At 38.0% G+C, this 144,179-nt stretch overlaps 2 protein-coding genes across 5 annotated transcripts; one reads left to right on the forward strand and one right to left on the reverse strand.

Annotated features, from left to right (window-relative positions):
• Positions 1-1,922: 1,922 nt before the first annotated feature.
• Positions 1,923-60,423, reverse strand: VGLL3 (vestigial like family member 3). 3 transcript variants are annotated; one of them, XM_019964749.2, is made up of 4 exons: positions 60,207-60,423; positions 47,975-48,092; positions 36,738-37,271; positions 1,923-11,205 (listed from the first exon to the last, which is right to left on the reverse strand). In XM_019964749.2, exons 1-4 carry the CDS (start codon positions 60,330-60,332, stop codon positions 11,162-11,164), a joined length of 822 nt encoding a protein of 273 aa, XP_019820308.2. In that variant the 5' UTR covers positions 60,333-60,423; the 3' UTR covers positions 1,923-11,161. The 3 variants fall into 3 exon arrangements, with proteins under 3 accessions (XP_019820308.2, XP_019820225.2, XP_019820144.2); XM_019964666.2 differs by having other exon boundaries at positions 47,975-48,257; XM_019964585.2 differs by having other exon boundaries at positions 47,975-48,260.
• An 88-nt stretch (positions 60,424-60,511) lies between these two features.
• Positions 60,512-69,192, forward strand: LOC109561961 (uncharacterized). Of its 2 annotated transcripts, none has more exons than XM_019964869.2 (3): positions 60,512-61,133; positions 61,548-61,678; positions 66,385-69,192. In XM_019964869.2, the coding sequence occupies exon 1, from the start codon at positions 60,512-60,514 to the stop codon at positions 61,112-61,114; it is 603 nt and encodes a 200-aa protein (XP_019820428.2). In that variant the 3' UTR covers positions 61,115-61,133; positions 61,548-61,678; positions 66,385-69,192. The 2 variants fall into 2 exon arrangements, with proteins under 2 accessions (XP_019820428.2, XP_070642705.1); XM_070786604.1 differs by lacking the exon at positions 66,385-69,192 and adding an exon at positions 63,804-64,442.
• Positions 69,193-144,179: the final 74,987 nt, after the last annotated feature.

Consider the following 144,179-nt stretch of genomic DNA (forward strand, 5'->3'; position numbering starts at 1 on the left):
TAACCTGAATTATTTTAAACAATCAGGATTAAAATGTAACATTGATTCTTTCAGCACAGTGAATGAGAGCTCATCCCTAAAGAGATTAGGGAGTTGACACCTTCAGATGAAAACTATGACAAGATGTCAGCAGATAAAAGTTTAATTCTTCTAACCCATTATTCACTATTTTACTGAGACTTGAGGTTGATCTAAGTAGAAAAATAATCAGTGTCCTTCAGACCAGAAGAATATATTGAGTGAATTGATTCTGTATTCCCAAATTACAAATAATGCTCCAGAATTGCAACATCTGTCGGAACTCTATTTGGCTCCTGAAAGCCACATTACTCTCACTCTTTTAAAGAACTTAGCTATTTCTGGACATTTTTAGTTCCTCCTACTGACTCTTTATTCCAGTTGGCTAAGAGATGATTAAAATATGTTCACAACAAATACATTTAGATGTGACAATGGCAAAAACATTGGAGCAGTGTATTGTTCTAAGATTCTATTTGAGGGAGTTGAATCCTGACTTTTACTTGTGGCTAAGTGCCCTTGGGCTCAAGTACTCAGATTAGAGAAAAATAAGATTATAAGAAATCCATAGTGTTTACCTGGTATTAAACTATTTACACACTTTATTAATCTTCATGACTCTATGATATAGTTACTTTAAATATCTTCATCTTATGGGTGAACACAGAAAGTATTTTAAAAAAGGCTGAGGAAATTGTTCAAGGATACATAGCTCTTAACCAGCATCACTAAAACTCAAATCCCCATTTTAAAAATATTGCTAACAGCCTCACAAATAATGCTATCTACATGTTGCTATTTGTGAAAATTCCTTGAGATAAATTCATGTAATGGTCAAGGTATATAGAGGACTTATAGTAAATATTATTTCCTGTCTGTTTGTATCTACTTTTAGTTTTCTCAAAGCAGTTTGCATCTTTTATTTCATTTGATCTTCAACTGACAGAGAAACTGGAAATTTGGGACTCAGCAATATCAATACATTTTTCATGGAACTGGTCCTAGGGACCCAGGGTTTCTCCTTTTACATCTGTCACCTTTTCTCCTCTCCAAACCTGTCAAAATCCTGTAAGAAGTGACTTTCATTTTTAACTTCTGTTGAGTCCTTCCTCCCTCCCTTTTAAGGCTTTGGACTGAAAGGCATATGCTTATTTTCATAAATAGATGAGCGTCTTGATATTACAGAACTTGATAACACACACTTAAAGTGATTACACTGATCTTTGGAATCTTCACGGCAGGAAGGCCACTCTCAACAGGACTTTCCCTCCCTGGGCAATGACGAGCCTTAATGGAATCTGGCCTGCAGAGTGTCTGGGCTGTGTGCGGGGCTGGTGTCAGAGCAAGTGCAAGCAAGTTCTCTGAAGCTCAACCTTTACAACACAGTACAAGTCACACATTCCTTCAAGGCACCACCCGCCTTTTCCAGTGGGAATCTACTCAAATGACTCTTGGAAGCAGTGTGGAGGGATGGGGGGAAGGGTGTTAAGTGTGTTTTAAGAGGAGGTAATGGATGGGTGAGTGGGTGGAGACAAAAAGGGGAAATGGCAAGTAAAGATGGAAAAAAATAACTGCTGCCACCAAAATATTCTGCTCAAAGATAAGGGCGTACACCATACAGCTGTTAGCACTCATCAGTATATTTTGCATATTTACATATACAAAGTATTTCCAAATAGCCTTGTGTTTTTTTTTAAATCCCACACGGAGATGTCTGGTAAAGCTGTCACTGTGCAAAATTTATTTTCTTGGTGATACTTGCAACACTGCTTTCAAATTTCTATATATACAACATAAGAGACTGAACAGGCACTGTCATTACCCACAGTATAGAGAAAGTTCGACTCGTTCATTTACCCATCAGACAACAGTCAGTGTGAAACATCCATGTTCTAAAGCACCTGGTTGGTTGAAGCCAATTTTTTATTATTACTTTTGTTTCAATACAAAATGAAACACAAAGACGACCCAGTGATCCTTGGTTAGTCCTGAAACCACGAAAGTGTGATTTTCCTCCTTACTGTTTACTCTCATTCTTGATTTAGGGGTTGTTTTTTGTAAGAAAAATGATAACACTGAATGGATTTCTCATATAGCCTTTTTTTTTTTTTCTTTTGAACCATAAATCTCCTGAAAACCACACATAGCCCATTTGAAAAAGATTAGGGAACTTCTAGCAGAGGAATGGGCTAGTTGAAAGTTATATTTTCCTTTTAGCAAGATCCACAAGAAAAGGATAGAGTGTCGTGCTTAAAGGGGAACAGATTCTGTATTTTTTGGCAAGATATTAAATCCTCTGTGGCTATATTTGGCTCCCTACAAATAGTCTCTTGTACAAGTGCAAAGCAAAGATCAATGCTGGTGTTCTTCATTCAGCCACAGCCAAACTTGGTATGGAAAGTAAAACAGTGGGGCTTAAGTGTTGTTTTGAAGAGATTCTAGTTCATTTATTGATCAACAGCATTCCAGAATCTAGGTTCCTACTTTACACATTAAATGTATCAAAACATATTTGCTTTCCATAACAGTTTTTCCACGGCTTAACTGATAACAGATGGAAGGATTCAATCTGGACAGGAATGTAAAAGCTTTACCACGTCAATGTAGTCATATATGGATAGCTAGTCAAATGAGTATAAACAGGTCAAATAAGATGCTTGGAGACTTAGGACATCACAGGATGGGCATATATTCCCAAAAAAGGAAGCAAAACAATTAAATGGTAGATGATTGTCCCCAGAGAAAACACACTTCAGCTAGGAAGAATCTGCACCAGATGTCCTGGTCTCCACCCCCCTGAGTGCCTCTCTGACATAAACACAATATAACCCTTTGGATTCCAAGGCACTATAAGAAGCACATAAATATTTGAAATAACAAGAATTTCCTTTATATGCAATTATTTAAGTGAATGTAGATGAATCCTTACACAAATGACCACTGAAAACATGGAACACGCCTTGCTATTTACAGTGATACATTAAACCCTCTTAGATTAAAACGTTGATAACCATTAACTGAAATCCAATAGTAACTATGGTAGGTTGAATAACACCCTCAAAATGTTCACTTCCTAATCCCTAGAACCTGTGAATATGTTACCTCACATCGAAGGACTTTTGTTAAAATGAAGAACTTGAGATGGAGAGACTATTCTAGATTATCCAGGCAGGGCCAATGCAATTACAAAGGTCCTTAAACTTGTAAAAGGGAAGCAAAAGAGAGGGTCAGAGTGATATCATATGACAAGGACTTGACCAGTGGTTCTTGGAATTGAAGATGGAAGAAAGAGGCCATGAGCTAAGGACTCTGGAAACATCAGAGAAATAGTTCTCGCTGAAAGAACACAGCTGACATCTTGCTTCTAGCCCACTGAGATCAGTACTGGATACTGGACTTAGAGCCACCAGATAAATTTGTGTCGCTTTTAGCCATTAAGATTGTGGTAACTTTTTACAGTAACCACAGAAAATTCATTACACTTGTCTAGTCTGAATATGGTAAACAGTTAAGAAGGCTGTGTCATGTTATTTTCACCAGTGGTGATGAATGTCTACTAATTGAAATACTGATCTCCAAGCTTTGCATTTACATATCAAAAATTTATTTAACAAGAAAATAGAGGGCCCATGTAGGGAACCTCTGCTGCTGCTGCTGCTGCTAAGTAGCTTTAGTCGTGTCCGACTCTGTGTGACCCCATAGACGGCAGCCCACCAGGCTCCCCATCCCTGGGATTCTGCAGACAAGAACGCTGGAGTGGGTTGGCATTTCCTTCTCCAAGGGAACCTCTAGCTTCCTTTAAAAATATAAGGTCTTGGACTTCTCCTTTCTAGGCGTATTTCTTCAATGTCAATGAATTGTCAGCCAAGTTTTCCACAGGACTTACAGCAAGTTCCACATTAACAAATGCAAAAGCAAAACAACAAAGAACACCTCTGCTAAAGAGTTAATTGATAACTTCAGAAGCATTGTATTAAAAAGTTCCCAAGCCTGTTATTATGTAATTGATATAGCCCATTTCACTTGCTGTTCTGTTACAACCCTTGTTTTCTAACCATACAATTCTCACCACCACACATAAATCCCTTGGCTGTAAAATTAACCCCATTACAAAAAAAACAACACCTAAGGTGTTTTAATTTCTAAAGATACTTGTAAGTTGCTTAATTGAATAAGAAAAAAACAGAGGGCTTTAGTTAATTGTCAAGAAATGTGGACAAAACCAAACTGCTACATTAAAATATAAGCATTGAGTTCACATTATTTATTGAACTGAAGATGACATTTGTTTTAACTACAAAGTCCTCCATTATTTTATATCATCAACACATAGTTATGAGATCTATTTGAAGAGAGAATAGAAATACAAAAATGTCTCTTCCGGCATCCCGATGAAAAACAACAAATATATATATATATGATTTTATAGTTAGCTTGTGAAGCTAAAATTTTATGAGTTATATATTCTTTCTAAATTAAGAATGACAATAGAGCTAAGATTAATTTCTCTTTCTGGGCATGTAAAAAGGAAGATAGCATAAAATTGCTCATCAAACTAATACATCTGGAATTTTTTTTATTTAACGGTTCTAAGATAACATTTCTATTATGTTTTCAGTTCACTTAATCAAGTGACAAATATAAATCTCATTGTACTATGTATTTTTACAAAAGCTTTCACCTGATCTAAATTTATGTGATGAAAACAGAGTCTATGTTTTCCCTTTCAATACACGAACTTTAAAATGATACAAAGAATTCACATAAAAACCCTTCCCTAAATTGTGTATCCAGAAACATGTATGGAATAGTGATTTTTAAATCAGATACTGTATCTAAGATTGTAAACAGTCTAAAAAATTAAATCAAGTGTGTAAATAATCATTAATTTTTGCCCTAGTCATAGCAAAGAAAAAAATGTACAGCTCTATCAATATAAAAAGATATCACAGAAGAGTTCACATACATATACCAAACAACTAATTAAAGGATATTGTATTCTAAAAGAGTTATTCTTAGGTCAAAATTTAGTAGTCCAAAAATTGTTAACAAGAAAGCTAACTAACTGATGATGACCTGTCATTTTCTAGAAGTTGTGGCTGTTTATTTACACAAGAGAATTGGTAAATTTTACTTATCATTTCTTAAAATTTTAAAAGAAGATTTGGATAATTGAATTGGATCAAATTAATTTGCAATTTCAAGAGAACATTAGTTTGATCAATTTTTTGAAACCATAAAAATATTTTTCAAACAAGCACACACAATGGACAATAAAAGAAATGACAGAATTAAGATATTTTAATTATGACTATTGCTATACTTTGGAAAAGTGTACAGAGGGAAATTCCCAGAGAGCACTAAAAAGAAAAAAACCTACTGAAAAATTCTGAAAGTCTGTTCTGTGCCCAATCTCTGAGATCAAGTCACCAATTAATTAACATTGAGGAGCTATTAGGATGTGAGGTTCCTTTGTGGACCTCACCTTTTCCCCACTTTCTAGAGCCTTCCATTTGTGCACAGTTTACATATCCTTATTCAATACACATTATTTTTCTAATTATATTGAAGTATAGTTGATTTACAGTGTTACTTTTTTCAGTACAGTGGTACAGCCAAGTGACTCAGTTCATATATATATATATACACATATACACACACACATATATATGTATATATCCTTTTCATGTTCTTTTCCATTATGATTTATCACAGGATATTGAATACAGTTCCCTGTGCTACACAGTAAGACCTTGTTGTTTATCAGTCCTAAATGTACTAGTTTCCATCTGCTAATCCCAAGCTCCAATCCTTCCTTCCCTCACCTCATCTCTCCCTTGGCAACCAGAAGTCTGCTCTCTATGTCTTTGAGATTATTTCTTCAACATATACCATTAAACCAAATTTTTACCCTGATTCTTCTAAAATGACTTGAATATTAGTTTTAATCTTTAATAATAAAGGGCTCTTGGGCCATGTTTTTAGAGAACATTTTTTAATTTCTCTCTCAAAATCCACTTAAATCTTTTGAAAGATATGACTTTTATTCTGGAGGAGGAAAAAATAAAACAACTGAGTCTTTAGGGTCCGGTAAATTAAAATTGGCAGGCTGATTTCAGTCTTGGTATCATAGTTTTGGCTTTTGCACTGTCCTATCTGCTGTGAAGATGCTCAATCCCAAGAATTCTAACGGCCATCGATACCTCCCTTGTAACCACAATGGCTCAAGAGAACCCTTTCCATCTTCAACAACTGACACAGTGTCAACATCTGCTTCCAATGAAGTTGTTTCTTTTTTCTCAAGTCAAATAAATCTGCTGACTGAGACTGTAAAGAGTTTTTGTTTTTTTTTTTTCTCCTCTTTTCATGCGGAAAAATTTTTTTCCACCATATTTTGCAATTTTTCCTCCAAGTTAAAAAAACGGATAACTTCAAAGGAGATGTTTTTATTCTAGGTGCTAAAAAAGCCCAAAATATAATGAAACAAAATAAAAACTTTGGTAATTTCATGAAACTGTCACTTTCACTTTGGAGACAATAATCACAGGGTTCTGGATGAATATAAGTCTGAAACGTAAGAAAACTCAGAGTTGGACCTACATACCACTAAGAAGTTAATTTATTTTCTTTCATAAACAGCACATTAAAATATCAGAAATAATTAAGAAATTTACATTTTATCATCAACATCTAGTAGAAGACAAAGATTCTCTTGCAACAATTTTTTACATAAAAGCACAGCTGTATATCAATTTGCTATAGATATGGGTATATAAAGAAAAGGGACACTTGGGAGCTCAATTTGATGATTTACTTACTCAACTGACAGATACTTGAGGAATCTGTCATTGACTGAATGTCTACTATGAGCCATGTTATTGAGTGTATGTGTGTGTGTGTGTGTGTGTGTGTGTAATATAATTTTCAACCTTCCTAGCCTGCCAGTTAGGTATTATTATCCTACTTTACTCATGAGATAAATAAATGAAGCCCCAAAACACACATCTAATTGTGGCTAAGCCAGAATTCAGAAAATGACCTAATGTCCAAGTCAATTTTTGTTCATTGATTCATTGCTTCTCTATTCATCCTCCAGTCGGAATTGTAACATAAATACTGTCCTTTTCTACTGCTTAGTCTCTGCTGGTTTTCCTGTGTATAAATACATGTGGGTCATAATGGATCCTACAAGCTGATTTCAGCTTCTGCTCTGATTAAGATCATCATGTTGCCTCTGTCAGGAGGGCGACAAAGACCACTAAATGGGTGCACCTGGACTGAAAAGACCACAATCTCTAGGCTGCCAGTTTTCCCTAAAGATTCCTTAGTTGATAACAGTGTAAGCTATTTTAATCATGAGGAAGAGCACATTGGAGATGGTGGGTTCTCAATGCTGTTCAAGTTTCTACCATGATTCCTGTGATCAAAAAATTTATGGCTGTATCTATGTGTAGGAACCAGTAACAGATACTGGAGTGGACTTCAGCTTCTGCCACAATGAAGATTATCATAATGTCTCTGTCAGGAAAGAGACCAAGGTAGATCATGATCAAAAATCTTGTCTTGGTTTGAGTCTTCATTTAAGGGTGTGTTTGGTATTATTAAAAATTCTTATATTAAAAATTTAGCTATCATCAATAATAAATACCTATGAAACATGTTGATTAATTGATAGCATGTAACATTGAGATTTGAAATGGCAACCCACTCCAGTGTTCTTGCCTGGAGAATCCCATGGACGGAGAAGCCTGGTGGGCTGCAGTCCATGGGGTCGCACAGAGTCGGACACGACTGAAGCGACTTAGCAGCAGCAGCAGCAGTGTCACTGACCCATTTTCTTAATTTGGCATATATTATGTAACGAAGGGGTACTCCGTAAGGGACAGAATGCAGTTTCTTAAAATATAGTATCTGATTGCTATTTGCATAATAAATAAGGAGCTTCATAAGGGCACATTTTTATGCCAGTGCCTGGAATTGTTTTGTTTTGTTTTTTAAAGGTTGTTACAACATGAAAGAAATTAATTCCTCAGTTACTTGCAATCCACTTGTTCTCATGGCAAAATGTAGAGCAATCCCCATTATTTTTTGCTTAAAACAGTAATGCACATAACTTTAAGATGAAAGAGAGGGGAGAAAAATTAAAGGGGAAGTTAAGAAGGGATTGTTAACCTTATTAAGATGAAACATTGATTTTTTAAACATTTAGAGGTGCTTTTCAAATAAACAGTGAGGAACCAAATAACCTGTTAGGATCTAACTAGTCACTATTTTATTGTTCCTCAGATCAAGATAGTTCAGTGGTCAAAACATAGATTAGATGGAAAATCAATGAGATAATTTCCTAGGGTCTAGCTCACAGATCTTTAGAAAGCTTGAATAAAGACTAATTTGTGAAATAACCAAAAGCGGAGTGTTTCCAAATGAAACTGGAGAGGGAAATGGTAGCCCTCAATAACACAGTCTGGAAACCTCCAAGATTACTGCATCTTTTTGGTGGGAGAAAATCCATCCAGAGAATGATGGCATTTTAAGCTTAAACTCAGACTATCATACTAAATTACAACTCATCCCTTGTATGACATCTGGTGGTTATGGTAATATAATGGTAACAAATGCACGCCAGACAATCACAGAGACACATCCATTCTTCTTTGACTTAGATTTTGATCCACTCCTTGTATATGCAAGGATCCAGTCTTTGCAAAGTGCCAACACCACCTGGGCCTGTTTTCAATGGGGGATCTTATTCACAAATCTCTCCTGTGTACAGCAGAATTTAGGTCCCTAACTTTTCTTGGGTCCTCAGAGCCAAGGAATATTTTACCAGATAGCTACCAGGAATGACAGAGGGCGCAGTGTCATCCTAAATTTAGGGTGAAGCTATCTGTCAGCTCTCTCTCCTTCAACTCAGTTCACTAGAGAGTAAGGAAAGAAGCAGAGAGTTGATATATTTCTTCTCAAAATTGGGAAAATCCAATTGAGAGATCGGAATGAACTGGAGTACCATACAATTCTAAGAGAAACTGCAAAATTAACAGGTTCCAAGGGAAGAAGAGAAAAATAAATCATCCCCACTGAGCCATCCTGTGGGAGCTGCTGAATACTGGCCTTTAAGAATTCAGGAGGATACAAAATAAAACCAATTTAAAGATGCATTAAACCTTGTGCTACACAGATAAAGGCAGAGCACAAATAACTATATCAAATTAAACTGCAGATCAAAATGTAGATAATTTAATCAAACCACTCCCTAGAAATCTAAGTTCATATCTTTAGTAAATCATTAGTAAGTGGACGATTCCTTAAGTTTGGACCTCACATTAGGTAAACGTGTATACCCTGTTAAATGGACTCTGGTTAAGAAGAAATATAGTGATGAAAATACAAGAGAGGGTATAAATTTATAACTAATAAGATGCACCAGGAAAGAAGACTATGGAACAATAGGGAAATTTGAAAATGATCCATGGGAATTTTGCCTAGCTAAGCAGACTGCATTGTTCTTATACCTAAAATGTTCACAGATATAAGTTATCCTATTTAAGATGGAAAAAGATATTTCACTAAACATTTAATTTCACATGGATGAGGACAGGGATGGGAAAAATTTGAGAAACATTGTTAACGAACTAAAACATCTATGTAACACTACTTTTTTAACATGACCCAACTCTGAAAGCGTCCGAAAGAATGGACTTTATATTGAAAGTTCTTAAAATATCAATAACTGCTATTTGATAACCTTAATCTTTTCCTAATTGTATTTTAATGATAATCCCAACTTTTCTTATTTAGATCCTGAGGGACATGTCAAGTTGAATCCTGAGTCCCCAGAAATAAATTTCAAATAATAAATTGCTTATTAAATTAATTTCAGTAATTATAGTATAAAAATTTATCTTGCTCCCAATTCTTTTCTTAAAAAGAATCAGATCAATTAAAACCAGAATTAAACAAATAAGACTCGCAAAAACCTATTTAAACTATACACATGCAATACATTATCCTTCAACTTATAATGATGGATCAAACTCTCAGAAACAGCCACTGAATGAAAGGTTCTGTCATGTGTCTAGTACTTTCCCAAATAGAATCCTTTCAAACTATCTTCAGGCAAAACTCACTTAAAATATGACTAAAATTGTCATGAATTAATCATTATAAACAAGAAAAATAAGTCACTGGCACTCAAAGATAGCATGGTTAAATGTTTTTTGTTTTTTTTTTCTCCAGTAGTTGGTTGTAAATTCTGGTTCCATTTTATCAAAGTTGGATGGACTACAAAGATAATTCTCCATCTAATCCAAAGTTTATGAAAACTTTCTTAGTCAACCTCCAAGCAGTCTTTGGGAGAAATCAAAGTAATGAATAGCTTTTATTTAGTGTGATCATTAAAAATCTTCCTTTTCAAGCTACACACGTAACTCAGAGCTAAGTAAGCTATCATGGAATTAAATCTTCACTGAGACTTAATGTAAAACAATACTATATTGGTTTGGCTATGGTGCTACTTTCGCAAAAAGGAGAAACTATCAAACATTTGAGGTAACTTAGAGCACAGAGCATATCACAGACATCTTAGAGACGAGCATTTTAAACACTTTAGCCAGTGCTTCTCTGAGAGCAAGTTCTTTAAACAGAACTTAACAATTTTTACAATATTAAAAAAAAAATCCCTCAAAAATAGCCTATCAATGCTAAATCAAACTTCCTGTATTTTTACAAAAATAGAAGAACATAGAAATACAAAATTGTGTTCCTGAAAGAATGAACATTTTCTTTGTGGTTCATCTTTTCCTGACAAGGTAACTGGTTCAAAAAGAAGGAAAAAAAAAGTCAAACCAAAAATTAAACCATATACTGATAAAAGCAAGACAAAAAGAAAAAGAAAGAGAGAGAGTTGCACAGTGGGCAAAGGCTCAGATGAGGGAAAGAAATAAACAAAAATGCTTTTCTTCAATGTCTAGGACTCATTCTGCTTTCTCAAGAAAAGGCTCCAAACCAAAGTCAGCTGGATAGCACTTCCTCTTTTCCTTCCACATCTAATATGTCCCACTGCAGAATGACAGTCCCTGGCAGCATCTTTTCCCAGTGGGACCATGGATTCATGCTCCAATTTAACTTGATAATACCGTGTGTTTCAGTACCACGGTGATTCCTTGCCCTTGTCTTGATGCTGTAGACCTAGAAAAGTTGTGAGAAATAGAAAAGTATCAATATGTGTAGCACTTGAGACTGGGCATTTTCTACAATACACTAGATACAGAAACCAAAGTGGCAACTGAGCTCACAAGTTTCAAAAAGCCAACCAATACTAAGTGACCAAGAAAACTCTAGACTGGAGCAGTGCCATTAGCACAGTACACATTCTTTACTGTGGCCTTTATCTTACTAGAGTAGGTATGAATAATAAATAAAATAATATAAGTGAAGCTTTCTTATTTCTAATATCAAAAGTTACTGACATGGGAAAAAAAGGATACAACTAATCTCTAGGGCATATTTAGGCAGCGTTTCAGTTAACACTTTTCAGCAAACATCAGATGATACTTTTGGACTAAGGCAGTGAACTAAATTTACTTATTTTTATTGCCTCTTCTTTCAGAAAATATTTGTGTGTGTGCATTCAGTCGTGTCCAACTCTTTGTGACCCCATCGACTGTAGTCCGCTAGGCTCCTCTGTGCATGGAATTCTCCAGGCAAGAATACTGGAGTGGGTAGCCATTTCCTTCTCTGGAAGATCTTCCCAACCCAGGGATCGAACCCAGGTCTCTCACATTGTGAGCAGATTCTTTACCATTTGAGCCACCAGGAAAGCCCCACTAAAGCATCTGTAGTGATTTTATTTCTTGTCTTTCAACTTGTCAAATAATTGTGTAAAGCAATGGATGTCATTACAAAACAGATACAATTAGTCAGTCATTATGGGAGTCATTAAGACACTATACTAAACAAATTACATAAAATGAAAAAGAACAAAAAGGAGCCAAAGAAGCACCTCATAGAACCACAAGGCACCATCTTTGGTTTTATAGCATTTGTATACTGGGAAAAAGCAGCTCTTTCTGAATGCCAAATGATTGGTGCCGTCTTATGTTTTATCTCGTGTACTAGCATTATGTTTAGACAGACAGGCCACAGTTTCCCTTTCCCATTTCAAAAGAAGAGGAGGAGGAAGACAAAAAATAAAAAGGATCTGGGGCATATCAACTCACTCTAAGTTTGCTTTATTCAGTTTCAAATAATTTTGTGGTCAGAATAATTTGCAACCTGACAAAGTCTCCGTTGGGTGACTTTTATAATCTAAACCACCTTAACCGACAATCTGCTGACTGCATAAATATTTTTTTCATTATTAAAACGTCTCATCTTCTGTATGACTCAGTATTTTCCACACTTGAAGACCCCATCAATCTATAGAATGTCAGCACTGCAAGTCATGAATAGTGTTGGAATCATCAAGTGGTTTGAGTGTCTTTTTTTCTTCTTAAATAAAAGCAATCCCTAGTTTGCAAAGAGATGACTCCACCAAAATCATGTTAGCCTTTTTCTGTGGACAAGAATTATGTTACTTAACATAGTCCTAAATATTCTAATCAGAGTTAATGGTTGGAATAACTCTTGCTCTTCAACTGTGTTTCCAAGTCTGCATTACTCCAAAGCAAACCTTAAAAAACTCAGTTCACCTATGGCCTACAACATATTAAATGGCTAATGTTGTCCTTTTGGCTTAATTTCTTCTCATTGATGGGACATAAATACAACTTTTCCTTTGATTACCAAGTATCCATACCTGTAAATTTCAAAGTAAATATAAAGAAAAGGAACAACCACAGACAAAAGTCTCTACTACTAGTAAGTTGTAACAGGGATATGATTTTTCTTGTTAAACACTTGTTGAAGGAAGATTAAAATATTTAAGAATCAGTCAGTACACTGAGTTTTCCCAGTGGTGAAAGGAGACAAAATCATTAACTCATGATTCTTAATGTGGTCTTGTTGTTGTTCAGTCACTAAGACATGTCCCACTCTTTTTAACCCCATGAACTGTAGCATGCCAGAATCCTCTGTCCTCCACAATCTCCTGGAGTTTGCTCAAATTCATGTCCATTGAGTCAGTGATGCTATCTAACCACATCACCCTCTGCCACCCCGCTTCACCTTTGCCTTCAAACATTCCCAACATCAGAGTCTATTCCAATGAGTCAGCTCTTCACGTCAGGTGGCCAAACTATTGGAGTTTCAGCTTTAGCACCAGTCCTTCCAATCAATATTCAGAGTTGATTTCCTTTAGGATTGACTGATTTGACCTCCTTGCAGTCCAAGGGACTCTCAAGAGTCATCTCCAACACCACAGTTCGAAAGCATCAATTCTTCAGTGCTCAGCCTTCTTTGTGGTCCAGCTTTCACATTTACACATGACTTCTGTAAAAACCATACTTTTGACTGTACAGACCTTTATTGGCAAAGTGATGTATTTTCTTTTTAATATGCTGTCTAGGTTTTTTCATAGCTTTCCTTCCAAGGAGTAATGATCTTTTGATTTCATGGCTGCAGTCCCAGTCTACAGTGATTTTGTGCTCCAGTTGCTTTAGTCATGTCCAACTCTTTGCAACGCTATGGGCTATAGCCTGCCAGGCTCCTCTGTCCATGGGATTCTCCAGGCAAGAATACTGGAGGGAGTTGTCACGCCCTCCTCCCCGGGATATTCCCAACCCAGGAATCAAACTCAAGTCTTCTGTGTCTCCTGCATTGCAGGTGGATTCTTACTGCTGAGCCACGAGGGAAGCCCCCACAGTGATTTTAGAGCCCAAGAAAAGAAAACCTGTCCACTTTTTCCCCTTCCATTTGCCATGAAGTGATGGGACTGGATGCATAAATCTTTAATCCATGATCCTTACATGATCTACAGATACTTGGGGGTTCCCCAAATTTTCTTACAAGAACATAAAACACTCTACTATTATTTTGCTACTATTCATGCTTTTTTTTTTTTTTTTTTTTGCTTCTCACTCCTCAAACTCAAACCTATATGAAATTAGTTTACAACACATTTTGAAATGTACTTACTGGCTTGCTGAAATCACCCATGTTTATCTCTTGATATTAGTAACTCTGTTTTAGGTTGTTTACTCTGTGATATTTTCAGTGAAAGTAAAATAAACATCACAATGATAATGTTAGCAAACACTTTCTTAGGGCTGAACACACTAGACATTGTGCTATTTTATGTGAAATATTTAATGCTTCCAATCACGCTATATATATAATGGATATATATATTCATTTTACAAATAAGAAAAGTGAGAGTAAGAGAGGTTATGCCAATTATTATGTGGTAGAACCAGGACTGAATGTTTGTGGTTTGATATCAGAGTCAATAGTTTTAACCACAATGTATATGGCTCCCCTTTTGTGGATTATATTGTCTGTAGGTTGTGACACCAGCCTGTATTCTTGCAACTCCTGGAGTCAAAATCCTTTCATTAAATCAATTCAAAGAAAAGTCAATACATTTTAAATATTGATTTTTGCACTATTTAGAAACACCCTGATTTATCAGAACTGATACCAGTGTTAATAAAATAACTGTGTTTTTTTTAAACTATACATTTGCAAAGTTTTTCTAAGTCACAGAAGATGATTACACAGTCCTTTGTTATACTCCAGATCGTGTAATAGGACATGTTGTATGAATAGATGTGTAACTACGCCTCCCTGCCCCCACCCAAATAAACTGCCACAGTATGAAAACTGAAGACGTAGGGTGGCCATCTGACTCATCAGGTGTTTGTCAGAAATGGGACCAAAGAACAAAGATATCACACTGTTCACTTCAGAGTTTGAGAGTCTGAGATCAAGTCAGGAGATAAACCTGAAAGAAAACACAAGCCCACAGACCCAGTTCCTCGCTTCAGTTCCAATACCATCACCACCTGACCATCAAAAGAAAAAAGAAAAACCAAATCCAGGAATAGAAAAACTGAAGTACAAACATAGGAAAGATACATTGAATACTTAGGAGTAGGAAAGAAGTTTTGGCTCAGTTCAGTTCAGTTCAGTCGCTCAGTCGCGTCCGACTCTTTGCAACCCCCTGAATCGCAGCATGCCAGGCCTCCCTGTCCATCACCAACTCCCAGAGTTCACTCAAACTCACGTCCATCAAGTCGGTGATGCCATCCAGCCATCTCATCCTCTGTCGTCCCCTTTTCCTCCTGCCCCCAATCCCTCCCAGCATCAGAGTCTTTTCCTATGAGTCAACTCTTCGCATGAGGTGGCCAAAGTACTGGAGTTTCAGCTTGAGCATCATTCCTTCCAAAGAACACCCAGGACTGATCTCCTTTAGAAGTTTTGGTTAAAAGAAATCATATTTGGATTTCCCTTTAAAATTTGAAGAATCTATGTAACAAGGCATTGTAACTCATTTTCTAGCTGAAATTTTTGGGAGCTTATTGCTTCACAGATTTCTTCTCTTGCAAAAGACCTCTGGGAATAAGGAAGTGGAGATGGCAGCAGGGTGTGCCTAAGCAGAGAAAGCCTAGAAACTTCCCCCTCCCTTGTTTCCTTCAAGTCCTAGGTGTCTGATGAAAAAAAAAATCTTAAAGTTCTCATGGGCTCCTCAAACAAAGATACAGAAGTTGCTTCAGAGAGATTTCTGGCAGGCCTGCCTCTTTATCCCATAGCTGTGATGTGGGTACCCCGTGGCAGAAAAAATGATATGAGCCACCCTAGCTGAGCACCTCAGAGGCATCACAAACTTTAGGAAGCCGAATGACGTAGTCATCAGTGGAGCACTGTATGGGGAATGCACAGAGAAATGGTGGGGAAGGGGATATGTTTGCAAACAAAAGCAAGATAAGAATGAAATGACAAAGCTAAGAAGAGACAGCAACCACTTAATCAACAATGTTCACCATATGACTAACAGGAAAACAGAGGCAATCCCTAGGGAGAGAGTGAGGGAAGCATCTGAGAAGAGGATTCACCTAGAAGTGGAACAGTGTTTTAAACTGAGCAATGAAGAAATCATTGGGCTGGACTACAAATACTTAGAATTGGTGAAGTAATTATTACACAGGGAACTATAATCAATATCCTCTGATAAACCGTAATGGAAATGAATATGAAAAAGAATGTATATACAACTTGGTCACTTTGCTGTATAGCAAAAATTAACAACACTGTAAATCAACTATACTTGAATAAAATAAATTTAGAGAAAATGAATTGAAAAGCTAACTTTTCTGCTATTGGGTAGAAGTAAATAATAAACTGGCTTACTGAAAATGTTATACTCCAGCACATCTGAGTTTTAGGACCATGTGATCATCAGTCATATCCACTAGAAAAGCATTTCCTACTTCAAAAGAAGAATAATCCTTTGACAACATCACTATCACTCTTAAGTAACTTTAATATGATTCCAATTAATTTTATTGCTGGAGATAAAAGAGGTAATGTGGTAACCATGCACTGGTGAATATGCTGTTGATAAAAAGAGAAGAAAAATAGGAACATAAAACCTGGATGTGCAGGTGGAATATTTAATGACTGAAAAGTAAAGAAAATACTGAAACGAAATATTTAGTTTCATAGATATTAGGCATCTAGAAAACCCCTGTGGATCAAAATGCTTGATACTATATTAAAAGACTGCAAGGAGATCCAACCAGTCCATTCTGAAGGAGATCAGTCCTGGGTGTTCTTTGGAAGGAATGATGCTCAAGCTGAAACTCCAGTACTTTGGCCACCTCATGCGAAGAGTTGACTCATTGGAAAAGACTCTGATGCTGGGAGGGATTGTGGGTAGGAGGAGAAGGAGATGACAGAGGATGAGATGGCTGGATGGCATCACCAACTCGAAGGATGTGAGTCTGAGTGAACTCCGGGAGTTGGTGATGGACAGGGAGGCCTGGCGTGCTCCAATTCATGGGGTCACAAAGAGCTGGACACGACTGAGCTACTGACCTGAACTGAACTGATGTTAAAAGACGCTGGTGGTTTATTTCCACATTTAAAACATGAATACCTGCTTCATCCTTGCTTTAATAGAGAAAAGCCATAATTATCACAAATACAAATATACACAGTGCTGTATTGGCTGCTATATCAAAATACCCAGCCTTCACCAACAGCCTAACATCTAACACCGACACACTGCAAAATAACAAACTACGTGATGTGAGAGACAGTCACATTATCTTCTTCTACTTTATAAAATTATCACTGACAATTATCATACAACTTCATTTGTCTGAGCACCTGGGCAATCAGTTTAAACACTAATGAAGAATGTTTAAATAAGATCTAAATGGGGATAGTACATACCTTAACACTAATGAAGGGGTAAAAATAAGAGTGGAAAGCTATTCAATTTGGGAACTGATTTCATTGCAGGTAAATATCAAGATAGATCATGTTTAAGCATCAGGAAGAAGTCCCTTCATTTGTTTTTCAAACTTCAAAAAAAAAAAACCCTCAAAATATCATAGATTTGTTGTTTAAAGATCAAGTTATGAAGTATTTAGAAAGTAAAAGTTCTATATAATGTACCCTGTCATCACACAACTTGCTGAATATACTTCAGATGTACGTACATACACCACATATATCCTATGTGACAACAATGCTTATTTCACCAGCAATATTGACTTTCAAAACCATTTCATGTCAGGATATGTCGATCAACTCTTTTGAAGAATATTAATTCTTCAATATGCACATTATTCATTCTTCCCTATACCATAAATTACTCAGTTCTATATAGATATGCATAATTTGAATATATACACACACACAGTGTGTGTGTATATAAAAATATATTTGTTACTTATGTGACTATTTTGGTAGGTGAGATAGCTTCCTGAATATACATTTGTATAATCACTGAACCCAAGTGTATAAATATATTTACACTTACATAAACACTTACATAATTCATGGTGAGTGGTAAATGTTTCAGTAGTTTGCATCAATATTCATATTTTTACTATTATCATTATTATAGATTCAATGTATCTAAGTGTTTCAATTTGCATTTCCTTCAGTTCTTGTGAAGCTGAACATTATGTGATTTAGTATTCCTTCCTCTGTGTTTTATCTTTTGGCTGACTTTCTATGCTTTGATTAATAACAAAATAATTTCCTCATTGATTTCTAAATGCCTTTTGTATATTAGGTATATTAGTATTTTTTTTCATGTATCACACACATTTTTGGCCAATTTAATGAGCACTAAATACCTCCATACTTACTACCTAAACTTTGGACAATAATTATTTTAAAAGTCATCACAAACAAGAATGTATTCTTGAACCAGACCAAAGATTAAACTTATTGTTAAACTCAATTACAATTATCCAAGTATCATTACAACTCTTACACACTAAAACAATGACAAAAGATACCTAACTATGAATGCATAATCATTTGTTAGCAGAGGGAGCGTTCTCAGTGTGTAGAGGTATTTTCCTAGGTACATTTAGAATTGTCTTAAAATGTCCACGTAGTAGTCTTGTCAGAAACAGTGAGGTGAAAGCTGTCTAAACCTGTCAAAATCTCTTTAATTCAGATTCAAAAGAGAAGGAGAAATTTAAAGCCCATTGAACTTGATGTTACTGGTAGACCATAATTTATTACATTATTGGAAGAAGCATGGGACCCACACACCTGAGGCCAAGATTGCAGGTGACTAGCAGTTCAGTGGCAAGGTGTCTCCCTCTGCTCTTGGCCCAAGCGGCAGGCACATAGTCTGTCTGCCCTCTCAGAACCCTCCTCCCTCCAAAACCACAAACTCGTGCACTGACTCTCCAACTTTTGCCCTTACTGATATCCAATTCCTCAGATTCCTGCACTTCAAACGCTCAGCTAGGAGGGAACTGGCAAGTACTTTAAGCATCAGGATATGTAATTACAAATCTGAACTAGTCATTCTACAACTGACCTTTAGGACAAATATAAAATACAAATCATAGAGTTGATAGTTCTTTTGTTATTGTTGTTCTTTGTGTTTTTTTTTTAAACTTTTATTGGAGTATAGTTGCTTTACAATGTTGTATTAGCTTCTGCTGTTCAGCAAGTGAATCAGGTATACATATACATTATCCACTCTTTTTTGAATTTCCTTTCCATTTAGGTCACCACAGAGCACTGAGTAGAGTTCTTGATCATACCACCAATTTACCATGCTCAAAACATGTCAGTGTGATAACCTCTTGGCTGAGAGAAGCTGGGGCCCAGGAGGCGCAATATGCTGTGTAGACACTGCTCACCAAGTCAGTGACCTCAATTTCAAAAGCAGATAAAAAGTAACTTTGAAGATAGAGACAAAGAATAAAGGAAAAAAGGAATGGGGAAGAGTGAAATAAAATACCTTCTGTAATTTCTTCTACAGACTTTCCCCCAGAACTGGAGAGGAACAAGACCAAAAAAGAAAAAAAAAGAAACGCCTAGATCATTTATTGTAACTGAAACCACAAGTTATAATACTCTCAAGAGATTCTAACTATCCAGACATCTGCTGGATAACAAATGCAGCCAAACATGCATCTTTAAAAAGGTTTCTAGGTTATGCAGTGACAGCTTTACGATCCAGAAAATAGATAATCCAACCAGAGGCAGAGGTAATCTGGGTCCACTACTTATCCATAAAACCTTAATTAAGGACACAACACAGCAAGTATTCTACCTGAAACTATGAGTTAGTTAAGGACTCTCACATTTTAACTGCAGAAGTACAATGTATCTTTTATGCCTACTTAGTTTAAGTAATCATTCCCCCCATTAAATCAAACCATATTGGAAAATATTCAGTAAGAATGAGACATGTTGCATATAGATCAATTCTTCACTGACATCAGTAATTTTTCATCTCACTTCTCTGTGGCATGAACACAAGCGTGCTCTCTGACATATTCCAGAAACCTCTGTCCAATCCAAGCAAACATAAATAGGGTTTCAATGACTGTGAAGATGCTAAGTGTCATCTGATAGTGCTCAAACAAGGCAGCTATGAAAATAAGCATTATAACGCATGCTTGTGGTCGACAAAAATTAAATCCCTAGTATATCAGGCTGTAACCAACCAAACAAACAAACAAACAAATGGCATATTTTGGCCTTTCATCTGTCTCTTGCAAGAATTTTTTTGGTCATCTTTTTGCCAAGGAATTCAGAACATGTTGGCCACAGACAACTGTTTGTGAAACACTATATTGTTGATAAATAGAATAAGAGAAGAGTTAGCCAGAAAGTGAATAAAAAGAACCTGTCAATTCCACCAGCCACATAAAATTTTGTATAGAATCTTTGTAGGCTAATTCAAAATTAATGTAAAATTGCCTGGATACAAGTTACGAAACAGATTTTGTCATAGGAGCTGGTTCTTTTAGATGTACCGCTATATGTGATACAGTAAATAGGGAAGCAGTAATGAAAAGATAATTTGCTGATATGAAATATGCTGACCTCTGAAACAAGCCTTTTAATGCTTAGAGTGGTTATTTATTTGGAATCACGTGATAATTAAACAGTTTTTCAACCTCTATAGCTCCCCTCCTAGGCAAGCAAATAAGCTTCTCTCGGGAAGACATTGTGTACTTTGACAAAATCGCCAATCCCAATGACAGGGAGTTGATGACAACTCCTTCAAGAAAACAAAAGAAAACTGTGCAGCACACATTTGCTTGCAATTTTTAAGAAAACATTTCAGAAAGCAAGGGATGCCATCCAATTTATATAGCTACCCATAGAAACTTGTTTATAAAATTAATACTAGAATGGAAAAAGAACACATTTTACTCACAACTTTTGAAGATAGCGAATATTTTATTAATGGAGTTTCAGTGAATTTAACTACATGCATAGTCTAACTTCCTTGTTCTGCACATAAAATTTCCTTTCAGTCTATGAGTGACAAGAACAAATATCCCAACAATCCATAATCATAGTGAGATAGGATATATTTTTTAGTAATCTCTCATCACCTTTATTGCAGAAAGTGAAGAAGAACTAAAGAGCCTCTTCATGAAAATGAAAGAGGAGAGTGAAAAATTTGGCTTAAAGCACAACATTCAGAAAACTAAGATCATGGCATCCGATCCCATCACTTCATAGCAAATAGATGGGGAAACAGTGGAAACAGTGGCTGACTTTATTTTGGGGGGCTCCAAAATCACTGAAGATGGTGACTTGCAGCCATGAAATTAAAAGATGCTTACTCCTTGGAAGGAAAGTTATGACCAACCTAGACAGCATTTTAAAAAGTAGAGATATTACTTTGCCAACAAAGGTCCGTCTAGTCAAGGCTATGGTTTTTCCAGTAGTCACATATGGATGTGAGAGTTGGACTATTAAGAAAGCTGATCGCTGAAGAATTGATGCTTTTGAACTGTGGTGTTGGAGAAGACTCTTGAGAGTCCCTTGGACTGCAAGGAGATCCAACCAGTCCATTCTGAAGGAGATCAACCCTGGGATTTCTTTGGAAGGAATGATGCTAAAGCTGAAACTCCAGTACTTTGGCCACCTCATGGGAAGAGTTGACTCATTGGAAAAGACTGATGCTGGGAGGGATTGGGGGCAAGAGGAGAAGGGGACAACAGAGGATGAAATGGCTGGATGGCATCACTGACTCAATGGACGTGAGTCTGAGTGAACTCCGGGAGTTGGTGATGGACAGGGAGGCCTGGCATGCTGTGATTCATGGGGTCGCAAAGAGTTGGACACGACTGAGCGACTGATCTGATCTGATTCATTGGGATATTCATTGAAGCTGAAACTTCAATACTTTGGCCACCTGATATGAAGAGCTGACTCATTTGAAAAGACCCTGATGCTGGGAAAGATTGAAGGCAGGAGAAGGGGATGAGAGAGGATGAGATGGTTGGATGGCATCATCGACTCAATGGACATGAGTTTGAGTAAACTCCGGGAGTTGGTGATGGACAGGGAGGCCTGGTGTGCTGTAGTCTGTGGGGTCGCAAAGAGTCAGACATTACTGAACAACAAAATTGAACTGAACAGAACCACTTGGTAGAGAGTTCCAGATGGAGAAAACTATATTTTAAAATGTGAAAATATTCTGATGACCCTTCAAATCCTTATTTACTTGATTCTTTGTCTTCCCTTTTCTTATAATCTGCCCAATAATATAAAAGTACCCGGTTTTCATTGTATGGCCAACACCAGCTGACACCACTACTGGGAAATTTGGCTCTGACAAATATTACAGCTATTCTTCAAGAACAGAAATAAATTGAACTAGAAACAGGAAGTGATGGAAGAATTTAAAGTTTGTGTCTCTATCATGCATGATGCCTCACATCTCCAGTGTGACTTTGTGTTTCTGTTTGAAATGTACCATACGTAGGAAGAATAACGAGAACTTTAGTTCTGCACTATATGTCACAATCTAGAAAACACAGCCATGTGCATTAGTGCATTGGAATCTCCTGGTTGTGTCAGAGTAGGAAGTATCATCTCTATTTTGCATCTAAGAAAGAAGAGTGGAGAGATTTTGAGATTTGCTCAGCACAATATAGCTAAAATAAAATACAGGTCCAGGAATCTATTTTTTGGCCCTCTGCTTTTTCCATAAACATTGCAAAGATTAATGTTCCCTATACATTTACCATCATTTTACCATCAATTCTTCATCTTAGCTCCCTAAGTTTTGGAGGAAGAGTAAGTTATTCATAAAAATCAATATTTCTCCTCTTTTTCCTTGTCTCTTTCTCATATATACACAGGAATACACATAGGCACACACACTCAAACATATTTTTCTCTTATAAATTTCTCCTTCTCTCCTCCTTAAACCACATTAGTGACAACAATACCTTCAGTCCCAAAAGGAAACCCAAATTAACAAACTAGTCTTCTCTGCTTTCATTGAAATGCATAAATACACATACAGGATTTCTTGCCATCTGTTTTTTCCAAAAAAAAAAAAAAAAAAAGGCATATAGGGTTTCCCTTGGTGGTCCAGTGGTTAAGACTTTGCCTCTCAATGAAGGGTTTGCAGGTTGGGTCCCTGATCCCAAGATTCCTTGGAGCCAAAAAACCAAAACATAAAACAGAAGCAGTATTGTAACAAATTCAATAAAGACTTTAAAAGCGGTCCATATCAAAAAGTCCTTTTAAGAAAAGGGCATCTAAATGTGCTTCTTCATCTTTTTTTTTTAGTCAGCAGCATCACACAAAACGTGCTTCACTCATAGATCCCCTCTTAATGGCAATCACTTGATTCCACTTCCGAGATATTATGAACATCGTTACAATAAACATTTTTGTACCTGTCCTCGCATGCTGCTGCTTGTATTTGTGTGGTACAGACTCACAAGAGGAGAATGCTGGGTCAAAATTTAGGAGAATTTTTAACTGTAGTACATATTTCAGTTTACTTAAAAAAAAAACTTACACTTCTCTAATTTTGTAACAGCAATATATGAAAATAGCATTTTCCCTTAACCAAGATGTCTTTTACAAGGATTTACACACACACACACACACACACACACAGAGGCATTTATTTGTATTATACAAATGCACCTTAAAACATTCAGAATTCTCTCAGAATGTGTCTGCATTTGTCCTGTAAGATTGGAAGAGAATCTCTGAGAAGAAACCTCCATGCTTTGGGCATTGTAACATTATGGCACCATCCTAAGGATGGGCTTCCCAGGTGGCTCCATGGTAAACAATCAACCTGCCAGTGCAGGAAATTCAAGAGACATGGGTTTGATCCCTGCATCCAGGAGATCCCCTGGAGTAGGAAATGGCAGTGCCACTCCAATATTCTTGCCTGGGAAATGCTATAGACAGAGGAGACTCCATGGGGTCGCAGAGAGTAGGACATGCCTAAGCGCACACGCACACACACACATGCACACACACACACACCCCTCTGGATGAAGGGCCAGGATGGAGAATGGGAAGATCTACAGCACTCTGGGAGAGCAGGGGAGTTTCATTAAGGTCCTGCAGAATCTAGCCCTGGATGCTGGAAACTGACAGCAGTGCTCTGGAATGTATTTCTCCCTCTGATTCACCATCCTGCTACTTTTAATGCAGATCTCACTCTCTGGCTGGGATCTACTGGCATTCTACATGCATCTCAAAGACGGTTTCCATTACCCTTCTGGTCACGGAACTGTCATTCTGGACATGTGCCTTATACAGCTAATACCATTCAAGAGTGTGTAAATACTGTAACATACTTTCGGTTTTTTTTTTTTTTTTTCCTTTCAGTGGAAAATAGGCTTATGCCACAGGCCAAAAGAAAAACAAAGGTTTGCAGAAAGAGTGGCACAATCAGCTGTTAATTACTAGAGTCTTTATGTATCAGGTCATAATAAACTGTCAAAAAAATAGTAAAAGTCCACAGGAAGTATTAGTTTACAAATATTCTTCCTAGTATTTTCTTTAATCCACAACTATTTCTTTGTGACACTTTAGTTATCCTAATTAAGATAATGCCTTCAAGGTAAGTATCCAGAAATCTGTAAATCTCTATCGACCAGCACAGCTGTCACTGAAAAATCACATAGTTCTAGGGCTGGCTTCTATATTAAAAAACCATTTAATGTGTCTCCCTGCTGAAATCAAATGATTAGAAGTAAGCTTCTCTGTCTATTCTATTTTATGACACTATTAAATAAAATTCATTAATTTCCTTATTTGTAAAAATCATTAATAATGTTAGGAAAGATTATAATAAATCACCAACCCCACAACCTTCATAAACGTATTAAATGAGTAATAACTATGCTCCAAAGAACTGGTAAAGTAGGAAGGAGTGACATGGCTTTTAGTTGAGCCTTTATCATATATGTTGCTTTAATGCACTCTCTTCTTTATACTGAAAACTGTCTTAGTGCTTTAATATTTTTATATAATTAATACTATCCTGTTAATGATTACTGTGGCTCTAGATGATTCCCATCACTTCATGGAAAATAGATGGAGAAACAATGGAAACAGTGGCTGACTGTTTTTCTCGGCTCCAAAATCACTGCAGGTGGTGACTGCAGCCATGAAATTAAAAGACACTTACTCCTTGGAAGGAAAGCTATGACCAACCTAGACAGTATATTAAAAAGCAGAGGCATTACTTTGTCAACAAAGGTCCATCTAGTCAAGGCTATGGTTTTTCCAGTGGTCATGTATGGATGTGAGAGTTGGACTATAAAGAAAGCTGAGCACCAAAGAATTGATGCTTTTGAACTGTGGTGTTGGAGAAGACTCTTGTGAGTCCCTGGGACTGCAAGGATTCTAACCAGTCCATCCTAAAGGAGATCAGTCCTGAGTGTTCATTGGAAGGACTGATGTTGAAGCTGAAACTCCAATACTTTGGCCACCTGATACAAAGAGCTGACTCATTTGAAAAGACCCTAATGCAGGGAAAGATTGAGGGCAGGAGAAGAAGGGGACGACAGAGGATGAGATGGTTGGATGGCATCACCGACTCGATGGACATGGGTTTGGGTGGACTCTGGGAGTTGGTGATGGACAGGGAGGCCTGGTGTGCCACGGTTCATGGAGTTGCAAAGAGTCGAACATGACTGAGCAACTGAACTGAACTGAACTGAACTGAGATGATTTCTCTCCAAATTTAATACATCTCTCTTTCACTGTAAAGCTTGTAATTGGAGTATTATGTTATCAGGTAAATATTCAAATGTCTTAGGTTTCCTTTAGTCTTTTTTCATAAATGTAAATGTCTATAGAGAGAAACATCTAATATAAATATCTTTAGAAGCATCTAATATAAATATCTATAGAGAGAAACAAATTCAAAGAGGTTATTTTATGCAAAGCTCCATGATTTTGATATCCTTCGTGATCCAAATACCAAAATTTGTGACATTTTAAAATGAGATGTTAAAATAGCTTAGCAAGGTTATTCTGAGAACTTTCATGCTTAAGTTTTGCCCAGGCTTGACAGCACCAGACCCACCTTCAAGAAAGCATGGTTTTGAGATGTGATCTAGAGAGATGGTAACTTACAGGCTAGATGAAAGAGCAAGTGGTAACTTGATATCCATTTCTCTTTCACAGACAGAAACTGCTTGTCCATTTGCTACTCTAGTAAGTGAACTATTTTTACCCTGGTCTTTTATTTCCTGCATCTGATAAAACAAAGATATTTATATTTCTAATGGATTTCAATGTAAAGCATCCATATAGTATTAAGCAAGTTGACCACCTTGATCCTAAGCAAATAAAAGTAATTTAACTAGCTTATTTCTAAGGAAACACTATATAATAATTGTGAGCAATAATTACAATTTAGATTGCATTAAAATACATTTTGTCATTTATGAAAGATGTCTTTTTCACAAAATATTCAGATAAGAAATTCAGATTAAACTTGATATATGTGGGCTTCCCTGGTGGCTCAGACAGTAAAGCATCTGCTTGCAATGCGGGAGATCTGGGCTTGATCACTGGGTTGGGAAGATCGCCTGGAGCAGGACATAGCAACCCATTCTGGTATTCCTGCCTGGAAAATCCCCATGGACAGAAGAGCATGGTGGGCTACAGTCTGTGGGGTCACAAGATTCAGACACGACTGAGCGACTAAGCACAGCACTGCATATATATGTATAAATATATATACATATGTATAAATATAAATATAACTATAAAGTTATAGTTATACATACAAATATATGTAGTTTACAGGTCTTATACCACAAAAAATTCAGAAAACTAAGGTGATTTTACTCATAATATTTTCAGACACAAAGTGTCTATGAAGAATAAAAAAAAAAGATAAGGTCATTTGTGAACTTCTCACTTCCCTATTGTTGTCCAATGCTCCCTATCCACTATCACAATTTAGGAGTTCAAAAATATTTTTTCCAGGTTTCTTTCTTAACAGAGTATATCTATACCCAAGTTAATCAAGCCCATCGGTATGAAACTCTCTTCAGAAATAATTTGCTACATGCCTCAAAATTTGTGAGAATACTAGAAAAGTAGTTTCCTGAGTTTTCCTGGAAAATTTCATAACTCCCATTTAGCAAGAAATTTTCATATCTATTAACTATTGCAGTTACAGTTTTTCTCTGTCTAGGAGGAACTCTGTCCCATTCTATCATAAGTAATCTTGATTTCAATATCTGAAGGTATATTCATTATTGTCTGGAATATTCTGGAAAATTCAAAGGACAAAGGAGCCTGGCAGTCTATAGTCCATTGGGTCACAAAGAGCCAGAGACAACTGCATGCACACGCACAGACACACACACACACCCACACACACACCCACACACACACACACACATCATGCTAAGTCGCTTCAGTTGTGTCTGACTCTTTGTGACCCCATGGACCATAGCCCTCCAGGCTCCTCTGTCCATGGGATTCTCAAGGCAGGAATACTGGAGTGGGTTGCCATCCCTCCTCCAGGGGATCTTCCCGACCCAAGGATTGAACACCTGTCACGTTAGTGCCTCCTGCATTGGCAGGTGGGTTCTTTACCACTAGTGCCACCCAAGGCTACACACACACAGTTAATGCTTATATGACAAAATGTTTGCGAAACCAGAAAGTACATAAATATATGTTAATTCTCTTTTAGCTCCAGATTTCTTGAACCTGTGATATACTACAGAATATTATTGACTATTGTTTGGTTTATTAAATTTTAAGCTACCTAAATAAACATTAGCAAAAGAACATGTATGCCTCAACTCTAAGCTGTTTATGTATATTTTATATAGAATTATTGTGACACTCCTCAAAGTAAAAAAAAAAATTATAACAAAATTGGAGCTAAAATAACATGAGGGATGCTAAGAAAAATAAATCTGTGAATCTAGAGATGAAAACCATCTCAAGCCCTGAGCAGCTTGTGTTTACAGGAAAAAAAGTCACAAAGCATGACTCTTTTTCCTTTCTGTAAATTTAAATACAGTGGATGAAATGGAACCTACAAATAAATTCAACTTTGTATTTCAGTAAAAAAAAGACCTCATTAACAAATCTTACTTGAAAAATCAATTAAAACTGGCTGAAATATGCAACATTTTATGTCCTACATCAGAGAACTTGTTGTTAATAACAGAAAATATGACAGCATTTCCATAAGATGCATTTTTTTGGTTATGGCCACTAAAAGATGAATTGTAAGTCAGAATTTACCTAATGTCATCATTAAAAAATCTGAGCATGATATTCTTGCATTCATATATACATATCTAATAATACATTGTATCAAAATCACAAATATTTCCACATTTAACTCTCTTCTTCCTGACATACAAAGGGTATCATACAACACTCTGAGATTACTGAATTTAATCCTCCATATCCTGAGTCCTCTCTTCTTCAGTTTACCTTTCTAGGTATTTTCTTCAAACCCATCTACCCTTTCTAAACCATACCTCTTCACAGTAGCTACATGTTAGGTGAAAGTTACTAGCAGAAGTTGAAAACCACATGGCTTTTATGATGAAAAAACAGTAATAGCATTTCCCAAAGAGCATTCCATGAGAAGTTCATAAGTATGCTAAAAACAAAATGTGCCCCAAAGAAAGTCAGGTGGAAGATCTCCTATTAAGCAAAATTTAAGATGTTTCTTTACTAAAGAATGTTTCTTTACTAGAGAATGGATAATAGCCTTTTATATAGTAAACTGAGTTCTGATCTCAATGGGATGTACAGAGAAGGCAATGTTAACAAATTCATTTCACCAAAAATCTTTCTGTTTTTCAATTAAGCCTCTCATTTCATTTAGAAACCACTGTTCTCAAGGAACCGAACCCAGTTCTGTGATTGCTAAGGAAAAGAGGAGAGTTTTATGTGAGATTTTGATAACAGCCTTTTGGTAAAGAAGGGTATTTTGCACAAGGAGGGAAGACAGAGATGCTCTACGATTATATCAACACACTGATCATTCCAAGAGATCTCTATGTAATATCCGTTCAACAGAGGGAGCAATAAGTGATAGCGAAAGTAGGGCCAGGGCAGGTTGAGGCAAAATTTAAGGATTTATGTGCTTGCATGCCCCAGAAAGTGAATATCTCTTTATATTCTGTGTTGCGGCACCTCACTCTCCTCACCTTACCTTGGGCCCTTCAGAAAAGATGGACTATCTCTCCTTATTCTTAGAGAAGAATTACCAAACCTCAGAATTCTATTTTATTACTATATTACAATATTCTGTAATAAATCTATTAAAAATTAATTTTAATTAATTAAAAATTAATTACAGTTAAAGTATATTCTCTTTATATCTTTAAGAAATAGGTATCAAAATAAAGTGAGGTTCTCTCAACCCCATAGTTCTACTATGTATGTACATACCCAAGAAAATTAAAAATATATGTTCACCCACAAACTTGTACATGAGTATCCATTACAGCACTATCCTTATTAGACAAAAAGTAGGAAAAAAAAATTGATAAATGAATTCACAAGATGTGGGGCATACGTGCATGCTAAGTCACTTCAGTCATGTTTGACTCTTTGTGACCCTATGGATAATAGCCCACCAAGCTCCTCTGTCCATGGAATTCTCCAGGCAAAAATACTGGAGTATGCTGCCATGCCTTCCTCCAGGAGATGTTCCCAACTGAGGGAAGGATCAAACCCATCTCTCTTATGTCTCCTGCATTGGCAGGTGGGTTCTTCACTGTTAGCACCAACTGGGAAGCCCACAAAATGTGGTATATCCATACAATGGACTAATGTCTACCCCAAAAAGGAATGATGTTCTTATACATGCTACATGGACAAATCCTGAAAACCCAGGCTAAGGGAAAGGAGGCAGACAGAAACGACCACATACTGTATGACTCTCTATATATGAAATTTCCACAGTGAAAAAAACCCATAGGAACAGAAAGTAGATTAGTGATTTCCAGGGGATAGTGAAAGGAGGAAATTGGGACTGATTCCTTACAGTTATGGGTTTCTTGTGGAGGTAACAGACATGCTTTATAATTAGATATAGAGATACTTGTAGAACATCATCAACATACTAAAACCCACTGAATTGTAGGCTTTAACATGCTGAAGTATATGATAGGTGAAATACTGTTCGATAATAAATTTTTTAAAGCTAAAATGAATGAGGGTCTGATCACTTTCTCTTTTGTAGCTAGAATTTATATTGTATCTATTATGTGCAGGTCACATCTTTTAAATGTTTAACTTCATTAACTTACTTAATCCTCAACACCATCCAATGAGACATATTTTAAAGATAAAAAATTAAAGGCACCAAGCAATTTAAAAATTTGCCCCAAATTCTGTAGCTACCAAGGAACAGAGCTAAGCTTATAAAACCAGGCAGTTTCACTTCAAAGCTCATGTTGCACACAAATTACTAGCAGCAATGACCATTATATGTTGGGGTATATACTTTCGGGCACATACATGCATATGTATGTATATAGATAGATTAAAAAGTATTTGCATGGGACTATATATACTAGAGGTCAGCAAACTATAACCCATAGACCAAATCAGGCCCACCATCTGTTTATACATAATCCATGAGCTAAGAATGGAAGACTGGATTTTAAATGGTTGAGAAAGAAGGAATGAGGAGGGAGGAGGGTCTAGGATGGGGAACACATGTATACCTGTGGCTGATTCATTTTGATATTTGGCAAAACTAATACAATTATATAAAGTTTAAAAATAAAATAAAATTTTAAAAAAAGGAAAAAAATAAAAAAAATAAAAGTCAACATTCAAAAAACCAAAAAAAAAAAAAGAAGGAATGAAAAAACTAAGTATCATTTTCATTGACATACAAAAAGCATACAAAATTCAAATTTCAGTGTCCATCAAAGATTAATTGGGCATAGGTACATCATTTATTCATTTTTTGTCTGTGGTAGCTTCTATATTATGAAAGCAAAGTTGAGAAGTGGCAACAAAAACAGTGTGATCCCCACAATGCATTAAATATTCCTATCGGGCCATTTACAGAAAAATTTTACTGACCCTTGGATTATACCATACAAGGTACTCTAAAACTTTCTTAGGTCACTAAGCATTACATAATATTCAACCTCCTAGTCATTCAATTTCATTAAATGACTGCAAAATAAAAATGTACCTATAATTATTAAACCTCTTCCCTCCTGAGGAAATAAGTGTATCCTTTACCAAATACCTTTCAAAAAGTGGTTGGATTAGTTTATTTGCCTCCTAATGTGAAAATGACCTACACTTTGGTGGCCTAAGAATCTAGACTTTGGAAAGTTTCATCCCTATATCACCTGAATGCAGGCTCTTTTCACAGCTGCTCAGTAACCACCTGATATAGATGTTGAGTTCTGAGCTGTTTTGCATGGCATGGTTAGGTCAACCTTGCACAGATTATGTACAGGGACTCTCTTTCTTTTCAACAATCTTACCTTTTCCAGCTTGGGCTTATGATATAGAAACTTCTGTTCTTTAACAAGTAGTTAGATAAGTGGAAGAGTAGCTACTGCCCTTCTGTTGTCCCTCTTTGTGGATACTGGGGACTGCCAGATCCCTCTGTATCCTGTGTTGAGATATTCATTTTCTTGATGTTCACAGCATAGAGCCTTCAGTTGTCTCTCTCTGGGAATTGCCTTCAGCTGAACAAGGCCACCTTGCCTAATGTACTGACTATTTTTCCAAGGGCAAATACACACAGTAACTGATCAAAGTGAGAACATAAAAGTCCATCCACCTTGACTTAAGGCAGGATAATTTTAAAAAGTCATCCCAGCTCCAGAACTCCCTGTAGAATCCATTAAGTTTCAGTTGAACTTATTCATTGTGAGACTTCTCCTGGTTAATTCTCTCTTATTGTACAAAGATGTTGTCCTGAGAACAATACTACACAAATTTTCTACAAGCAAAATTGTGTCTTAGAGTCTGTTTCTTGGGGAAACTGACTGAAAACACTTCTAACCCTTCCTAAAAGAAGAGAGATTCGATATTTGATATGATGCCTGAGTTTAGGAGAGGAAAATGAGTCCTGAAGGCTTCATCCCTTCCATCCTCTCTTTTTGGGGTCAGACCTCACATGAAGGGAGAGGCATGCTCCTTCTGCTACCTGTGTAAGGTAAGGCATGCCTCGGTTTATACTTTTCTGTGGCAAACCTGACCAATCATTATCGCTTTTCACAGTAACAAGGCTCTAAATTGTGTGACAAGGAAGATGTCTATGGGACTCTTCTTTGAAGAGAATATTTCGGTAGGATGGGATCTACCAGAATCTAAATTTAAATGAAGCTTCTAGGAAGCTCAATTGTAGTAGTAAGCCTAATTTAAGATCTCTAATTTGGCCTAAATTTGTACTGATGCAATGGCTCAGTGGGTTTGATCCCTGGGTCAGCAGATCCTCTGAAGGAGGAAACGGCAACCCACGGAAATATTCTTGCCTGGAAAATCTCATGGACAGAGGAGCCAGGCAAGCTACAATCCATGGGGTCACAAAGAGTCGGACACGACTGTGTGACTAAACACACACAGGTGATAATTATGCTATGATTTTACCTTTATCTTCTTGATTCCCTTGTCTTTGTTCAACTGGGTTAAACTTATGGATAGGAATGACTCATGATCATCATCCTAAACCCACAATGACAAAGAGGAGCACTACATATGTCCTATAGGTAAATCTTCATTCCTTAATATTAATCATTTACAGTCTAATATAACAGTTTTAATCAATAGTTTCATTCACCTACATAAAAAGGCAGATGCTACCCCAGCAATGCCTTAGTTTGGGGCAGATTTGGGGTCAAATATAGCTTGGGCATTTGAGATTTAGGAAGATGTTTTCAAATAGGAAAACCGAGCCATTTCCTTATTAGTAACTGAACTGGAGAAGATCCATCTTAGATTTAGTTTAAGAATTACAAGCAATTATATATATATATATATATATAATTTTAATATATTATTATATAATATATAATAATAAAATGTTATTTATATATTTTATTTATTATAATATATAAATTAATATAGTATATATATTTATTATAATATAAATATATATAATATCTCTGGCAATATCTTATATAGTGGATACTCAATACATATTAATTCATAGCTCAGCATTAAGAACTATTATATAATATATCCACATGGGTTCTCTCTAGATTCTTTATAGAGAATGAAAATCTTCTCCTACTTCCTGAAGGTAGGAGGATGACTTTTCATTCCAAAGAGATTATTTCAAGCCAAAATTCTAAACAATGAGTCAGTGAATCAGGCTCACATCAAAATTAACAAGTACAAAAGTAGGTAATCAGTGACAGAAACAGAAAGCAAAGGCAATCACATCTACTTCTGGAAAGCTTATATCCCTGAAAAGTTCACATGTTAAATCTTATCCCTCAATGTAATGGTATTTAGAGGTGAGGCCCTCAGAAGGAGATTAAGTCATGAAGGTAGAGTCTTCATGAATGTGATTAATGTCCTTATAAATGAGAGTGCAGAGAACTCATTTGTCCCTTCCACCTCAAATGAGGACACATTGAAAAGAAAGTCTCTATGATTCAGGAAGTGGGCCCTCACCAGACACTGAATGTGTTGGCATCTTGGTCTTAGATTTCCCAGAGAACTAACTGTGAGAACTAAATATTTGTTGTTAACCACACCCAGTATATAGTATTCTGCTGAAGCAGCCCAAACTAAGAAAGAAGAGAATGTTCCTTTTGCTTCTAAAAGCATTATTAACCTTGGCCACACAGGTTCTGGGAAATTGAGAGCCTCCAGAGACTGGCTGCCAATGATGGTAGCTAACTCACTGGGACTCTCATTCTATCTGGCCCAAGGCATCGAATGACTCAAGAGTTCATACTACTAGTATGTGGCAAAGGATGGAGGCAAACCTGTGGTGGTTATCTGCATCACATTCTCTTCTTACATAGAGGAAGAACCAAGTTCTTGCCTGATAGTTTAGAAAAGCAGCTTGAACCCAAAGACTAAACAGGAAGCAGAGATTGGAGACATTAGGCAATGACCAACATCGAAAAGCTTAGTGGAGAACCAGTTAATCAAGATAAGGATGTTCTACTTAGGTTAGGATGAACATAAATGGATGCTGAGCATTTGTTACTCTGTGGAGTTCTCTGCTGTGAATTGGCATTCAGATTTAAAATCTTGTACACTAAGAATATACTAAAGAGACAGGAATATCAGATCACCTTACCCGCCTCCTGAGAAACCTGTACACAGGACAAGAAGTAATAGAAGCAGACATGGAACAATGAATTGGTTCAAAATTGGGAAAGGAATACATCAAGGCTATACATTATATGCAGAGTATATTATGCAGGGTATATTATGTGAAATGCCCGACTGGATAAATCACAGCTGGAATCAATATTGCTGAGAGAAATATCAACAACCTCAGATGTGCAGATGATCCCATGCTAATGGCAGAAAGGAAAGAGGAGCTAAATAGTGTCTTGATGAGTAAAAGAGAAGAGTGAAAAAGCTGGCTTAAAACTCAACATTCGAAAAACTATGATCTTGGCATCTGGTCCCATCACTTCATGGCAAATAGATGGGGAAACACCTATGGAAACAATGACAGATTGTTTTTCTTGGGCTCCAAAATCACTGTGGAGAGTGACTGCAGTGATGAAATTCAAAAACACTTGCTCCTTGTAAGAAAAGCTATGACAAATCTAGACAACATATCAAAAATCTAGGCAGAGACATCACTTTGCCAACAAAGGTCCATATATCAAAGTTATGGTTTTTCCAGTAGTCATGTACAGATTAGATGTGAGTGTTGAACCATAAAGAAGTGTGTGCTGTGCTAAGTCGTTTCAGTCTTGTCCTACTCTTTGTGATCCTATAGCCTGCCAAGCTCCTCTGTCCATGAAATTCTTTAGGCAAGAATACTGGAGTGTATTGCCATTTCCTCCTTCAGGGTATCTTCCCAATCCAGGGATCAAACCTGTCTTTTATGTCTCCAGCATTGGCAGGCAGGTTCTTTATGACTAGTGCTCCCTGGGAATCCCAGACCATAAAGAAGACTGAGTGCCAAAGAATTGATCCTTTCAAATTGTTGTGCTGGAGAAGAATTTAGAGTCCCTTGGACTGCAAGGAGTTCAAGCCAGTCAATCCTAAAGAAAATCAACCCTGAATACTCATTGGAAGGACCGATGCTGAAGCTGAAGTTCTAACACTTTTGCCACCTGATGCAAAGAGCCAACCCATTGGAAAAGACTCTGATGATCTGAAAGATGCAGCACAAGAGGAGAAGGAGGCAGCAGAGATGGTTAAATAGTATCACTGACTCAATGGATATGAGTTTGAGCAAACTCTAGGAGATAGTAAAGGACAGGAAAGCTTGGTGTGCTGCAGTTCATGGAGTCACAAAAGAGTTGGACATGACTGAGCAACTGAACAACACATGAAGAATAAGGAAGGACTGATGCTGAAGGTTCCAATATTTTGGCTACTTGGTGGGAAGAGCTGACACACTGGAAAAGACCCTATGATGTGAAGATCAAAGGCAAAAGGAGTAGGGGGTGGCAGATGATATGGTTAGCATAACTGACTCAATGGACAAGAATTTGAGGAAACTCAGAGAGGTAGTGGAGGACAGAGGAACTTACATGCTGCAGTCCATAGTGTCGCAAAGAGTCAGACATGACTCAGTGACTGAACAACACCACTAAGAGGAAAACTAAGGAACACTATGAAAAGAGTGAGTTTTCTCATTTCCAGGGAAAATAAGGAAATAATTAAAACTTATAAAAAATTTAAAAGTGTGTTTCCTTAAACCTCTGGAAAGAAAGCCCTAATTTTTCACAAGGATTCTCAGAAAAGAACCTGGGATTAGAGGTGGTGGTGGCTATCTTTAGAATGTAGTTTCTGGGGATATAATCACTGACTTGATTTGTTTTTTAGCCTCTGATGTTTGTGATTTTTCTGAACTTGGAACAAATAACACTATTAATATAAGTAGTCTGTTCAAAAAACCAAGCTCAAGCATTTAACACCATGGTTTTCAGACCTAGTGAATTCCAGAGAGGAGCTGAATGTCCTTTGAAGAAATATTTCCCTTACTGTTATTTTTTCCCCAAATCTGTTAAATATAAATTTTGGAGTAGTGTCTTAAGTTTGATGCTTTAAAATAAGAGAGAGGGAGAAAGGAAAGAGGAGGAAGAGGAAGGAAAGAAGGGAAGGAAGGAGGGAAATAACAAAAGACAAATGAAGAGGAACGAAAGGGGTAGGAAGAGAAGAGAAATCCATTCCTTTAAAATTTATTTCCTAGTTCTTTTCAAAGACCATGATTATATTCCATGAATTGCATTTCAGAAAGTAGTTTGGTTTATAAATCATAAATAAGATCTGACAAAAAGGGAGAAGGGAAAATTACTGAAACATACTAGATCTGAATTGTCAGGCATTACACATCACCCTTAGAGAGTATGGAGACATGGGAGATTTAACCAATGTGCTTAAATCTTTGTAAACATAAGGTACCAGAGATTCCAATTCAAATACACAGATTACTAGCTTAAGAAATGGGAGAAAAGCTCTGAGACCTCTTTCAGGTAGTCACACCAGTTTCTGCAGGAATGCAGGAATTCTTGCAAAACGGTGAATTGAAAACCATATGGACAAAGCTTAACTTTCCTTGTAAGAGAAAAAAAAAATACTTCATAATGTTTAAAACACCCTCCATTCTCAGTGATTCGTCTCAGGCATTTTTCTTCGTTCTATAGAAAGGAGGAAATCGCCGGGCTCACCTGCATCAAAGCCCACACTAGGCACTAAGTCCACGGTTCCGTGAAAGGCTCCGGCCCACGCTGAGGTAGCGGTGGTGACTGTCGTTGGATCTGTCTTTGTGATGTCACACGGGGGCGCGGCAATCCTGGCCGCACGTACGGAGGGCATCAGCAGCGGCCCGTAAGGTGGATCCAGGGCGGAGCCCGCAGGAGGGTGGTGGTGATGGTGGTGGTGGTGGTGGTGGTGGCGGTGATGCACGTGCGGGGGGTGGTGCCGCATGTACACGTCGTGGACGTGCCCGTAGGACGGGCTCACCTGAGATGCCAGCGGGTAGTGCCAGGACTCCGACACTGGAGGTGGAGGGGCAGAGCCAGTCTGATGCAGCCCGTGTCCCGGCCAGGGGCTGGGGTCGGCGGCCGTAAAGTTGCCCGGGGGTGCAGTGACCTGGAAGTCAGGATGAACGCCCCCCAGACAGGGTGCGGGTGGGGGCTGGTAAGAGCTGGTCCAAAAGGAAGTCGGGAAACTAGTCCGCTGGCTTGAGAGAGCTGAGCTGTCTGAGAAGACAGAAAAATAACATTATTTACATAAGATTCAGTTCTGGGATAGACTTGCCTCTACTTGTCCAGTATTCTCAAGCAAGCTAATGAGTATGCACTCTTTTTCTCCCCACACGGAGGTGAATGATACCAGGTAATGATACCAGACACAGGTTTCTTCACGCCAAGCCAATGCGCAGGGGCCCAGATGATGAATGAGTCCCTAGTGTTGCTGGCTTAGTTTAGGCGGTCACTGTCTAGGTGGACGAGTCTAGGACTGGAAAACTTCGCTTTCTCCTGTGTGTGTTAATGCAGTTAGGTCTGAGCAGAGGTCACGGGTACATACATCAAAGGTTAAAAAAAAAGGTTATGCCATGGACATGATTCAGGTAGATTGCAAATGATGTTTACCAACTTCTTTTAAAGGCAAATACAATTTTCACTCAAACTAACCATTTTAATGCCAAAACAAAGGGAAGTAAGATCATACTTAAGGATACTTGCCAGCACTCACTTTACATCAAGAAAGATGTATTCCCATTTAGTTTTTCTGTAGAGGTCTGGGAGTTTCTAGACTGAAAATAATAATAGTTTACATTTAATGTCAGTGACCCAGTACTGGATACAAGGCCAGGAGCTTTTCATGGGTTGATCTCATTGGGTCCACACTCCAAACTTATGAGGTAGTTACTGTTATTATCCGCATTTTAGAGATGTAGAAGCTGAGGCAAGGAATGGCTGTCACTCATCACAACTGTGCCTGCCACAAGTCAGCACACTTGTAACTATAACCTGAACACCTAGAATTTGGTGAAAATTCTGTGGAAATCATGAGTGGAGGAGATTCAGGTGGGTTATGGATTGGAGGAGATATTGAGAAGGGGGGAATGTTATCAAAAAATAGCACTTGGAGATAAATAAGCAAGAGAGAGAACAATTCCAAGCTTTGCTTCAATTTATCCACTCAAAGTTCATGACATATTTATAGATGTCCTACTATGTGTGAAACATTGGGTGACTAGGGATGATTGGACAGATGCCATCTTCAGTCACATCTGGAAGGGAACAGAGAAATATATAGACATGAGCAATGTAACTTAGATTGTGCTCTCAGGAGGGGAAATACACAGACAGGGCATTGAAACTGGCTTAGAAAGTAACAGCACAAAAGGGTCAGGAGGGCTAGCCATATGAAGAGTTAGGGAAGAGTGTTTTAGGCTAATGAAAAAGTGTGTGGAGAAAGGCCAAAATACACATACTTGCACAAAGCAGCATTTGAGGAATCAAAAAAGGACTCAGTGGGCAGATGGTGGCAAACATACTACGGTCCAAGAAGGACCCAGATGGGTATGGCCTTACAGTTCAGTTCAGTTCAGTTGCTCAGTCGTGTCCGACTCTTTATGACCCCAGGGACTGCAGCATGCCAGGCCTCCCTGTCCATCACCAACTCCTGGAGTTTACTCAAACTCATGTCCATTGAGCTGGTGATGCCATCCAGCCATCTCATTCTCTGTCCTTCTCTTCTTCTGCCTTCAATCTTTCCCAGCATCAGGGTCTTTTCAAATGAGTCAGTTCTTTGCATCAGATGGCCAAAGTTTTGGAGCTTCAGCTTCAGCATCAGTCCTTCCAATGAACAATCAACACTGATTTCCTTTAGGATGGACAGGTTGGATCTTCTTGCAGTCTAAGGGACTCGCAAGAGTCTTCTCCAACACCATAGTTCAAAAGCATCAATTCTTCAGTGCTCAGCTTCCTTTATAGTCCAATTCTCAAATCCATACATGACTACTGGAAAAACCATAGCTTTGACTAGATGGACCTTTGTTGGCAAAGTAATGTCTCTGCTTTTTAATATACTGCCTAGGTTGGCTTTTCATAGCCTTACAAGCCATGCACTAAATATGGGTACTATCCTGAGGAGGTCCAGTGAGCTTAAAAAGAGTTTTGTTTTTACTTTTTAAATTAATTTTTATGGAGTATAGTTCCTAGGAAGGGTTATGGTAAGATCTGTGTTTAGAGAAATAGCTACTCCAGCCGTAGCCTGTTGCGTCCAGCACAGGTAACTGAGCAAGCCCTGGCCTGGGAGTCTGGAGAGCCCAGGTCGAGAGCTGGTATCCAGCAGTCATCCTCTCTTATTGTAGGAACCAAAGTGATCTGTTGCCTTGTTTGTGGCTTAGTGTCTTCCAATCAAATATAAGGCATTTGAGCTCATTTAATTCCAAATATCTTCTGGCCCCATGCTTCTAACCATTCTGTGACATGTCCTATGGATTATTTCTATCTATAAAGATAAGGTTGTTAGTACATTAGTTATGCATGTACAGTACAACAGCATTTTTATACTGGGCTCCACATAAAAGAACCTTGCTAGATATCTCCATGAAATGAAGGATATCCCAAGAAGTACTGTGAAATAAGTTTATATGAAAAAGTTTATGTGAAATAAAAGTTTCTGAAGTAAGAACATGGACATGTCAGACATGTCCACATTCTTCATAAACTTTCAGGACATAGTTTTTTTTTTTTTTTTAACCTCAGGGAAATTTTAAGTAACTTGACTCAACTTCCATATATGTACTTTGATGAACATAGTTAGGATATCACTGGGTTGTTTCAAATATTTTCTTTCTTTAGCTTCACTAAAGGCTAAGTCACTACACTGTAAGCTCTTCCTATCTCTCCCCGTCAGCCTCACCGCAGAGCTATCATCCACCCCATCCACAGATAGACAACTTTTCAGTGTCTCAATTCAAGTCTCCCCCCAGCCCCTGCCCAGAATCTCCTTGGATCTCAAATCCTTGAGGAAACATAAATGATGATGATCTTGTAGAGGCAAAGGATGAAAAGCAAACTATTCTTCAAAGCTTCCAGCAAACCTGGCAAAGTTTTACTTGGATGACTTAGTTTTATCACAATCACAATCTATTAGAAAATAGCACTTAGAGTCAAGCCTACTGGCATTGGGCAAATGTGATCTATTTAGGCACTGTCCTCCTCTGACATATGAAACCTGGGTGCCAATGACAAGAAGGAAAATTGTGTAAGGTGTAGGAAGAAAATTCAATTTCAAGAATATTTCTATCATACTCACAGTGAAAGCAGTCAACATTTAAAGTTCAAAACTCATAGAAATATTCTACAAATGTCCATCATATATCCTCTTCCTGGGTGGCACTGGTAGTAAAGAACCTGCCTGCCAATGCAAGAGACACAAGCGACATGGGTTCAATCCCTGGGTCAGGAAGATCCCCTGGAGGAGGGCATGGCAACCCACTCTGGGTATTCTTGCCTGGAGAATCCCATGGATAGAGGAGCCTGGCAGGCTACAGTCCATGGGGTCGCAAACAGTCGGAAATGACTGAAGTGACTTAGCACTGCCGTCATGTAACGCAAATTGAATTTTCTTCCTACACCTTACACAATTTTCCTTCTTGTCATTGGCACCCAGGTTTCATATGTCAGAGGAGGACAATGCCTAAATAGATCACATTTGGCAAAACTAATACAATTATGTAAAGTTTAAAAAAAAAAAAAAAAAAAAAAACTCATGAAAGAGCTTGTAGAGGCTTCTTATATTACATAGTGCAGCTTTGCCGCCACCGACCTGCTCCTTTGCTCTCAGAGATCCAATCTTTGGTACCAAACGCTTCATTCTGCTCATAAGTTTTATCTCTTGTGGGACCAGAATCCCATAATAACAGCTGAACTCAACCCACAGGTGTGTGCCAGAGATAGAGTTTCCTTATTAATATCTCCCGTTAAAATGTCAAAAGCACAGAGAGTATATGCCATTTTCCTGGATGCTTTCCTTTTGTTTCTTTCATTCATGTCCATGGACCTAATATATGGTACAGATGTTTACACATTTTGGATATGCATGAAGAAATATAAATAATGAAAAAATTCCTTACAAAAATATTATCCTATTTATTACATATTGTATTGTGATTAGTGAACATGTTATCATTGAAAGTAGAAGTCTGTTCTAAAAAACACACCCCATAAAGGCTGAACAAAGCTTTAGAATGTGCCAGGGAAAAATCAAATTAGAAGCAACTTTAGTACTTTGCCAGTCAGTGTGTCTCCTGAGATTAACATAAAGTTTGCAGAGATCAATGCAGTGTTTTGAAAAAATAATGTTGCATTCTACAAATAAATGAAAAGATATTGAATTGAAAATATGTTTATAGGCAAGTCTACATTTCAAAATCACTATCTGGTATCTTGATTGTTTAAAAAGAAATTCTTGATACAAAGAAACAGATGATATTCTTTGTTTCATGCCTGGGAATCAGTATGCTTATTTCATATGTATGTAAATTTTTTTCATTACATGACTCTTTGCTTACAAGTATTTAATCACAGCCACATTTTTTGGATGAAAAAGCTTATGAAAAACTGCACACAGTATTTCCACGCAATATTACTTTTCAGCAATTCAGAACTATGTGATATTAACACTCTATGGTGACTTTGGGCTCAATGACAGTATTTGGATGACGTTCACACTGAGTCTAACGCGTACAAAATGTCTAGATATACTTTGGTTCAGTTTGCATTTGGGATTAGAAAATACACACAAACATACATACCCTATTTCTAAACAACAAAAAGGAAAAAAAATAAATTGTCTAATAAACCTACCCAATGCATACCCAGTAATCTCACTGGTGTGATTTTTAACAGAAATATGTCTGAGAGACATAAAAGAGCTTAACATGGTACTTTTCAATTTCACAGTAGCTGGGATATGTTTTACATTAACATTCAGTTTCTCTGAAAAAAATCTAAAGGTAAATATTTTATGCAAGAGAAAATTAAACAATTTAAAAAAATATTTTATTAATTTTGGGAAAAAAAGAAAGTAAAAGTATTAGCCCTTCAGTCATGTCCGACTCTTTGTGACCCCATGGACTGGGGACCGCCAGACTCCTCTGTCCATAGCATTCTCCATGCAAGATTACTGGAGTGAACAGCCATTCCCTTCTCCAGGGGATCTACACAACCGAGGGATCGAACCCAGGTCTCTGGCATTGCAGACAGATTCTTTATTGTCTGAGCCACCAAAAATGAAGACTATATTAAAATGAAAAATGGGTTTCTAAGATCTTAAAAGGTCAGGAAGCAACAGTTAGAACTGGACATGGAACAACAGACTGGTTCCAAATAGGAAAAGGAGTATGTCAAGGCTGTATATTGTCACCCTGCTTATTTAACTTATATGCAGAGTACATCATGAGAAATGCTGGGCTGGAGGAAGCAGAAGCTGGAATGAAGATTGCCAGGAGAAATATCAATAACCTCAGATATGCAGATGACACCACCCTTATGGCAGCAAGTGAAGAGGAACTAAAAAGCCTTTTGACGAAAGTGAAAGAGGAGAGTGAAAAAGTTGGCTTAAAGCTCAACATTCAGAAAACTAAGATCATTGCATCTGGTCCCATCACTTCATGGCAAATAGATGGGGAAACAGTGGAAACAGTGTCAGACTTTATTTTTCTGGGCTCCAAAATCACTGCAGATGGTGACTGCAGCCATGAAATTAAAAGACGCTTACTCCTTGGAAGGAAAGTTATGACCAACCTAGATAGCATATTCAAAAGCAGAGACATTACTTTGCCAACAAAGGTCCGTCTAGTCAAGACTATGGTTTTTCCAGTGGTCATGTATGGATGTGAGAGTTGGACTGTGAAGAAAGCTGAGCACTGAAGAATTGATGCTTTTGAACTGTAGTGTTGGAGAAGACTCTTGAGAGTCCCTTGGACTGCAAGGAGATCCAACCAGTCCATTCTAAAGGAGATCAGTCCTGGGTGTTCATTGGAAGGACTGATGTTGAAGCTGAAACTCCAATACTTTGATCACCTGATGCAAAGAGTTGACTCATTGGAAAAGACTCTGATGCTGGGAGGGATTGGGGGCAGGAGGAGAAGGGGATGACAGAGGACGAGATGGCTGGATGGCATCACCAACTTGATGGACATGAGTTTGAGTAAACTTGGGGAGTTGGTGACGGACAGGGAGGCCTGGCATGCTGTGATTCATGGGGTCACAAAGACTTGGACACTACTGAGCGACTGAACTGAACTGAAGATCTTAAAAATTTCCAGAAAACATATGCTTTGAGTTAATACTGACTGAAAACATCCATGCTAAAAGATAATATTTACCTTTTTAATTAACCTTAGTGAAAAGCAATGTTTCTCCATTCTCAGTCTACAATTTTCTTCCTCTTGTTCTACTTTCTATAAAAATAAATTTTGTGGTCAGAGGTGAACTGATATGTGTTCCAGTGTTACCTGTCACTCAGTAATTAAGCATTACTATTATGTACAAAGATTGAACTCCACTTATTTTGTTCTAGAGTTGCTTAAAATAGTCCTTGTGACTCTAAAATGAGAATTTCATGGGGTGCTATCAGATGCCCATAATCCCTGAAGGCAAGTAACTGAGATAAACCAGGCCTCAATTTTCTCCAAAGTGTTTATTTTAAACTTCCCCACAGTAATCACTTCCAATGGCCTCCTGGAGAGGCTGCTCAACTCTCTCCTTCCCTGTGTCAGCTGACCCAAGAGACAGGCCCTCCTTCCCCTTCTTTATTTTTGCTCTCTGAGTTTAGTGCTCATTTTGAGAGATCTTTCTTATGAGAACGTTGCTCCAAGAAGATACTGTGTAGATCAATTATGCAGAATATATTTACTTTGCAATCATAAAAAGAAAAAATAATATCAAGTTTACCATTCAGCATAGTTTTTAAGTCAGTGATCTATTTGGCTATGTCTTGACTTAACTACTCCCTTTTCCTACACACACAAACACACACATACACACTTTCTGTAATAAAACTTAAGCACTGAAATCAGGGAATAGATATATTTGAAGTTGATGTTTCTATTTGGATGGGATGAGACAATCAGATTCATTAGGTTTTCTTAACTGAGAAGCCCTATATAATCCATTAGAAGATATAGTGGGAGAAGAGGTAGTTCATGTGATGTTGTGCCTAATAAAGGACAAATATTTCCTTTGGAAAGGACAGGAAAAGTCACAAAACATCTAGAGAGGACTTTCCTAAGTCCATCAAGATACAAGCTCAAAGTATGACCACGATTCCATCATTAGCTGACACTCTATCACTTGCCTGAAGATTTACTGTGGAAATATATTCGGCAATCAAACACAATTCAATTTTAAATTCCTTTGAAGCACTACAGCACTTGTGCAGCACTGTAAAAAAAAAACCTCATGCCATAAATTAGACCCTTTAATTTAATACAGCTGGTCAACAGCTCCTCATAAAGTATTACTGCCATGGCCATCAAAATTGTCAATAGCCTTCCGTATCTAGTATGTTCAAGACACTGTGCTTTTTGTCAGGAATACAAACTTCCAGAAAACAATGTTTCTGAATAAAGACAGAAGGTTGGTTTTCTGTGTGCCAAATGAGTGAAAACTTACTTAAGAGAGAAAAGTCATCTGACCTTCAGTTAATGCCTTGCATCAAGCCCTATGCTAAATTATTCATATATATCATCAAAAAATCTTTACAACAACAATAGGAGATGAGTAATAATACACACATATTATAGTTGAAGCTACTCTCAGAGATACTTTGAGCATCGAGGATAACATTGCCACCAAGCAATAATAAGGTCCAATTTTGAACCCCAAACAAACATAATCCAACCAAAGACAGCATTATGCAAACTGGTGTTGCTTTGGCAGTTAATGTTTGAAGCAACTCTCTTCACCAGATATGGGAATCCCTATTACATTTTTCTATAACATAGTCACCAAATTCTTAATTTTATGTTGGAAATTTCCTATGAATCTTATTCAACTTATGTACACTTAACTAAAAACACCAATTCACAACTATGACAAAGTTTTATTTATAATTGGATAGTAAGTAATACATTTGAAATCACAACTTCATGGAGAAACACAACAATCCCTTAATTCAAGTCCCTTATTTTATAAATAAAACTGTACCCAAAGATTTCTTACAACTTATTACTATAAATTCTCTATTAAGGACTTTTTTGTTTTCTTATCCTGGGTACATAGTATGAATTTGGTTCATTTAATTTAATCACTTGATCATTCAATTTATATTCCATATTTTTCATATAGAAGTGCATTATCCTGAGTATTGGGGAAATGATGTGAGATAACTAAACAGGACACATATAGTCTTAGCTGAAGAGGGAGAGATGAAGATTGAAAAGCATGCTATGCTTGCCTGTGCTATTCTGATAAACTAACTTACAAAGCTCTAAAAATTCTGGTCTCTACCTACACCTTTTCCTTTCACTCCACTTACACCAGCATTTTGACTTCTCATTGAACATTCAAGTTCAGTCCTTCCTCAGATCCTTTGCACTGTCTTCAGTAATCTTCCTCTAGACATCTGTGTGATGAGAAGCACTCTTATTTACTTTGGGTATGTACTGAAATAAAAATCTTAGACCATCTATTGTCACCCTAAATAAAACAAGGTAAAACAATACCTTGCATCTCAATATATTGATATATTTACTTCTGTCTCTTCTACTAGAAAGCTTCATGAGTGTACAAGCTTAGACTCTCCTGTCCACTGATATATTCCCACTACCTAGAACATAGCAGGACCTTAATAAATATCTGCTGCATAAGTCAATGTCAATGAATGAAACAGGAGACAGATTTGTAGGCCAAATTCAAGATAACGCCAAGAAAATTCTAATAATACTAAAAACACTACCATTATCCACCCTTTCGATGCTAAAATTTGACATCTTTCTAAAGGTCCTCTCCATTAAGTCAGGCAGATTATGGGAAAACAATGAATTGTAGCATTGTTACATTTACGCAACACTTCACTTAAAACTACTCTGGTTATGATACTTTAGACAATCACTCTTACATCTATTTGTAATTTGGAACTTTCATTCCTATATTCCAAGTTCAGTGGTCACTGGGCTGCATATGTCAGTATGCTAAAAGAATTAGGCATTGCATTTTCCCCTGGAGAAGGGAATGGCATCCCACTCCAGTATTCTTGCCTGGAGAATTTCATGGACAGAGGAACCTGGCAGACTATAGTCCACGGGGTTGCATAAAGTCAGACACAACTGAGTGACTGACAGTTTCACTCACTTTCCCAGGACTGGCTGTCATGATAGCATTTATTATTGATATATCAAACACTTTATTAAAGCCAGCTAGGTCACTGAACTTTTCCTAATTTCACCCTCCATGGTTTTAAAAAGTATTCACAATGTGCTATCTAATAGGACATCATTGGTTCTATTAGCATCTTAGTGTTCGAATGACTAAGTTTCTTTGGTAAGTCCATAGTTATTAATCAAGTAAGCAATATGCTTCCCAATTCACCTATGTTGAGGTCTAGGTCACTTGAGTGTGGATTCCACCTTCCTCTTTAGAGTCTCTGTGTATATTAACATTTTCATATTTACTAGAAGGAAGGAGAAAAGAAGGGAGGGATGGTGAAAGGATAGAATGAGGGGAAGAGGAGGAAAGGGAAGGAAAAGCAGGCAGACAGGCAAGTACGAACCCTTCTACTGATGCTGAGAAGGAAGCGGCCACACATCACCTCTCACCCGCCCCTAACACAGGTGTCCAGCCTTTCCTCATCACAGGATAGCCTGGGGCACTTGTTACAGTAACTCCCAGAGCCTCCTTCTGGACCCTCTGTCTGATTCAAAGGTCTGAGTTAGGAGGTGGCAATCTGTGATTTTCACAGCACTAGATCTACAACTATCAAACCTGAGCCTGCACCTGAATCCCTGGGAGGGCCGGTTAAAACATAGGTTACTCTACCTCTGAGTTGCTGATTCAGTGGGTCTGGGGCTTAGCCCAAGAATTTGCATATCTAACAAGTTCCCTTGCGACGCTCATGTTCCCAGTCCTGGAGACCACACTTTGAGAACCATTTCACTAGATTCTTCTTGGAACCAGGTGAGTTCAGAAGAAAAGTTCATAATGCATTTCTCTAAAAGGATCATTGGAATGATGGATTGTTTTTTCTCTAATGTTGTAATTATCTCAATTAAGTTGTCACCCGATCATTTTCTGTGAGTCAGAAATAAGATTTGAACACACTTCTGTGACCTCTATGGAGAGGGAAATAAAGGAGAAGAAGCCCAATCTATTGCTTTGCTTTACTGAGGTTAAAAAAAAAAAAAGCAGAAATCAGGCAGATACAGTCACTGATATCTGTTTTGTACACTACAAAGAGTTAACATCACAACAGAGTGGGACAGAGTAAGCCATCAAGCAAACACAGAAGGCTTTCAAAGTCTGTATTCCTGGGGCAGACTCAGATCTCTGCTATGTCACCACATAGCACCTAGTGGAATGAGCAAGAGCTAATTTTTAAACGCTGATCCAGGCACGCCCATTATTTAGAGATCCAAATTGGGCCATCGGGGCTTAAGGAATGGTGCTTCGCAGCTCAGTCCTGCCACTATAAACTCAGGCCGGTTGCATCACTACTTTCCATGAGGAATTTAAGGGGTGTGACTGCATCCTTTCCAACCCTGCATTCCACATGTGACAAAACTGATCCAGCTGTTTGTCTGAAAGAAATTCCTTGCTGTCCTTAAAAATTAAAAAGCGAGTGGATATCCGTCCTCCAGGGGCAGGTCTCCAGCTGGAACCTGGTACAGACGGTTGCGAAACACAGCCAGTGGCCTGGAGAGCATCTGCTCTGGAATTCTTACCTCGCCATAAGGGGGTTAGCCCCATCTTGCTTTTTGAAATGGCAGATTCTTGATGAAGGGTGCTGGCTTGGCCCAAAGCTCTTGAGAAGTGTTCATCCACTACTGACCCAATGTCTCCCTGGAAATAAGTGAAAAGGACACAGCGAGAGTTAAGGTACTCCATCTCGGCAGGCTGGTCTTTCTCCTCCTCCTCCTCATCCTCCTCCTCCTCCTCCTCCTCCTCTTGTTTGCTGGGAAGGGTGACTTCCAGAGAGTCCTGCATCTTGCTGTATACCGCTAACTTCTTCTGGGATGGAATAAACAAAACACAGTATCAAAGACAGTTTGTAAAAAAAATTTAAAAAGCATTAACTAGTTAACTGTTCACTTAAAAAAAAAAAAAAGACTCTAAATATTAACATATGTTCGCAAACTGATTCTTCTTCATTTGCTTTACTCCATCTCCCCCACCCCCTTCCCCAAACCGGCTTTCGGCTTCCCACCCTGAAAAAAAGACGGTTATTTCAGATTTGGTGGGGAAAAAAATGTCCTTTATCCCATGGCATATTCTCAGACTGTGAAAGGCAGTTGTGTGTGTTTTTTTGTTTTTTTTTTTAACCTAGATATACCAAAAGAAGGAATTTTTAAAAAAGAAAGTGACAGATCCCTTCCACTTTTGTTCCCATTTTCTATTTTAAAGATTTAATGTACAGCAACATTATAGTTCAGGATGGGGAGGAATAGAGAAGGAGGCCTCACTGCCTGGGGGAGGGGTGGAGAAGAAAAGAGCTTTTCATAAATGAAATACACTAAAATAAAAACAGGAATGTAGCATCTTATAAAAGGATTTGGCAGATGTGCTGAACTCATTTCTCAAAAATCAAACTAAAATGACAAAATAAGCCTGTGTGAAGATCCATTTTGCATGGAACATATTTTTTAGATGTTCCACTTACCACCATTATCATAAAAGGAGGGGAAAAAGGTATTATGATGACTTACTGAAAATAATACAAGTACTAGCAATGGCTACTATGGCTTTCAAAGTGAAAAACACTTGATAATTTTAAAATATTTTCAAAATAACATAATCATAGCTATAGACATAGTTTATATTATGACTGACACTCATATTTATTACCCCATTTAATCTTTATAATCCTACAACAAACATTGTTATTATTGTTTTATTATTTTTTTTATTTTATTGTTATTGTTACTATTTTGACCTTGCAAAAGGTCACAGAATGTACAAGTGTGGGCCCAGAATGAATACAAAAAATATACAGATGTACACGTGCGTGTGCACGTGTGTCAGAGGAGGGCAGGGAAGGATATGTAGTGTGGAAAAAAATCACCAAAATGTTATGTTTTGTATTCTTTTTCTGGGTGGTAGGCTTGTAGTTGTTATTTTCTTATTCCTGCTTTCCAATATTTCCAAATATTTTCCATCAAGTACCTATCGCTTTTATAATCAACAATTTTACTATATATATAAAAAGATAATGCTACAAAATTATAAAATTCATTATTTTAATGACAAAATGAGCATCCTACCATCTGTATACCTACAAAACCTGACCATTTGTTATACCATTGTTCTTATTTCAGAGAAAAATGGATGCTGGAAAGTGAATGTGAGTAGATAAGAAGTGAATCATTCTAGAATATCAGTAAGCATAGATTGTCAAATGTTATCGAAACACATAACCCAGACTCTTAATGTTTCTAATGGTAACTACTAGCTTCAAAATCTATAGCCACAGATTATAAACGTATCATTCAAAAAACTGAACCTTTTCCCTAGCAATGAATATGTTGTTCTTATGTGAGGTAGGCTCTGAAATGTTCAGGCACATTACAAGCTGTTGGTTATTATTTAGGGCTATTATATATACGTGTGTGTGTGTGTGTATACCTACATATTCATACATACATACATATATATTCCTTTTTATTTAAAATTTGTTTCAGTAGGGTTATCGATTCATGATGAATAGAAAATTCATTCCCTGTGAGTGAACATGCCTTGCTGATTAATAAGTGATTGGTAATGACTGAGTGGTTACAAAATTCTTACAATCTATTTTGCATAGATTTGAACATGTTTATGTTTAACTTCAATAATAAAAACACCATAGTAACATGTTATATATAAAATGAGAATATTGAACTAACTGACCTCTAAAGTTACTCCTGACTATAAATTCCATTATGAAGTTAAACGAATAGTATAATTTCTTGATGGCACTCTCTATTCACACGTGCATTTACCGAAGTTATACGGTTTTAAGCAAATGCACACACTCTGCCGAATTCTCAGGCATGTTAGAAAGAAGCACTGTTTTTATATGGGGAAAAAAATTAAAACTACTACAGAGTGGCTTCACTGCCACAAGTGTTCAGTATTATCCATTAAATCGCTTTCTTCCTCTCTGTTAACGTTCAGCACAGAATCAGTTTGTGAGAGTCAGGCTTTGCATCTCCTTGTTTCATTTGTTTAACATTTATTCTTTAAATGAAAGAATGGCTGGCTATGTTAATTATCCAAAGAAAGGCAAGTGTTTATTTTATCCCAATTAGCAACTGACATTTAAATAAAATAAGTTATATGTGAAAGACTTAACTGCAAATCAAATACAAATGTAGCTTCCATTTGTATGCAAATATAACATAGTATTATGATCAATAATGATGATAATAAAATATCTTAATTTTTACATTGCTGGCAGTTGAATTTAAACTATACATTTTCAGTCTAGTAAAGATTGCACAATTTTCTAACTGCTATATAATTTCATGCTATTCTTTTTTGCCCAATTGTTAAGTGATTGGATACAAATAAACTAATCTAAAATTTACACATTTTTCACTATGAAATGGGAAAAGATAAGCAAAATCTTCCATTGTATCAAAATACCTTTTATCTGTCAATTCTCTGTCAATGGATGCATTGATTCTCTATAATCTTTATATTTCCTATATATAATATACATATATATATATGGTTTTATATAAATATATATTGGAATATTCCTTTCAAATACACACAATACTACATAAATATCTATATTATATGCTTTTATTTAAATACACTTGGATAATTGTAAAATAATTATTTTTTCTCTCTCCTAGCTTTTTGGGGCAGATCTTCTACTAATTAAATGAATTTGCTGGAGACTATCAAACAAATAGAATAGAAAAGGAGCCTATGATTTATTGACCAATGGACAAGACATAAAGCATATTTATTGTCACTTCTTTCACTTTTTTTGAGATAGAGTTGTATAAATTTTCACTAATTTTAGTGAACCAATTAAATATTTACATTTACAACACAAGCACATTTATGACCTCACCATCAACATCACTGGTTAAAATAAGAATTCTAAAGTATCTGATTAGCCAGATAGCTTCCTAAAATGCCAACACTGAACTTACACACATTTCTTGAACATTAAGTGTGATCATGAGGAAAATGGGAACACAAAATTAAAACAGCAATTGATTCACATGCTGACATTCACACCTTTCTAATCTTCCTTCCCATTGATTCTTAAGCCCTGACTACCTTCTGTTATCTGTTCTTCTGTGACTATAAATCAATTCTTTGCCTTCAAAAACAAAAAAATCTAAGTATGTTACTTATATACGCTGTTGGCATATTCTATATTTACTTGGTGTATGCTCCTTGGAATGAAACTTCCCTAGCATGATCTTTGTTCTTGAAAAGAATATACAAAATTCAAACCGTTGAAAATAAATCTCAAATCATCAGAACCTAGATAGATTTCCTGAATCCAGGCTGAAAGGCAATGTGGTTCATATTTTTCTTAAAATGCACTATCACTCCCTAAAAATAGCCCAGTCTGTCAGAAGTATTCATGCTTTTCTTACTAGACACTTAAGAATTGTTAACAAAAATAAGTCATCAGAAGGAATTTCAAAGACTACAAGTTGGCTTATTGAATGTACCCCTCATGGCAGAATAATAACAAGTTTTCTTCAGGTAAAATAACCCTCAGTTAGATGAAACAATGACTGAGCTAACAGCCACAAAGTTAGAATTAACTTTGAAAGACTTGAAAGCAGCAGTGTGAAGGAAGTCTGGCTAGGCAGTGCAAACCATACCAAACCACCTCACAGACTGCCATCAGGCACAACAGAGACAAACTCACACAGGAATGTGCCGGAGAAAGGATTTGTCTGACAAGAGAAAGGCTTCCATGTCAGGAGCCAAATACCACTAAGTCCCCAAGGCTTAAGCCTACAAATGCCAAATGATTACTGTGCGTATGTGGAAACTTTTTCCTAAGGAAACAAAAATATTTTAATGAATCACTGAATATTTGGAAATAACTTAAAAAAAAAATCTCTACTGACTTTCTTCTCTAAGGCAATGATTCTCTCATCCTGACAGACATGGTTAGGGCCTATAAGAAAGGACCACTAGCCTCTAGTCAATGTTTCAAAACTATAAATCCCATAAAGTAGTGCATTTCTCTTTGATCATATTTTTCTGAATTTACTTGAATAACAGATTTTTAAATCTATCTCAGAGAGACTTGATGTTTTGGCCCTTAGTCTATGTGGAGGAGGGGGAATCAGGTGGAGGGAGGTCAGGATAAGGATCAGGATAAGGAAGATAGTTCACAGAACTTTGATGTATTTTGTTTCACTAACTCTCACCGGTGCACAAATATTCAGTCTAAATAATTATTCTCAATTTATATATGCAAAAGCTGATTTATTTGGCCAGCATCTAACTAGTAAATGGCAGGGATGGGATTAGAACTTATTTCTATCTGACTAGAAAGCATCTGCCAAGAAAACAGATTAAAGAAAATGAGCCTCTATATAATATTTAATTGAATAAACAAACAGAAGCCCACAGGCAGCATGGTATCATATGCTAAGAAAAGTCAAAAGTTAGTTATAACATTTAAAAATTAGGAATGCAAATGTATCAAAATATGATTATTAAATAAAGCATTGTTTTTCAAAATATATGTATACCTAGAGGAACCTGCCCTTCTATATCTAGAAATATGTTGTCCCCTTAGCAAGTTAGAAACAAAATAAAGTTTTTCTGAAAATACTATTTTGGAAATATGAGCAGAGTCAATTTACAACATACATTCATACCTCAAGATTTGTTTGCTAGCTTTGTGTGTTTGTTTTTATTTTTCTTAACAGTGGGAGAAGCAAACCAAAAATAACACTGGCTCTTTATGAGCACACTTGCTGCTCAATGATTCTGGTCATTATCAAAAAATCAAACCCACCCCCTTAAAGGATGAACATTTTCCAGTTTTGAAGATGTTCAAAAAAATGTGCCACAGGCTGAGAGAGAATTTCAAAATTTGCATTCCCAAAATGTTTTAAGCAATGATCACATCATGAGGGTATGTGTTCTCTCTCAAACAGACTGCTTTGAATGAAACAACATTTCTGACATATAAATTTCTGGTATGTTTATATAATCCCATTACTAGATTTAGGGTATGATTTCACTTTTAAAAATTTATCTATTGTTCATGGAATTGTCAGTTAATTCCTACTTTGTGTCAGTCATTGTGCAAAGACTTGGAGCCACAAAAATGATAGTCAAAGCATTTGAGAGAGGGTTGTAAGGAAAATGATAAAGAGAACTTGAGGGTTTATCTACCTGGCTAATTGTCTAATTTCTCCAAGTAGCTAATATTCAAAAATTTTTATATGAGAAAATAAGACAGTAACACTGGGTAAATTACTAATTGCTTTTCTTGCTTCTAAGGAAGCCCAGATGGGAAGGGAACACAGCAGAAAGAAGAACTGGAATGGTTAAGGAGATTTGACCACAACTAGTCCATAAATCTGGGTAAAGAACCAAAACCTCTGGCCCTGAACTTCCTCTTCTGAAAATGAGGAATTTTGACTTGATTATCTCAGAGAGCTTGTACAATTCTCTATCCTAATAAGCAACATGCTGGAGCTCTAGACAAATTCACACTTAATTTTGTTTCGTACATTGGCTGCCTCTTCTGATTTTTCAGGATACTGGCCAAAAAAAACCTACAGATCAGTGAAGACTAATTCTTTTGCAGACGTAGGTCATCTAGCTCAATTCCTAGGAATTAGTTTGGGTAATTCCTTTAGCTGTCTTCACAGGAACTGGAAAGGAGGCATCCTTCGAATCCTCTCACCCTACCCACTAAGGACAAGTGTTTCGGCACACTAAAATAATACAGTTTTAAGAGAAAAGGACACCTGTTCACTTCAGGCCTTTCTTCCTTTCCTTTTTTTTTTTTTTTCTTCTTTACTAAAGTAGGAGACAAGTGAAAAATAGTTCAGTTACCCTAGTTTAGATCATACTTGTAAATTACTAGCATAAATCTGATATCTGCTGAAATATCTATAAATATGGCATTTATGACTTACTTCTAGCAGCAAATGTTTGTATCTAATGGTTCAAGGCATTCTTAGGGTCTTCCTAAATGAATAGCTGAAGTAGAAAACCAGCTGCTGAAAGAGGTGCTTTTTGAAAGATTCAGTGCAAAGTTTTGACCAAAATTACTTTCTTCACTGGTCTCTGCCAGAGTCGGGAAACTTAAGTATTAGAGAGCTTTGTTTCTTGAATGAAAATGTTTTTCCTAGAGATAATACCATAAATTGTTATATATTACTAGATTTATCAGTTTTGAGATTTCTTTTTAAAGCCAACTGGAAATACAGCCTATGAGAATGAGATTCAATTTAAGTGTCCAGGTTTTAGAACAGCAGTCACTTAACTTCTCAAATTCACTTTAGAATGTGACTTAAGCATTCCAAACATAATATTTTTTGTTTTGTTTTTGTTTTTTAATTTATTTATTTTTAATTGAAGGATAATGGCTTTACAATATTGTGTTGGTTTATGCCATACATCAATGTGAATCAGCCCGTAGGTATACATTTTTGTCCCCTCCTCCAAGAACCTCCCTCCCACCTCCCACCTCCCACGCCATCACAGAGCCTGGGTCTTAGTTCCCTGAGTCATACAGCAGATTCCCACTGGCTATTTTACATATGGTGGTGTACACGTTTCCATGGTACTATCTCCATTCATTCCACCCTCTCCTTCCCCACTCCCTGTGACGGCACGTCTGTTCTCTATGTCTGCATCTCCATTGTTGCCCTGCAAATAGATTCATCAGTACCATCTTTCTAGATTCCATATATATGCTTTAATATACAATATTTGTTTTTCTCTTTCTGCCTTCACTCTGTATAATAGCTGAGCATAATATTTTTAGTCTTACTGAAAACCCCCTTTGCACAGAAAGATATAAGATAGAAATGTACATATTGCCAAACTGGGTCAGCACAACATCTCTTCTGTAGTTGCGAAAAGAGGTACCATGAAGGATCATTCTACCTCCTGATCACCCTCATTCCCTTTATCATCTCCTGGTCTTCTCCAACTCTGTGAGATGTGAGCCTCTACCAAGCACTAGGTAAAGAAGGACTTCCATGCATTGAGAGAAAATATCCTTAACTTAAATTTCCACAGAATGCTTCCTTGTCCTGGCATTTGGTTTTCTGGTGAATGAAGCCTTACTGCATGTGAATTTATGGCTTTCCAGCCTGCCTGTACTATCGGTATTGTAATCTCCATTTTGGTTGATTGCCAGAGACAACAGTTCAGTTTAGTTAGTTTAAAGTTTAATTTTCCTTCTGGCTTTGAATTTTCTGGCTAGAAAGTTATTGGGAGCATAAAGCTCTGAGGCACTTGAAACTTCTCAGTCTCTACAGTCAAGTTATTTTGTGTAGTATGGAATCAGAGAGGCTGTTCTTTCTCAAAGAAGTCCTGTATGAACTCTTACAAATCCACTTAAGTCCTTGCTTACAGTTGCAAGAAAATTAGATCCTCCCACTTAAATAAGAGGCCTGTGTATTGAAACTATTTAGAATGTAATTATATGCTTTTCTCTTAATGAATCTAAACTTATGTTGGAATAGCAATGATATATAAGGTACCTAAAGCTGACTGTTAATACCACTTCCTGAATATTATTTTCAAATAAATACATGTTCATTTGCTAACTGATATTCTGCTTCATCAACAAAGGATGCAACATGGATAGCAAAAGTCATTAGCATTATACAAATGCTGCAAAAGGACTTCGGAATGCCTAAACTAAAAACGTACACTACCAAGGACTTGGAAAGAATTTCAAGCCCCAAGGCCAAAGAATCTACTGCGTATTAATCTTCTTTATCAAAAAGTTGATTTGGAGCACTAAAGACAAAAATAAGTCTATTGCACAATAGCAAGAAAAAAAAAGACAGGGGACCACATGGTATGGTGGAAAGATGCTATCCTAGGGAGCAGGGCATCCAGTGGTCCTAATTTTGTCACCCATTAGCTTTGAAATCTTTAGTCAGGTATTTCAGCCCTATAAACATGCATTTCTCCATCTGGAAAAGGAGGGGTTGAAGTGTGTGTTTTCCAGGGTTTTTTCTCCTAACAAACAGAATCTCGGAAAGATTTTTATGACCTAACCAAAGTGGCAGAGGCCAGAGAAAGAGCTTGAAAAATCCCTTACAAACTTATAACTGGAGTTCTGCCTCCCAAGACTTTTAATTCTCTTAAGTGGAAGCATGCATGTATAGTCACCCAGCTGTCACCCTGGAAGAGGGGAGATTAAATATACTCATATATGAAGCCCAAAGTGTGACTGTTAAAAACCCTTATGCACAATTAGTGAACAAGGGCTATTCTCCTCTGTTTTCACTGCCTCGTCTATGAACTACCCAGTTCTGAAAGCTCTGCTTTAAGTATCTCCCTAATGTTAACATTATGAAAGAATGGGGGGAGGGGGAGGGAGATTTTAGACAACCGCAGATTGCCCGCATTTAAGATGAGGAATCCAGTGTATGAAGGGAATTTATGATTTCACATTATTTCCCTCAATTTTTCCTGACACGTATCTTGAGTTTTTGTTTTTTATTTTTTTCCATTTTTCCTACTGTCACTACTAGGATGGAAGTACATTCCTTTCTGTACATGTTCTGCAGGGTCATCATGCCTTTGGATCATGTGCTGAGAGACGGGGTCAAGAGTTCTCCTGAGGAGATAGTAGGGGCTGATACTTTCGAGCTAGGAAGAAATGGTGGGCACAGGGACCAGAGAGCTTAGCAGCCCTCAACAAATCCTGGCTCTAGAAACCACACTAAAATGTATTCACAGCCATGCAGTTTCTAGGAAGTAACGTCAAGGACTATCAAATTGACTCTACAGGTATATTTACATAAGGTGCTAACCTATTACCCACCAACAATGTATAGTATGTTCAAATAAAAAAAATAAAACTTAAGATTTCAAACATACTCTGTGCTGTTAGGGGAAAAGCTGAGAGTACATGCGTCTGGAGTATGAAGTTCTACTATTTCAAAAAGAATTTTCTGCTATATAATCATACATTAAAAGGAAAATATACTTAAGTTTAAAATCCAGTGTAACAAACCATTATGGCATAATAATTTACAAGGACTTCAGAGCTACATGGCTTTGAGGGAAAAATCACAAAGACACACTACGATAATTGAATATACAGAAGTGACAGCAAAACTTTAATGCTATCTTTCCTAACCTTTTCTAAATGATGTTTAAACTTTGTCACTCTATCACTTTTTCTGCTTCTTGGCCTCAACAAATCAATTTTTTTAATGTAGTAGGGCTTGTAGCTCTTATTTTTGTCTCTCATGCAAGATGCTACTAGGGGTCACTTTCCATGTGCAGAGAAAACAATCTTCATGGATAATAATGATAAAAACTTATGGAATGCAAAAACAACCAAAATATGTATTCTCGGATGACTATGTTGAGGACAAGTCAATATTAGTCCCACTTCACCCACACACCACAGAGTCTAAAAATGTTGTCAGCTTGATAACAATTTCCTGATTTAATCTTTTTTCCAACAGAAAATATAGGTCATCAAAATAAACTCCTGACAGTAAAAGAACAGGAGTTACACTACTATCTTTTATTTTGCTAGCCAGTTATAGTCAAATAGTTTCTTTACTCCACAAAACAAAATAATCTCAAACAAGCCAATGCAGTAAAAGCAACATAAAAATTTCAAGCACACTTCTCAACAAAGTTCTTAAGCTCAACTCAGCCTAATGCCTACTTAAACAATATCTACAGAAGCCCAAAGGGTAGCAGAAATTACTATTTACTAATATATGATACTCATCAAGGTAGACATTTCAAGTGAAAAAGAAAGCTTATTTTTTGATTTGTTGATGGTCTTAGCAAAAGAATGCAATTTGGGAACTGAGTTCCAGGGCTACTGCAAAAGTTAGATAAGACACCGGAGTCATTTTTTATTAAAAACTATATTTCATGATTAGTTATTTACAATTTTTCTGGTACCAAACTTTATTTTCTAGCTCAAAAAATTATTCCAATTCTAACCCTCACTAAATATTCATATTTTAATGCAACTATTTCCACAACTCTAGAAAATAAAATCTTACTTAAAAGTAATCTGCTAAAGTTACTTGTGATGGGGAAAAATACCTTTATGAATGCTTAGTAAAGTTTGAGTTTATTGCTCATCTATGTTCCAATTGATAACTGAAGGCCTCTACAGTGTCTGCAATGGAAGAAAGGAAAGAAGAGGGTGGTTCATCTGAAACAGAGTGTTCATAAAACACACAAAACAGATATCCAATGTCTCTTTGCATCCCTTGCCTGACTTGGATTTAAATGGTTTTCTCCATTACCTATATCTTTTATATTAAAGCCAAAGAATGTAAACAAAGAGCCTAACCAAAATGTTTTAACCTATTACCCTTGACCACAAATTACAAAGCTTTCCCATTCCCCTCCCTAAAAGTAATCTTGCTTTTAAATGCTGAAGCTGATGAATATTAAAAAAAAAAAAAAGCCACGGAGTGAGGCTCCTTCCTCTTTTGCCCTAGTTGTCCTGGTTAAGCTCATACTGTTCACCAGATGAATCTAGAGTATGTACCCTTCCAGAATCAGCTGAATTTCAGTCCCTAAATTATAAACAGAAGTTATCATTTCTTTCCAAAGAGTAGCACAATAAATCTAGTAAAGAGACAGAAGTAGAGGAAATATTTTAAATGACCAGGTTAATTAAAGAGCCAAACCCTAAAGACCACAATAAAACACAGGGTTTTTAAGAAACTAAAAAACAAAAAACAAAAAATCAATAAACACTGTGGATGTTATTATTAAAAGCGCACCTAGATCCCTGATAGGTATCTCCACCTCAGAGTATATAAATAGCATTTTTTTAAGTCTCAGCAAACCAACCCAGCCTAACTCCCAGAGTCTGAGGACCCTACTTTGGTACACCCTGGCCACGTGCTCACGTATGTGCTTTATGTAGGCTGACTAACCCTTGACATTCTGTGGCATCCAGAAAGGAACATCCAGGGATACCAAGTGCTAAATTCCCCCGAACCCTATTCTCCCTTCTAAAGGAACGCTATCATCTCCCTAGTTCCTGAACCCTTCTTATCTAACAGCATTCAGTCACTCTTGGCATGGTGGAGATCCAGCATCCAGTGATCCAAGGTTACTTCTTGGCTTGGGAAAGGAGAGGGTTCTGTCCAATAGACTGAACCATAGCACCTCTGTGCTTTGATGGAATTAAAAATAGATGAGGGATTTGGGGATCAATACTTGCCCCCTAAGTCACAGTATGGAAGAAGACAGACTTTACAGAGAACTTCTAATATAATTTGACGAATATCACGCTAGACCCAAGTTCCACCAAAAAAGTCCCAGAACAGACATTCCGTGGGCTCACTATCCGGATAGCCTTCCCTGTGTCAGTGACACATTTCATCCTCTTAATCAAGAAAACCCTAGTACACTCCACCTTTTCAAAGGAAACAAGATACTTGGTTTAAAGGAAGTTTACTCACGTATTCTTAAAACAGGTGCCCTTGGTGAGCTTCAAAGAACTGAGCCCTAAGAGCTAGGGTGGCTATGACCACAGCTCACTGAAGCCCCCAGCCAGGTAACTTCTCACTTGGAATCCCCACCCGTCGGCCACCTGGCTGCTCGTCCTTCCCGAAACTCTGCTCTGCTCTTCTCTTCCGATGGCTTTCTGTTCAAGGGCGCTCCCGCAACTCTCAGAGCATCCTCCGCGCCACCCATCCCAGAGGGACGTCGTCGCGGGAGCCCCAGACCGATACTCTCCGTGCCCCTCGCCCCCGCCCCCGGCAGGCTGCCCGGTCGGTGACTCACCTGCTGGCCAGGTTGGGGCGCCGGGTGGTAACAGGCTGTGGGGCAGGTTGCAGCTGCCACGGGGTTGGGCAGATACTGGGGCGCTCCATACGGCTGGGGGTGATACATCACCTCCGCACAACTCATGGCAGCCGGGGCAGCGGCGGCCCCGGGGCTGCGGCCGCGGCTCTACGAGCTGGAACGACGGGCTCCGCCGCCGCCTCTGTCGCAGCTCCAGCTGCTACTGCGGCCAAGACGGGTCCTCGGCGGCCGCGGGCTCCGCGCGCCGCTCCGGCTCGGGAGGAGTTGGCAGTTAGCGGGGGCCCATGCGCGGGCACCCTCATCTTCAGCCCCTCTGGGTGTCCCCTGGCCTGCGCTTATATAGCGACTCGGGGACGCAATGGCCCGCCGCGCGGCGGGGACATGACAGTGCGGGGTTCTGGCGCCCACCGCCGCGCCAGCCGCTGCGGAGCGCCGGCCGGGGTTGGGTAGACCTGGGGAGCCGGGCTCTGGTTTGCATATACACAATGCACGCCCGGGGCTCGTCCTATCACCGGCGCTCCCGGCTGGGCGAGGACCAGGAGGCGGGGGCAATGGGAGGGAGCTGGCCGGGAAGGAGAGGGAGCGCTCTCCTCTCCGGGTCTGACGCGGAGCTCGGCGAAGTTCCTCCAACTCGGCCGGTGGCGGGCCGGTCGCCCAGCAGGGGGACCCCGGGGAGGACCGGCCGCGGATTGGAGCGAAGTTGGAAGCCCTCTCCGCCTCCCGGCAGTGGGGTGATGGTGGGAGGGAATGGTATGCGAGAGGCTCCACGCCCTTACAAAAGCTCCGCGGATTCCCAGCCCATCTCCTGTCACCTGGCCGCCGGGGCGAGGGCTTCCCAGCACCGAGATTTTACAGGGAACACCAACGTAGAGGCCGAGGCTAAATGAAGGCCAAGTGTACTGAGAGGTAAAACAAAGCAGGCGCAAAATGAAGTGGGATTAGCTCCTACATTAAATATAACCATAAGTGCTAACTTCCTTGCAAGAGCGCACATGCCAAGAATGCAGCCCGGTTCTCTACAATCTCCGCTTTAAGTTTACACCTTCACGGTATGACCTCCTGTGGGATGTCAACCTCTTCTGGCCTTTTCAACCTGGTTTCCATAAAATAACAAACAGTGACACGCGATTAAACCTACATCCAGCTGTTGTTTAAAGATTTATTTGCAAGTGGTTTACAATCTTCTCCAATATAATTGTATTTCAATATAATCAAGTAAAGTAGAAAAGAATTATACTTACTTTGTAAAGAAGCAAAGTCTCTGACCGAGTATATCCCTCCCTCTATATGTAACACAGAACAATCTCTTTTTGTTTGCAGGAACTAGCCTTTGAGAAGTTAATCTGGATGTCAACTGTACTGATGTTCCGGACAGATGTGGCCCCCTAAAATTCCCATGCTGAAGCCTAACGCCCAATGAGACTGTATTTGGAGACACAGTCTATCAGGAGGTAATTAAGGTTAATAAAGGTCATGAACACAAGGTCCTAATCTAGGATTGATGTGTTTGTAAGAAGAGGAAGAGATACCAGAGGGCTGTCTGCTTTGGCAGGCTTGTAACACCTAGTGAGAAGCAAGTCAGGATAAGAAGCCTCACCAGAAACTAACTCTGAGGGTACTTTAATCTTAAATTTTTAGCCTCCAAAACTGTGACAAAATAATTTCTATGTTTAAGCCACACAGTCTGTGATGTTTTGTTATGGAGGCCCTAGCAGACTAATACACATGTATAGTACTAACATACTGTTTACATTATTAATTTTTATAATATTATAAATATAAATGTGTGTATGGTTATATATAATTAGCCAGACACACAAATATATAAACACATGTACCCTCACACATGCCCTCCCTCATACACTCAAATATACAAACTGTAGTGACTGGATAGGAACTGTTAGCTACTCATAGTAGCTCCTATTCACTTGCTCATTCTCTGATTACTTGAAAATTAAGAATATATTTATTAAGGGCTTTCACCACTTAGACATTGTGCTTTCTGTAACAGAGGATATATTCCTATCAGTTGTTGTTCTTCAGTTGCCTAGTCATGTCTGACTCTTTGCAGCCCCATGGACTACAGCACGCCAGGTCTCCCTGTCCCTCACCATCTCCAGGAGTTTGCCCAAGTTCATGTCCATTGCATCAGTGATACCAACCAAACATCTCATCCTCTGTTCCCTTCTTCTTCTTCTGCCTTCAATCTTTCCCAGCATCAGGGTCTTTTCCAATGAATCAGCTGTTGACATCAGGTGACTGAAAGATTGGAGCTTGAGCATCAGTCCATCCAGTGAGTATTCAGGGCTGATTTCCTTTAAGATTGTCTGGTTTGATCTGCCTGCTGTCCAAGGGACTCTCAAGAGTCTTCTCCAGCACGACAGTTCAAAAACACCAATTCTTTGGTGCTCTGCCTTCTTTATGGTCTACCTTTCACAATCATATGTGACTAGTTGAAAGACTATATGGACCTTGATCAGCAAAGTGATGTCTTTCCTTTTTAACATACTGTCCAGGTTTGTCATAGCTTTCCTGCCAATAAACAATCATCTTTTAGTATCATGGCTGCTGTCACCATCTGCAGTGATTTTAGAGCCCAAGGAAATCTGTCACTGCTTCCACCTTTCCCCTTTCTATTTTCCATGAAATATAAGGTCCCTATAGTCAATACTATGGTCTTTCCAGTAGTCATGTATGGATGTGAGAGTTGGATCATAAAGAAGGCTGAACACCAAAGAAGTAATCCTTTTGAACTGTGTTGTTGGAGAAGACTCTTGAGAGTTCCTTGGACTGCAAGGAGATCAAACCAGTCAATCCCAAAGGAAATCTATCCTGAATATTCATTGGAAGGACTGATGCTGAAGCTGAAGGTCCAATACTTTGGCCACCTGATGCAAAGAGCCAACTCACTGGAAAAGACCCTGATGCTGGGAGAGATTGAAGGAAGGAGGAGAAGGGACAACAGAAGGGGACAACAGAAGATGAGATGGTTGGATGGTATCACCTACTCAATGATATGAATTTGTACAATCTCTGGGAGACAGTGAAGGACAGAAGCCTGATGGGATGCAGTCCACGGGGGTTGCAAAGACTTGGACATGACTGAGTGACTGAAAAACAGAAACAATTTGCCATGAGGTGATGGGGCTGGATGTCATGATCTCAGTTTTTTTTTAATGTTTAGTGTTAAGACAGCTTTTTCACTCTCCTTCTTCACCTTCATCAACAGGTTCTTTGGCGTCATCCACATATCTGAGGCTGTTGGCAATATTTCTCTTGGCAATCTTGATTCTAGCTTATAAGTGTTCTAGCCAGGCCTTTCTCATGATGTGGTCTGTGTATAAGTTAGATAAATAGGGTGGCAATAAGTAAGACATATACAAATTTATTTAAAATACTTATTACTGCTTTTTCTCAAGTTGAAAACCACTGGTCATACCAATCTTCTCTGTTTCAAATTTCATCTTTTCAGTCCAGATGGCTCCATACAGATCTTCTGTAGGACCTCAGTCATAATAGCACTAATATTGTCCCCATAGCCCTGACCTGATCTTCCTCTTTTGATCTCCATTTCAGGTATTGAAACTCCCATCCTAGTTGCTGAGCTGGAAATCTGGGTATCATCCAACATCACAGCCTCCACATATGGTCTTGGAGTCCATTTCATCCCCATTTATACCTTTCTACTGACTCTCTCCCCTAATCTCTTTATCTCTGCTGCTATGATTCTTAGTTCACTGGGAGATCTCTCACCCAGAATCCTGCAAGAGGCACCTACCTGATTTCCAGGCCCCAGGTTCAAATCTCTTCTGATCCATTTGTCCATTCTCTTCCGTTCCAGTCACTGCAAATCCAACAAAGTAATGATGCTTGCCCTTCTTTTTAAAAAAATTTCCCCAGCAGCTCTTGACAGTCTGCAGTCCCAACTCTTTAACATTCAGATTTTGGCTCTTACCTATGTCACCATCTCCTGCAACTGTCCATTCAGCCATCTGAATTGAGACCTCCCTTTCTAGGAAGAAGTATAGTCACTTAACACTTCTAACTTTATCTTCAGATAATATATCTAAAACTGATTATTTTGTACAATTATATGTGCGCTATGTCTCCTCCACTAGAGTATTGCTGAATCATATATATCTTGTATATCTAACATTTAGGAGGTTTTCAGGTTCTATTTGTTGACTTAGAAAATAAAGGCAGAACTAGCTCGAACATGTTCATGCTCCAATTTCTGCATCTTCCTTGTGTCCCGTAGAGCCTCTGTTTAGTATGTTGCAAATATTTAATGTATGACTAAGACGTAGTTCTTGGACACTAATGTCATAGGCTCAAAAGTCTGGAGGTGTTTGGCAAAATTTTCTATAATGCAATATATATGTTTTGGTGCCTTTCTTCCTCCCTATCCTGCACTGATAGAAGAAAATGAAGATAAATTATGCCCAGACAGAGAGGTAGGATAATTCCTATTAAGGAAAGCTAAGTTGGAGTCCTTGTAGGAGAGAAGATATGTCTGACTTCCCCTAGGTAGAAGTTTAGGGTTTTAGAATAGAAAAGAATAAAAAAGATCACCTAGTTTACAACATCTTTTAAAGATAAGCAAACAAGTGATCTAAAGCAAGAGAATTCCAGAAAAGCATCTACTTGTGCTTCATTGACTATGCTAAAGCTTTTGTGTGGATCACAACAAACTGTGGAAAATTCTTCAAGAGATGGAAATACCAAACCACCTTACCTGCCTCTTGAGAAACCTGTATGCAGGACAAGAAGCAACAGTTAGAACCAGACATGGAACAACAGACTGGTTCAAAATTGGGAAAGGAGTGCATCAAGACTGTATATTGTCATCCTGCTTATTTAACTTATATGCAGAGTACATCATGCAAAATGCTGGACTAGGTGTAGCACAAGCTGGAATCAAGATTGCTGGGAGAAATATCAATAATCTCAGATATGCAGAGGACCCCATCCTTATGGCAGAAAGCAAAGAAAAACTAAAAAGCCTCTTGATGAAAGTGAAAGAGGAGAGTGAAAATGCTGGTTTAAAACCTAATATTCAAAGAAAGATTCTGTCATCTAGTCACTTCACTTCATGGTAAATAGATGGGGAAACAGTGAGAGACTTTATTTTCTTGGGCTCCAAAATCACTGCAGATGATGACTGCAGTCATGACATTAAAAGATACTTGCGTCTTGGAAGAAAAGCTATGACCAACCTAGACAGCATATTAAAAAGCAGAGACATTACTTTGCCAACAAAGGTCCGTCTAGCCAAAGCTATGGTTTTTCCAGTAGGCATGTATGGGTATGACAGTTGGACCACAAAGAAGGCTGAATGCCAAAGAATTGATATTTCTGAACTGTGATGTTGGAAACGACTATTGAGAGTCCCTTGGACTGCAAAGAGATCAAACCAGTCAATCCTAAAGGAAATCCATCCTGAATATTCATCAGAAGGACTGATGCTAATCTGAAATTCTAATTCTTTGGCTACCTGATGGGAAGAGCCTCCTCATTAGAAAAGACCCTGATGCTGGGAAAGATTGAAGGCAGATAGAAGAGGGGGACAGAGGATGAGATGGCTGGATGGCATCACCTACTCAATGGACATGAGTTTGAGCAAGCTCTGAGAGATGGTGAAGGACAGGGAAGCCTGATGTGCTGCAGTCCATGGGGTCACAAAGAGTGACAGGAAATGGAGGCAGAACTAAAATCAAAGTGTCCCAGTCTCTGGACTCTTAGTTCAGTTTTCTACCACCCACAATAATATATATAAACAAACACATGCACGCACACACACACATGCATATATATATATATATATTTACATGCACACATATATATGTGGGTGTGCATACGTGTACATATTCATTAGTGCATATAAGCAGAGGTTCTAGATGAGATCATCTTTTGGTGAACCTAGAGTTGTGAAAAAGGAGTGGGTTGGGGGGAATGTAGGCTGATTGCATTTGACAGTAGTGAGTCATCCAGACCAGAGATTTCAATCTGACCAATGATGTACTCATTTTCATATCTGTCATGCAGAGGTGTCACAATTATTTGGAATAACATAGTAATAGGATGGAATTTGATGATTTGCATTTCTGAGTTCAAGTTTCTCAAAAATTACTCGTTTATCTTTATTTTCTTCTTTCAGTCTGCCCCACTCCTCTTCTGGTTGAGTGACGTGAAATTCAAGCCTATCTGGTGTTTATCCTCCGACTGTTTTATATCCCAGCCACTGCGGCTCTAATAGAATACTTGTATGTGTGTATGCTCAGTTGTATGTGACTCTTTGTAACCCCATGGACGTAGCCCCGCCAGGCTCCTCTGTCTATGGAACTTTCCAAGCAAGAATATTGGAGCAGATTGCCATTTCCTACTCCAGAGGATCCTCCCAACCCAGTGAATGAAGCCACATCTCTTGTGTCTCCTGCATTGGCAGGCATGTTCTTTACCACTGCACCAGCTGGGAAACCACCAATAGAATACTTAGATGGCCTTTAATGTTTCCAACTCTCTGAGTCAGGGATTTACAGTCACTGTATTTTTGGCACCACCCACCAAATTTCCCAGAATATTTCCAAATTTTCCAGCTGGAATTTAATGAGGTGAACCCTGCAAACCAGTTTCTTTTTGAGGGGTAACTTGAAGTGGATCTCCCCAATACCTCTTGGGATAAGATAGGGCAAAGCGGGGGCTGCCTTTTGTTTTAGAAGGATGACAGCTAGGCTTGTCTTTAGCTTAGAGTCTTAGTGTGAGAAAACAAATGAGATCTGCAGTGCACGTGTTAGATGGCTCAGCATGTGTATCCAAACATTCTTCCTAGGGTATAAAGAGTTGATTCTTGGCCAGCCCTCTGGCCTCAGCTGAGCCCACTGATAATGCATCCTGCTCTGGGAAGTATGGCTCTGAGGAAGTAGACTTGGTTCATCTACTCATGAAGCTGTCAACTCTTGAGTACAAAAACATAGGTGTTCTAGGCAGAATAATTCCTATGGATATGTTTATCTTATACAGCAAAAGAGAGTTAAGATTGCAGTGGAATTTAGCCTACTAATGAATGGATTTTAAGATAGAAAAATTATCCCAGGTTATATGAGTGAGCCCAGTGTAAGTAATAACAAGGGTCTTTTTAAGAGGGTAGGCAGGAGGCAGAAGAGTCAGTGTCCTATTGACAGGAAGTGAGAAAGACTCTCCAGGCCATCTCTGACCTGGAAGATGGAAAAGGAACATGAACCAAGAAGTACATGGCCTCTAAAAGCTGGAAAAGTCATGAAGTAGGCTCCCCCGGGGTCTCTAGAAGAAATGCAATCCTGCCAACCACACCAGTTTGAACTTCAGACCCCAAGAACTATAAGACAATAAATTTGCATTGCTTTAAGTCACTGAGTTTGCGGTGATCTGTTACAGCAGCAGTAGGAAACTAATCACCAGTGTAATGGGGGGCAGGGGAGGCTAGAAGAGAGGACTTCGGTGGGCATGTCCCCTTTGCCCTACCGTTGCCTCTGAGGAGAGGCACGATAGGAGAGGAACCAGTGAGGCTCTCTAAATCTCAGGGGCCAAGGAGGGACTCTAGTTGTCTGGACCAAAAGGTGATGCTGATAATACTAGTAGAATAGACATAAAAACAGAAGATCAAAAGTCCCATGTAAAACAGTTAAACCACTTACGCAGTTGTCATCTTAGATCACCTGCCTTCAGGGTACTCTCTTCAGTGCCCAGCAACTTCACTGTGTTCCTCTGGCATGCTGACCCACATCTTATTATAACTACTGTCTCCTATTTTATCCACCATTACCAACCCTCAAAAATCCACTTTCTCCTTTTCTATTCACTCTTCCACCCATATACAATCGTATTTCTGCCTCATCACCCCACCAAAGTTTATTAATGTCACCAGTAATGATCATGTTAACAATTCTAACTTTATGTCTTTAACTTCATCCTAATTGATGCTTTGTAAATTTTGACACTATGGATTAATCCCTCCTTAAATTTACCTCTTCTCTTGACATCCTACCATTATGCCCTTCTTTGATAATCTGCCTTCTTATATTTTGGCTATTCTTTCTCAGTCTCCTTCAGTAAATGTTCCTCTACTTAAACTCAAAATACCGAGTTTTTTAGTTTTTTTTTCTGGGCTTTTTTTCCTCATATTACTCTATCCCCTCATCCATCTTCAAATCACCTCTATATGCAAGTTACTTACAAAAATTAGCATCTAGCCCAGAGCCCAAGACTCATGGAATAGAAATATATCTTATACGGTTCTTAAAGCTCAATAGTCAGAAAACTAAGATCATGGCATCCGGTCCCATCACTTCATGGCGAATAGATGGGGAAACACTGGAAACAGAGGCTGACTTTATTTTTTTCTGCTCCAAAATCACTGCAGATGGTGACTGCAGCCATGAAATTAAAAGACAGTTACTTCTTGGAAGGAAAGTTATGACCAACCTAGACAACATATTAAAAAGCAAAGAAATTGCTTTGCCAACAAAGGTCTATCTAGTCAAAGCTATGGTTTTTTCAGTGGTCATGTATGAATGTGAGAGTCGGACTATAAAGAAAGCTGAGCACCGAAGAATTGATGCTTTTGAACTATGCTGTTGGAGAAGATTCTTGAGAGTCCCTTGGACTGCAAGGAGATCCAACCCTTCCATCCTAAAGGAAATCAGTTCAATGGAAGGACGGATGTTGAAGCTGAAACTACAATACTTTGGCCTTCTGATGAGAAGAACTGACTCATCTGAAAAGACCCTAATGCTGGGAAAGATTGAAGGTGGGAGGAGAGGGTGATGACAGAGGATGAGATGGTTGGATGACATCACTGACCCAATGGACATGAGTTTGGGTAAACTCTAGGAGTTGGTGATGGACAGGGAGGCCTGGCATGCTGCAGTCCATGGGGTCGCAGAGTCAGACATGACTGAGTGACTGAACTGAACTGAAAGTCAATAAATAAAGCAAGTGAAACTATGCATGGCCCAAATTATTATTGAAAATTTCTTCAAACCCCTGCAAAATCACATGTACTGTGTCTCAGAAAGTTCAACAGACATTTTAACCTCCAGCATTGAAAAATTTGCCTTTTCTTCAGTTGACCACCAGATGAAAAATTGATCCATGTTTAGGAACCATGTCGTTTTAAAAAATACATAAACCAATCTTTAAATGCTAATATCATACTCAGATTAAGATATATATATTATATATATATATATATATATATATATATATATATGGTTAGGGTTTATATATATATATATATATATATAAGGGAAAGTGAAAGTGTTTCCCACTCTTTGTTACCCCATGGACTGTAGCTTGCCAGGCTCCTCTGTCCATGGGATTTTCCAGGCAAGAACACTGGAGTGGGTTGCCATTTCCTCCTCCAGGGGATTTCCCAACCTAAGGATTGAACCTGGGTCTCTCGCTTTGCAGGCAGATTCTTTACAGTCCTAGACATCAGGGAAGCCAAGTAGGAATTTAGACCAACTCAAGGAATAATAATAAAGGATTCATGTCTCCCATCTGACTCTTAATCCAGCTAGCTCTACTAAGTTTTAACTCACTGGTGAATATAATGCTTTTTTTATCATGAATTCTCTCTTCCCTTCTTTCTCTTTCTCTCTGTGTTTCTTTCTCTCTGCCTCTGCCAGCTAACCTGTACCATTTCTACCCATCTCCTCCTATCCACTCTGCAATTTTGTTCTAGCACATGTCATCCTACCACTTGCTTCCGTCCAATGAGCCCTCTCCCTAAGTCTTTGCATGCACCCTTTCCTTGGAAAAAATTTCCCCCCACTTGGCCTACTTACCATCTAGAGCTTAGATTAAACATGCTTCCTCAAAGACATTTTTCAATTTAAAGTGCACCCCCATTCTGCCCCCACTATTCTCTCCAATAACAGCCTGCTCACATCCCCTTCCTAGTATTTATCCTATTTTCATATATAGGCTTTTTTAACCCCCTCTTTTTTTTCCTGTCTCCTCACTATGATCCATGAAGAAATAAAATATATATGTTTTATTCATGCATGCATGCTAAGTCACTTCAGTTGTGTCTGACTGTGCGACCTATAGACTATAGCCTGCCAGGTTCCTCTGTCCAGGGGGATTCTCCAGGCAAGAGAACTGGAGTGGGTTGGCATGCCCTCCCCAGGGGATCTTCCCAACTGAGGGATTGAACCCACTTCCCTTACTTCTGTTGTCTTGGCAGAAGGGTTCTTTACCACTAGCACCACCTGGGAAGCCCATGTTTCATTCATATTCACTACTATATCACATTTAATGAAATCATGATTGTATGCTTTATGAAAGGATAATTTCATTTGAGGTTCAATATTGTCACAGTTATAGGGATAGGCTTTGTTTAGCAGTAGATGTTTCACCACCCAAAATATACGTTATAGAATTGTTAGATGATGTAAAGCATGTGCTTTATGAGAAGATGAATAATGTAGTAGGTTTATATGGATCAATATTTTTGCGTCTTCATGGGGAAGATGATGAAAAAGGGAACTCACATTTTATGAGCACCTGCAATGAACCAGGCATTTATGCTAAGATTCTTTTTCTCTTACTCATTTAATTTTCACAAAATCCCATGAATTAGATAGTGTTACCACTTTAGATATGAAAAAGGTAAAGGTCAGAAAAATTAAATAGCTTAAAGATTACCTAGCTGGTGAGTGCCTAGTCAGGATTTGACCCCAGGTCTGATTCCAAAACACATGTTTTTTAAAAAATTATCATCATACCATACTTTATATAAAAATTAATGAGCACTAAGTCTGACAAAATGGTCTATATTTATATTTAACTTTATGTGTTTGTGTTGTGAGAGAGATAAAAAGATAGATAAAAGAATTAATAAGGCTCACAGAAATTTCCTTCATCAATTATTTGTCTAATGGGTCAATTTAATTAAAATTTCCTGCTGAACCTGAGTTTCTGGCTTTAAGAACTGGTTTGGAAAGACGTGGGTAGGGAGCTCCTGAAAGTTCTGAAGTGCATTTAAAAAATTAATTGCTAGGGATTAAAGAAGTAGCTTCAAAATTTCCTCCTTCGGTAGAATTGAGAAGCTTTTTTTTTTTTCCCTGAAAAGTCCTATTAATTTTTAGCTTCTATTTGGTTCTTTTCATAATCTATTAAAAGCAGTATCAGATTTGTGGTTACCAGAGGTTGGGGTGGGGCTAGGTGGGTGGGATTAGATAAAGGTAGTCAAAAAGTATAAACTTCCAGTTATAAGTAAGTACTAGCAATGTAATGTGCAACAATGTAGAGATAATTGACATTATATCTGAAAGCTGTTAAGAGAGTAAATCCTCTAAGAGTTCTCATCACAAGGAAAATACTTTTTTAAATTTCTTTAGTGTATTTATATGAGATGATGAGTGTTCACTAAACCTACCATAGTAATCATTTCACGATGTACGTAAGTCATATTACATATTACACTTTAAATTTACACAGTTTTTAAACATTTTTTAAATTGAAGTATCATTCATTTACAATGTTGTGTTAGTTTCAGTTGTACAGCAAGGCGATTCAGTTATTCCCAGGTGGCACCAGTGGGAAAGAACCTGCCTCCCAATGCCGGAGACGTAAGGGATGAGTGTTTGATCTCTGGGTCAGGAAGAACCCCTCAAGGAGGAACTGGCAATCCATTCTAGTATTCTTTCCTGGAGAATCCCATGGACAGAGGAGCCTGGCAGTCTCCAGTCCTGGGGTTGCAAAAATTTGGACACAATCCTAGAAATTAACACCTCCCCTTTGGTAACCATAAGTTTTTTCCTATGTCTGCGAGCCTATTTTTCATGTATAAGTGATATCATATGACATTGCCTTTGTTTGACTTACTTCACTTAGTATGAGCATCTCTGTCTATTCATGTTGCTGCAAATGGCATTATTTCATATTTTTTAACAGCTGAGTGATATTCCCTTATGCATATGCACCACATCTCCTTTATTTGTTTATCTGTCAATAGTTACTTAGATAGCTACCATATATTGGCTATTGCAAAACGTGCTGCGATGAATATTGGAGTACATGTCCCTTTTCAAATTAGAGTTTTCTCTGGATATACACCCAGGAATGGGACTTCAGAATCATATGGTAACTCTGTTTTTGTTCTTTTAAGGAAACTTCATAACTGTTTTCCATGGTGGCTGCACTGATTTACATTCCCACCAGCAATGTAGAAGGATTCCTTTTTCTAAAAACGTTTACAGATTTATGTCAATTTTATTTCAATAAAACTAGAGAAGAAAATCGAATAACCTTTGATATTACCAGAAATGTGGCCTTAGTTGTAGGAAACGGAGACTTTGAAGAGAGTACAGCAGAGTGGCCAGAGTAGGCAGGTGGACAGGACAGCAAGTCTGGTAGGGGACAGTGATCAGGAAAGTCACCAGCTGCCTGAGCTCCTTACCAAGTGAGCAGGGGCTGGCTGTGCTGCGGGGTGACTGGTAAATCAGTGTCACAAAGAGCCTTCAGATACTTACATGAAGAATGAAAAGAGCACAAGCCTTAGCTCCAGACAAAAGTCTGAACTTCAGTTTTCTTATGTCTAAATGGAGATAGTTATATTTATAGGACTTGTGTGAGGATTAATAAATAAAATATATAAAGCTCATAGGGGAGAAATCAACTCATGCTGAACTTCAAAATGTTAGCTTATTTCCCTGTCACAAACCTTCCTCAGCAAGTTGTGAAACAGACAAACTACAGAGCAACTAAATACTTAAAAAAAATAATTTGTGGGTCCTTTTAAGAGTTCTGATCTAAAAATGCACAAGCCAACCAGCCAGGCCTGTGAATCCATGGACAATCTAGGGCACAGGACATACAAGAGTTGTGCACGGCACATGCCTGTTGTGTTTTGCATTATTCTATTCTCTCCAGCCTGGTGAGATTTAATGGCTAAGCTTATAAGAGTCAGCATGTTCTCTCTGCAGATTGTTTTAAAAACATCCATGCAAGAATTTCTTAGGCAGGGTTTCTTACAGAGATATTATTTGTACTCTGATTCAAGATGGTATTTTTTTTTCCTGATGACTTTAAACATCTAATAAAGTGCCACTTCTCTGTCTTATTTACTTCTCTTATGATGTGTTTAGGTCAGAGCACACAGTGCTCGTTACAAGTTGAAGCTCTCATGTAAAGACTCCAAGGATGAAGTTTCATCTACTTACAATTTAATAATGAGTCTATTTTCAGTCCTTCTAGTTTTGTTTGTTTAATAAAAATGAGACTTTATCTCCAGTGAATCCAGCAGGGACATACAGCAAATGGCATCATCACCTGCTTCACCAATTTCTCACTCACTGGAGGTTCATTGAAACTCTTTGTACCTCTGTTTACTACTAGAATGCAGTTTTGAAACAGTCAGCAGGCTCCCTGTGTAAAGTTTGTTGAGATTATTTTTCCTCTAGTAACTTTGGCTGGAATTGTAAGATTTTATAGTACTACTTATTTATATACTTAAATAGAGATTTAATAATAAAGGAATCCAAGTTGGGAACAGTGAGATAAGATGAACAGATACCAAGACACTTCTTAGCCTGCATTAACAAGTCAGCAAAGAGTATGTACTTCACCATGAAAGGATCATTTGTCCTCGTAGAAGCTAATGGCAGACCATTAGTTCAATGTGTACCTTGAGTTGGTTGTTTTTTTGCTGGTTTTGCTGGTAGTAATGGCTGATGTGGACTAATCTAACTACATTCTCTCTGTCAGCTTGTGACAAGTGGAATATATTCACATGAAGTCTGGCCTGGTGTGGGTGCAGTTCTGTCCTTGGAATGGAACAAAGCTAAATAGGCCAGGAGGGACTAAAGCCTTGATCTTGGCGTCATTAACACTGTGTTCTAACCCACCAGGCTAACAAGCCACAGACAAAGACCAATTAGACTAATAAATCACAGCAGCCAGCATAATCTGGTTTGAATTTATTTCTCATTTTTAATACATTAGTTTTATAATTTGATTTAAATATTTTAGGATAAATGAAGCCAAAAGCCCATGTTGCTGTCATTCAGAGGAGAGAAGGCAGAGAGGAAACATGATGCCTTGCGCCTCCCCACAACCCCTTGGCTATGGGCTGTGCTCTCACTGACACAAGAGGTGTCGGCCTGGAACACGAGGGCAAATCATGATTTTTATAGGTAATTTATGTGTATAAGCACAAAAGAGGCTTTGTATTTAAGGAAAACATTTTGGACCCTGTTGAAGGCCAATAGCTTTTATGAAACAAACAAACAAAAAAATGACTCCTCTGTTTGGCTGCTAGTTTTTTGCCAGATTTTCATGCATTGTGTTTGTTCCACACCTACAAAGGTATGCACGCATTTAAAGTCCTTAGAGTAATTTAGCTGCATCCCAGCTGCCCACTTTGTTCTTACTGTATAAATAGGTCATACTGGAAAGGATATTTTAATGTTTAACGTTATTATCCCTGTGGCTATAGATGCCTGGAATATATTCAAAATCCCACCTACTTCATAGGCATCACTTCTTCTAGGTAGTGTATCTTAACGTTTGAAAATTAACTTTCTTTATACCATTATAATTTGTATTGCCTGCACCTTATATTTGGTGACTTGATTGCATACAGTTATTATTTTTATTGTTCTTTATTTTGATCTGATCGTTTCAGTTATCATAATTGCCTCCATCATGAAAAGATTCAAAAAACAAATTCTATGATGGAGGAGGTAGAGTTGGATATTTCTTGGGTGTTTCCTACAGCACCAAAAGTCGGTACACTGTGACTCTGCTTAGATAAATTTGAATTGAATGACTCTCTGTCATCAGTGAATGTTGTGGATTGTTAATCTATAAATGGTCTTGCTTTGGTCTCTTTAAACATCAAACAGGAAGAACACAAATGCAAAGGACTTTTTGTATGAATATTAGAAAATATACCTTTAATTATTTTTAGCTTAATTTTCATATTTTGTTTGGAATAATATAAAAATGTTTGGTTGATGAGTAATACTTTTGAAAATACTTTTTTTCATTTTCTACGGATTTTAATGTAAGCAATCTCTTTAGTATAATACAACTATGTTACAACTGAAAAATACAGTGTCCACTGAGATTTCAGGAGATGTATATCATCTCCAGTTATTATAAATTATAGTAGCTCATCCTTTATATATTAGTGTCCAGAGAGATTGCAAAGTCAAGTCCATCCTGATGGTATAGTTATGGGTGGACTTCCTGAAGTTATCTAATCATAACAGAAACTTGATCAAGAAAGGGGAATTAAGAAATAATGATAACAGTAATAGAAATAACACCAATAATAATCATAGTTAACCTTTACATAGTGTCTGCTATGTGTCTGGCAGGTCTTAAATGCTTTACATTTACTTTTAGCAACTCATCTAATCCTCACAATAGATATGGAAATCAAATATCATGTGATTAAATGATCACCCAAACAATCTGTCTCAAAGAGGGTTTTGTAGAAAGTTGATGTGCAACTTTGGCAGTTCTGAATAAATTTACCCATTCTATCATAGGAAACCACAGTCTCTAGTCTACAACTTTTTCTTGTGATTGAACAGACATCTTTCATCTCGGATGTCTGCAGTGATGTTCTGTGTTCTCGACAGTAGTGGTATTATTCACCAGAGGGACAAAAGCATGAACGATAACCTGTCCTCTGTGTATACCACCTTCCTGGAATCTTGAGGGGATACGGATGCACTCAAACCATCTAAATAAAATAGTACCTCTGCTGTCTTAATACTGGTCCAGTTTATTTTTTACTTATAGTATCCAAATATACATTTTATTCTTTCTTAAAAGTGGATAACTGAAATAATAGCATATCAGCTGCCAACTTTGTGGGATTAAAACCCATAAATTCTCAAGGACTGAACTATTTGTTTATACTTTCCCTGGAAGTACACCATGTTCTTTATGAATAATAAATATTTTTAAAAATCTAAAAGTAATTTCAGAGCATTTGATAATCAGGTCATGACATAATCAGCTTCAGATAGGCTACAAATATGAGGAGCTCGATATGAACAGATGGGAGAGATAAAGCTGTTCTAAGTCAATATAAGACACAATATTGAATATTGTTAGTTTCAGCTCAGGAACTATGCAAAACCTCATCATTAACTTCAGCATTGCTTCTCCAAGTGTGGTCTATAGTTCAACAGGTTCATTATCATCTGAAAGCTTGTTAGAAGTAGGAAACCTCAGGCTGCATCCCAAACCTACTGAATCTGAAACTGTGCTGTGACGAGATCTTCCAGGTGGTTTCTATGCATGTTAAATTCAAGAAGCACTAAACTGGAGTGTTTTTCTATATCCAATATCAAAGTGTAACATCAAATCACATATGTTAAATTTAGCCTAATTTTAAGACCACAGTCACCTGGTAGAAATAGGCTAATGGTGATAAATTCATGACAGTTTATACACTATAAAATCATATTCTAGGCACTTACCTCATTTCATACACTCATTCTGCCCATGAGAAAGTCGTAATACATACCTGTTTTTTATGATAAAACTGTTGCTAAGAGAGAAATTCTCATGGGGCCAAATACCTAGAGAAGGTGACTTCATTCAACCTAGACCTTCTAAAGCAAAATCCAGTACCTGTCCATTCACAACAAACCATCTATGGTTGTCAAAATATTTTAAGTTATGTCCTTAGAAATGCAAAAGAGTTGGCCGTATCTTTCTAAGATATGACATATTTCCTGTTATAACTCTGAGTCTTCCTAAAGGTAGACAAGTTAATCCTAGATATAAGTTCACTTAGGTATAAGTGAACTCAAGTTACTTCAGAAATTTTTCAACTTTTCCTGGATGTATTCAATGATTTCAGGTTTACACTGGACATTTCAGATCGTTCCTGTTTACTCCTGCCTGAAATATTAGGCTATTGAAGGTGGAGTGTGGCAGGGGCAGGACAGCAATGCATCTGTGGCCCTAGGCCATGCACGGGAGCCTGCAGTTGCCTGGAGTTCTCAAGCCTGACACCCCACCTCGCCACCTGAAGGATGTTGCCTCTCTCAGCATGCCGGAGAGAGGGCAGAGGCCTGGGAAATTCTGTCTTTTCCAATTTCACTTATGACTGACTTCTGTTTTTCCTCCTCCCTTTTCTAGAACTGACTTTAAAGGTGAGGGTGGAGGGGAGTGGACAGAGTGCCTGAAACCTGCTCTCCTATGCCTTTACCAGTGTCTAATGCTCTAGCTTCTTCTACATTTCCCTATTTCTTCTAGCCTGGAGAGTTCTTATCTCATCAAAGTCAGGAAAAACTTGATCATCAAGTATTCTTGCATGGTTCTTATCAAAATTTAGAAGTTAAGAATTTGATATATTTGTTGTCCAGTTTCCATAGCTACCACTCCTCGAGGCAATGCCCACCTGAAGTCTAGTGACCTAAAGGGAGGAGAGGTGAACAGGTAAAATGAAATAAGATAGGCCAGCATCTGCTAATACTGAAAAATATTATCCCTCCTGGCATCCCATAATTCTCATGAGATAATAGGAAAGACTAGAGGCATTGGCCTTTCTAATCTCTCTGACAAAAATCTGAATATATTGAGATGTATTCCATTCTCAGTGATATTCTTTGAATGCTATGGACTACCTAATAGATGGCCATAGAAAAATAATCAAAATGGTAAAGTAGTTGAGGATGATTTCATGTAAGGCCTGATTATGGAAACTGTGAAAATTGAGGCTAGAAAAAGTAGAGACCAAAGGAAATAAATATTATAATATCTGTTATATCATGTGAAAAGAATAAATTTTCATTGCTGTTGTTGTTCTGTTTTATTCCAAGGAAGAAACTGGAATCAATGAGTTCAGTTTAAGAAATGAAAGTTGAGTTCAAATTAAGTACACTGGAGACAACATGGTCATTTTCATTTTATCCCTGGTTGGAACAACATTACAGAAGAGCCCCAATTTCTGATTTATCTCATGAAAGAGAAAGCCTCTAGGAAGGTGAGCTTCCTAATTTATATTGAATGATGGTATTAGAATAGAAATAAATTTTTTATTATGCAATGCCATTCAATACTATGTTGTGCTTTTTATATTATCACAATGTAATACAATAAGGAAGCTTGACTATTACAGTAAGGAAGAACTTCCAAAAATGACATTCAACAAAGGACCGGATTTCCCATGCAAAGGCACCTATCCTATTACGGAAATTGGAAAGAAGTAAAAAGAACACATTTATTAATAAATATATTCATAAGTCACATATTTATTAATATATATGCAATATACTATACTATATGCCAGTTATTCTAATATGCAGTGAAGAAAAAGTAGTAGGCAAGACTGGCATAAACTCCTGACAGCTAGTAGTTTCAATTAGATAATTATCCTGTTTCTAAGGTTTTTAGTGTCAATTCAATAAATTAATAGATTAATACCAAGTTTACCCTACTGTACAACATTCCTATAACATTTAGCTATCCTCAATTTTCCTACACTCACAAGAATGTATGTACATTTTTGTGTTTATTCAGCCATGTTATATACTTCTGATAATTTACCTAATGATTGTTAGCAATTGTGAAAAATCTGAAATTTTATCCAACTTGCAAGTTAACAAGTTAACTTGGATGCTAGGAGAAGTCAAACAGGTCCTGGATCAGAAATAAAAGATTATTCACATTAATGGCTATATCTAAATATCAACATTTGGCCTGATTGTCTGAGACCCCAGTTATTACACGGAGGAATAACAGGATCTAGGTGACATGTGTACGTAAAATGGGTTGCAGTAAAGGAATCTCAAATTTAGAAAGTGTCAGTCTTTCAGAACTGGCTTCAAGCAAATCTGCCCACATTTTGTCCCAGAGAGAGAGGCATTATTATTATTATTTTTTTTTTTTAATGGTGGAAAACAAGCCAAAGCTCTCTTCTCTGGGGGAAGACACTATCTTTATCTTCCAAGGTTGTTCTCCATATAAACATCCCTGAGAAGATAATCAGGACAAAAGGCTGTCAGTGCTTCTGCTCATAAGCCATGCAGAAACTCGAGGGCCATAGCGAACTGTCTTTTGATGAAGATACCCACTTTGATACAGGCTGCCATGAACCACAACTAAGCCCATCCTTTTCATCACCATACCTGCAATTCCTAGCAGAGCGCCTGGGGCACAGTAAAAGGAGCTAACACTTCTGAGGTATGCCAGGACTTTTAAAATGCTGCATGTGTTACTCAACTGCAGCAACTCGTATAAGACAATGATAAATACTGCCTGCCTTTTATGAGGAAACTGAAGCCAAAATTATTCACCAACTCACCTAAGATTATGCAGCTAGCAAGTGAATTTCCTGAAGAAGCAAACAGTGAATGGATGGAAAAATAACGTTGGAACAGAAAGGAACCATCCACAATGATGTGCATCAAGCTGTGGATGCAATTATAGGTTGCAATTTTGAGTTTGAAAATAGTGCAGTTTGTCCCAGGCTTCATATGCTACTAAAATAAAACTAAAATCTGAGGTTAAGTGTATTGTTACATATCTGTTGATTTCCATAACTACAATCTACTCAGAAACTCTACGCATAAGTCTGCATTATAACATGTCTAATTGAAGCTTTATTGTTTAGGTTTAATTTGCCTGACTTGGCTAAACTTCATGGTAAGAAACTAATTCTCTCTGAAAAAAACACAGCAATTTATTTCATACTTATTGTTCTTAGCAGTATGTTCATTGGCAGAACATTAAAAACAAGTAGAATTGCTCTGTTTTATTAACTGTGGAATAAATGTACAATGGAAAAACTAGCTCATGACTGAAACAGAGAGAAGTCATTTCTGTGCTATGTAGTTGTCCCTGGCTGTAGACAGGACTGTAGCTACAAAAAGTGCATATCACATGATACCTTGTTTTTTGTTTTTCAAAGAAATATCATCTTTTTAAAAATTCCTAATTTCCCACTTCATTGAATTATCATTTATGCTCAGATTGCAAACATAAACAGACATGTACTGAGGTAGAGGAAGACTGAAATATATGCACGACTGCATAGCAACAGGATATATATGGACAGCAAGGTGGGAGAAAAAAGGAAGAAGTTAGGAAAAATCAGGAAAAAGTAGGTACCATAATTTCACACCCTAATGTAGCTCTATCATTGCATTTATTTGTATATCACCGTTCAATATTTACTTTAAATGACTCATCAATAAAATCACACAACACATATTTATTGAACACCTACTATGTGCCAGATACTGTTTAAGATGCCTAGGACATCAATTCAGTTTAGTCGTTTAGTCATGTCTGACTCTTTGCCACCCCATGAATTGCAGACGCCAGGCATCCCTGTTCATCACCAAATCCCAGAGCTTGCTCACTCATGTCCATCGAGTCAGTGATGCCATCCAACCATCTCACCCTCTGTTGTCCCTTTCTCTATCTGCCTTCAATCCTTCCCAGCATCAGGGTCTTTTCCAATGAGCTAGTTCTTTGAATCACGTGGCCAAAGTATTGGAGCTTCAGCTTCAGCATCAACCCTTACAATGAATATTCAGGACTGATCTCCTTTACGATTGACTGGTGTGACCTCCTTGCAGTCCAAGGGACTCTCAAGAGTCTTCTCCAACACCACAGTTCAAAAGCATCAATTCTTCGTGCTCAGCTTTCTTTATACTCCAACTCTCACATCTATATACGACTACTGGAAAAACCATAGTTTTGACTATACAGACCTTGGTCAGTAAAGCAATGTCTCTGCTTTTTAATATGCTGTCTAGGTTTGTCATAGCTTTCTTCCAAGGAGCAAGCATCTTTTAATTTCATGGCTACAGTCACCATCTGCAGTGATTTTGGAGCCCAAGAAAATAAAGTCTCTCACTGTTTCCATTGTATCCCCATCTATTTGCCATGAAGTGATGGGACCCTATGCCATGATCTTGGTTTTTTGAATGTTGAGTTTTAAGCCAGCTTTTTCATTCTCCTCTTTCACTTTCGTCAAGAGGCTCTTTAGTTCCTTTTCACTTTCTGCCATAAGGGTGGGGTCATCTGCCTATCTGAGGTTGTTTATAATTCTCTAAGCAGTCTTGATTACAGGTTGTGCTTCATCCAGCCAGGCATTTTTCCTGGTGTACTCGGCATATACGTTAAATAAACAATGTGACAATACACAGCCTTGATGTACTCCTTTCCCAGTTTGGAACCAGTCCATTGTTCCATGTCCCATTCTAACTGTTGCTTCTTGACCTGCATACAGATTTCTCAGGAGGCAGGTCAGGTGGTCTGGTATTCCTATCTCTTGAGAATTTTCCACAGTTTATTGTCATCTACACAGTCAAAGGTTTTAGTGTATCAATGAAGCAGATGTTTTTCTGGAATTCTCTCGCTTTTTTCTATGATCCAAAGGATGTTGGCATTTTATTTCTGGTTCCTTTGTCTTTTCTAAATCCAGCTTGAACATCTGGAAGTTTTTGGTTTACGAACTGTTGAAGCCTAGCTTGGAGAATTTTGAGCATTACTTTGCTAGCGTGTGAGATGAGTGCAATTGTGTGGTAGTTTGAACATTCTTCGGCATTGCCTTTCTTTAGGATTGGACTGAAAACTGACCTTTTCCAGCCCTGTGACACTGCTTGATTTTCCAAATTTGCTGGCATATTGACCACAGCACTTTCTCAGCATCATCTTTTACAGTTTGAAATAGTTCAACTGGAATTCCATCACCTCCACTAGCTTTGTTCATAGTGATGCTTCCTAAGGTCCACTGACTTCTCACTCTGGGATGTCTGAGTCTAGGTGAGGGATCACACCATTGTGGTTATCTGAGCCATGAAGATCTTTTTCGTATAGTTCTTCTGGTGTATTCTTACCACCACTTCTTAATACCTTTTACTTCTGTTAGGTCCATATGATTTCTGTCCTTTATTGTGCCCATCTTTGCATAAAATATTCCCTCGGTATCTTTAATTTTCTTGAAGAGATCTCTAGTCTTTCCCATTCTATTGTTTTCCTCTATTTCTTTGATCACTGAGGAGGGCTTTCTTATCCCTCCTTGCTATTTTTTGGAACTCTGCATTCAAATGGGTATATCTTTCCTTTTCTCCTTTGCCTTTCGCTTCTCTAGTAAAGTAATGCTGAAAATTCTCCAAGCCAGGCTTCAGCAATATGTGAACCATGAACTTCCTGATGTTCAAGCTGGTTTTAGAAAAGGCAGAGGAACCAGAGATCAAATTGCCAACATCCACTGGATCATGGAAAAAGCAAGAGAGTTCCAGAAAAGCATCTATTTCTGCTTTATTGACTATGCCAAAGCCTTTGACTGTGTGGATCACAATAAACTGTGGAAAATTCTGAAAGAGATGGGAATACCAGACCACCTGATCTGCCTCTTGAGAAATTTGTATGCAGGCCAGGAAGCAACAGTTAGAACTGGACATGGAACAACAGACTGGTTCCAAATAGGAAAAGGAGTACGTCAAGTCCGTATATTGTCACCCTGTTTATTTAACTTATATGCAGAGTACATCATGAGAAACGTTGGACTGGAAGAAACACAAGCTGGAATCAAGATTGCCGGGAGAAATATCAATAACCTCAGATATGCAGATGACATCACCCTTATGGCAGAAAGTGAAGAGGAACTAAAAAGCCTCTTGATGAAAGTGAAAGTGGAGAGTGAAAAAGTTGGCTTAAAGCTCAACATTCAGAAAACGAAGATCATGGCATCCGGTCCCACCACTTCATGGGAAATAGATGGGGAAACAGTGGAAACAGTGTCAGACTTTATTTTTTGGGGCTCCAAAATCACTGCAGATGGTGACTGCAGCCATGAAATTAAAAGATGCTTATTCCTTGGAAGGAAAGTTATGACCAACCTAGGTAGCATATTCAAAAGCAGAGACATTACCAACAAAGATCCATCTAGTCAAGGCTATGGTTTTTCCTGTGGTCATGTATGGATGTGAGAGTTGGACTGTGAAGAAGGCTGAGCACTGAAGAATTGATGCTTTTGAACTGTGGTGTTGGAGAAGACTCTTGAGAGTCCCTTGGACTGCAAGGAGATCCAACCAGTCCATTCTGAAGGAGATCAGCCCTGGGATTTCTTTGGAAGGAATGATGCTAAAGCTGAAACTCCAGTACTTTGGCCACCTCATGCGAAGAGTTGACTCATTGGAAAAGACTCTGATGCTGGGAGGGATTGGGGGCAAGAGGAGAAGGGGACAACAGAGGAGGAGATGGCTGGATGGCATCACTGACTCGATGGACATGAGTCTCAATGAACTCTGGGAGTTGGTGATGGACAGGGAGGCCTGGTGTGCTGCGATTCATGGGGTCGCAAAGAGTCGGACACGACTGAGTGACTAATCTGATCTGATCTCTTCTTTTCAGCTATTTGTAAGGCCTCCTCATACAACCATTTTGCCTTTTTGCATTTCTTTTTCTTGGGGATGGTTTTGATTACTGCCTACTGTACAGTGTTACGGAGAAGGCAATGGCACCCCACTCCAGTACTCTTGTCTGGAAAATCCCATGGATGGAGGAGCCTGGAAGTCTGCAGTCCATGGGGTTGCTGAGGGTCGGACAAGACTGAGCGACTTCACTTTCACTTTTCACTTTCATGTATTGGGGAGGGAAATGGCAACCCACTCCAGTGTTCTTGCCTGGAGAATCCCAGGTATGGGGGAGCCTGGTGGGCTGCCATCTATGGGGTTGCACAGAGTCGGACACGACTGAGATGACTTAGCAGCAGCAGCAGTACAGTGTTACAAATCTCCGTCCATAGTTCTTCAGGCACTCTGTCTATCAGATCTAATTCCTTGAATCTGTTTGTCACTTCTACTGTATAATCATAAGGAATTGGATTTAGGTCATATTCCCTACTTTCTTCAACTTAAGTCCGAATTTTGTAGTATGAAGTTCATGATCTGAGCCACTGCCAGCTCATGGTCTTGTTTTTGCTGACTGTATAGAGCTGCTCCATCTTTGGCTGCAAAAAATATAATCAATGATTTCAGTGCTGACCATCTAATGATGTCCACATGTAGAGTTGTCTCTTGTATTGTTAGAGTTGTCTCTTCTGTTGTTGTTTGCTATGACCAGTCAGTTCTCGGCAAAACTCTATTAGCCTTTGCCCTGCTTCATTTTGTACTCCAAGGCCAAACTTGTCTGTTACCCCAGGTTTTTCTTGACTTCCTACTTTTGCATTCCAGTCTTCCCCTATGAGGAAAAGAACATGTTTTTCTGATGTTGGTTCTAGAAGGTCTTGTAGGTCTTCATGGAGTGATTCATAGAGCCTGGGATATAGGGGTACACAAAATGAAGCAGATAAATATTCCTGCTGTAGCTTTTTAGGTGGTATATATCAAATTTTTAAAACTACTTTTTAAATATGTAAACATTTCTCATGTTGCTCTCTGGTTTTTATAAACCATCTTTTTTAAGAACTATGAATTCTCTTACCTGAATAGCCTTTGATTTAAATTACTTTCTATGGTTGTTATATTGTTGTTTTCATGACTTGGTTATTTGGCAAATAACCCCATAATGAACACCTTGACAGATCGGTTTTTCCTCTATAATTCATATAAATCTTCTTTCAGCTTATATTTCTCTAGGTCTTGTGCCACTTTTGGACACATTTTCTTCTTGTTGTGTCCAAAATTCTCATTTCACACATTGAATTTTCTGCCAGCAAAATCATCACTGAATGATTTCAGGGGTGCCAAAGAGCGATGCTCCTGCCCTCTCCTTCATCCATAACTGAAATATCCAGGTTAAAGTTCCATCTTTGTTCTCTTTTAAAATGTACATACCAGTGCAATACTAACATCTTACATCTTGATCTATAATCATATACATCTTGATAGGAACAACTAAGCAAAGAGCAGATTTGATAGGGGAAAGAGAAGAAAGGAGGCCAGTGGTGACCACTGTACCATGTGTGTGTGTGTGTGTTTGTGTGTGTGTGTATTATTCCTTGTTTTATTATTATTGTGAAATACCTGGTATGAGATTATCTGACATTAAAGAATTCTGTCCAAGTGCAAGCATGTACGTAGATAGCTGGGTAAAGGGGGCAGATTTGAATCTCATTAGTACAACATTTTAGTTGCCTGAAATCAATAAATAGGAGTGGTTTTATATATCACATTATCAAACTGTTTTAATGCTTAAGGGTAATAAAAAGCTGCGGATGGGGAAGATTCATAGACTTCTATAATTATAGGATCTAGCAGAGTTTGTTCATTTTCAGATAAAGAAGCTGAGAAATTAAAAAAAAAAGTTGAAAAACTTGACCAAGTCATTCAAATAGTGTACTTCCATTCAGATATTCTTTCAGCTATGGTTTACTGCCTCGCGCCTTAGTGAGTATTTGGATATTTTATAGCAGCCTTTGAAAAATTAAAAGTCTTTCATCTTTTTGGAGGAAAGAGGAAATCAATAGATGCTTTTCTTTAATTTCATTTTTTTCTCTTTGACCTAGGATCCTAATAATTTTTCTGAACTGCTTTATGAAGCATACTTTATATAAATGTGGAACAGGAGAGGGAAAAGAAGGGGGAAAAAAGAAAATAGGAGAAGGAAACAACAATTTTAAAGGAAATTGAGTGAATTAAGATTTTCTTCTATTTTAAAAAATATATATACATTCAACTTGTGGTTTTGATATGAAAATCCAAGTTTCCTTTGCATTACACTAGAAGAAGCCATTCAATTTCTTCCTTAGGGGTCCTCCTTCCCAGGACAAAATGAAGCCTCTTCTTTACCCTGTTGTAATTTGAGCCAGGCAAGAACACTATGTTTCTTAAAACAAAGTTCTTTTTATCCTTAAGGAAGGCTAAATAATTTTTTAAATTGCTAATGGATTTAAGGGTCTGTTCTAACAGATGACTGTGCTCCTCTCCAAGAGTCTGATAGTCTTATTATAAGGGAAGAGAAGGCAAAAAAAAAAAAACCAATTTGTGTATTTATTTATGAGAGAATGAAAGGGTGTGGGTGAAAATTCTTGGGGAAGTTGGGAAAAGTTAGAGCCCTGAAGAAGCCAAAAGCCAAATGTCTCTAAACATGGTCTTACTGTGGATCTGCTTTTAGAAACTCTTAGGGCAAGGATGTGGGAACAAAGATCTTATGAGAAGCACAATTCTAATGCCCAGGAGCTGTGCTGGGCAAGAAACTCAATTTCAGCCAATTGCCTAGTCTCTACATAACGGAAATCTCTTCCTTGTCTGCTGCTGACTTTGGGGTGATTGAGAGTAATGACCTGCACACATCATTCTAGTCTTCCCAGGGAACATTATCTGGTTGCTCCATGATGTTGATTGCCCACAACACCCAGAATATTTGCCTACTGATGGATTACATATCACTTATTGTTGGGAAGAACTGTGACTATCATTGGGAGCAGGATGAAACATATATATATACAAAATATACTAAACAGGGGTGGAGATATGTAAATATATAACATTGCCCACTTTTTGTTAGATGTGATCTTTCTTAAATGCACTGCAGTGTTCACAGCAGCATTATGTAGAATAGCCAAGACATAGAAGCAACCAAGGCCTTCCCAGGTGGCATTAGCTGTGAAGAACCCACCTGCCAATGAAGCAGACATACGAGATGTGGGTTCAATCCCCGGGTCAGGAAAATCCGTGGAGGAAAGCATGGCAACCCACTCCAGTATTCTTGCCAGGAGAATCCTTGCCAGGACAGAGGAGCCTGCTGGGCTGCTGTCCATAGGGTGACAAAGAGTTGGACATGACTGAAACGACTTAGCACACATGCACACAACTAAGTGTCCATGAACAGACAAATAGAAAATGAAGATGTGGTATATAATACATCTGTATAGTGGAATATTACTCAGCCATAAAAATGAATGAAGTAACTCCATTTGCAGAATATGGATGGACCTAGAAATTATCATACTAAGTGAAGTAAATCAGAGAAAGATAAATACCATATGATATCACTTATATGCAAAATTTTAAAATGATACAAATGAACTTCTTATTTACAAAATAGAAAGACTCAGAAATATAGAAAGCAAACTTATAGTTACCAAAATAAATAGCAGAGGGACAGGGGGATAAATTAGCAGTTTGGGATTAACATAAATAAACTACCATATATAAAACAGATAAGCAACTGCATAGCACAGAGAACTATACTCAATATCTTTTGAAAAAGTGAAAGTGAAGTCTTTCAGCTGTGTCCAATTATTTGCGACCCCATGGACTGTAGCCCACTAGGCTCCTCTGTCCATTCAGCTTTTCCAGGCAAGAGTGCTGGAGTGGGTTGCCATTTTCTTCTCTAGGGGATCTTCCCGACCCAGAGATTGAACCTGGGTCTCCCACATTGCAGTCAGATGCTTTACCATCTGAGCCACCAATCTTATAACAGGCTATAATGGGAAAGAATATGAAAAAGAATATAAACAATTGATCTTGTGTTTTGTTATCAAATTTTCTGAGAGGATAGCTAAGTACTTGGATAAAAGTAGATTTTTGATTACTCTAAATCTCTTTCTAATCAACCACTTTGGTTCTCAAAGGGTTTGTGATTAAAGAAGTGACAGTGAGGGGGACAAAAAGCCACAGTGCCTCTGTAATACATACACCATTAGGCATGAAATAGTTGGTACTGCGCCTTATTAAAGATGCCTAGGGAATGTTGAATGGTTAGACAGGATGGGTCATAATGCTGCCCCAACAGGGAACTAATTTAGATTCTAATTTCAAACAGAAAAAGACTCTTCCCACCAAAATTCTACACAGGATTCTAGAATCAAGATAGAAATGAAAGCATACCCTCTGATTGTCTCTGGTCCATATCAATCAAAAGATGCTGAACTGTAACATTACTTTGCTATCTTGGGGTTCACAAAAAGAGTTCATGAATTGTGATCAGCAATAATCTCTTTCTGCAAAATGATCTTTCATGATCAGAGCACACGGAAGTGTTCAGTACATTGTAGTACAAGTGTCTAATACATCAGTACCGATAAATTTAGCCTCCCTCTTCCCTCCCTGAAAATACCCATAAGCAATCAGTGTGATTTAATTTTGTTTTGTTTCAAAGCACTAAGTTAAAAAATTAATCTGATATTTATCTTAGTTCACCGGTTAGTTGACTGAATTACTTAAATTATATAAGACTATTTTGGACAGAAACAATGATGTGAACTATTTTTCTCCAATACTATTATAGTTTATTTTTTTACTGTCTACTGGCTCACCAGTAAAAGCAACCAAGTAATCCTTCCCTCTTTTTCTTTATTTGCTGTGCTATCTTGAAATGAGAAAGAGTGAGAGTGAGAGAGAGGCAAATAAATTATATTTCATTCTTCTCTCTCTGCTCATCTTTCTGGACAATTATTCATTCTTGAATAATGCATGTCAGTTGAATTTGCACATGTTCATACAATTTATAAACTGCCAGAACACAGTTTTGTGTAACTACCAAATTAAAATATTATGTCCATTAAAATGCAGCATTTCTTATTTAGATTATGCAGTATTTCTTTGGGAATTGAAATGACTAAAAAGCAATTTATAATTATTTACTGAGGCCCACTTCTCTTGTAAAACTCACAGTCCATAAACTCTATGATATACATTACATGCTGAGGGTATTTCCTTAAAAGGGAAATAAAGAGCTAAATTTCTTAATTGTAAAATTTAGTAATTAAGTTGCAATTTAAGAAACTATATCAAAATTCGTGAATTACTGTCCCCCTCTAAAAAATCTGAAGATAAATGAACATTTGCATATTCATTCGTTTGCTTTGTCTCTGTTAATCAATTACTTCTTTTTAGGCATCCATTCATTTTTTAATTATGTATGAAGTAACTCATGGAAGTAAAAGTGATTTCCTACTAACTAACAAATACAGGTTACTCAATATAGAGGCATAATTTACATACAATAAAATTTCTCCCTTTAGGAGTATAGTTTTATGAGTTCTGATGAACATACAGTTGTCTAACTGCCATCACAGTTAAAATATAGAATACTCCCATCATCTTTCCAAAAATTTCCTTGTTTCCTCTTGTAGTCAGTGGCCTCCCCCTCCACCAGTCTTTTCCAACCACTCGTCTGTTTTCTTTTCCCACAGTTTTATCCTTTTCAGAGTGTCATATACATGAAGTGATATGGTATGTAACCATTTAAATCTGGCTTCTTTCACTTAGCATAATGTCTTTGACATTCATCCATGATGTTACATGTATCATTAGTAGTTTGCTGATTTTTTATTGCTGAATATTACTCTGTTGTATGGATGCACCACATATTTCTCCATTTACTAGTTGATAACTATTAGGATTGTTTCTATTCTTCATGATCAGGAATAAAGCCTCTACAAACATTAGCATACAGATTTGTGTGGCTTTATGTCTGCATTTCCCTTGGGTAAGGAACTAGAAGTGGATTGCTGAGTCAGAATGCTGATGACTGTTTAATTTCATTTAAACATTTTTTATGGCCCCTCCCTATAAGTAGATTATACTCTTTGCCCTTTGATATCAGTATTCTCTGTATGACTTCTTTAGTCAATAAAAGCACCTGTGCAGCTTCTGAGTAGATGCTCTAAGGAACAATTCATGACTCTTCCTCACACTTTCTCCTCTACCAGGAGAACCAGATGTCCTTAATAGGGCTGCTCCTTCTGCCCGAATCTAGGGAAGAAGATGCCTGGCACACAGCCACAGTCACTCCACAGTCTGCTTATAGCCTAAGAAATGAACATGTGCTGTTGTATAAAATGAAGGCTTTGAGTTTGTGACCTCAGCATAAATGATAATAGCAAAACTGATTGATAAACCTTGGAAACTACTTAAATTCACTTCCTTGAATTTCTTTCTTTACTCCCTTGGGCTTGATATATGACTGAATTTAATTTCCAACCTCTTCTTTGCTCCTTCATCATTATTTTTATCTTTCTGCTTCCATTCTCTCCAAATCAAGTCTATAAATCACACTTTTTCCTCTTCACCGTAATCGTACTACAGTAACCGTACTACAGTAGGGGCTTCCCAGGTGGCTCAGTGGTAGAGAATCCACCTGCCAATGCAGGAGACATGAGTTCAGTCCCTGGGTCAGGAAGATCCCCTGGAGAAAGAAATGGCAATCCACTCCAGTACTCTTGCCTGGGAAATCTCATGGACAGTAGAGGCTGGTGGGCTACAGTCCATGGGGTCACAAAGAGTCGACCCAACTTAGCGAGAAAACAGCAGCAGCAGCTGATGTGTAACTAAGAGCTTAGTCGCTCAGTCATGTCCGACTCTTGGAGACCCCATGGACTGTAGCCCACCAGGGTCCTCTACCCTTGGGTTTTCTCCAGGCAAGAATACTGGAGTGGGTTGCCATACCCTTCTCCAGGGTATCTTCCCAACCCAGGGATTGAACCCAGGTCTCCCGCACTGCAGGCAGATTCTTTACCATCTGAGTCACCAGGGAACCCCAACTAGTCCCACAGTTTCCAATTTATCTTTCCTAGCCTAAATTATGTATTCCTGATACTGTATGAACTTTAAAAAAAAAAATAAATGCACTCCTCATAATTATGTTTCTACTAAAAAGTTTCAGTAACTACTCACTACTTACAGGGTTACTATAAACCATTAACCTTTATTCACAAGGTACTTCTACTGGCTTTTGAATTTCCTCCTACTCCACCTCCATCAATACAAACATTTTCCATGTTCCATTAAATGGACACTCTCTTCCATCACTGAATGGACCCTCTTCCAATCATACAAGTGTACTCTTGGATCCAGAATTTGAAGCAGATATTTCTTTTTCCTTTGCATCTTATTTTTCATCTTCATTTTAAATCCTCCAAGACTTATCTTAAATTATATTTTTTAGTAAAAACTTTCTACTGATTCCATTCAGAGTTCCCATTGGCTCCTCCAAGCCACTCTCCATAAAGCGGCCTGAACATACTTTAAAAACACATATTCATCATCCCTTCACTCTACTCAAATTATTTCAGTGGCACTTAGGATAAATACTAACAACTTGAAGCCCAAATTTCAGTTCAGTTGCTCATTTGTGTAGGACTCTGCAGCCCCATGGAAACCAGCATGCCAGGCCTCCCTGTCCATCACCAACTCTCAGAGTTTACTCAAACTCATGTCCATTGAGTCTGTGATGCCATCCAATGGGTTGGCCGTATTTACCTTTCAGACTCTTCCCATTCCTCTCTAGCATTCTGACTGCAGTGGTCCTCTTTTTGTTTCTTTGAACATCATGCTCCCTCCCCCTTTGGGATCTTTGTGCTTGCTATTCTCTCTACCTGAAATGGTATTCTTGTATCTCTGTTTCCTACTTAACTCCTTCTTATCCTTTAGATCTCAATCCTATTATTGCTCCCCAGAGAAGCCTTCCCTGACTTTTCTGACCACATCCAAAATTCCTCTGTTCTTTTACAGCGCCACATATTGATACCTCCTTTAGCGTACTTACCACAGTTGTAATTTTATATTTATCTGTGTTATTATCACATCATCTTCCTGTCTGGTCTTCAGCATTGTGGACTTATCCTACCCATGGAGCAATAATATATGGTACATTATTTGCAGGATATTTCTCGAAGACCTCTAGCCCATGGTCTCTCTGTATCTGTACCATACTGAGTAAAAGCCTTTACTGATTTGAATTTGGATCACTATCACTCTGTGCGGTCATTTCTTCTTGTTTGATGTCTCATTTACCAACGAATGGAAGTAACCTAGTAGCGTCTATACTAGCTGTTGAATAAATGATCTCTAGCTATTGTTGAATAAGAATACACTTAAACTGAAGGTTGGGCTTCCCAGGTGGTGATAGTGGTAAAGAATCCTCTTGCCAGTGTAGGATACATAAGAGATGCAGGTTTGATCCCTGTGTCAGGAAGATCCCCCGGAGGAAGGCATGACAACCCATTCCAATATGCTTGTCTGAAGAATCCCTATGGAGAGAGGAGCCTGGCGGGCTACAGTCTATAGGGTCTCAAAGAGTCAGACACAACTGAAGCAACTTAGCACACTCAAACGTAGATTGAAGGTTAGCCTATGTAGCAAAATTAACATATTTAAATGCATGAATATTAGTCACTTTAAAATTTCCAGTCAATAATTTTATTTATATATTCAAACAAAGCTGTTTACATTAAATCATTGAATGCCATCATCAGCATTATGATTAGGATTGCTAGATAAAGTATCAACCATAAATAATATTTTAGTGTTATGTTTCCAATATCACAAAGGGCAGAATTACACTAAATTTATCTGTGTATTTTTTATTTGAAATTCAAACTTAACTGGGGATCCTTTATTTTTATTTGCTTATTCTGGCAATGCTAGCCATGATACTCCTTGAATGATGATTATTGCTCAAGTTCAGTGCAGTTAGTTACATTCAGCATCAAGTGTGGCTGCTGATTATTTTACTTTATCCTTATAACCAAATAATCGGGTCCCATAACTATTCACTTTGAACATATGGAGGAACTAAGGTACAGAATAAAGAACTTGCTCAGAGTCACATAACTAACAAGAAGTAAGTCAAGTGTGTTTCAAGGTATGTAAGGACTCAGAGTTTTCACTTTCAGCCACCATAATATACCACCTCATCTAACACTATCTAAGCTATTGAACCAGGGCTTCCCTGGTGGCTCAGAGGTTAAAGCATCTCCCCGCAATGCGGGAGACCTGGGTTCGATCCCTGGGTGGGGAAGATCCCCTGAAGAAGGAAATGGCAACCCACTCCAGTATTCTTGGAGAATATCCTGGAGAATTCCATGGACAGAAGAGCCTGGCGGGCTACAGTCTATGGGGTCGCAAAGAGTCGGACACGACTGAGCGACTTCACTTTCACTTTCAAGCTATTGAACATATACCAGACAACTATAGAGACAACACGTGGTAAATCTGAAATCCCAATGCATCGGATCTGTGAAACAGCAAATGAATTTCTGATAACTCCTAAGGAATTTCATGGATTCTGAATTTGCATAAATGTGCTACAGTATCACCATGTGCTTAAGTTATAACCTTGGGTCTACTTCTATTACACATGAGTTAACTATTTTGTTATTACTATTATTATTATTTTGATCACACTGTGGCGTGTGGAAACTTAGTTCTCCAACCAGTGATGGAACCCAAGTCCTCAGTAGTGAAAGCACAGAGTCCTAACCACTGGACTGCCAGAGAATTCCCATGAGTTAACTAATAACTTTTCATGACATAGAGAAAAGATCAGATATAGTTTTCATGTCCTTAGATCAATGTAATGGATACCTTCTCTGGTAACAAAAATTCCTCCAAGACCAAATTTTCTTTAAAAATTTATAAAGACTTGCACTAAATTTATGCTTTAATTTCAGTGGTCACTTTAAATATTAAGAAACTACCCAGGACTTTCCACTATATTTGTGTGAATACAATGTAAATAGGTCCATTTGGAGAGGGGTATGGCATCTGGTCCCATCACTTCATGAGAAATAGATGGGGAAACAGTGGAAACAGTGTCAGACTTTATTTTTCTGGGCTCCAAAATCACTGCAAATGGTGACTGCAGCCATGAAATTAAAAGACGCTTACTCCTTGGAAGGAAAGTTATGACCAACCTAGATAGCATATTGAAAAGCAGAGACATTATTTTGCCAACAAAGGTCTGTCTAGTCAAGGCTATGGTTTTTCCTGTGGTCATGTATGGATGTGAGAGTTGTACTGTGAAGAAAGCTGAGCGCTGAAGAATTGATGCTTTTAACCTGTGGTGTTGGAGAAGACTCTTGAGAGTCCCTTGGACTGCAAGGAGATCCAACCAGTCCATTCTGAAGGAGATCAGCCCTGGGATTTCTTTGGAAGGAATGATGCTAAAGCTGAAACTCCAGTACTTTGGCCACCTCATGCGAAGAGTTGACTCATTGGAAAAGACTCTGATGCTGGGAGGGATTGGGGGCAGGAGGAGAAGGGGACGACAGAGGATGAGATGGCTGGATGGAATCACTGACTCGATGGACGTGAGTCTGAGTGAACTCCGGGAGTTGGTGGTGGACAGGGAGGCCTGGTGTGCTGTGATTCATGGGGTCGCAAAGAGTCGGACATGACTGAGCGACTGAACTGAACTGAATTGAACTGATGTTATTACTTTTGAATCTCCTTTGTAAGTACTAATTTTAATTTCTCTCTCTTTAAATTGAATTGTTAAGTAACTTAAAATAATTTCTCAGTTCCATCCAAAATGTAGCATGGATAGGATACAGTGATGGATAAAGTAATTTTAGTGCAGAGTTTAAATATCAGCTTCAAAGATGTCAAGGAAGAAATGTTAAGGTGTATCACATGTCAAGTAGGCTGGGCCTTCATGTATGGTACATTCAATTATCCCTTTATAACCTTCTTTTTAGGAAAATGGGACTCTGGATTTCATGTAAGTAAACCCTGCTTCTTCATCATTAGAATACTTTCATCAAATAATAGGTTTTAGATCTCACACTGAGCCCATACACATTCTCTCCCTGGGTCACTTCACTTAGGTCCCTCAACTCTTTCTCACCCTCTTCACACCACTTCCCTGAGATCTTGTCACTCAGCACACCCAGGGATTAGCTACCCTCCTTCTCTGATGTGGTGGCAATAACAAAGCCAACAACAGAGGCTCTTGAGTCAGTCAGACTAGAGTCCAAATCTGAGGACTGTTTTTTAGCTGTGTGACCAGAGACTGAGTATTTAACCATTCTCTCCCTCAATGTTTTCACTCAAAAAATCACAAGTATAATATAACCAACTTCTTAGGGTTACTATGAATATTAAAGAGATAATGCAAAAGGGTCATACATAGAGAGTAAGCAGTCAAAATGTTAACCAACTGTCATCATTATTATTTCATATCAGAAAAATGTGAACAGCATGCCTTTGTAAACAAGGAAAAAATAGTCCCCATTTTCACTCTCCTGTTGAACTACACTCTAACCTCCCCACTCAATTTCCTATTAATAAGCTGCCTCTAATATAGGTACTTTTTTAGATTTCAAAATGCACCAGAGAAAAGCTATTAAGTTTGATAATATCAGTGAAAAACAACAGAGCAACATATATTGCTGTTTTTTCTTGTTCTTACCCATTCCCTGGATGGGCTACAGTGCATGGGTCACAAATAGTCAAACTTGTCTTAGTGACTTAAAAAAAAAAAAGAAAAAAACTCATTCCCCACATCACTACTTGTTTATCAATCACTAGACTAGATTTGCCGGAGAAGGCAATGGCACCCCACTCCAGTACTCTTGCCTGGAAAATCCCATGGATGGAGGAGCCTGGTAGGCTTGCAGTCCATGGGGTCGCTAAGAGTCGGACACAACTGAGGACTTCACTTTCACTTTTCACTTTCATGCATTGGAGGAGGAAATGGCAACCCACTCCAGTGTTCTTGCCTGGAGAATCCCAGGGACGGCAGGGCCTGGTGGGCTGCCGTCTATGGGGTCGCACAGAGTCGGACATGACTGAAGCGACTTAGCAGCAGCAACAGCAGCAGACTAGATTTGCACTTGAACACAGCCTCCAAAAAGAAAAAAAAAAAAAATTCATTTGCAGACATCAAAATAAAATTCTTCCCTGATTTAGATGACAGAATTGAAGCAGGTATTTCTTATTTTGTTAAAAAGCATTATCACTGGGTTTTAAAAAGTGAGTAGAACCTCAGTGTTCTTCAATGAGAAATACAATGCTCTTTCTTCATGTTGAATGTCACTTCACCATCCTACCATCTTTTTTTTTTAACCTGATGGGAATATTACCTATTCATCAATATGTCAATAGAAATTCCATTGATCTAGGAGATAATTACTGAGATCAAAACAGTTTCTCTCTGTCTCTCTCCTTCTTTCTCTCTTTTCTTGCTCTCTCTCTGTCTTCAGACCTCATTGTCTATATAAAAAAAAAAAAAAAACCCTTCTCTTAGCACACAAGAACCTAATCTTCCCTTCCTGGCAATGTTGTGGGTATAAATGTTTTATCTTATTTTATGCCAGATATCCATGTGTCCTCACACAAAGGAGATTTGAAAGCACCCACATTTGCATACTCATTAGGTAGAGTTTCATGTGTCTGCATTTTAAAACTGTGTCAGTACTTGGAGTAGCAGATATTTTGCAACAAAATAAACTTTGGAAATCTTCATGTTCTGCAAAACTGATTATAGATCCACAAGTATCTGCTTATGTTGGTTGCAGAAATACCTCCAGTTGGTCCAGTCTTTACTATAAACATTGTTCTTAACAAATAATAAGTACTCAATACATCCTTCTGTAGGAAAATTTAAAAGAATGTTTGAGAGGTTAGCACTGGTTATTTTTATGTGTTTTTATTAAATTAAGTCTCCACAAACCCGTTATGGAAAAATTTTGTGTTGACTATTTTTAAAAATGGAAAAATTAATATGTATATTGTGTGCCTGCTCAGTCCCGTCAGTTGTATCTGACTCTTTGCGACCTCATGGACTATAGCCTGCCAGGCTCTTCTGTCCATGGGATTTTGCTGGCAAGAATACCGGAGTGGGATGCCATGCCTTCCTCCAGGGGATCTTCCCCACCAAGTTATTGAACCTGTGTCTCCTCTGTCTCCTGCCTTGCAGGCAGATTCTTTACTGCTGAGACCCCAGGGAAGCCCAATATGTTTATTGCGCATTCAATATTTGCATTTGTTTCTTTAATGAATATTTGTTAAAGAGACTACTACATTTCCAACATTGAGGAAAGCACTACGATAGAGTTTTAAGCAAGTTGCCATATCCAGGTCCCTACTTTCATGTAGTCTGCATTCTAAAGAAGACACACAAGTTCATAACTAATTTTCATTTGTACAATTCAAGGAAGAAGTCTTAGTTGATTCAATAACAGTGTCTATTAGACTGGATGGGGAATGGGAGTGAATCAGAGAAATATGAAGACCTAGAATACAAATAATATAAAAATTGCCAGATAATCACATGGTCTGTTATTCTTTTTAACTAAAATGGATTCCTCATATGTTGTTTATTAAATTAACCTATCCCATATATTAATGTAATTATGAAAAATTGAGTTTTCTCTATTATACCTGGATTAAACCAGAATGCTCATTAAAGGAAAAATTTGTATTCTGAAATCTGTTTTCATGAAACAGTTTGGGGATAGGACATAAATTCTTTAAGAGGAAGATGGTTCCAAAACTTAAATGTAAGTTGACAAATAGATATGATTTTATATAATGATAAAATGGCAAATTTCTTTGACTACCCCTACTTTAGGACTGTAACTCACATGTAATGAAGTTAAAATTATAACCAGAAGATTACTTATATCAGAGATTCAAGTATGTCCTGGAAAAGGACTCTAATTCATAAGTTAACAAAATTTATTAAACTCCTCCTTTGGCCAGATCTAGAACATTGGATTTGTAATAGTTACTTTGCTGCTGCCGCTGCTAAGTCTCTTCAGTCGTGTCGGACTCTGTTGGACCGCATAGACGGCAACCTACCAGGCTCCCCCGTCCCTGGGATTCTCCAGGCAAGAACACTGGAGTGGGTTGCCATTTCCTTCTCCAATGCCTGAAAGTGAAAAGTGAAAGTGAAGTCGCTCAGTCCTGTCCGACTCTTAGCGACCCCATGGACTGTAGCCTACCAGGCTCCTCCGCCCATGGGAGTTTCCAGGCAAGAGGACCGGAGTGGGGCGCCATTGCTTTCTCCGAATAGTTACTATAACCGCTGAGCTACCAGGAAGTCTGTTAAGCATCTACTCACACTTAAAAATCCAGCAATAATATTTGAAGAAAGCCCTCCTGATAGTTACTTTAGTTTGGAAGAAATCAGGAGGGCTTTCCTCAAATATTATTGCTGGATTTTTAAGTGTGAGTAGATGCTTATCAGGCTTCCTGGTAGCTCAGCTGGTAAAGAATCTGCCTGCAATGCAGGAGACCTGGGTTGGATCACTGGGTGGGGAAGATCCCATGAAGGAGTACATGGCAACCCACTCCAGTATTCTTGCCTGGAGAATCCCCATGGACAGAGAAGTCTGGTGGTCTGTAGTCCATGGTGTTGCAAAGAGTTGGACACAACTGAGCAACTAAGCACAGCACAGCACAGCATGGATGCTTATCAGATTGAGAGGAGATGAATGATTATTCCAGGGCTATGCAAGAGCTGGGACAAACTCGTGGAGGTTTAAAATGGCTTTGCATGTTCAGAATACTGAGGAAATATAACAAATTACCAGAAAGCAATAATATACTAATTTAGATTTTAATATGATTTTAGGGATGAACCATCAGTAACATTTAAGCAGCAGAGTGACAAGACCAGATCTACTTTTTATAAATTTTTTTTTTCTATTAGTGTAAACTATGATCTGAGGACTGGCCAGCCCACACTGAAACAGATGTACAACATAGCAATAATCCAGCTAAGAGGTGATCTCACTCTATCCATTCTATAATCTGGAATTATTATATCTGTCTAGTTATTCCTAATGAGAAATCAAAGGGGAGTTTAATACATATAGGGTTGTGAGATCAATAAAACATATAGGCCAATAGAACATATTTAAGTCTAATACCTGGAGAAGGCAATGGCACCCCACTCCAGTACTCCTGCCTGGAAAATCCCATGGACGGAGGAGCCTGGTGGGCTGCAGTCCATGGGGTCGCTGAGGGTCGGACACGACTGAGCGACTTCACTTTCGATTTTCACTTTCATGCATTGGAAAAGGAAATGGCAACCCACTCCAGTGTTCTTGCCTGGAGAATCCCAGGGACGGGGGAGCCTGGTGGGCTGCCGTCTATGGGGTCACACAGAGTCGGACATGACTGAAGTGACTTAGCACCAGTAGCAAGCCTAATACCATTTGATTACTAAAAGCTAACATCATGTTTGAACAGATTTTGCCCAGAAAGGGTGGAAGCCATAACACACGGGGTATAACCCTCATGAACAGTATGAATCTTAGACCAAAACAATGAGAGTCAGGGCTTCATTTTTATACAGTTTCTTAAACATCATATAACAACTAAAATGTTTAGATCCACTTATGTTCCTTTCCTTATCCTTTACAGATGACTTGCATTTCTGTATTTCTTTAATGCTGTTGTCACCGTGTCAGCTTCTTCCCAGGAGTAACTGGTGGGATCTGAAGTTGCTGGGCAAACCCACTGCTCTGGGTTTCTAAGCAACGTGCTTTGCATGTGGTCAGAGTTAAAGTTTGTTGTAGTCTAGGCATTTTGGTTGCTGAAGAAGTGTTTCATTTTGGACTTGTTTTTTGTTTGTCTATTTGTTTTGTTTTACATTTTCAATCGTGCTTATTCATGGTTTTTCATCAAATACATAGAATTGCCTACCATAAGGAAAGTTACAAGTCTAAAAAAAGAAAAGAGCCATACTTTTTTGAATATTGATCTGTGTAGAGAGTCAGATTCACTGGCTTTGAAACAAGTTTCTGGTTTCTCTGAATTTTAACATTTTTCTGTGTGGTTATTTCCCACACTTGTCAAGAAAATCAACGATATCTTCCCAGGCATGGGGTTGGGTGGAATACAAGGTGGAATGAGGAGAGTCTTTAACCCAGCAGAGCTCAGACTCTGCTGAGGAAAATGAAGGCCCAACTCCCCCTTTGTCATCAACCACTGACTGTTGTTGGGAGAGAGAAGCCTCTAAGCACGTAAAAGTGCATGCCTGGTCCTGGTCCCTCTGGCTCTGGGATACAGCAGAGCCTGCAAAGGCAGTAGAATAATCTCGGGGGTATCCACTCTCACTCTGCTGAATCCTGTCTGGAGACTGGGAATCTGGAACCTATCCTTGTTGACTTTCTGAATCACTTATTAGTTCTCCCAGGCTGTGAAACATCAGAAAATCTAGTCGTAAAAGATGGGGATTCAGCCACACTTGTCTCAAACACATGCAAATGACCCCTGAATACAGCCCCTGAAATCTCCTCTCCCTTGGAAAGAACTGAGTAATGAATTCATATGCTATATTTTGTAGTAAAACAGTTTTGAAATAATGTTGGATTGGAAGTCAGAAGATCCCTTCCCTTATAGTAGATAACAGAAAACATTCAAACTCCTTTCTTTCTACTGCCCTCATATCAGGTCTCTTTTGAATTTGTGGTTGACCACACCCTCATTTGTACCTTATTACCTAGTCAAACTAACTTATTTGTGGCTCAATGAAAACACAGTGCTATCATATTAATATTTCATGCCTCTCTTCTGATTCTCTTCTGTCCACCTAAAGGTTTTTTTCTCTCTTGTTTTTATGAATCTTTACTTTTAATCTAAGATGTTACTCTGAAGTCCCTCTCTTGTGAAAATTATTTCAATAACTTATCCTTATTTCTTTTAATTTCAAGATCCTACCTAACTCAAAACTGGCACAAAGAAGCTATTCAATACATACATATCTTTGTTGCTGTTGTTGTCCAGTTGTTAAGTCATGTCTGACTCTTTGTGACCCATGATCTGCAGTACGCCAGGCTTCCCTGTCCTTCACAACCTCCAAGGGTTTGCTCAAACTCATGTCCATTGAATCAGTGATGCCATACAACAATCTCATGCTCTGTCATCCCCTTCTCCTCCTGTCCTCAGTCTTTCCCAGCATCAGGGTCTTTTCCAATGAGTCAGTTCTTCACATCAGGTGGCCAAAGTATTGGAGCTTCAGCTTCAGCATCATTCCTTCCAATGAATATTCAGGGTTGATTTCCTCTAGGATTGACTGGTTTGACTTCCTTACTGTCCAAGGGGCTCTCAAAAGTCTTCTCCAGGACCATAATTTCAAAGCATCTACTCCTCAGTGCTCAGCTTTATTTATGGTCCAACTCTCACATCCACACATGACTACAGGAAAAAACAGAGCTTTGACTATGTGGACCATTGTCAGCAGAGTGTCTGTGTTTTTTAATATGCTGTTTAAGTTTGTCATAGCTTTCCTTCCAAGTAGCAAGTGTCTTTTAATTCCATGGCTGCAGTCACCTTCTGCAGTGATTTTAGAGTGCAAGAAAATAAAATCTGTCACTGTTTCTACTTTTTGCCCATCTGTTTGCCATGAAGTGATGGAGTCAGATGCCATGACCTTAGTTTTCTGAAAACTGAGTTTTAAGCTAGCTTTTTCACTCTTCTCTTTCACCCACATCAAAAGGCTCTTTAGTTCCTCTTCACTTTTTGCCATTGGAGTGGTATCATCTGCGTATCTGAGGTTGCTGATATTTCCCCTGGCAATCTTGATTCCAGCTTGAGCTTCATGAAGCCCAGAATTTCGCATAATATACTCTGCATAGAAGTATAAGCAGAGTGACAATATACAGCCTCGACATACTCCTTTCCCAATTTTGAACCAGTCTGTTGTTCCATGTCCAATTCTAATTGTTGCTTCTGGACCTGCATAGTTTCTCAGGAGATAGGTAATTCTTAAAGTGATGATATTTTTATCTCTTTTAAGAATTTTCTACAGTTTGTTGTGATTCACAAAGTCAAAGACTTTAGTGTAGTAAGTGAAACAGAAATAGATGTTTTACTGGAATTCTCTTGCTTTTTCTATGATCCAGCGGATGTTGGCAATTTGATTGCTAGTTTCTCTGCCTTTTCTAAATACAGCTTGTACATCTGGAAGTTCTCAATTCATGTACTGTTGAAGCCTAGCTTGAAGGATTTTGAGCATTAACTTGCCAGCATGTGAAATGGGCATAATTGTATGGTAGTTTGAACATTCTTTGGCATTGCCCTTCTTTAGGATTGGACTCTAGACTGACCTTTTCCGGTTCTGTGGCCACTGCTGATTTTTCCAAATTTGCTGGCATACTGAATGCAGCACTTTAACAGCATCATCTTTTACGTTCTGAAATAGCTCAACTGGAATTCCATCACTTCTGCTAGCTTTGTTTGCAGTAATGCTTCTTAAGGCCCACTTGACTTCTCACTCCAGGATATCTGGCTCTCCCTGAGTGACCATCATGGTTATCCAAGTCATTAAGACCTTTTTTGTATAGTTCTGTGTATTCTTGCCAGCTCTTAATCTCTTCAGCTTCTGTTAGGTCCTTGCTGTTTCTGTCCTTTATTGTGCCCAATTTTTGCATGAAATATATCTTTACAAAATGTATCTTTAAATATATCTTTAGAAAAATAAAACAAGCCCTTGCTTATAACCAGTATCTGAATTAATTAGTTTATGGTTTTGAGTTATCTTCTTTCTTTTGCTAGAAATAACTTTCTGTATCTGTAAAATGGGTAAAATCTAGATGATCTCAAAGATTCCCTCTATAGATCTTTCATTACAGTCATTAGGTCTGTTTATAACTATTCTCCTCTCCTGCCTAGCCGGCCCATTTTAGGCTGAAGTGTGGCATATCAACTGACTTTAGTGGAAAAGACATATGTATGTACGTATGTGTTAGTCTCTCAGTAGTGTCCCTCTTTTTGCAACCCCATGGATTGTAGCCTGCCAGGCTCCTCTGTCCATGGGATTCTCCAGGCAAGAATATTGGAGTGGGTTGCCTTTCCCTTCTTCAGGAAAAGACATATGCTCCTTGCCCATTTAAGATACTGCAATGCATGATTTGTACTTCTCCCTTCTTCACTTGTAATGACTGGAGGTTGAAATGGAACCATGCACCATGATGGCCTGTGTTGGACAGATAGCATGAGTGAAAAACTGTTGCTGTTTCTCAGATTGGGGAGCTGTTAGCAAAAACAACAACCACAGTATAGAATACCCCTTCCTGACTGAGTTCAACCCTTATATTTCACGATTCTAGCTCATTTAAGAAAATATACAAACTTCGATTACAAGTCTAATGTCAGGCCATAAAAGTTCTGGTTTCAAAAATTCTATTATGTTAATATGTACTGTATAAAGGTTATTTTAAAACTATCAACAACACTTGAAGCATTAAAATGTGCTTCTATTTAATGTCAGTAAGCAATTACAATAAAATAAAAAGACTTCAAAATTGGTTTTATACAAACCATAAAGAGAAGTGGGATAGAATGGGAACTATTTTCCTCTTCTGCATTTAATTTATATTCAGAAAAGATGGTTTAGTTTCCATATTTTGGAAAACAACATTGCACATGGACTTAATTTTACTAAAAATGCAGTGTTTGTATATATTATTTTCCAAGTCATTCCTCTTTCCATGAAAATGGCCATTTTTTCCCATTCCTGCTATGATACATTCTCACAATTTCATAAGTTATATGGTAATGTTTTTTTAATATTAGAGAAATTTTTCAAATATGTTTTTCCAACTTTAAAGCTTTCACCAGAAATTTAGACCAATGTCAAAATAATCCAAATAAATATTTAAAAAATTCAGGCATCCATATGTTTCTAATTTTAGAGACCAGTCATTGAATAGACTGACAATCAAAAGATGGCTGATATCTTTCAATTTTATGCATGAAATTTATGACGACATCAAATTAACTTGCAGTTTAAATTTTATTTGAAAATGCATCTTTTTTCTTCAAGAGGAAAATTCTTTAGTATTTTATGTTAGTCATGTTTTCTCTTATCATTTATCGTAAAACTTTTGCTTTTTGTGACTAGACTCTTTATAGTCAGAGAATGAAATTACTATTATTTCTTGATTGTCAGTACTTCAAAACACTTCATATTTCCACTTTTGTTCATGCTAACTAGTGATAAAGCAATCTTATTTTCATCTTAAATCTGAGTCACACTGGTTTTTCACAGACTACTTAAGGAGTCCTGAGATCCTAAGAATGGTGTTGTCATTCAACAAACAGTTCAAACTCCCTGTAGTCAGCTTAACAGCTGGGTATCCTCAGAGAATTATTTATCTTTTGAGATTTCCAGTTCCATGTTGACAAATGTGGGCACTGATAGTTATCTTCTCATACAATCACCATGAGAGAAAAATGGATGTGACATTTAATTCTAGAACTACAAGTTCCATAAAGGCATTTTGCTGTTTTGTTCTTTCTGCAGTTCCAGTGCCCACCCTGATTTACACAGAAAGGACTAGTTTAATGTTTATTGAGCCAATGATTGGATAAAAATTTAATAAATAAAATGGGCCAAAGATTGGGTAAAGAACTTTATATAATATATTGTCATATAAATTATAATTATCAATATTAAACTGAAAACTGAAACTTCAGTTAATTAACAATAACTATCAATATTTCTATCATTTTTATTTCATGATACTCTATCTATTTTTACCTTTAAACTCACCTAATATTTTGTAATTTGATTCTTTTAAAAAATGTTTTGATCAAATTTCCTAATTGTGATAAATCAAACTGCTATAGCCCAAGATCCTGGACTAATAGAAAGAAAAGCATTATACAGCATTTATTAAAAGCTATTCATTCTATTGAGTTAGAGTTAGACATTGAGTTAGACAAGGCTGTGGTCCTAGTGTGATTAGATTGACTAGTTTTCTGTGAGTATGGTTTCAGTGTGTTTGCCCTCTGATGCCCTCTTGCAACACCTACCATCTTACTTGGGTTTCTCTTACCTTGGGCGTGGGGTATCTCTTCAAGGGTGCTCCAGCAAAGCGCAGCTATTGCTCCTTACCTTGGACGAGGTAACCGTCTTACTTGGGTTTCTCTTACCTTGGGCGTGGGGTATCTCTTCAAGGGTGCTCCAGCAAAGTGCAGCCATTACTCCTTACCTTGGACGAGGTTACCTTGTCTAACTCAATGAAACTAACCATGTCCGTGGGGCAACCCAAGATGGGAGGGTCATGGTGGAGAGATCTGACAGAATGTGGTCCACTGGAGAAGGGAATGGCAAACCACTTCAGTATTCTTGCCTTGAGAACCCCATGAACAGTATGAAAAGGCAAAATGATAGGATACTGAAAGAGGAACTCTCCAGGTCAGTAGGTGCCCAATATGCTACTGGAGATCAGTGGAGAAATAACTCCAGAAAGAATGAAGGGATGGAGCCAAAGCAAAAACAATATCCAGCTGTGGATGTGACTGATGATAGAAGCAAGGTCTGATGCTGTAAAGAGCAATATTGCATAGGAACCTGGAATGTCAGGTCCATGAATCAAGGCAAATTGGAAGTGGACAAACAAGAGATGGCAAGAGTGAATGTCGACATTCTAGGAATCAGCTAACTGAAATGGACTGGCATGGGTGAATTTAACTCAGATGACCATTATATCTATTACTGCGGGGAGGAATCCCTCAGAAGAAATGGAGTAGCCATCATGGTCAACAAAAGAGTGCAAAATGCAGTACTTGGATGCAATCTCAAAAACGACAGAATGATCTCTGTTCGTTTCCAAGGCAAACCATTCAATATCACAGTAATCCAAGTCTATGCTCCAACCAGTAATGCTGAAGAAGCTGAAGTTAAATGGTTATATGAAGATCTACAAGACCTTTTAGAACTAATACCCAAAAAAGATGTCCTTTTCATTATAGGGGACTGGAATGCAAAAGTAGGAAGTCAAGAAACACCTGGAGTAACAGGCAAATTTGGCCTTGGAATACTGAATGAAGCACGGCAAAGACTAATAGAGTTTTGCCAAGAAAATGCACTGGTCATAACAAACAATCTCTTCCAATAACACAAGAGAAGACTCTACACATGGACATCACCATATGGTCAACACCGAAATCAGATTGATTATATTTTTGCAGCCAAAGATGGAGAAGCTCTATACAGTAGCAAAAACAAGACCAAGAGCTGACTGTGGCTCAGACAATGAACTCCTTATTGCCAGACTGAAATTGAAGAAAGTAGGGAAAACCACTAGACCATTCAGGTATGACCTAAATCAAATCCCTTATGATTATATAGTGGAAGTGAGAAATAGATTTAAGGGCCTAGATCGGATAGATAGAGTGCCTGATGAACTATGGAATGAGGTTCGTGACACTGTACAGGAGACAGGGATCAAGACCATCCCCATGGAAAAGAAATGCAAAAAAGCAAAATGGCTGTCTGGGGAGGCCTTACAAATAGCTGTGAAAAGAAGAGAAGTGAAAAGCAAAGGAGAAAAGGAAAGATATAAACATCTGAATGCAGAGTTCCAAAGAATAGCAAGAAGAGATAAGAAAGCCTTCTTCAGCAATCAATGAAAAGAAATAGAGGAAAACAACAGAACGGGAAAGACTAGAGATCTCTTCAAGAAAATCAGAGATACCAAAGGAACATTTCATGCAAAGATGGGCTCGATAAAGGACAGATGGTATGGACCTAACAGAAGCAGAAGATATTAAAAAGAGATGGCAAGAATACACAGACGAACTGTACAAAAAAGATCTTCATGACCCAGATAATCACGATGGTGTGATCACTGACCTAGAGCCAGACATCCTGGAATGTGAAGTCAAGTGGGCCTTAGAAAGCATCACTATGAACAAAGCTAGTGGAGGTGATGGAATTCCAGTTGAGCTATTCCAAATCCTGAAAGATGATGCTGTGAAAGTGCTATACTCAATATGCCAGCAAATTTGGAAAACTCAGCAGTGGCCACAGGACTGGAAAAGGTCAGTTTTCCTTCCAATCCCAAAGAAAGGCAATGCCAAAGAATGCTCAAACTACCGCACAATTGCACTCATCTCACACGCTAGTAAAGTAATGCTCAAAATTCTCCAAGCCAGGCTTCAGCAATATGTGAACCATGAACTTCCTGATGTTCAAGCTGGTTTTAGAAAAGGCAGAGGAACCAGAGATCAAATTGCCAACATCTGCTGGATCATGGAAAAAGCAAGAGAATTCCAGAAAAGCATCTATTTCTGCTTTATTGACTATGCCAAAGCCTTTGACTGTGTGGATCACAATAAACTGTGGAAAATTCTGAAAGAGATGGGAATACCAGACCACCTGATCTGCCTCTTGAGAAATGTGTATGCAGGTCAGGAAGCAACAGTTAGAACTGGACATGGAACAGCAGACTGGTTCCAAATAGGAAAAGGAGTTCATCAAGGCTGTATATTGTCACCCTGCTTATTTAACTTATATGCAGAGTACATCATGAGAAACGCTCGACTGGAAGAAACACAAGCTGGAATCAAGATTGCCAGGAGAAATATCAATAACCTCAGATATGCAGATGACACCACCCTTATGGCAGAAAGTGAAGAGGAACTCAAAAGCCTCTTGATGAAAATGAAAGTGCGGAGTGAAAAATTTGGCTTAAAGCTCAACATTCAGAAAACGAAGATCATGGCATCTGGTCCATCACTTCATGGGAAATAGATGGGGAAACAGTGGAAACAGTGTCAGACTTTATTTTTCTGGGCTCCAAAATCACTGCAGATGGTGACTGCAGCCATGAAATTAAAAGACACTTACTCCTTGGAAGGAAAGTTATGACCAACCAAGATAGCATATTCAAAAGCAGAGACATTACTTTGCCAACAAAGGTTTGTTTAGTCAAGGCTATGGTTTTTCCAGTAGTCATGTATGGATGTGAGAGTTGGACTGTGAAGAAAGCTGAGCACTGAAGAATTGATGCTTTTGAACTGTGGTGTTGGAGAAGACTCTTGAGAGTCCCTTGGACTGCAAGGAGATCCAACCAGTCCATTCTGAAGGAGATCAGCCCTGGGATTTCTTTGGAAGTAATGATGCTAAAGCTGAAACTCCAGTACTTTGGCCACCTCATGCGAAGAGTTGACTCATTGGAAAAGACTTTGATGCTGGGAGGGATTGGGGGCAGGAGGAGAAGGGGACGACAGAGAATGAGATGGCTGGATGGCATCACTGACTTGATGGACATGAGTCTCAGTGAACTCCGGAGTTAGTGATGGACAGGGAGGCCTGGTGTGCTGTGATTCATCGGGTTGCAAAGAGTCGGACATGACTGAGCGACTGATCTGATCTGATCTGATCTGATTCATTCTATTCAGTATTCTATATCAGTCCACAGAGATGGTAAATTATCTTGATTTTTCAGATTAATTCACTTAAGATACATTCATTCAAATGATTTTAATGAAAATATAAGGACTGACAGAATTCATTTTGCTTAAGTTGTATTAAGACATGTACTCTCCAGATGTCATTTCTGCAGTCATACTCTTTTAGCACTTACTAAATGCTCCCCAAATACTTCACCAAACACTCACCACATGAAGACATAGAGAGTCTCTCTCTCTTACTCTCTCCCTCTACCCTCTTAAAAGGAGAGACTAGGGAATTATTTGACAAGATCACACAATGGAAAAAGCATCAGCATACAGTCATACTTGTTCCTTGCCTCAGAGTGTTGGCCATTCACTTGTGGACTATAAAGATTGAAATAGTGGACATCACACCCCTCCTGGATGTGTTGAGGTTGACTCTTTGTGCAGGTTGGGCTCCTTAGCTCAGGAGTGTTGCTATTCCCTCTGAAGTTCCATGATGAGACAAAAAAGTAACGAGCAGCCCTTTAAAATCCCTGCTGGTTTGTTAAATGAGGATAGCAGAGCAAAGGCAACACTCTGGGATACAAGACAAATCCTGAAGCCTGCGTCTATGGTAAAATCCCTACTAAATCCCAAATGATGAGAGAAACTATGCTTAAAAATATCAGAGGAAAGGTTAAGAAACCAGACAACGAGTGCATTTGTTGTTGCCACAGACATCTCCTCAAATATTCCATACTTGTATGTTATTATTTCATCATTTTATGCTATTCCAGGAGAATCTGCCAGGGTGGTAGCACCTAGGTGTCTTTGTTTTACTACTGCACACAGCAAACTCTCATTTCCTTTTAAAATAGAGCTAAGTCCCAGCTGTGGCGCAACAGCTCCCTTGAAAAATAGTCCTATAAAAGGACTTTTACAAATCATGGGAAGAAATATATTTATTTTCTGTAAATAAACTAGCAAAACAACATAGCCACACACTGGAGAAATGCAGGTAAGAAGAATAAAAGATTTCAGTTTATTCTAGTCCAGGATTTTTTTTTTTTTTTTTTTTTTGGGGGGGGGGTGGTTTTCAACCTTTTTTTTTTTTTTTAATTTTTTTTTAATTTAATTCTAAAAATTTAAAAATAAAAAAAACACCACAGGTATACACGTGTTCCCCATCCTGAACCCTCCTCCCTCCTCCCTCCCCATACCATCCCTCTGGGTCGTCCCAGTGCACCAGGATTTCTTTAGGGACAAACTTATAAATTGTTTTAACAGATCCATACTTCTAAATTATTGCCAGCTTTATTGTTCTTGGTTACTTGGCCCAAAAGCAATAAACTATGTCTTTGGGATGGGGGGAGTGTCTGGAGTCTGACTCTTCAAACAGGAGAAGAGATGTTACATACCTCATGTTTGCTAAAATTCTTCATAAGGCTCCTTCCAAAACACATTATTATAAGATTTTAATTAATAATAGTAATTGAAACGATCTCTTTGTTTGGGGCCATCAGTGTTTCTCCGCTAAACTGTCTGCTGTGAGACAGCTGCTTAATCAATCTGTGTGGAGTGAATGACTGAAAGAAAACATTCTCTAGTAAACTACTGATTAAATAGGGTTTCAGGATTAATTCATGTTTATTCAGTTTCTCAACAAGCAGTTCGCGAACAACTTTAGACCCAATTCAAATTTTTCACTTTAAAAATAGTGGAGAATTTGATGTTCTGAATTTTGTGATGCCAGGTACTTATTCTCAAGTGGACAGGCAACAACATGGTCCTGAGGACCTTGGGAATGTTCTTCCCGGGAACTGGTACACACGCAGCACTGTACAAAGGAAGAGCCATTCGCAATGCTGGTGAGCAGCTACACTCCAGCTGATATCAGAGCAGGTTTCAGATTTGTTAAAATCCTATTCTTTGGATGCTCAAGTCCACTTCTTTTCTTTTAGTGCCAATTGTGATCCAGTTTTGCAATGAGAAATTCCACTTCTGAGAAAAAAAAAAAAAAATATATATATATATATTTTATATATAAAATATAAATAAAATATATAAAAATAAAAATAAAATATTTTTTATAATTTTTTTTTTATATTTTAACCCTGTATGTGAGACAGCCAAAGAGACACAGATGTATAGGACAGTCTTTTGGACTCTGTGGGAGAAGGAGAGGGTGGGATGATTTGGGAGAATGGCATTGAAACATGTATAATATCATATAAGAAATGAATCGCCAGTCCAAGTTCGATGCAGGATACAGGATGCTTGGGGCTGGTCCACTGGGGTAACCCAGAGGGATGGTATGGGGAGGAAGGTGGGAGGGGGGTTCAGGATGGGAACACGTGTATACCCATGGCGGATTCATGTTGATGTGTGGCAAAACCAATACAATATTGTAAAGTAACTAGCCTCCAATTAAAATAAATAAATTTAAATTAAATATATATATTTTAATTTAAATGTATTTATTTTTTTATATTTTATATAAAAATAAAATATAGATATATGTATATATATATACATATATCACAACTCTCTCCTGTTCTTCCTCATACTTGAAACATAAATCCAGAATCAATCTGGTGTTTTGTTCTGCTCTAAACAGCATACTTTCCATTGGCTACCTGTGTTGCTTCCCTAACCATCCCCGATCCTTGGAACTTCCCAGACCACATTCTCAGTGTCAGGTCTTACCCCAGCTAGCAACTCAGTCAACAGGCATCTAATGAGAATCTGGTCATGTGTGCAATAATTTGCATTGCTCACAATCCTTCCTGTTCACACATCTGAGTTTGGGCAAGTAGAACTAGGAAGTTTATAAAAGGCTGGGAACCCCTAGACCGCCCCTTCAGCTAAAACAAATATGCTGTATTTCTAAGATTGGGTTTTGTTACCTCTTGGAAGAAGAGCAAGAACTTAAGTGAGTCATTTCTGCCGATTGGTAGTCAACTTGCCTCACTTTTTAAATCCAGACGTAAAGAGTCAATACGGTGCCCAGTACATTCTTTTCCTCAAAGGAAAGAAATTTAACATATTTTCTTAGTTGGATTTAAGATATAACTTTAAGTTCTAGAAAAAAGAGAAAAGTTACTTTGCCTATTATCCAAGTGTTTTACATCAAATGGAAGTTGAGGAAGCGGGTCTTTGTTTAGTTAATATGCATTACCTGTTTCTCGCAGGAATGTGGAAAACTGGCTGCACCGTAACAATATAAAAGTTTAACATTTGACAGTTTGTTTCTTTAAGTAGCAATGAATGTATATAGGAATTGTCAATCCATAAAAAAGAATAATTGTATAAATATTTTAAAATAGATAGGTAGCTTCTAGGAAGCAGAGTCAAAAATAACATGGAGTTGTACCAATTTGCCAGTGTAAGTAACATGAGCAAGATACAACTCATTTACAAAACCCCTACTTTTATTCTAACAGCACAAAGAACACACAAAGGGTGAAAGGAGATTGTTTCTACTTGTTTCTGGAGACTACAGGGAATATACACATGGGAAGAATGAAAATCTTAAGGAGTGATTCATGGAAAGTTTGGTATAAAACCATTCAAGAGCTTTAACCTAGGACTGGCCCCAACTAGAACAATGACTCAAAAGTATATTCATCCTCTTCATTTGAAAAAGAAAAAAATGTTTAGCACTTTAATCTTCTGTAAATATTCTAAAAATAGAGGCTAAAGTTAAAATAATTCTCACTAAAATGTCTGAGATTTATTCACTTTATTTAAATGTGTAATTCTGTATTATAAGCCATCTGGGAATATAATAAGGCTATGAAGGATTTATTGGGCTTCCCTGGTAGCTCAGCTGTTAAAGAATCTGCTTGTAATGCAGGAGACCACAGTTCAATTCCTGGTTCAGACAGTTCTCCTGGAGAAGGGTTAGGCTACTCACTCTAGTATTCTTGGGCTTCCCTGGTGGCTCAGATGGTAAAGAATCCGCCTGCAATGAGGGAGACCTGGGTTCTGTCCCTGGGTTGGGAAGATCCCATGGAGAAGGGCATTGAAACCCACTCCGGTATTCTTGCCTGAAGAATCCCCAAGGACAGGGGAGCCTAGCGGGTTATAGTCCATGGGGTCGCAAAGAGTTGGACACAACTGTGTGACTAAGCACAGCATATGAAGGATTTATTAAAGAAAATGGCGGCTCGCTGCATGTGTGCGTGTGTGTGTGTGTGTGTCCTCAGTCATTTATGACCCTTTGCAAGCCTATGGACTATAACCAGGCTCCTCTATCCATGGAATTTTCCAGGCATAAATACTGGAGCAAGTTGCCATTTCCTCCTCCAGGGGATCTTTCCAACCTAGGGACTGAATCTGCATCTCTCGTGTCTCCTGCATTCCAGGTGGATTCTTTACAACTGCATCACCTGGGAAGTTCTAAGTTAACTGCTTAGTCTGCTATAAAAGTCCAAGGAATCCATGACCTTGGTCTTCTGTCATCAGTTCTCCCACAAAAGACTGTACCTTTATGCCACCCAAAAAGACTATGAGGTGATTCCTGATGTATCTTTTTACCTCTGACTCAAGTGTAACTATTCTGGAATGAAACACAGGTAACTATGAACCATTAATTTTTGGGTATCCCCCTCCATTTTTGGTAAGAATATATTAACAACAAAAGAATTGAGAATTATAATTATGATTCCATTTCAATGGTAATTTATCACTTTAAATTCTTTGGGAAAAAAATAGTAGTGTAAGGTGAATACATTACCCAAAGCATCTGTCAGGGTTCTGGTGTGATATAAATGCATGCACATAAACAATGGAAGAAGTTGGTTCTCCATACTGGTTGCTGACTAAATTTTCTGGTGCTCCTTGAGTATCTAGGTAAGAATATAAGTGTTGACCATCATGGGGTACCAGTTCTCATCCATAATATTTTTTCATGTGTTTAAGGTAAACTTCTTGCTCCACATTGGAAACTTATGTGGTATGAATACATAAGTATGTATGCATGGGTGTATATGTGTGTTTGTCTATGAGAAAGAAGGATGTTATTTTTATGCCAAATAATTTCATAAAATTAGAAGGCTTATACTGAGGTCTCTGAGGGAGGAAATATCTGCATTATCTACAAAATGTCAGTGATGGTACAGTAGAAAGAATAGTGCTCCCCAAAGATGTCCACATACTAATCTGTGAAACTTGGGAACATGTTGCCTATGTAGAAAAAAGGCTCTGCGGATATTATAAAATTTAAAATCTCAGGTAAAAGGATTATGCTGGATTATATGGGTGGGCCCAATTTGATCACAAGTGTTCCTGTAAGATACTTCCCAGGTGTCTCGGTGGTAAAGAATCCCCCTGCAATGCAAGAGATGCAGGACATGTGGGCTTTATCCCCAGGTTGGGAAGATCCTCTGGAGGAGGAAATGGCAACCCATTCCAGTATTCTTGCCTGAAAAGTCCCATAAACAGAGGAGCCTGAAGGGCTACAGTTTATGGGGTCACAAAGAGTCAGACATGACTAAAGTGACTGAGCATACACACACATCTTTGTAATAGGGATTTGGGAGGATCTAAGGAAGAAAAGGAGGCATAACCATGGAAGCAGATTTTAAAAGAAATTTAAAGATGCTTATGTTGACTTCGAAGATGAAGAAAAGGGTTACAAGCCAAAGAAGGCAGATTGTTTCTGCAAGCTAGAAAACGTAAGAGATTCTTCCCTAGAGTCTCCAGAATGAGTACAGAACTTGACTTTAGACCCTTTTGGAAGGCTGACCTCCAGAGGTCTGCTATGATCCATTTGAACTTCTGGCCTCAAGAACTGGATAACAGATTGGCTATTCAGTAAGTTCAGTCGCTCAGTAGTGTCCGACTCTTTGCAACCCCATGAACCACATCACACCAGACTCCCTGTCCATCACCAACCCCTGGAGTCCACACAAACCCATGTCCATTGAGTCAGTGATGCCATCCAATCATCTCATCCTCTATTGTCTCCTTCTCTTCCTGCCCTCAATCTTTCCCAGCTTCACGGTCTTTTCAAATGAGTTAGCGCTTCACATCAGGTGGCAAAGTATTGGAGTTTCATCTTCAACATCAGTACTTCCAATGAACACCCAGGACTGATCTCCTTTAGGATGGACTGGGTGGATCTCCGTGCAGTCCAAGGGACTCTCAAGAGTCTTCTCCAACACCACAGTTCAAAAGCATCAATTCTTCAGCACTCAGCTTTCTTCACAGTCCAACTTTCACATCCATACATGACTACTGGAAAAACCATAGCCTTGACTAGATGGACCTTTGTTCACTAAGTAATGTCTCTGCTTTTTAATATGCTATCTAGGTTGGTCATAACTTTCCTTCCAAGGAGTAACCGTCTTTTAATTTCATGGCTGCAATCACCATCTGCAGTGATTTTGGAGCCCCCCAAAATAAAGTCTGACACTGTTTCCACTGTTTCCCCATCTGTTTGCCATGAAGTGATAGGACCAGATGCCATGATCTTTGTTTTCTGAATGTTGAGCTTTAAGCCAACTTCTGCACTCTCCTCTTTCACTTTCATCAAGAGGCCATTAGTTCTTCTTCACTATCTGCCATAAGTGTGGTGTCATCTGCATATCTGAGGTTATTGATATTTCTCCTGGCAATCTTGATTCCAGCTTGTGCTTCCTCCAGCCCAGGGTTTCTCATGATGTACACTGCATAGAAGTTAAATAAGCAGGGTGACAATATACAGCCTTGACGTACTCCTTTTCCTATGTGGAACCAGTTTGCTGTTCCATGTCCATTTCTAACTGTTGCTTCCTGACCTGCATACAGGTTTCTCAAGAGGCAGATCAGGTGGTCTGGAATTCCCATCTCTTTCAGAATTTTCCACAGTTTATTGTGATCCACACAGTCAAAGGTTTTGGCATAGTCAATAATGCAGAAATAGATGTTTTTCTGGAACTCTCTAGCTGTTTCGATGATCCAATGGATGTTGGCAATTTGATCTCTGGTTCCTCTGCCTTTTCCAAAAATAGCTTGAACGTCTGGAAGTTCACAGTTCACGTATTGCTGAAGCCTGGCTTGGAGAATTTTGAGTGTTACTTTACTAGTGTGTGAGATGAGTGCAATTGTGCAGTAGTTTGAGCATTCTTTGGCATTGCCTTTCTTTGAGATTGGAAGGAAAACTGACCCTTTCCAGTCCTGTGGCCACTGCTGAGTTTTCCAAATTTGCTGGCATATTGAGTATAGCACTTTCACAGCATCATCTTTCAGGATCTGAAATAGCTCAACTGGAATTCCATCACCTTCACTAGCTTTGTTCATAGTGATACTTCCTAAGGCCCACTTGACTTCACATTCCAGGATATCTGGCTCTAGGTGAGTGATCACACCATCATGATTATCTGGGTTGTGAAGATCTTTTTTGTACAATTCTTGCCACCTCTTCTTAATATCTTCTGCTTCTGTTAGGTCCATACTATTTCTGTCCTTTATCAAGCCCATATTTACATGAAATGTTCCCTTGGTATCTCTGATTTTCTTGAAGAGATCTCTAGTCTTTCCCATTCTATTGTTTTCCTCTATTTCTTTGCATTGATTGCTGAGGAAGGCTTTCTTATCTCTCCTTGCTATTCTTTGGAACTCTGCATTCAAATAGGTATATCTTTCCTTTTCTCCTTTGCGTTTCGCTTCCCTTCTTTTCACAGCTATTTATAAGGCCTCCTCAGACAGCCATTTTGCTTTTTTGCATTTCTTTTCCATGGGGATGTTCTTGATGCCTGTCTCCTGTACAATGTCATGAACCTCCGTCCATAGTTCATCAAGCACTCTGTCTATAAAATCTAGTCCCTTAAGTATATTTGTCACTTCCACTGTATAATCATAAGGGATTTGATTTAGGTCATACCTGAATGGTCTAGTGGTTTTCCCCACTTTCTTCAATTTCAGTCTGAATTTGGCAATAAGGAGTTCATGATCTGAGCCACAGTCAGCTCCTGGTCTTGTTTTTGTTGACTATATAGAGCTTCTACATCTTTGGCTGCAAAGAATATCATCAGTCTGATTTCATTGTTGACAATCGGGTGATGTCCATGTGTAGAGTCTTCTCTTGTGTTGTTGAAAGAGTGTGTTTGCTATGACCAGTGCATTCTCTTGGCAGAACTCTATTAGCCTTTGCCCTGCTTCATTCTGTACTCCAAGGCCAAATTTGCCTGTTACTCCAGGTGTTTCTTGAATTCCTACTTTTGCATTCCAGTCCCCTATAATGAAAAAGACATCTTTGGTGGGGGGGCTGGGGGGGGAGGGTTAGTTCTAGAAGGTCTTATAGGTCTTCATAGAACCATTCAACTTCAGCTTCTGCAGCATTACTAGTTGGACCATAGACTTGGATTACTGTGATATTGAATGGTTTGCCTTGGAAACAAACAGAGATCATTCTGTCATTTTTGAGATTGTATCCAAGTACTGCATTTCGGACTCTTTTGTTGACTATGATGGCTACTCCATTTCTTCTGAGGGATTCCTGCACACAGTAGTAGATATAATGGTCATCTGAGTTAAATTCACCCATTCCAGTACATCTTAGCTTGCTGATTCCTAGAATGTCAATGTACACTCTTGCCATCTCCTGTCTGATCACTTCCAATTTGCCTTGATTCATGGACCTGACATTCCAGGTTCCTATGCAATATTGCTCTTTACAGCATCAAACCTTGCTTCTATCCTCAGTCCCATCCACAACTGGGTGTTGTTTGTGCTTTGGCTCCATCCCTTCATTCTTTCTGGAGTTATTTCTCCACTGATCTCCACTAGCATATTGGGCACCTACTGACCTGGGGAGTTCATCCTTCAGTGTCTTATCTTTTGCCTTTTCATACTGTTCATGAGGTTCCCAAGGCAAGAATACTGAAGTGGTTTGCCATTCTTTTCTCAAGTGGACTACATTGTGTCAGACCTTTCCACCATGGCTGGTCCATCTTGGGTGGCCCCACACGGCATGGCTTAGTTTCATTAAGTTAGACAAGGCTGGTTTGTAGTAATGTGTTGCAGTAGCAATAGAAAGCTAATGCAAATGGGTACTGTATACTGAGCAAGTGTAAAGTCTCTGAAGCTAGACTACTGGTTTGAATCCACATTACTGTGCATTCTAATCAGTTTTATTTTTCTATATCTCAGCTTCTTCATCTATAGAATAGGGATAATAATAGTAATTATTTCACAGGGTTGAGGCAAAGGACTAAATGAATTAATATATGTAAAGCACTTAAAGTATGAGCCTGGAATAAAAACATCACTACATATGTATTATCCCTTACTATAAGGGTGGGAGCAATTGATATATCTGGCAATTCGCTGATCCTTTGTGGCTGCTGCGTCTTCAGACAGTGAAAGTGAAGTCAGTCAGCTGTGTCCGACTCTTTGCGACCCCATGGACTATAGCCAACCAGGTTCCTCCATCCATGGGATTATCCAGGCAACCATACTGGAGTGGGTTGCCATTTCCTTCTCCAGGAGATCTTCCCAAACCGGGGGTTAAACCCGGATCTCCAGCACTGTAGGCAGATGCTTACCATCTGAGCCACCAGGGTGTCTCACTTCAGATGATGAGTGAATGCCAACTTGATCTGTTGACAAGGTGATTTTCCAAGTATAGTGTCTGGAATTATAATGTCTCCTAATCTGTTATTTTTTTGTTTTGTTGAAATGGTTCATGGCCTATTTCTTGCCATAAAGATGGAGAAGGTAATTTCAAATAATCTTCAAGCAAGGGAATTATGGTCAAGATTCCACAGTTTAATCAGCAGAGGAACAATGCTATGGAAGGCAGATTGGGATCAAATTTGAAGTCAAAGAGAGGCACAAGGAATGTCAAATTTGAGCACCACTGAACATACCAGATGCATTGGCTGATTCAAGGTTGAAGAAGGAAAGTGACAGCAAAATAGCGAAAGCATGGTAAAAACCACAAATATTGGAAAATCTGTACAATTTTACTCAAACCATGCTTTGTGGTTATGGAATTTCTCTAATCTGCTTTTAGTCCAGAAATCCAAAAATCTATTTCCAACAATCAACTGGTCATCTCTACATATTTCTTTCTTATATTCCTTATCTTGCTTGATTAATTATACTAACATTCCATTCAGAAATTGGGAGCTATCATCAACCTCTCCCTCATAACTAATGTCTAATTTTCTAAATCCCATCAATTATACATGCCAAGTAAATCTGAGCTGTCTTCTATCTCCACTCCTACAGTTTAAACCATAATGATTTCTCATCAGCTTCCTAACAGATCTGTTTGCCTTTCAAAGAATCCTACACACGCCACCTGAATTAATTTTGTACAGATCAGATTGGTTCATGCCATGCCTCTGTTTAAAATATTTTCATAGATCCTTGTCAGTATAGAACTAAACAAACACTTCTTCACAGGGACTTGAATGTTCCAGCTGTGTTTGTTTTTGCATCCTCAGGGCTCTCTGCTTACTAATATCTAGGTGACTGAGTTCCATGTGTTACCTCTTGATCTTACTCAGACATACAATTCTCCCTTTTCCTTTCTCAGTGTTGTGTGTAGTCTCCTTTTCCCTAAATGCCCCTCATCCATTATTCATCTGGAGTGTTCCTACTTATCTTTCCAACTTTGCTCTAATGTTGCTACCTTTGCCAACAGTGCAAAGCCTTCCTTTACTGGTGGCTCAGATGGTAAAGAATCTGCCTGCCATGCAGGAGACCCAGGTGTGATCCTTGGCTTGGGAAGATCCCCTGGAGAAGGGAATGGCTACCCACTCCCATATTTCTGTCTGGAGAAGTCCATGGACAGAGGAGCCTGGTGGGCTATAGTCATGGAGTCGCAAAGAGTCAAACATGACTGAGCAGTGACACATTCACTTTCACCTTTCTTCACTGCAAGGAGTTTGTGTCCTATGTTGATAGTAGATGCAAATATCAATCGGTAAGTATGCAAGAACTCAGTGTATAAGAAATACACTTTACTTTTTTATAACAAAATTAATCTTATTTTGAGCATTCATCTTATAAGTGTAGGATAAAATTGTTGTAAGTCAATTTAGTCCCCTTACCCCTTTCCCTGGGCTTGGGTTTAAGTTTTGGGAGAATTAAATAATTCCAAGTGCTTAAGAGGTGGTAAACCACATCTTTAATAATTTCATTCCTGTCTTTCTGCCTGTGGTCACTGGACATCAGACTATTAAGCTCAGTACTGAAATTCCTACCCCCATGGCCCCTTCTAGTGGGTTTGTTATTTGCTATTAATATGGTGCTTCTTTTGGAGAACCCCATGGAGAGAGGAGCCTGGTGGGCTACAGTCCATGGGGTTGCACAGAGTTGGACATGACTGAAGCGACTTAACATACATGCCCCTATGACATGTTACAGAACTTGCTGTAATGATGCCTATGTTAGGTCTTGATGTCAACCTCTCAGGAAACTACCCACAGATGGAGGGCACCCCAATCAATCGCTCTCCATTCCTCACATCCCTCCTAGCCTCTGTTCTTATACTGTCTTCTCCATTTCTTGTCCTTACTATTGGGAGAGTTGGTGGGAAAGATAATTATCTTTCTTTCATGTATCTTTATATCTTAAATCTTCTTCATTCTCCCAAGGCCTAAAATATCTGAAAACCAAGGCCAAGAAGAATCTCAAATAGTCTCTTTTAAAAGAATTGTTATTGTTTTTGTTGCTGTTGTGGGCATTTGTTTTTGTTTTGATGCTTCCCTCCTGGAAGAGATGAACATGGCAAGGTCTATTTACTGGAGTTGGGAGGAAGGGAAATAATAAATCCAGGTGAGAGAAAGAAAAGGAGACATAGTTAATATCTTAACAATATTATTCTGTCCCATGTTACAAACAGGATATGAGGCAGAGACAAGTGGCAGGATCTAAAACCACTACTTCAACTGATGCTGAAAGTAAAAGTTGCTCAGTCGTGTCTGACTGTTTGTGACCCCATGGACTGTATAGTCCATGGGATTCTCTAGGCCAGAATACTGAGTGGGTAGCCTTTACCTTCTTCAAGGGATCTTCCCAACCCTGGGATCAAACCCAGGTCTCCCCCATTGTAGGTGGATTCTTTACCAGCTGAGCCACAAGGGAAGCCCCATGCGGCTACAGGCCAAATGGTGAGGTGGAAAGAAGTTGGACTTGGACATTATATCTTTTCTCTTATCTCATCAAGTCTTCCTCTCTCCTTCTGGTTTGCCAGTTTCCTCCCAAATCCATGAAAGTATGCTTCCAGAAAGGCTCACAGAAAATTCACAACAGCTGATTTTTACACATTAACCTTATACACATTATAGTAGTTATAGTCATGAGCTAACAAGGCAGAAGCAGAAGATATTTAAGGCTGAACATAGACTCTGATTCTGAAGTAAAAAGTAAAAAGTTTTGTCATTGGTGCTTTAAGCACCAAAACAAGAAGCTAGCAAAGAAAACAGACATACATAGGACTACATCAACCACAGATTTTGTTGCCAGCTGGTAAGCAATCAGAAAACATAATTGCTAGTAATTCTTTCTTTGACTAACTTATTAGCCAGTTGTGCCAGGGGTCGCTTTGGGTTTAGTTGTTCATCATAATTCGTAAGAATAATTTTGTGGGTCTTCTTTAAACTGCCAAGCACCAGCTGCCAGGTTTGATTTACATTGTTACAAAAGATAATATCATTTTTTTATTATTACTGTATGAGTGCTTATGCATAAAGATTCTTTTTTTAAACCATCTTGTACAATGAAATATGTTAAATATATTGAAACATTAATTTTCAACCACATTTGGAATATTAAATTGAAAATTATCAACTTTCAGATAAAACAATATGCCTAAAGATATGATTGTAGTTCATGTGTAAGCTTAGAAAAGGTGTCATTTTCATAGAAAAGAAACCAAATATTATTAATATCCATATATATGTTTTAGTCCCTTATTAAAGTTGCTAAATACTAATTGTTTTAAATGGACAAATTTTATGTAAAATACACACCAATGAAACACATTATTCAAAGGTTTTAAATTGTTATTCCCAAATTTAGAGGCCAAGGGCAACTTTTTGGTTCGTTCATAAGGCCAAGAACAAAACCTTGAAATGGACCCAAACCATTTGAGGGTTTAAATATCCTTGTTTTTCCAGCTGTGCATTCTAGAAGAGTCTACAGATATCTAACAGTTTACATTTTACAGATTTTACTGAAAGAGGAAAAAATTGTTTTCCCTGAGAGAAAACTACTCTGGATAAATATAAATGTAAATGAAACCAGAAGGTGCACTCCATTGTTTACCTTAAGGGAAAATTTTATCTTTTTACAAAATTATATTTTATTCTCCTCTGATTTTGACTTGAACAGCTTCCAATTTAATTTGCCTTCTTTGTTTAGGCTTCGTGAGTTCCTTCCCTTAACCCATCACTAAGGTGGTTGCATCTATTGAAAATTTTCAGAACCTGTGTCTTAGATGAAATATTCTCTTCCTTTTGTCCATTACTTGTCTGCCAAAAAGTGCTCAATTCAAAAGAAGGAAATATATTAGTATATATTATAATATATTATAATTAGCTCATTCTACTTGCCCCCTTAAATAGAGGAATTCAAATCATTTTATCAAACAAATTATGAATAGGTTCCATTTCACTTGGAAGGCTAGTTATCTGTAGTAAAAATAGTTTGATTTATTGCTGGTAGCTTTCACTTCATTGTTTGAGATTGGCCATCAGGCAGAAATTAATCCTATTTGTCACAGAGTGATGTAAAGTTATGAAAATATAAGCAAAACTCCAAGACCTTTACTCAGTGTAATTTCCAAAATTGTAAAAGTCCATTACCTGGAAGAAAATAGAACACGTGTAAATAAGTAAATTTTTTTCAATTAATTATTTCTGCTGTGTTTGAAAAATATGTAGATGAGAGTTGAGATTAGTATTTTCAAGACAATGTGTAGAAGTTTCTGGATGCATCCTTTCATAAGAGAGATAATACTGGATTATGAACTGATTTATAAAAATTTTTGTTTCAGGAGAAAATCCAAGAAGAAAATATTTGACTGACTTACATGTGTACCCGTATGATTTATATGTACATGCAGAAAGTTAGAGTTGCATCTGGTTACTGTGTGATACAATATTTTGTCCACTAGATGGGTCTCACTTTCATATTTTTAAAAATAAGACAATTTTTTATGTATTCATTTTGGTTGACTTCACAGAGCTGCCTGTTGAGTTAGAAAATAATACCAAACCAGTTCTTTTCAAAAGTACTCTTCTTGAATAACAATAATTTTTAAAATATGCTTTTTTAAACTGAGTAAGTGTTCTGTTCTTCTAACTGGAATTAAGGACAAATTAAATAATAACTAAATATAATGTGGAGCCTGGATATAATCTTGGAACAGAAATATAAACATTAGTGGAAAAACTAGCAAAATCTGAATGTCCATATATTGTTTAATATCTACAACTATTTCAAAATAAAAAATTTAAAAATTGAATGTAATAAAGTGTAGGAAAAATTAGAAAAATAATGATGAGTAGTACAAAGACTGTGATTAATGGAAAGCAAAAGGCTTAATAAATGAGATGCTAGAAAATGTTTAGATTATATTTTTAAAATCTTATTGAATATTATTGTGTTTCTTATTAATTTGAGGTGTAGACTTAGCAAAAGTCACAACTGTTGGTTTTGTCCACCAAAATAGAAGTAATTAATTGAGATAAACAAAGTAATATGGACAAGGACCACACAGCCTTTATAATATATAATCTTCTAATTTTGGATTTTTTCTGTTTATTTTGAATCATTAGTCATTTAGTGCTGACATCTAATTTTTTTTTTTCAGAAAAAAACACAGGAATAATAAGTTTTCTGAACTTGTGATTACAAGTGACAATAGTTATATAGAATTTATACACACACACAAATGAGAACAAATAAAACTGAGGAAATCTAAATATTATCGGTGGACAGTATCACTGTCAATATAATGAGCCATGTTAAACTACAGTACTGCAAAATATAACCACTGGAGAAAACTGGGAAAAATATACAAGGGATCTCATATTATTTCACACAATTGAATGCAAATCTGTAATTATCTCAATTCAGAAAAAATTGTGAAGGCAAAGTAAAATACTCTCCAATTTTAAAGTAAGAGAATGAAAGAGCCACTGTAGCCTGTAAGCAGCCATAGTGAATAAATAGGCAGTGAGTATGGCTGTGTTCTGCTGAATTTTATTTAAAGGCACAAATTTAACTATTGTTAATTGTCTTGTGTCATTAAATATTACTTTTCATTTTTCTCAACCATTCAAAAGCGTGATTTCCATTCTTAGCTTGCAGGCCATAAGCATATACAGAATTTGACTAGAGGGCTATAGTTTACTGACTGCCAGAGAGACACAGATTTGGCCAAAAATAATGAAAATGTTTACAAGAGTAGACATAGCTGAAGCTAAGTGGTCTCTCTGTTAAGATGGTAGAGAGGATCTTCACAAAATAAGGAAAAGACTGAAACTGGTAATTCAAGGGCTTTTAGTTGGAATATTCTATGACTCTTTGGTCTTGTGTCCTGAAATGTGTTTGTTTAAGGGGTAAAAAGAGATTGATTACTTATTTTTAAATATTTTTTAAAAAATTTGGCTCAAAATAGTGACTATTTTTTCTAGTGTTAAAATTCTGTAAAAATCTCTTAGACAAAACAGTCTCTGACATAAATTATACCAATGTTTTCTTAAGTAGAAATAAAAACAAAAATAAATAAATGGGACCTAAACAAACTTATAAGCTTTCAAACAGCAAAGGAAACTATAAACAAGATGAAAAGACAATCTATGGACAGAGAGAAAGTGTAAGTTTCTCAGTCATGCCCTACTCTTTGTGACCCCACGGACTGTATAGTCCATGGAATTCTCCAGGCCAGAATACTGGGGTGGGTAGCCTTTCCCTTCTCCAGGGGATCTTCCCAACCCAGGGATCAAATCCAGGTCTCCCGCATTGGAGGTGGATTCTTTACCAGCTAAGCTATAAGGGAGGCCCTTAGGGACAAAATATCTTCAAATGATGCAACTGACAAGGGCTTAATTTTCGAACTATATAAATAGCCCATACAGCTCAAGAATAACAAAAACAAACAACACTATCCAAAAAATGGGCAGAAGACCCAAACAGGCATTTCTCCAAAGAAGACATGCAGATGACCAAGAGGCACATAAGGGGATACTCAATGTTGCTAAAAATTATTAAAGAAATGCAAATCAAACTTATAATGAAGTATCATTTCACACCAGTCAGAATGGCTATCATTAAAAAGCCTACAAATAACAAATGTTGGACAAAATGTGGAGAAAAGGAAACCTTCCTACCCTGTTGGTGAGAATATAAGTTGGTACAGCCACTGTGGAAAACAATATGGAGGTTCCTCAAAAAACTAAAAACAGAATTATCATATGATGCAGCAATCTCACTCCTGGGTGTATATCTGGACAAAACTATAATTCAAAAAGATACATGCACTTCTATGTTCATAGAAGCACTAGTCACAAGAGCCAAGACATGGAAACAACTACATGTCCATCAACAGATGAATGGATAAAGATGTGGCATATATATATATTTATATATGTGTGTGTGTATATATATATATATATATATATATATATATATATATATATATAGCTTTTGTCTATGTGGATCATAGTAACTATGGAAAGCTCTTAAAGAGATGGGAATACCAGACCATCTTACCTGGCTCCTGAGAAAACTGTATGTGTGTCAAGAAGCAACAGTTAGAACCCTGTATGGAACAACTGATTGGTTCAAGATTGAGAAAGGAGTATGACAGGGCTGTCTGCTGACACCCTGTTGGTTTAACCTATAAATTGAGCACATCATGAGAAATGTCAGGCTGGATGAGTTCCAAGCTGGAATTAAGATATTACTCTGCCAGCAAAGTTTGTATAGTCAAGGCTATGATCTTCCCAGTGGTCACAAATGGCCATGAGAGCTGGACCGTAAAGAAATCAGAACGCCAAAGAATTGATGTCTTTGAACTGTGGTGCTGGAGAAGATCCTGAAAGTTCCTTGGACATCAAGGAGATCAAACCAGTCACTATTAAGGGAAATCAACCCTGAATACTCATTGGAAGGACTGATGCTAAAGCTGAAGCTCCAATATTTTGGTAATCAGATGCAAACAGTCATCTCACTGGAAAAGTCCCTGATGCTGAGAAAGATTGAGGGTAGAAGGAAAAGAGCACATCAGAGGATGAGACAGGTGGATGGTATCACTGATGCAATGGACATGAACTTGGACAAACTTGGGAGATAGTGAGGGACAGGGAGGCCTGGCATATTGGAGTCTATGGGACTGTAAAGAGTAGGACATGACTGGGCAACTGAACAGCAACAATACAATGAACTACTACTTAGCCATAAAAAAAAGAATGAAATAATGCCACCTGTAGCAATATGAATGCAACTAGAGATTATACTAAGTAAAGTAAGTCAGAAAGAGAAAGACAAATACTGCATGATTTCACTTACAGGTGAAATCTAAAATATGACACAAATGAGCCCATCTATGAAACGTAAATAGAATCATGGACATAGAGAACAGAGACAGAGAAAACCCCTGGTGGTTGTCAAGGGGGAAGGATTTGGAGGAAGGGTGGAAGAGAGGTTGGTGTTAGCAGATGTAGTCTTTTATATATGCGATGGATAAGCAGTAAGGTCTTACTACATGACACAGTTCAATAGTCTACAATAAACCATAATGGAAAAGAATATTTTAAAAAAGAATGTGTATATATCTATAGCTGAATCACTTTGCTGTACAGCAGTAATTAAATCAACTATACTTCTGTAAAAAGTATATAAATAAAAGCTATTCCCTTGCATCTTTTGAACCTATAAGCTACCTCCGGACCTGAATTTTTCTTTATATCCTGGTCCATACCTGATGTTCAGGAAACTTCTTCAGTTACTGTTCTTAAATTTTGCAGTGGAAGCCATAGGTCAGCAAAGTTTCTGGTATTTATTAAATGTTCAATGATTTATAAATATTCCTGCCATCATTATTATTATTAATTGCCAATTTTGTGCATAAGAAGGCCTAGTCATCAAGTAGAAAACAAAGGAGAACAATTTAGAGGACTCCTCTGTAAATTCACCCCACTGGTAAATTACTATATAGATACAAAAATATTTTCCTTTGCATTCTGGAAAAGTTTTTTGTTCCTAATTTCCACATACCTGAAATTCAGTTATAACCATTTCATCTGTTTGTTTAAAGCTTTGGGCTCTATGTAAATACCAGAGCCCTGGAGGGACTACCAGTTTATACTATGTAAGTAGGGGTTGGTTCAGGTTTTGTGAGGCCTGCAATTCATCTCAGATGTAGAAAGCAAACTTATGATTACCAAGGGATGTGGAGAGGGATAAATTAGGAGGTTGGGATTGACATATACACACTACCATATATAAAATAGATAACTAACAAGAACCTGCTGTATAGCACAGGGAACTCTACTCAATATTCCGTAATGACCTATATGAGAAAAGAATCTAAAAAGCAGAGTGGACATCAGTATATGTAGAACTGATGTAATTTGTTCTCCTGAAACTAACACAGCATTATAAATCAACTACACATCAATAAGAAAATTTTAACTAATTAGGATTTCTTGATGGTCCAGGTATAAAGACTCCAAGTGGTGGGGATGGGGATTTGATCCCTGCCCAGGAAACTAAGATACCACCATTCTCACACTGCAGTCCAAAAAAAAAAGGAAAAGAGAAAAAACGAATACACAATTATGAATAAAAAACAGGAAAATGATTTGGGGGGATGGGACTATGAAATAGAAGGAAACTGAAGATTATACTTTGTGAGTTTGATAGTATTCACCTTGGGAATCAAAATGAACAAATCTCATATTCTTTACTTAAAAAAAAATTTGAAAGAAAAGGAAGATGTCAAGGCTCATAAAAATTGAATTTCTGTACCTAATGAGATTTGCAACATAATACGTTGAGCAGAAAACACTGGTAACTGAGGCCAGGTTATCAGTAATTTCATCCATCTCACCATTTATGTTTCCTCTTTTTCTTTTATGGCCTCTTCATTACTGGTGCCATGGAGGAAGTGATGTTATCCAATTGCCTGTCAACTTAGTATCCCTGGCCCCAACAATAAAACAGGCAAATAAAATCAAATAACTCAAAGAAATATGTCTTAAAAAAAATAATATAAATTTTCAGAAAATAAAGACAATCAGAAGATAGGAAATAGTGCTTCAGTTCATGAGACCATCTTCTGAATATGATGAAATCTCTAGGATCCAGGAAAGAACCAGTAGCCTTGTATTCTCTAAGGCAGTTCTGGCATTCATTCCACTTGTCATTAAGCACACACACCAAAGCATGTAATTAGGGCAACATGCTGAGAGTTGAACTGATGTTACATGAGCATATGTCATGTCTTTTCCTAAAGGCCTTCTGAGCAATGGCTGATCAATTAGCACATCTTTGCAATCACACCAGCACTTTTGACTGAGGTCAATCAGATACAACTAAATCTTTTAAAACTCAGCTGAATATTAGAACTTGTAGTCAGGACAGTCACACCTACATTTTGTTTAGCAGAATTTCATCAGTTTCACTGACTTTGAACAAGGACATTTTGATGTAACCTGTCCCTGACCCCACGGCTCTTAACATTTGTCTATCTACAGTATCAAAAGCGAACCTACTGTCAGTGGTTGCTGTTTAGTCGCTAAGTCTTATTCAACTCTTTGGTGACCCCATGGACTGCAGCCTGCCAGTCTCTTCTGTTCATAGGATTTCCCAGGCAAGAATACTGGAGTAGGTTGCCATTTCCTTCTCCAGGGGATCTTCCCCACCCAGGGAGTGAATTTGCATCTTCTGCATTGGCAGGCAGATTCTTTACCACTGAGCCACCAGAGAAGCCCTTTTTTTGTTTTTTGGTCATTTTCAAATAGAACATAGCTACAGTTGTAAGAAAGATATTGAGTCACTTTTCAAAAATAGAAAAGGAAAAAAATGTATTATTAATTTAAAAAATTAAAGCAGATTCAAAAGTAGCTATAAAATGCATCAATTTTACATGCTACAACATTCAATGTTTCTTGAAGTCAGAGAAAAGTGGTAGACTAGAAATAGCTACTGAACCAGGAATTGTGCATAACCCATAATATTGGTGAAGTCTTTAAATAGCTGTATTTATTATTGATTTCAGAATGACTCACCTAAAACAACTAAAGCACTATTTGATATGTCTAATATTCCGTAGCATATAGCAAACAGAAATCTCAGTCACTGAGTCTATTACAGTGCAGAAAGAGAACCACATCCCTTAGAAGAAATGGAGTAGCCTTCATAGTCAACAAAAGAGTCTGAAATACAGTACTTGGATGCAATCTCAAAAATGATTGATCTTTGTTCGTTTCTAAGGCAAGCCATTCAGTATCACAGTAATCCAAGTCTATGCCCCAACCAGAAATGCTAAAGAAGCTGAAGTTGAATGGTTCTATGAAGATTTACAAGACCTTATAGAACTAGCACCCAAAAAGATGTCTTTTTCATCATAGGGGACTGGAATGCAAAAGTAGGAAGTCAAAAGATACCTGGAGTAACAGGCAAATTTGGCCTTGGCATAGAAAATGAAGCAGGGAAAAGGCTAACAGAGTCTTCCCAAGAGAACACACTGGTCATAGCAAACACCCTCTTCCAACAACACAAGAGAAGACTACATATGAACATCACCCAATGGTCAACACCGAAATCAGATTGATTATATTCTGTGCAGCCTAAGATGGAGAAGCTCTATACAGTCAGCAAAAACAAGACCGGGAGCTGACTGTGGCTCAAATCATGAACTGCTTATTGCAAAATTCAGACTTAAATTGAAGAAAGTACGGAAAACCACTAGACCATTCAGGTATGACCTAAATTAAATCCCTTACGATTATTCAGTAGACATGACAAACAGATTTAAGTGATTAGGTCTGATAGACAGAGTGCCTGATGAACTAGAGATGGAGGTTTGTGACATAGTACATGAGGCATTGATCAAGACCATCCCCAAGAATAAGAAACATAAAAAGGCAAAATGGCTGACTGAGGAGGCCTTACAAATAGCTGAGAAAAGAAGAGAAGTGAAAGGCAAAGGAGAAAAGGAAAGATATAGCCATTTGCATTCAGAGCTTCAAAGACTAGCAAGGAGAGCTAAGAAAGCCTTCCTCAATGATCAATGCAAAGAAATACAAGAAAGCAATAAAATGGGAAAGACTAGATATATCTTCAAAAATCTTAGATATATCAAGGGACCATCTCATGAGAATACAGGCACAATAAAGGACAGAAATGGTATGGACCTAATAGAAGCAGAAGATATTAAGAAGTAGCAAGAATACACAGAACTATACAAAAAAGATCTTCATGATCCAGATAATCACGATAGTGTTATCACTCACCTAGAGCCAGACATCCTAGAATGCGAAGTCAAGTGGGCCTTAGGAAGCATCACTATGAACAAAGCTAGTGCAGGTGATGGAATTCCAGTTGAGCTATTTCAAATCCTAAAAGGTGATGCTGTTAAAGTGCTACACTCAGTACGCCAGCAAATTTGGAAAACTCAGCAGTGGCCACAGGACTGGAAAAGGTCAGTTTTCATTTCAGTCTCAAAGAAGGGTAATGCCAAAAAACTTTCAAACTACCACACAATTGTGTTCATCTCACAGGCTAGCAAAGTAATGCTCAAAATTCTCCAAGCCAGCCTTTCAACAGTACATTAACTGAGAACTTCCAGATGTTCAAGCTGGATTTAGAAAAGGCAAAGAAACCAGAGATCAAATTGCCAACATCTTTTGGATCATAGAAAAAAGCAAGAGAATTCCAGAAAAACTTCTGCTTTATTCATTATGCCAAAGCCTTTGACTGTGTAGATAACAACAAACTGTGGAAAAATTTTCAAGAGATGGGAATACCAGACCAACTTACCTGCCTCCTGAGAAATCTGTATGCAGGACAGGAAGTAGCAGTTAGAACCAGACATGGAACAATGGATTGGTTCCAAATTGGGAAAGGAATATATCAAGTCTGCATATTGTCACCCTGCTTATTTAACTTATATGCAGAGTATATCAGGCAAAATGCCTGGCTGGATGAAGCACAAGCTATAATCAAGATTGCTTAGAGAACTATCAACAACCTCAGATATGCAGATGACACCACCTTTATGGCAGAAAGTGAAGAAGAACTGAAGAGCCTTTTGATGAAAGTGAAAGAGGATAGTTAAAAGTTGGCTTAAAAGTCAACATTCAAAAAATGAAGATCATGGCATCTGGTCCCATCACTTCATGGGAAATAGATGGGGAAACAATGGAAACAGTGAGAGACTTTATTCTAGGGCTCCAAAATCACTGCAGATGGCAACTGCAGCCATGAAATTAAGACACTTGCTCCTTGGAAGAAAAGCTATGACCAACCTAGATGGCATATTAAAAAGCAGAGACATTACTTTGCCAACAAAGGTTCGTCTAGTCAAAGCTATGGTTTTTCCAGTAGTCGTGTATGGATGTAAGAGTTGGACTATAAAGAAAGCTGAATACCAAAGAATTGATGCTTTTGAACTGTGGTGTTGGAGAAGACTCTTGAGAGTCCCTTGGATTGCAAGGGGATCAAACCAGTCAATCATAAAGGAAATCAGTTGTGAATATTCATTGGAAAGACTGATGCTGAAGCTGACTCTCCAATACTTTAGCCATCTGATGCAAGTAACTGACTCCTTCAAGACCCTGATGCTGGGAAAGATTGAAGGAAGGAGGAGAAGGGGACGACAGAGGATGAGGTGGTTGGCTGGCATTGCCAATCGACAGACATGAGTTTGAGCAAGCTCCAGGAGTTGGTGATGGACAGGGAAGCCTTGCATGCTGCATTCCATGGGGTCCCAAAGAGTCAGACTGAGTGATGGAAAATCTGAAGGGAACCATTGAGAGAAACATTATTGACTTAGAGCATCTGAGGGTTGTACCTCCTGAATATGTGCAAATCCATAAATGCCCCAGGAATTTCCTAGAGATGGAATAAGCTTGATCTCACACATATGCAACTCACTTATACTTACAATTTTTTGTTTAAAATAGTTTTTTAAGGGTTTCTGAATTTATTATAGATTTTGGCTCTTTGTGTTTTTATAATTAAGGGACACTAAGTATAAAATTGGCAGGCTTCTATGGTGGCTCAGATGGTAAAGAATCTGCCTGCAATGAAGGAGACCTGGGTTCAATCCCTGGGTTGGAAGATCCCCTGGAGAAGGGAATGGCTATCCATTCAAATTTACTATCATATGAGGGTTTGTGAAATATTTTGAGATTAAAAAAATGTCAGGTAATAATTGAAAGGGACTGAAAATCTTCAAAGGTAGAGTTGATAAATAAATAACAATATCTCCCTCTCCAGAACTCTTTTCTTTTCCTGCCTCCCAGGATTCTGGGTAGCAGAATGGAACATTGTAAACCCATAGCAGAAATTCAGTGATGAAACTTATGTATTGATGGAGATTGTGTATTTTCTTCCTTCAGTAATAAATGTAGAATCAGTGTCTTTTACCTTTCTTAATGGAAATCCTTTGATGTATGAATGAAATCTTTGCCTCCTCCCCAAAAGCAATATATGTGTCTACTCCAAGTCTGACTGCTTAAGGTCAGCTTAAAATTCCTTTTAACTGGAATAATCTCTCAGTGGCAATTAGCTCATTTTAATGTTTTTTTGATTAAAAACAATTGTGATGTATAGAGTGGAGGTAATAGCTCCATTTAAGATCTTACTGTTATTAACAACACAGCAGGAAAGCTCTCAAGACAACAGCTTTTCAGCAAGAATGTTGTTAACATTTTGCAGTAGTACAGCCCATCATCTTTCAAAGAACCCAAGGAAAGAATGTGGCACTAATGAGCAGGCTGACAGCACACACCTCTGAATGGACTCCATGAACCAACTCCATGCATTTCGTTAATTCTGATTTTTTAAAATCACATTACACATATTTTTACTGCATCATTATTTGGGAAGATTCATTATATAAAACATTGTCTTACATAGCAATGTTGTTGTTTAGTCGCTAAGTCATGTCTGACTCTATAGCATTAGTGTATTACAAATGAGAAATTTATTCATTTTAGGATTTTGTGGAAATAATTTTCTTTGCCTCCATAAATACTTGACACGACTTAAAAAATTTTAGCCTAATTATTTGTTAGCTGTTTAATCCTAAAATTCTGGTGATATCACTCTTCTTAATCTTAAAACCTTATCATTTAAAAATACTTTTATTTACTCTTGACTATTAAAATACAATTACATTTGAGAGAAAAGTAAAATGACATTTGGGGGAAGGAAGTAAATGTCCTTTACCTTTTAAAAACATTAGATATGTGGCAAGTAATTGAAACTGTTATATTCCAGGAGGTTAAAAAAAAAAAAGAAATATTGCATCGTGGGGCATATTTATGAAAACATGCAATAAAGAAGTATTGCTGTATTGAAGCACCAGGGAGAGTTGTTTTGAAAATCTATTCTTTAAGTCTGCACTAATTAGTCACTGAAATTATTATAAGTAATATCATCACCAACCAGATATTCAGAGCTCTCCACCAAGACGCATCCTAGAGGGTAATGTATTTGAATATAAGAGCAGAATAGATACCCTGCAGCCACTTGGTAGAACCTTCACATTTTATTGATTAGGAAATCTCAGACCAGAGAGATGAGTTCTCCAAGGTCATACAAAGGCCATGGCAAATCCGGCCTTTCATTATCACATTGCTGCTGCCTCTACTCTACTACCAACCTTACCCCTTAGCATGGGTTTAAACAAAGATCTAGAAGCTTCTGGGCAATAGTTTTAGCTGGTCTAAATTACAACCCTGTTATAACTTTTTCTCCTTCCAACTATGCTGTAAGCAAAAAATTATCAGCTCTCCAATTTTTTACTGAGTCAAATAAAATTTTGGCCATGCCTCTCTCCTTTTTCCAAGGTTTTATTGTTTGTTATATGCTATAGTGGTAAAGCCTGATTTGGCAGCAGTCAAGTAGGGACACTGAATAAAAGTTTAGCTCCTTTAACCCTCTGAAACAGCTAAAAGGATGGGTAAAAAAAATCTCTGGGGATGATCTAAATAGAACAGGATGGCCGGTCTTTTAAGACCATTGAGAAGGGTACAGTTTACAAGGATAACACTTTGGGGTTGTCTTCCTTTGCTACAGAATTCTAATAGACATTACAGGAGGAAATACAGCAAAGAAAAGAGAGAGTGGGGATTGAGGTGCCTTCCCTGAGACCAGGAAGGGATATGTTGGTCTTGTTCTAAATGCAAAGCAGTAAATCAGTCTTCTCAAGACCAATGTTGATTGAACTGATATTCACTGAAAGTGACCCAAGAGTTTAAAAAGTATCACAACCACAAGGTTGCTAAGCATTCCTCTAATGTACACAGAGAAAGACTAAAGACTTTTAACATAAGCCAAGACTATTCAAATAGAAGGATATCAAATAATCCTGGAAGCAACGTGACCTGAATGCTTCCAGACCCTAATAGGTGTGGGTCCTGCAATTGTTGGCCTACAAATCAAACTGTTATGCAATGGGCTTTCTAAATTCAAAATTAACCCACTTAATTTCTAATCCTATTCATCAATTTTATTTTGTATTAAAAGGATTAATATACAAATACAGTTACATAATTGCAAGAGTCTTACATAAAGTAGAAGCTTAATAAACAGTAAGATATTGCAAGTTAAGCAACGTTTGATTTTTTTATTATACCAAAATATACTTCTGTATAATTCTCCAATTAAATTTGTACTTACAGTGTTATATTCAGTACTACACACTAAAGTATACATTTCTCTAGCAAAATGTAAACAAAACAAACTTATTTGGTTAAATATAAGAAAAAGCAGCTTTTTGTCTGTTTTTATTACAAACATTTCATTCAGTTATTAGCCATATGTGGTTCCATATGTGAGTGTGTGTATATTTAAAATGAAATCACAGTATAAGCTATGTGGATCAATTTCCAAAGGGGAAAAACTCAAATGAAAGGGTTACTACCACTTCTTATTTTAAACCAAACACTCATCATAATCCCTGGATATACTAAGCATTGACAAATTACTATTCAAGACTTTAAAATATCTAAAGAGAAAGTGAGAAGTCAGAGCTTCCATTTAAACAATTCTTTAATATCACCAAGGCTTCTATCACCCCATTGAATTTATATTAGAAAATCACAATTTTGTCCAATCTAATGGATCTTTTTAGTGACTCACTTTAAAAACAACTTCCCATTAACTTTCCATGTAGTTGATTTCTTCTTCACAGAAACTCTTTCTATCTTGATTTCAAGGACACTAAATTTTCCTGGCTTTCCTCTCTTCTTTCTTTGTCCACTATTTCACAATTTTTCTGCTTCTCTTCTTCTCAACATTTAAGTGTTGAAATTTCTCAGGACTCCTTTTTATACTCTCTTCTGTTCTCACTGTAAATTCTTATTCAGGTTAACTTGCAGCCTTCAATGTCACTTTAACAGGGAAGGATAGTCCACACCATCTCATCCCACAAGCATTTTGACGGGAGGACAGCATCATAAAACTGAGTAAAAGAGTCAAGAGATTTTTTTTTTAACTTATAACTTATAAGGTTGAAGAAACAGAACTAAATATCCTCTTATGGAGAAGACAGTAAGATTACACCATTACGATGTGACTGAGATGCACCATTTTTATGACCTTGAGGAACATAAACAACTGGACCTTAGAGAAGAGGCCAGAGGTTTAGAAAGATCAGCTGGAATCTGAGGGCAGGGAGGAGAAGGGTGTTTATGAACACCATCTGTTTTCATAAACAGCTAATAGAAAGACTGTTCTTTATTTGCTACATTTTCTGGTAATTGGTTCTATGTATGTACCATCCCAGATGTTGAAGGAATAATTAATGAGTCACACCAGGCCAGTACTCCCAGTAATGTGTCAAGCCTAGATTTTTCTTTGAGCTCCAGACCCTTACACTGAGTCATTACTCAATATACCCATGTCAAATCTCTCTAAGTAATTATTAAAGAGAACTTGTATGCTCTTAATTGTTTTTCTTTTCCTTCTGGTGATGTTTATCACACTGTTGCTCATGAAGAAACCTAAAAGTATAAATTGATGATTCAATATTCCTCATCACCCATATCAGTTCAGTTCAGCTGCTCAGTCATGTCTGTGTCTTTGCAACCCTATGGACTGCAGCATGCCAGACTTCCCTGTCCATCAGCAATTCCCAGAGTTTGCTCAAGCTCATGTCCATTGAGTCAGTGATTCCATCCAGCCGTCTCATCCTCTGTCATCCCCCTCTCCTCCCACCTTCAATCTTTCCCAGCATCAGGGTCTAGGTTGGTCATAGATTTTCTTCCAAGGAGCAAGTGTCTTTTAATTTCATTGTTGCAGTCACCATCTGCAGTGATTTGGGAGACCAAGAAAATAAATAAAGTCTGTCACTGTTCCCATCGTTTCCCCATCTATTTGCCATAAAGTGATGGGACCCGATGCCATGATTTTTTTTTTTTTTTTTGGAACGTTGAGTTTTAAGCCAACTTTTTCACTCTCCTCTTTCACTTTCATCAGGAGGCTCTTTAGTTCCTCTCTGCTTTCTGCCATAAGGGTAGTGTCATCTGCATATCTGAGGTTGATCAACAACTCTCCCAGTAATCTTGATTCCAGCTTGTGCTTCATCCAGCCTGGAATTTTGTATGATGTACTCTGTATGTAAGTTAAATAAGCAGGGTGACAATATACAGCTTTGACATACTCCTTTCCCAATTTTGAACCAGTCTGTTGCTCCATGTCCAGGTCTAACTGCTGCTTCTTGACCTTCATATAATCATTAGTGCAGAGCTTAAGGAAAAACATATCCTTGAGCCAGTAACTCTTGGCTTAAAGGAAGCCAGTCTTAAAGATTGTCATAACAACTCAGTTTAAGAAAAAGCATCTTATGTGACTAAGACAAAAAATATAGGGAAAAAAAGCTTGCTGCTTTCTCCTCCTCGAGAGCCCCAGAACCCTTTCTCCTCTTTGAGGAGCCCAGACTTCTTATCAACCTACCTATTCCAGAGTTGAGGAATTAACTCTCTCAACTCTGAATCAAGAAATAACAATACTTATTTTGTAGAGGTCTAGAGATAAATGCTCAAAGAATAACTAATAGATTGAAAATGGTTGGAGATGAGAAATGGGGAGGAAGATGCCAGGATAACCTGGGTGTGTGATGTGGGTATATCGCAACTCTTATACTATTTGAATGTTTAATTCATGCAGCATTCATGTATGCACATATAAGTTTGATACAAATATAAATTAAAAAACAGATGTCCAGTGAAACAATATAGTCAAGAGACCCTGGTGACTTGGACTAGGATATTGATGGCAGAGGTGCGAGAAAGTGAATGGATTTGAAAGCACTGCAGATGGTGACTGCATTCTTGAAATTAAAAGATGCTTGCTCCTTGGAAGAAGAGCTATGACCAGCCTAGCTGCTGCTGCTGCTGAGTCGTGTCCGACTCTATGCGACCCCATAGATGGCAGCCCACCAGGCTCCCCTGTCCCTGGGATTTTCCAGGCAAGAATACTGGAATAGGTTGCCATTTCCTTCTCCAATGCATGAAAGTGAAAAGTGAAAGTGAAGTCGCTCAGTCGTGTGCAATTCTTAGTGACCTCATGGACTTCAGCCTACCAGGCTCCTCTGTCCATGGGATTTTACAGGCAAGAGTACTGGAGTGGGGTGCCATTGCCTTCTCCAATGACCAGCCTAGACAGCATATTAAAAAGCACAGACATTACTTTGCTGATAAAGGTTCATCTAGCCAAAGCTATGGTTTTATCAGTAGTCATATATGGATGTGAGAGTTGGACCATAAACAAAGCTGAGTGCCAAAGAACTGATGCTTTTGAACTGTGGCATTAGAGTCCTTATACAGCAAGGAGATCAAACCAGTCAATCCTAAAGGAAATCAATCCTGAATATGCATTGGAAGGACTGATGTTGAAGCTGAAACTCCAATACTTGGCCACCTGATGTGAAGAAATGACTCATTAGTAAAGACCCTGATGCTGGGAAAGACTGAAGGCAGGAGGAGAAGGGGATGATAGAGGATGAGATGGTTGAATGGCATCACCTACTCAATGGACATGAGTTTGAGCAAGCTCTGAGAGATGGTTAAAGACAGGGAAGCCTGGTGTGCTTCAGTCCATGGGGTTGCAAAGAGTCTGATGTGACTGAGTGACTGAACTGAACTGAACTGAATGATTATATAAAAACACTGTATCTTGCTTGAGGACATATGTGGGAGTGGGTCTGGTAAGACCTTTCTATTTTTAATTCCAATCCTGTTAATTTAAGATGTATGCTGAGGGAGTGTGTCTGGTAAAAGTATTCAAGGCCTTGATAACACTAGAGAGGGGAGGCACTCTTCATACCCATTCTGATGTCTGTGTCAGACGTTTTCTCTCTTTTTCACTGTAATAAAACTTCTGCCACACTAAAGCTCAAGTGATTAAGCCTGGTCCCCCTGGGCCGGGAAAATCCCCTGGAGAAGGAAATGACAACCCACTCCAGTACTCTTGCCTGGAAAATTCCATGGACTGAGGAACCTGGTAGGTTACAGGCCATGGGGTTGCAAAGAATCAGACATGTTTGAGCTACTTCACTTTCACTTTCTGATCCCCGAAGCTAAATCTTCTTCCTCAGAGATCACGAATCTGACATCATTCATCATAAGCTATCAGAGTGGAGCTTTAATTTCTTCTACAGCGTTTCACATTCCTGGAATCTGTACTTACCTAGTTTTTTAATTGCTTATTTTTCCATTTATCCCAAACTCATTGCACGGTGTTATCTTTATCTAAAGTTCCACAAAGGAGATATCTTTCAATTTCTGCTTCTTGGATAATCTTCTAGTGACCTGCTCCAGTGTAATTAAGTTCGCTTCCAGGCCTGGTTTTCATCTCCTTTCAAAATTCTCCTAGATATTCCTTTTACCTTTCTCCTATGTTTCCTGTTTTATTTCAAGGCTTTCTATGTCTTGCTTCATTCCCTTGTTTTATTTGAGCTTAGCCTCCAGAGAAATTGTGACTAGGAGGTGAGATATTTCAAGTGTATTTTTTGCTCTATTTTAGCAATTCATTGACAATTGGGGTACTATAGTATTCTAGATTAAAAATAGAGCTCCTTCAACATTGGAAGCACTGTGTCATTGTCTTCTGTGCTTCCAGGGTTGTTGTTGAGAACTTCATTTTGCGTCTGGCTTATATATTTGTACTTTTTTTTTTCATCGTTTTGATTTTGTTATTTGGTATTTGTTTTGTATTTTTCTCTGGAAGTTTGTAGGTTCTAAATTTTGCCCATTTGAAATACCATGATAGGATGTTCTAGGGGCATAGGTAGATTTTGCAGTGGGCAAATTTATGTTCCTCTGTCTTTGGGAACTCTTAAACTCTTCCATTGATGATTTCCTCCTGCTGTTTTTTCTTTTCTTTCTATTTGGGATGACTGAAATCATACTCACAGAAAACTAGTCAATCTAATCACACTAGGACCACAGCCTTGTCTAACTCAATGAAACTAAGCCATGCCCGTGGGGCAACCCAAGATGGACGGGTCTGGTAGAGAGATCTGACATAATGTGGTCCACTGGAGAAGGGAATGGCAAACCACTTCAGTATTCTTGCCTTGAGAACCCCATGAACAGTATGAAAAGGCAAAATGATAGGATACTGAAAGAGAAACTCCCCAGGTCAGTAGGTGCCCAATATGCTACTGGAGATCAGTGGAGAAATAACTCCAGAAAGAATGAAGGGATGGAGCCAAAGCAAAAACAATACCCAGCTGTGGATGAAACTGGTGACAGAAGCAAGGTCTGATGCTGTAAAGAGCAATATTGCATAGGAACCTTGAATGTCAGGTCCATGAATCAAGGCAAATTGGAAGTGGTCAAACAAGAGATGGCAAGAGTGAATGTCCACATTCTAGGAATCAACGAACTGAAATGGACTGGAATGGGTGAATTTAACTCAGATGACCATTATATCTACTACTGCAGGCAGGAATCCCTCAGAAGAAATGGAGTAGCCATCATGGTCAACAAAAGAGTCTGAAATGCAATACTTGGATGCAATCTCAAAAACGACAGAATGATCTCTGTTCGTTTCCAAGGCAAACGATTCAATATCACAGTAATCCAAGTCTATGCCCCAACCAGTAACGCTGAAGAAGCTGAAGTTGAATGGTTCTATGAAGACCTACAAGATCTTTTATAACTAATACCCAAAAAAGATGTCCTTTTCATTAAAGGTGACTGGAATGCAAAAGTAGGAAGTCAAGAAACACCTGGAGTAACAGGCAAATTTGGCCTTGGAATACGGAATGAAGCATGGCAAAGACTAATAGAGTTTTGCCAAGAAAATGCACTGGTCATAACAAACACCCTCTTCCAACAACACAGGAGAAGACTCTACACATGGACATCACCAGATGGTCAACACTGAAATCAGATTGATTATATTCTTTGCAGCCAAAGATGGAGAAGCCCTATACAGTCAGCAAAAACAAGACGAGGAGCTGACTGTGGCTCAGACCATGAACTCCTTATTGCCAAATTCAGACTGAAATTGAAGAAAATGGGGAAAACCAATAGACCATTCAGGTATGACCTAAATCAAATCCCTTATGATTATACAGTGGAAGTGAGAAATAGATTTAAGGGCCTAGATCTGATAGATAGAGTGCCTGATGAACTATGGAATGAGGTTCGTGACATTGTACAGGAGACAGGGATCAAGACCATCCCCATGGAAAAGAAATGCAAAAAATCAAAATGGCTGTCTGGGGAGGCCTTACAAATAGCTGTGAAAAGAAGAGAAGCAAAAAGCAAAGGAGAAAAGGAAAGTATAAACATCTGAATGCAGAGTTCCAAAGAATAGCAAGAAGAGATAAGAAAGCCTTCTTCAGCGATCAATGCAAAGGAATAGAGGAAAACAACAGAATGGGAAAGACTAGAGATCTCTTCAAGAAAATCAGAGATACCAAAGGAACATTTCATGCAAAGATGGGCTCGATAAAGGACAGATGGTATGGACCTAACAGAAGCAGAAGATATTAAGAAAAGATAGCAAAAATACACAGAAGAACTGTACAAAAAAGATCTTCACGACCCAGATAATCACAATGGTGTGATCACTGACCTAGAGCCAGACATCCTGGAATGTGAAGTCAAGTGGGCCTTAGAAAGCATCACTATGAACAAAGCTAGTGGAGGTGATGGAATTCCAGTTGAGCTATTTCAAATCCTGAAAGATGATGCTGTGAAAGTGCTGCACTCAATATGCCAGCAAATTTGGAAAACTCAGCAGTGGCCACAGGACTGGAAAAAGTCAGTATTCATTCCAATCCCAAAGAAAGGCAATGCCAAAGAATGCTCAAACTACCGCACAATTGCACTCATCTCACACCCTAGTAAAGTAATGCTCAAAATTCTCCAAGCCAGGCTTCAGCAATATGTGAACCATGAACTTCCTGATGTTCAAGCTGGTTTTAGAAAAGGCAGAGGAACCAGAGATCAAATTGCCAACATCTGCTGGATCATGGAAAAAGCAAGAGAGTTCCAGAAAAGCATCTATTTCTGCTTTATTGACAATGCCAAAGCCTTTGACTGTGTGGATCACAATCAACTGTGGAAAATTCTGAAAGAGATGGGAATACCAGACCACCTGATGTGCCTCTTGAGAAATTTGTATGCAGGTCAGGAAGCAACAGTTAGAACTGGACATAGAACAACAGACAGGTTCCAAAGAGGAAAAGGAGTACATCAAGGCTGTATTTTGTCACCCTGTTTATTTAACTTATATGCAGAGTACATCATGAAAAAATGCTGGAAAAACACTGGACTGGAAGAAACACAAGCTGAAATCAAGATTGCCAGGAGAAATATCAATAACCTCAGATATGCAGATGACACCACCCTTATGGCAGAAAGTGAAGAGGAACTCAAAAGCCTCTTGATGAAAGTGAAAGTGGAGAGTGAAAAAGTTGGCTTAAAGCTCAACATTCAGAAACCAAGATCATGGCATCTGGTCCCATCACTTTATGGGAAATAGATGGGGAAACAGTGGAAACAGTGTCAGAATTTATTTTTCTGGGCTCCAAAATCACTGCAGATGGTGATTGCAGCCATGAGATTAAAAGATGCTTACTCCTTGGAAGGAAAGTTATGACCAACCTAGATAGCATATTCAAAAGCAGAGACATTACTTTGCCAACAAAGGTTCGTCTAGTCAAGGCTATGGTTTTTCCTGTGGTCATGTATGGATGTGAGAGTTGGACTGTGAAGAAGGCTGAGTGCCGAAGAATTGATGCTTTTGAACTGTGGTGTTGGAGAAGACTCTTGAGAGTCCCTTGGACTGCAAGGAGATCCAACCAGTTCATTCTGAAGGAGATCAGCCCTGGGATTTCTTTGGAAGGAATGATGCTAAAGCTGAAACTCCGGTACTTTGGGCACCTCATGCGAAGAGTTGACTCATTGGAAAAGACTCTGATGCTGGGAGGGATTCGGGGCAAGAGGAGAAGGGGACAATAGAGGATGAGATGGCTGGATGGCATCACTGACTCGGTGGACGTGAGTCTGAGTGAACTCCGGGAATTGGTGATGGACAGGGAGGCCTGGCGTGCTGCGATTCATGGGGTCACAAAGAGTCGGACAGGACTGAGCGACTGATCTGATCTGATCTGATTATCTGAATGCTAATCTTCATGGGTTTATCTTCTAACTTTCTTATATTATCTCTTATTTTTCTATTTTTGCTCTACTATCTGGAATATATTCCCACTTTGTACTTCTGTTTTACCATCTGGACTATATACCCTAAGTTATGTTCCATATCCTTTAGCTTTTTGTTTCTGCTATGTTCCTATTTTTAATATCAGAGTTATTTTTTGTATTGTAGATATTTAATAGTATTCTTTAATAGTAATCTGTTCTTGTTTCCTGTTTGTATATCTTTTAATCTCTCAAGTTATTGATCATAGCTTTTATTGTTTTATCTTCACTATATAGTTCTTTCTTCAAACTGTTTTATTTATTTACTTTTGTCTCTATTTTTTCAAGTAATGAAGTATTTCTCAGATGTCTGATAAGTCTCAGCTGACTACTCATGTATGATGGTGGAATAGTCAAAGTGAGTGGTATTTCTGAGTGTGAGTGGGACTTCGCCAATGTGGGTTCAGTAGGGAGATCTGACTGCAGATATGAACCTTTGGGAAAACCATAGTTACTATTATATTATTAAATTTTACCTCTAGGCCTTGTCAGATTGTCCAAGGACACTTTCTCATGCTCAATGATTAGCCTGCAGCAGCCTGGTGAGCAGAATTCTCAAACCCATGTTGAAGAAAAGGACTGAGAGTTTCAATATCCAATGTGTTTTGTTAGTTTTACTACATTCTTTTTAGTACAGACTTTTACTACCTCCAGATCATCATTGAAACTGTACAAGGTATCTTCCAATATGGAGATTTTGTGTTCACTTCTCCAGACACTATATATGTCCATGCTTCTGCTCTATGGAAGGGGATATGGGATCTAACCGTAAACAGGCTATAACCCATTCACTATAGGGTCGCACAAAACAATTGAAGTGACTTAGCATGCATGGATCTTAGTTTATCCTCTCCTCCTTTTTCCCTACTTCCATGAAACCTGGAAAGACTGATTGCTGGAAACTGGGAAACTGGGTAGCACTAATTTGCTCCTTTCCTGGGTATCACTACTGCTGGTTTAGGATTCAGATTTCTCTGTTTTACTTAGAGAAGACTTTCCTTATAGTATAAACCAGCTTTTCTCTCTCTACATACACTTACCAAAGCTCTCTAGTTCCTCTGAGTACTAATTGCAAGCACAGGGTGATTAAGCCCATTTGAAAGATGATTTGTTTAACCACTGTCTTCCCTGCTAGGTTGTAAGGAACAAGCCAGCAGTCCATAGCTGTCTTATTTTCAGCTCTAGTGCAGTGTCTGGCATATTTTCTAGTACATGATAAGTACATAGTGCTATTTTTTTAAGTGAAAGATTAAATAAGAAAATAAAAGAACTGAGATAAACATTACTAAAACACTCAACACATAGCCTATGAGTCACACTTTTAATTATTGCATCAAACTACAAAATCATTTCAAAGTATTAAATAATCATATTATGCATGATCTATTAACCTGCTTCAAACCTAGAAATAACTGGTAGTTATTTTTAAAATAAATAATAAATTTAATTTTATTATGTTATATGGCTTCAAGAGTGATCAATAACAGAAAGATAATAGAAACATTAATATATATATATATATATATACATATGTATATATATCAGGATATATATGTATATATGCCAGGCAGTGCTAAAGGGTATGAAGAAAAAGTATAAAAAAGTAAGATGAAGAGAGAGCATTGGGGGACCTATTTCAGATCGGAGGGGCATAGGAAGGTTTCTATGCTAAGTTTACATTTGAGCAGGAGGAAATTAGAGATAAAACCACGAGGATACCTGATTGTCCTTTATTTACACTCACGTATACACACACACATGTACACACACATACCACTTATCAGAATAAATATTACTTTTGAATGGCAGTGAAATCAGTCATAAAAATGAGAAAAATATTTTCCTATTTTACAATTATGGCAATATTTCCATAATTTGTAATGTACTTTTCTTGGCATAGATTTAGTTCTTAAAATTGTTATAATCCAGCATGTTTTAGTTTTTTCCCTTTTTCCCCAAATTCCAAATTGCGGCCTTCAAGTCTGTTGGAATAAGATTAAGATCTATGTTGGACCACGTGACCATTGTTATAGAAAGAGAAGCTTTGAGATAACTGTTCTAATAGAATCACAACTAAGTTATTTGCCAGTAGTATACAACTCCTCAGTTATTTTCTCAATGAAAGGGTGATCTTGGCTTATTCTTATGTCATATTGATACAGGCACCCCAAGAAGGCGTGCTGATAAAACTTTTTAAACCACCACTCCCTTGAAAATTTATAACTGAGAGTGAT

This window comes from Bos indicus, chromosome 1 (assembly GCF_029378745.1).
Source record: "Bos indicus isolate NIAB-ARS_2022 breed Sahiwal x Tharparkar chromosome 1, NIAB-ARS_B.indTharparkar_mat_pri_1.0, whole genome shotgun sequence".
Classification (NCBI taxonomy): domain Eukaryota; kingdom Metazoa; phylum Chordata; class Mammalia; order Artiodactyla; family Bovidae; genus Bos; species Bos indicus.

Bases quoted from the DNA above. Each gene is read 5' to 3' on its own strand.
- LOC109561961 (XM_019964869.2), top strand. From the start codon at position 60,512: ATGCGCGGGCACCCTCATCTTCAGCCCCTCTGGGTGTCCCCTGGCCTG.
- VGLL3 (XM_019964585.2), bottom strand. From the start codon at position 60,332: ATGAGTTGTGCGGAGGTGATGTATCACCCCCAGCCGTATGGAGCGCCC. The intron at 37,272-47,974 runs GTAAGAATTCCA...CTGTCTTCTCAG, and splicing joins GCTAACCCCCTTATGGCGAG to ACAGCTCAGCTCTCTCAAGC. The intron at 11,206-36,737 runs GTGAGCCCGGCG...CAACTTTTCTAG, and splicing joins TAGTGTGGGCTTTGATGCAG to GTCTACAGCATCAAGACAAG.